At 40.8% G+C, this 144,179-nt stretch overlaps 3 protein-coding genes across 6 annotated transcripts; 1 reads left to right on the forward strand and 2 right to left on the reverse strand.

The window, feature by feature from the left end:
* The first annotated feature begins 2,258 nt into the window (after positions 1-2,258).
* HEATR1 (HEAT repeat containing 1) lies at positions 2,259-56,593 on the forward strand. 2 transcript variants are annotated; one of them, XM_034765053.1, is made up of 45 exons: positions 2,259-2,354; positions 3,080-3,232; positions 5,100-5,316; positions 6,315-6,456; positions 6,971-7,072; positions 8,363-8,503; positions 9,546-9,757; positions 11,834-11,967; positions 12,619-12,727; positions 13,139-13,249; positions 16,120-16,237; positions 17,556-17,663; positions 18,067-18,162; positions 19,204-19,292; positions 19,616-19,827; positions 20,496-20,617; positions 21,297-21,494; positions 23,183-23,366; positions 24,374-24,522; positions 26,236-26,428; positions 27,018-27,190; positions 28,406-28,573; positions 29,878-30,120; positions 30,762-30,893; positions 31,426-31,532; positions 34,622-34,765; positions 35,764-35,882; positions 36,041-36,162; positions 39,300-39,428; positions 40,923-41,153; positions 42,937-43,063; positions 43,985-44,166; positions 45,274-45,320; positions 46,202-46,325; positions 47,471-47,611; positions 47,839-48,131; positions 48,809-48,959; positions 49,664-49,822; positions 50,485-50,619; positions 50,928-51,032; positions 51,132-51,300; positions 52,169-52,323; positions 53,183-53,341; positions 55,618-55,726; positions 56,299-56,593. In XM_034765053.1, the coding sequence occupies exons 2-45, from the start codon at positions 3,091-3,093 to the stop codon at positions 56,385-56,387; spliced, it is 6,492 nt and encodes a 2,163-aa protein (XP_034620944.1). In that variant the 5' UTR covers positions 2,259-2,354; positions 3,080-3,090; the 3' UTR covers positions 56,388-56,593. The 2 variants fall into 2 exon arrangements, with proteins under 2 accessions (XP_034620944.1, XP_034620945.1); XM_034765054.1 differs by having other exon boundaries at positions 44,003-44,166.
* Positions 56,594-58,776: 2,183 nt separating this feature from the next.
* Positions 58,777-87,974, reverse strand: LGALS8 (galectin 8). Of its 2 annotated transcripts, XM_034765055.1 has the most exons (10): positions 87,827-87,974; positions 85,456-85,596; positions 81,373-81,461; positions 79,825-80,035; positions 78,471-78,590; positions 75,119-75,175; positions 75,013-75,039; positions 73,050-73,138; positions 60,814-60,979; positions 58,777-60,298 (listed from the first exon to the last, which is right to left on the reverse strand). In XM_034765055.1, exons 2-10 carry the CDS (start codon positions 85,492-85,494, stop codon positions 60,149-60,151), a joined length of 948 nt encoding a protein of 315 aa, XP_034620946.1. In that variant the 5' UTR covers positions 85,495-85,596; positions 87,827-87,974; the 3' UTR covers positions 58,777-60,148. The 2 variants fall into 2 exon arrangements, with proteins under 2 accessions (XP_034620946.1, XP_034620947.1); XM_034765056.1 differs by lacking the exon at positions 75,119-75,175.
* Positions 87,975-117,039: 29,065 nt separating this feature from the next.
* EDARADD (EDAR associated death domain) lies at positions 117,040-139,914 on the reverse strand. 2 transcript variants are annotated; one of them, XM_034765058.1, is made up of 6 exons: positions 139,507-139,914; positions 132,578-132,636; positions 130,584-130,623; positions 126,903-126,991; positions 120,992-121,037; positions 117,040-118,049 (listed from the first exon to the last, which is right to left on the reverse strand). In XM_034765058.1, exons 1-6 carry the CDS (start codon positions 139,535-139,537, stop codon positions 117,673-117,675), a joined length of 642 nt encoding a protein of 213 aa, XP_034620949.1. In that variant the 5' UTR covers positions 139,538-139,914; the 3' UTR covers positions 117,040-117,672. The 2 variants fall into 2 exon arrangements, with proteins under 2 accessions (XP_034620949.1, XP_034620950.1); XM_034765059.1 differs by lacking the exons at positions 132,578-132,636; positions 139,507-139,914 and adding an exon at positions 131,887-132,003.
* Positions 139,915-144,179: the final 4,265 nt, after the last annotated feature.

Here is a 144,179-nt window from a genome sequence, read left to right on the forward strand (position 1 = left end):
CTGGGGTGGGGCAGTCAGGGGACGGGGAACAGGGGCGGTTGGATAGGTGTGGAAGTCCCAGGGGGGTCTGTCAGGAGGCAAAGCTGTGGATAGGGGTAGGAGCAGTCAGGGGACAAGGAGCAGGGGGGCTTGGATAGGGGGTAAGGTCCCTGGAGGGGGTTGTCAGGGGACAAGAAGCAGGGGGTTTGGATGGGTTGGGAGTTCTGAGGGGGGCAATCGGGGTGGGAAGTGGGAGGGGCAGATAGGGGGTGGGGGCCAGGCTGTTTGGGGAGGCACAGCCTTCCCTACCCGGCCCTCCATACAATTTGGGAAACCCCGATGTGGCCCTCAGACCAAACATTTTGCCCACCCCTGCTTTAGCATCTCCTAAAAAGACTCATTATTACCTTGTTATCCTGTCAAATTTCAGAAGCTATTCAGGGTCACATTCAATAAGCAATGGCCTTGGAAATCTCATGGACGTATAGGGAATACAGCGGTGATGATGATTAAAGTAGGTAGCACTTTTCCTTCTGTGACAGCACTGTTTTAGTGCTCCAAAATGATCTGGAGATAATGTGCTGGAGCAGGAGAAACACAAAAATAAGATATTAGCTACTTAAACTCATTAAAAAGATTCTGACCAATTTCATCAGAGTAGGGTACATAACTCGGACATCCTGGTCAAATTCTAACTTGAAGAGTTACTTTCTGCCTACTTAAATTCCCTCTGTAGTTTTAGCAGAATACGTATTCACAGATTCCTCTCCTCCATTGTTATGCATTGTCATTGCATACTCTTAAACAGCTGTTGCATAATACCCCAGAAGTGATTGCATTTCAGATGCACAGATGAACAGACTCCCTCTCTGTAGTTTGAAAGTCAGTACAGTTTGTGAAATGCTTGGGGAGGAAAGGGATGGTGTAAGGAAAGACATTAATAGACATTCTCAAGAAAAACAAGGAGTCCGGTGGCACCTTAAAGACTAACCGATTTATTTGGGCATAAGTTTTCATGGGTTAAAAACCCACTTCTTCAGATGCATGGAGAGAAAATTCACCCATGTATCAGGAATGAGATCAGCCTTCAGTTGCTCTTTGTGGCCCGAGTCCTATAAAGTTTTACACACATGGTTGACTTTACACATGTGCATAGTCCCACTGAAGTCAGTATTAAAATTAAGCATGTGCATAAATCTTTCCTGGATATGGGGCTATACCTGTATTGGTTGTTTGCATTTACATTGCATGGCAAGTTATTGTTGCCTAAGGTAGCATTAGTGGGCAATAAATTTGTCACTGTCTTAATTGTAGAGGAAAATAATTTCACAAAAATGTTCTCAGACTTTCAAAATTAAAAAAGGAAACCATTTCCATTGTTTGAATTTTGATTTCCCCCATATTTCTCCCATTTTATTACAAAACACTTTGGCTTTGAGTACATTATTCCTGAGTGTAACAAATAAGGGTTTTTAAATGGCCAGTGGCATTATATTAAACAGCACAGGACCTTCTGAAGCCTTCTGGTATTAAGAGGGGTCATTCTTCAGCATTGCCAACCCCAAGCACTCAAAAATCAGGAGCCACTATTAAAAGTAATGAGATTTCACATTAATAATTATTTTCAGTAGGGCTTAGAAGCCCCTGCTGTGCTAGGTGCTGTACAATCACAGGACAAAAGAATGGTCCCTCTCCCATGCAGCTTACAAGCTGACGAAGTGGAAAGCTTACGTTCCAATACATCTGTTAGTCTATAAGGTGCCACAGGACGCTTTGTTGCTTACAGATCCAAACTAACACGTCTACCCCTATGAAGCTGAGGAAAGTGAACATTATGGGTTGTTCTTATTTGCTCTCTGGTCTTGGGGACCTGGGGCTTCACAGCTGCAATGGTCCCCTCACCAGCACACGAGCTGGAAGCTTGCTTCAAAACATCCCGCAAGTTCCTTCTAAATGACAGAACTGGCCGCGAAGCCTCCCGTCGCTAGGGGCGCGGCGCCCCACAGCCAAGGCGGAGCAGGGACCGACGCCGGCTTAGACACAGCGGACCCCCGGCAGCGCGACTCAACCCAGCCCCATCCCGCGCAGTGACTGCACGCAGGAGGCTCGAACGCTGCGGTCTAGACTGCTGGGCAGGTCGCGCGCACTCCGAGCCCACGCGCTAGCGCCAAACCCCGCCCAGAGCTCGTCACTTGACTTGCGGCGCTCATGCGCAGTCTCCCAACAGGCGGTGCTTTTTTTTTTTTTTTTTTTTTTTGGCCCCCTTCAGCTCTACTGGTTCCGGGTCAGAGGTGAAGACGCTTTACGCACGTGGCTGCGGGGATAGGTCGTCTCGCTTCTCTGTATTCCAAGGCGCGTGCGGCGGGAGCGGCTCGGTAGGGACCAGTCCTTCCCCCCCAGTCGCTGTAGAGCCGCGGCTTCCCCTCCCCCCCGTGAGACGGGCAGAGCCAGCACCCCCAGCTCCCGGGTGCTTGGGTACGGGGACCCCCCATGAAGCTCGGCCAGAGCCAGCGTCCCCCAGCTCCTCTCCCCCCCCCCCCCGCCGCGCGGCAGAGCTGGGGTGTCTGGCCCCTGGTGCATGGAAACGCCCCGGGCGCTTGGGCAGAGCTTGTGCTCTGGGAAATCTTACAGCGCGCTGGGTCCGGGGGGCGTGTGATAAATTGTTCCGTGTAGAGGCAGGGGGGTGGGGGTCACCGGGAACGCAGCAGTGTGAACATACAAGGACTTGGTCCCCGTTACCCCCCATGGTAGGCCCGTGTGTGCCCGCACGTGCCCATTGAACGTGTTGGTACCCCCGGCTGAGCTGCTGTGTAACGAGAGCTGTAGTCCACGAAAGCTTATGCTCTAATAAATTTGTTAGTCTCTAAGGTGCCACAAGTTCTCCTGTTCTTTTTGCGGATACAGACTAACACGGCTGTTACTCTGAAACCTAGCCTTTAGTTAGTTGCTCAGCTGTTTTATTGTCGGTAAACTCATCAGGCTTTGCTGAAAATCAGAAAAAAGAGTCTCCTGTGAGATCAAATGCAGTTTGTTCCAGGGTTGCTTTATTTGTGTGTGGTGAGTTTTTTTATTTATTGTAATATTATGGCTTCTTCCACAGAAATATAAAACATGACATCCCTCGCCCACCAGCTGAAACGGCTTGCTCTCCCTCAGAATGACCCCAGCCTTTTGTCTCGAAGTGAAGCAGCATCCTTGCTGTTTGATTGCAAGGAAGCTGCCAATATTGACAGAGACACCTTCTTTGCAATAGGTAAGTGTGACTATAGGGACACCATCAGCTTAAACCCCACATTTCTATCAGAAAATGTTAGGTTCTTCTGCTGTTGTGGGTAACACTATGACTGAAAGTGGTTAGAGGAAAAACGATTGTTTTGTTTTGTGCCTTTGAAAGCACTTTGATTTAGTTAGTTTCCTCTTTCTCTTTTATAGTCTCCCTGGTTGTGTAGGTCTTTCCCACTGGAATGTAGGAGAGTAAAACTTCTTAAAATAGAAAAATGTGTTTGTAAAACCTCAGACATTACTAGAGAGATTGGGGAGCAAGTGTAGTACCTGAAACTACTTTTTACCTAGTTTATTAAACTGACCTCATTTTAACATGAAGATGACCTTTTAGCTTATCACAATCTATATCAGGGGTCGGCAGCTTTTCAGAAGTAGTGTGCCGAGTCTTCATTTATTCACTCTAATTTAAGGTTTCACGTTCCAGTAATGCATTTTAATGTTTTTAGAAGGTCTCTTTCTATAAGTCTATAATATATAACTAAACTATTGTTGTATGTAAAGCAAATAAGGTTTTTAAAATGTTTAAGAAGCTTCATTTAAAATTAAATTAAAATGCAGAGCCCCCCCAGACCGGTGGCCAGGCCCCAGGCAGTGTGCGTGCCACTGAAAATCAGCTTGCATGCCACCTTTGGCATGCGTGCCATAGGTTGCCTACCCCGACCTATATCTAATGTAGCATAGGTATTTCTAAGGTATCTGTTAGCTTTGTATTTAAGCACCAAAGGAATCCATGTATTTCAGTGGTTCTCAAACTTTTGTGTTGGTGACCCCTTTCACATAGCAAGCCTCTGAGTGCAACCTCCCTCTTATAAATTAAAAACACTTTTTTATATATATTTAAAACCATTATAAATGCTTGATGCAAAGTGGGGCTTGGGATAGAGGCTGACAGCTCGCTACCCTGCTCCCCCCATAATAACCTCATGACCCCCTGAGGGGTCCCGACCCCCAGTTTGAGAACCCCTGATGTATTTGAACATTTGGTTCTCTCATGTCTCCCTCTGTTGGTTTCCTTGCTTTACTTGCACCCAGAGTCACTTTGCACTGAGTTTGTAGTATTTACAAGCCTGTCTACAATAATGAAATAGGTTTTTTTATTTTATTATGCTGTAAAAGGAAGAACTCATTTGATATATACACTGTTCTTTGCATCTCTGTATCTTATAGATCAGAAAATAATGTATTTTAGTTTAGTTCTAAAAAGTACTTCTCATTTCTTATGCTTGTTTGTTGGTGAAAAGTTGTGTTGTACTTTTTCCTCACCAATTTAAAAACTGTCTAAATGCAGCAAAAGCTCTTCTCCTAGACATGTAGAAAATTCCATATTGGTTATTCTGCTGTATGTTCTGTACATAGTAGACACTTAATACTTTTTACTATTGTTATAGCATTTTGCTCCTTGTAACACTGCTATAATGCAAGAGTGATAAGTACTGATTTTACAGATGAAGAAACTGAGGCAGAGGGAGGGTTTGATTTGTCCAAATTCACAGATGAAGCTTTACTGTCAGAGCGGGGATTAGAATTACAGAGTTATTGGTTTCTAGTCCTGTGCCCAGATCTCTAGTGAGCTATGCTTGCCTACTTGGATTGTCATATCTATCTCTAGTATACAAAATCTACTTCGTGTAACAGTATGACCTTACAGTTATGGGAGGGGGGAAAACATTTTACTATAACAGTTTAGTTTGCATAACTCATTTAATGAAGGTGATGTACAGGAGTGCAGTATGAAATATTGCAGACTAAAGTTGATGATTCTTGGATGGGAAGGAGAAGAATGTTTTGAGGTAGAGAACTGTTGTGTTTAAACCATTTTCACATACTTCTCATAGGGTGCACTGGCCTCGAAGAGCTGATGGGGATTGATCCTTCCTTTGAGATGTTTCATTCTACTTTGTTCAGTCTCACATCAAAGGGCTTGGAGCGCAGTGTTCAGACTAAAGCAGTAAATGAGCAGCTGGATGAGAATATTTCATCATTCCTGATTCATCTGTCTCCTTACTTCATGCTTAAACCAGCACAAAAGTGCCTGGAATGGCTAATTCACAGGTAATCAAATAAATCACATGCAAGTCAATAGATAAGTTTATGAGAGATACATGGGTTTTTTTAGAATAATTTGGGTGTGATTTGGCCCTAGTTTCCTTGAACTACAGGTCAAATCCTGGCACAATCAACTCAAACTTTCATTATTACTAGGGAAGATAAGTTTAGTTCCTTGCAAATCAGTATATGGGTCTGTTACAGGAGAACTTAACAAGGGTCTGTATTCTCTCTGGGACCACTAAAGATTCCATGGCATTCTATGTACGGGTTTGTCCGACTGTCTTTCACCAAAGTTTCCCAGTTCTGTAGTTGGCTCTTCTGGGATGGAGCAGCAGCTGCTGCTGCATTTTGCAGGAGATTATGATGCATTTATTTGATAACATTCAGAATGAAAGCGGCTATGTAAAATTGATGTATTTTCAATATAATATGTGAACTCTGTGCAATATAGTCTAGTCTAATAGTATAATATTTTGGTATGTGCTAAATATTTTTGAACTCCAAGGAACTGAAAAGAGTGGGAGAGAAAATGGACCAGATATTTTGTAATATGCTACTGTCCTTATTTACATAAGATGATTGTGGATATAGAAAGTAGAAAATACTTCATAACACTAAAGCATGAATGGCTGTTGCACACGCATCCCTTGGGTTGCAGAATTGCTCTGGCCTGTCTTATGCTGAAACTCAAACTAGATGATCATAATGATCCTCACTGGCTTTAAAATCTTTGAAAATGAAACAGCATTTGTTTCCCTTTAACTAATTAGGGTAGAAAGATAATTTCCCTGTGAGCAGGTTATTCCATAACTGCTGGGTGCAGGGTCTCCTGCTTCTTCATCTGAGCATCTGATCCTGGATGCTACAGGACCAGATGGACTTCAGGCCTGATTCAGCATAGCATTTTAAGTTTAATGTTTTTATTTTAAATCTGTGTATGGACCTCGTATGTATGGACCTCGTGCTACGAAATTTCTGATTGTGTTTGCTTTTTTCCTTAGGTTTCATATCCATCTTTACAACCAGGACAGTTTGGTTGGTTGTGTTTTGCCGTACCATGAGACTAAATTGTTTGTGAGAGTTATCCAGCTGTTAAAAATTGGAGACCCAACTCATAAATGGAATTGGTTGCATCCAATTCAGGTAAAGTAGCTAAAAGATACAGTTCAGAGGATGTATGAGAAATAGTACTTAGTGAGGTCCTGGTCCTGATATTGTATCTATTAACGTGGCCCCTCCCACCGCATTTGCAGCCCCATGGTTGTGGGTCTTGGCTACAAGATTCTGTTGCAGGAATGGGGCCCCAATGTCCACATGTTGTTCCTGATCTCTCTCTTTAAGGGAAAATTAATTATAGCCCTTGTTTTGATAAAGAAAAAAAATATTTTTATTATTAGTATGTTTGCAGTCAACTTGGAAATATATATTTATTATTAGTATATATAGTTTTATAAAATGATAAGGAGAAGAAATGAAGTCCAGTGAGAGGAAACCATTACTTATTTCAATTTAAATCAGGGTATCAGTGATCATTTAATATGGTTTGGAGAGATGAATGAAGTCTGTGTGTGTGTGTGTATGTTTGATTTCACTTTAGAATATTCTTAAGTTTATTTATATTTTTATATCCCTTTTCTTTGATTTTTGTCATGGACAGAAACCAGGAGTCCCCCTTGCTAGGGGTGCTTTGATTACACACTGCTACAAAGATCTGGGTTTCATGGATTTCATTTGCAGTCTGGTGACAAAATCTGTAAAGGTTGGTAAATTCTTCTAGTTCTGTTGGCCTGTGTGTGTTTCTTCCCCCTCCCCTCTTATGTATATGCATCATGGTGTGCTGTTTTTGCACGTTTTGATTCGTGTAGCGGTAAACACACTCAATACACAGAAGTGTCTGAAAATCTTTTTTCTTTGAGCCCACTCTTATTTACTGAGATATTAAAACCTAATAGAAATTAGTGTAATGTTGTCATTGGGAACAATACTGAAAATTCTATGGATCAGACCATTGGTCCTTCTGCTCTGATGTTTTGCTTCTGGTGGTGGCCAATATCTGAGGCAAAATTGGAAAATCCCAAGTGGGAGAGACAAAGTGAAGTTAGCAAACTGTGCAGTGCTGTATATACAGTGGGAGGTGATGGGGAGAAGGAGCTTTAGCTGGAGGAGGCTGTGGCAAAGGAAATTGTTTTTTGGTTAATGCAGGAAATTGAATGATGTGCTAGAGTGACTTCACAAGACTTTTACTGTAATTCTTATGGAGAAAGCTGAGATGCTTTTATTTTATATATTTAAAAAAAAAAGCCACCTGATTCCTGCCACTCTATTCGCAAATAATTTTTGCGCTTGGGCACCTCTTTCATAGGTGTCATGGCTATTTTAAGTGTGTGCTTTGAAATGTTAACAATAGTTTAAATTGTGGGTGTTAGATCCATTGATCTCAGGATGGTAGAAAGAATCATAGTTTTCAATCACTGGCAAAAAACAAAACAAAAAAACCAATAGTAATAAAATCTTAGAAGAACGATAGATGTAGCAGTCACAATTCCTTAAACTTTTGGAATATGCCAAAATAAGCAAAATGCAAATACAGTGGATTTCACTTATTAGCAACTTCTCAGTTCCTGACAAAGAATTGCTGTTATAAGTGGCAAAGCAGGTTTACCGGGCTGCAGCCAGGAAAGGGAGCTCTGGGACTTGCCAAGCACCAGCATAGGCATGTTTGCAGAGTTGAAGCTAGAAAAGGCACGTCCCAGTGCTTCCTTCCCTGGCTGCAGCCCTTCAAACCTGCCTGCAGTCAGGGCCTTTCTTCCAAAATAGTTCAGTCAGTGGCATGCCATTGCCAGTATCCAAATCCCATGAACAATAAAGTCAATGGGACAGGATTGGTTCCTGGCAAAATGTTGCTATTAATCAGAAGTTGTTAATATCAGAAGTGCTATTAAGCAGAATCCTGTAGTAACAGGAACTCTTAACATGAGACCTTAAATATTTTATTTATGTTTTTGATGATCTTCCTAATGCCTAAGTAACTATTTCCCCTTCGTTCTAGATCTTTTCTGTGCATCATGGTGGCGTCTCTCAGTTGAGGGTCCTGTTTACTTTTTATGCCTCCACCATCGTGTCTGCTCTTGGGGCTGTAGAGAAGATAACGGACACTATAATCTCCAAACTGCTCCCTTACATACAAAAGGTACCCAGTATTTCATTCTCTTGCATGATACAGTGTGGCTTATTTTGCCAACTAGAATCCTGTAATTAACTTCCAAGAGGGATTTTCACCCTGGAATAAATTAGAAAAGAGACTAGGTAAACAAAACACAGCTCACTTTTCTGTGTTCCTGTTGCTGCTTCTGCTGACTATTAAAGATGTACAATATGTGTTGACCTCACAATCCTGCGTGATGGAGCAAACCTTGACCAGTTCAGGGTTGCTATTGTTGGACTGCATAGGGAGCTGTGTCTGCCTGGCTATGATCTGATACACTTCTCATAATACAGCACTTTTTGAGGCTGAGGGAGTCTAGATAACTATAGCTAAGGCCCTCCCAACTTCACGGCTGTGAAAAACGCGTCGTGGACCGTGAAATCTGGTCTTTTGTGTGTTTTTACCCTATACTGGATAGATTTCATGGGGTAGATCAGCCTTCCTCAAACTGGGGGTCCCGACCCAAAAGGGAGATGTGTGTGGGGAGGAGGTCGCAAAGTTATTGTAGGGGGAGTGCGGTATTGCCACCCTTACTTCTGCGCTGCCTTCAGAGTTGAGTGGCCGGAGAGCAGTGGCAGATGGCCAGGCACCCAGCTCTGAAGGGAGCACCCTGCCAGCAGCAGTGGAGACGTTAGGGTGGCAATACCATACCTCTCCACCCTTACTTCTGCACTGCTGCCTTCTGAGCTGGGTGGCTGGAGAGTGGTGGCTGCTGACTGCGGGCCCAGCTCTGAAGGCAGTAGCGCAGAAGTAAGTGGCAATACCATACAATGCCATCCTTACTTCTGCGCTGCTGCTGGCGGCAGCTCTCTACCTGCTTTGCTACAGTGTTAATAAGCATATGTCGTCTTCTTCTCTGTCTAGATTTGAGGTTTAATTAGCTCACTAAAGCTTTAACATGATGAAAAGGGGATAATGCACTTGCATTAATGTTGCCCAAAGAGTATTCCTGTACTGTTATTTAGACAAACTGTTTTTAAACTTAAACTTGGCAGAAATGCACTTTGAATTCTTTCTCTCTTGGTAGGGTTTGAAATCCTCTCTAGTGGATTACAGAGCTGCAACCTACATGATCATCTGCCAGTTGGCAATGAAAGTAACAATGGAGACCTCCTTGGTGCAGTCCTTGACGTTACAGATCAGCAAGAATTTGACAAAAACACCTTCTCTAGCCAGGGAAGGGCTGGCCTGCCTACTCGTTCTTCTTCAGAACCAAAAGGGAGAGGGTCTTGGGAAAAAGTAAGTATACATGAGTTGACAGATTCCCTCTTAATAGTTGAGTCCTAAAGATGGAAACTAATGATATTTAAAAGGATTCTATCATTACCATAGGGTGGTCACACCACTATAGTTATGGTTGAGACTACCATACTGTTTAACAGTCAATATTTCAAAGTGCTCTAAAATCCACTTGCGAAATCAAGATTGTTTTGAAGATTTCTGTGCCTCGTCAGGGGTAGAGTTAGTGGTACAAGTTTGAGGTCTTTTTGTCCAGGCGTTGCTCAGATATAGTCTCTTCTCCCCCCCCTCTCCCTCCCCCGGAATAAGGTGCTTGTAATGTTCAGGTGTCAACCCCAAAAGCATGAGGCGATTAGCTTGAAAACTGGTATGCCGCAAGAGGGGCTAGGGTAGAGTCCATAGTGCAAATTTGGGGTAATTTGGTCAGTGGTTTCCTGAGTTACAGCCCCCCTTAAATGAGCTGTTTATAATATCATGTTCTTATTTTTTGATGCAGAGTTAAGAAGAATTTTTCTTGAAATGTATAGCATGGGCTGCTCCTGGAAACAGCTGTTGACCAGTACAAAGGACCAGTTCAAAAATATTTCTAAAGTTTCTGCACCCTAGAAGCTTTATTGCTAATGCTTACAGATCTGTGAGAGTTATTGTTTACTCTGTGTTTCACTCCCTAAGGAGTTTCTGGGGAATGTGTTCACATGGTGGCTTAGAGGAACAAGCACTTGAGTGCCAGGGCCATTAGTTAGAATCCTCTTCTCTGGAGTTCTGCATTCGGAGTACATTAGTGCTGTCAACCCACCTTTCCCTTGGTGGGTGGGGCCATGATAATGCTCCTTGTGGAAGTGTTAGTAGTGTACGCAATTCTGAGGAATTTCAGCATCTACTCATCTGCCCAAGTCCTGCGCTGGGACAGTTTGGTGGGCAAGACTGTGTCCAGGATGTGAAGCCTGGCTTGGGGGCAGAATGATACGGAGGAACTAGTTGCCACATTGCAGATGATACCGGAGAGGCCACTGCAAGAGTTCCAACCAGAAATGAATCCAATCTCTGGTGGGATAGGCTTGCTGAACTCCTGCTGGGCACTGGGAACAGACATCCTTGGTGCTGGGCACAGGCACACAGTGCTCATGCAGTATGGAAAGCTGGTAAGAGGCATGGTCAATGTGTGGCACAGCACCCAGGCACTGAGGCGGGAGTGAGAATATCCACTCAGATGAATGGAGCAGTTGGCAACGCTCAGAGCTGTTGTTTCAGGCCTCATTCATCACCAAAAGGTGTCTTCCTTTAATCTGAGCACATCCCATTGAGATGAGTATGCCACTTTACACCTCTGCAATCCTCTTGCTCCCTTTCCTTTCATATCAGCCCCAGAGGCCACTAAGGACAGGCTGCCACCCTGATCAAAACTTCAGTGTGTCACCTCCCTCCTCATAGGCCTAGAGTGGCAGCTTTTGTCATGACAGAGGGACAGCCAGCCAAATCTGCTGCCTTAGGCAGCTGCCTGGTTCACATGTAGCTAGAGCGGCCTCTGCCAGCCCCCATTTCCTCCCTCTTCCCCTGAAGTGGAGTAGGGATTCTAGGGCTCCCCTCCCTGTGTCTGTCTCTCTCTAGTTGGTAGATGTGCTCTTCGCAGCCCACAAGTTACCACATTCCCTCCTGCCCTTGGATCCCCTAGCCCAACTGGGCACTGGAGGAGTGTGGAGCAAGTAGTTGAATGGTGGTGAGGTATTCCAAGAAAGACCCACTCATCTCTCCCCAATACACGCAAGTACCCCTCAGTCTTTCCCTTTTCCCTACCACCACTTTCTTAAGAAACAAGGGAAATAGACTGCCCAAAAACAAGGCAGAGTTATGGTTTATTGGCAGTGCCTTGTACCTTTGCAGAATGTGATATGCACCAATCCTTAAACCTGTGAAAACTGGTAAATGCATCCCTGTAACCCTTTTTATTTTTTTCATTGAGGCTGAGCCACTTGACAATATAATGTGGATAGTTGAAAGTTCTATATAATAGAAAGTGATGGATAAGCTATAACCCAGAGCAATATTCAGTCTTCCTTTTGGTGTTCTCCTGTGCAGGCCATTTCGCTACCTGTGTAATATTCCAGACCTGGTTATTATCCTACATGGCATTTCAGCTGCCTATGACGTCACTCCCCTTCTGCATTACCTGCTGCCGCACCTAGTTTGCTCCATTATTAACTCCGCTACTGGTATGTTAGCATGTGCCCAATGTTTTTTCTGGGTAAACCCTTGTAGCAACTTTGCTAGATAAATCAGTTTTAATTGTTCCTGATGATAGACTGCTCCAAACTGTGAGGGACTGCTCGTGTTTTTCTTTCTGTGAGGCTTGTGGAATAGCTTTGTTTCTTTAAATGCCACAGCAGATTAGTGATGTGCTAGGCACCTAGATATTCATTTGCAGTGCTCCGTTGAGAACAGATGTTCTAGTGAGAGCTACTGTAATTTTATGAAGGTCCTTGACTTGTCAAGTGCTGCACGTAGAACGTCACTTGATAGAACATTTGCCACAATTTTTACTCCAGGCATAGAGTGATAATACTGAGCAGCGTGTAATATTTAATCATTGCAACATCTATAGGAAATAGCTAAATTTTATGGTCCCCATTTTACAGGTTGGGAAAGTAAGGTACAGCACATGGTTACTTGGCTTGACCAAAGGGGCACAGCAGGTTAGTGTTAGAGACGGGGTACGTTCCTGTCTCCCCGTTATGTGCTTAATCCACTAGAGACTGCTGCCTATTTTTTTTCGTGGTTGTTGGTGTAATAAATGTAAAGCGTTTGTAAGATGAACAGTTGTGTTAAAATAATTAGACATTTTTAAAATAATGTTTCTTCTTAAGAGGGGCACGAGGAATCTGAAGTGACAGATAACCATATCTATACGAGACATCTAGAAGCCATACTTACAAGTATACCACTGGAAAAGGATTTAGATCGCTTATTGGCCTGGTGAGCTAATTTCGATTATTTTCCACAATGTATGTTAATTTCAGCTACAATAGCACCTAATTTGTGACAATGTAATTAGCATTGTTTCAGAATATCTGTTATCTTCCCAGCTTTCATGGGTTCCTGACCCGCCCTGATCCTGCAAACATATTGGTGTTTGAACACTGAGTGTTTGACTTCACTGGGACTACTTGCTTGAGCAGAATTAAATACATGGATAAGTCTTTGCGAGATTGGGGCCTTACAAAGAAAAAATTACTTTGGGGATGAAATTTAAACTCAGAAGAAAACCTGTATTTATAACATACGATATGAATCACACAAACTATTCTATTTGTCTCAATTAATAATGCTGATGATTAGTGTTGTCTTGTCAATATGTCTGTTTTGTTTGTGTTTTTGTCATTTTAGTAAATTTCTTGAAGAATTTATTTCCTATGGTGTGGAGAATGAATCTGATTCTACCAAAATGGCTGTGCTCAATAAACAACTTCTTCCTTTCATCCGACTTCTTGAAAGAAAGTAAGTTAGTTTTTATTTCCTATGCATTTTGTGCAATATGAAAGTATGGTAAGTCACCTGTGAATCAATATATTCTTCTCTTAGTAATTTGTGTTCATATGGCATTTATCTAGAGTACCTTTAGCCTAATTATGACTTCATACATGTTACTTAGGTATGCTGAGTGATTTATGCAAGCATAATTTTGGTCTTTTACAGTACATGTAATAAAAGCCAAATCTATCCTGGTACATTCCCCATCACCTTAATATCAGAGCACCTCAGCTGCTAGCCTCTCCTAGCACTCTTAAGTTATACTGAGCCTTTTCTATTAATCATTTACACTAGTGGTCTGCATATTATTGACCAGCTTTATGAAAACACAATCCGATTAATACCCTCTGAAGAATTATTTACTGTAATTTATTGTAAGTGGATGAGGCTTTCTTTAAACAACTAACAAAATCATCCAAAGCACAGGACTTGGTGGTGATGGGGGACTTCAACTATCCAGACGTCTGTTGGAAAAATAACACTGCAGGACATAGATTATCCAAAGTTGTTGGAATGTCTTGGAGACAATTTTTTATTTTAGAAGGTGGAGAAAGCTACTAGGGGAGAGGCTGTTCCAGATTTGATTTTTGACAAATAGGAAGGAACTGGTTGAGAATTTGGAAGTGGAAGGCAGCTTGGGTGAAAGTGATCATGAAATGGTAGAGTTCATGATTCTAAGGAATGGTAGGAGGGAAAACAGCACAATAAAGATAATAGATTTCAAGAAGGCAGACTTCAGTAAACTCAGGGAGTTGGTAGGTAAGATTCCATGGAAAGCAAGTCAAGGAGAAAACAGTTGAAGAGTGACTTGGCAGTTTTTCAAAAAGACTTTATTAAGGGCACAAGAGCAGTCTATCTGATTGCATAGGAAAAATAGGAAGTATGGCAAGGGACCACTCTGGCTTAACCAGGACATCTTCAATGATCTGAAACTCAAAAAAGAGTCATACAAAATGTGGAAACTAGGTCAAATTAAAAATGATGAATATAAACAAATAACATAAATATGTAGGGACAAAATTAGAAAGGCCAGGGCACAAAATGAGATTAAACTAGCTATAGACATAAAGGATAAGAAGAAAATTACTCTGAAACTATAGAAAATAATGGTGATCTTGAAGGTGGATAGTCTTCAGAATCCTGTATGTTGAGGATGGATTCTCCTAAACAAAATAAGTCAATGCAGTTATTTAATTATTATTACCATACTACTCATTTAGTACTACTGATTGCATTCAGTGTCACTCAGTACTACTTAAAGGTGAAATTGTAAAAGGAAGATCTGCCTGTTTCAGCTATTTATTTTTTATCACAACTGCATCTAAAATGCTAGTACCATAGAGTAACAACTATATTTTTTGCTCAAACATGAGAATTCAAGAATAGTCCAGAAGGAAGACAGGCAGTCCTTAAGAAAGAAGTATGAAATAAAAAAGTTTACCAACCTGAAGATCCTGCATGTTCAGACCTATTCCTTTCATCATCTTCAGTGCAGCTTCCTCCTGAGAAGGAACACTTCCCATGATGTTGTTTCATTCGGGCAACTAGGCCCTGCATTTCTTTGTTGCACTGATTGCATTTTGCATGCATGCCTGTCTTACCCACAGGTAGAGGAACTTCATTAAAATATTCCCAAACTAGGTCTCTTTTACGGCCTGCTGCCATTATAGGTTTTCCCTTCTAGTGGGAGAATGGTATGATAGATCTCAGATCAATGAAGGGGCTACACTCAGAAAGACCTCAAGACTTCTGGAATATGCTGCTCAAACAGTTTCACTTTTGTTTCTACTGCCTGTCCCTCCCTTCTCACACTTATCTCCAGACTTCTTCTCCCTGTCCAGATTTATTCCGCCCCCAACAATCTTCCATTCATTGAACTTTTTGAAACTTTGCACTTTTAGAGAGAGGTAAGGGATTGACTCTGTACACAAATTTGCAGAGGGACAATAAGGTTAAGGTCTGTTATTTCTCACCTCTGTTTATTTATTTATTTTATTTTAAAACATTTTTGGTGTTAACAAGCATGTTATCTCTGGAGACACAAATCCACCGTTTGAGAACTGCAAAACTAAGCATCGCCGATGGTATCTTCTAGACTTAGCACTGAGTCCCATTGAGTAGACAGAAAGATTAACCTAAATAGTCTATACAGAAGCCCCTGGAACCTCATAAAATTGGGTTCCTAATCCATGAACTATTGGAACTCATTTACAAAACTTTTCTTAAACATTATTGTCTCCTACTATGGAATTAGAATTTATAATACCTACTCAGTGATAGTTTTTTTTTTTTTTCTCAAGCATTTTATCAAAAAAATCTGATTTAAATTAAAAAAAAAAACTATTTTTTTTTTTTAAATCGTTGATTTTTATCCACCCTGACTGGAGAGGACTGAGAAGGAACATGATAACAGTTTTCAAGTACATAAAAGATTGTTACAAGGAGGAGGGAGAAAAATTGTTCATAACCTCTGAGGGTAGGACAAGAAGCAATTGGCTTATAAATTGCAGCAAGGGCAGTTTAGGTTGGGCATTAGGAAAAACTTTCTAACTGTCAGGGTAGTTAAGCATTGGAGTGAAGTGCAATGGGAGGTTGTGGAATTTCCGTCATTGGAGATTTTTAAAAGCAGGTTAAACAAATGGATGGTCTCAATAATACTTAGCCCTGCCTTGAGTATAAGGGACTGGACAGGAAGACCTCTCGAGGTCCCTTCCAGTCTTATGATTCAAACAAGTGCTCCCACATTCGCTATCCTCTGCATATATTTCTGTTGTAATTGGTGCCTAACTTCTATAGTAATTCTCTGTGCAGAACCTGTTTCTCTTGGTTGTTGGCAGATATCCTAAAGCCTTAGACTTGGTACTGGAAGAGCATCTGAAAGATGTTACAGATCAGAATGAGCAAGATCTTTTCCACCAATTTATCTCTCTCTCATTGAGTGGCAGTAAATATCAGGTAGGTAAAGGCCCAATTTCTGGACCTAAATCAACTCTGGTATGCTGCCTTGAAGTCAGCAGTATTATACCGGGGTGTATCTGTCCTTCCTTGTCTCAAATCAATCACAATACAAGAAAAAAAAATTAAAGTATTGTTGTGCTTGAACAAAACTGATAATGTCTACAGTTATCAACTGTAAAAAGCAACTTGAATAAATGTCTATTAGCTTATATTGTGCTGCTTTGGTCATGAAGTTCTGCTATGTTGTGACAAGGTCATGTGCCCCAGTGTTACTTTGGGACACTGTCAATGTCTTGCAAGCTGGATAGAACTGTCAAAATTAGAAAAGGTGGAAGCGCAGCAACCACCATTCTAATCAAGGAAGATTGTGAAGACATTTTTTGTAGTGTTATCGTGTTGCTTTTTACTCTTTTCAAAGGCTGATACTCAGTGACCAGAGGAATTTAGTGACTCCAAGTTTCTTAGCATGCTGTCTCCAAAGGGTAACAGAGCCTGGGCATATCACATATCCGTGCACAGCAAAATCATTTGTACTCCACACTTTTTTTTGTCAAGAAAACTTTAATGTGTGGGTTTTGTGTGTGTGTGTGTGTGTTTTTAACATTCTTATAGCTACATTTCTTCATATTCAAAGCTGGTTACCTCCAAATCAAACATGCAAACTGGCAAAGATTATGGGCCATTAAAAGAAGTGTTTGAGACACTTTAGGCGAATTCAAGAAAAACAGGACTGCATAAATAGCACAGATTCTATAAATGGGTGGCCAATTGATAAAATCCTGGTATGTAAAATTAGGACATAGGACTCTGTTCAAGCAACTTCAGGGTTGCTGAGATAAGCTGCAGGCATCTGGTCTATTCAAGTTACCTTCTTAGCTGTCTCTATATGGGTTCTGGTAGTCTGGTGTTCGGTCACTGGAGTTTTCTCAAAACCCTTAGATAAGTGCAGTGTGTTTCTAGGACAAAAAAGTGTGGGTGCTTCCTTACCTTGGCAGAGTGAGAATTTTAGGGCTTGTTTACACATGGAGTTATTCAACCATAGGTATTTCAATTTAAATTCACACCATACCTTAATCTGAATTAACTTTCTCATGTAGAAATGCCCTCAGGGTATAATTTTAAAAATACAGTAAGTCCATACACAGGGCAATTGTACTGTGTTATTCTGAAATTGACATTTTACAATCAGAAATATACGATTTCTGTTCTGGATCAGTAGTTACTGGGGATTTTTTTCTTAGCTTATGTATTAATAACAAAGTTTAATTCATTAATTTTCAACATACATTGAGTAAGTGTGCAATGTACATTTCAGTTTCTGGCAAACTCGGATACCTCTCTGGTGCTTAGCCTGAATCATCCACAGCCAGCAGTCAGGGTCTTGGCTGTTCAGTATTTGAAGGAGATCATTGAAGCATCAAAGGTTGGTACCTCTGAGTCTCTCATTTAAGTAACTTAATTGATGTCTTATCTTCAGAAGTTATAGAAACTTTTACTGAAGACAAGACAAACATCACACTAAAATATGACACCTACATTATCCTTAATGTTGTTTTCAATCAGTTCAGTTGTTGTTTCTTTAAACTTGGATCCTGTCATCCAGAGTCTTTAATTAAACAGGGTTTAATTCCTGTTTATGAAGCTGCTTGTAGTCCCCCAATGGAGTCTGATACTTCTGTTTGTTTCTTCCATTGGTATTAGCAGTTAGTTTCTCCCTAACTGAGGTTTCTATTCTCCTGTACTTGAGTTGATATGTCATGAAAGTTATACTGCCAGGAAGGCTTTGGAAACTAATGGTCCTTAACCGCTTTTCCCTCTTTGTTCAGGAGGGCTTTGACAAGTCCTTCATAGAAGAAGCCATTTTTGCACGACTTATGGATGACAACGTGGAGGTTGTTATGACTGCTCTCAGTGCCTTGGAGGTAAGTCAGTATTTCTTGATAGGTCAGGTGAGATTTTAGCTATTTCTCTATATTCAGAAGCGGTCTGGAATTAATGCTTTATATTAATTGTGCCTTCACCTCCCTGACCTCTCTGGCATTGATGAGAATTTGTGTGTAGCTCTGTCCTGTTAATAAGACAGAGAAGCAAAAATCTAGCAGACTATTCCTTACTTCACAATTTTTTCTCTTTTCGGAGATTATACTAAATCCAGTGTACTATGTTGATCTGGTCACTAGAACATATTTTAATCCAGAGTTCTGCTCATCCTATAAAATACTCTGTCCATTTTATACAAATAAATAAGAGGAGCCTTCAGCCCCCTGCCCAGAAAAGCTCTAGGTGCTAGGAAAAGACATCTGTGTCAAAGTTTTTCGGTCTTGGTGTAGGGATAAGCATGCATTATTCGTTTTGTTTTGTTTTTTAACACGGTTGATTGCAGCCATACTTACTAAAGTCTTGCCTAGTATTTCTACATCAGGCAATACTATGTGTTGTGGGGGAAGAGATCATTACATAAACTACTTTTAATTATTACATATATTAGTATTTCTGGTAGGATTTTTCCTTGTGACACTTGTAGAGTTGTTGATTTTAAGAAATGGTATACCAATGACCACAAAGAGATATGAGCAGAGCACATGAATGATCAGAAATAAAATGTTTTGTTAGCATGTGTTGGGTTTTCTTTTTATTTGCATGTAACAAATACTACATAGAGGAAAAATAATCCTTACTTCATTATGAAACATTCTGGTTGTTTTAAAATCAGTGCATTTTCCATCCAGCTGTGCATTCAGACCATATTCTTGATGGATCTAGCAAACCAGAGCATACTACACGTTACTGTAATTTTCTTTTTCCTTATAATAAACGTACTATCTGACCAACATAAGTTCACTTATCACCTTTTAATTTTTCTACTTAATATGATCAGTGATGCATTTGCTATCATAGTTTTGTAGATTATCTTATCTTGTATATTGGTAATTTCATTTTTGCATCTGTTGATTTGTTTGTAGATTTTCAAGGGACAAATCAGTCCAGAAATAACTGTTTCAAGTCTGTTGACTCTATTTCAAAGAGTTGATCTTTCAAAAGACGGGAAGTGGTATGTGCCTGTGTTTCTTCTGTCTTCCCCTTTCTCCTCCCCAACCTTTTAATATTAATGGGTGGAGCCTGGGTTGTGGGGTGGTTGTTGTGGGTGGTGTGTGTCATATCTTAACTTTGAATTCCTTTAGTTGTGGTAATTTTATATTGAGTCTTGAGAGAGATTTGAAATTACTTGATGACATTTTTTGTGAATTTCATTTACTCTGGCTTGCTATTCAAACTCTAATTTGAATCAATAGGAAGTTGACAACAATTTGGAGAAATGTTATTGGTGATGTAATCAAGTGGTGCTCCTTCAACTTTGTTTTTTTTCCGTTCTAGGTATAAGGTTCTTGAGGGAGCAATACACATTTTATTCAAAGAAGAGATTCTGAATGAGAAGGAAGAGCTATTAAATCGAGTAGTAATGCAGTTGCTACCATTTATGGTAATCACTAATAATAATTCAAAATCCGCAGAATGGAAAATGGCAGTTTGTCTATCAGAATCTGGCCTCTGCTCCCTACATCCTTTGTTGAAGGGCTGGCCAGAAGGTAAGCTATTAAAAACAAATGGTTTGGGGAAAAAAAGAAAAATTATTGGACATTAGAACTTGATGCTTATAGAGAGCTGGCCACCACTAAGAAGTTATCACCCCTAATGTGTGATTAAAAGTCTTGGAAAGTGGGTTATCTATTCAGACATCAAACGCTTGTGACTTATTTATTTATTTACTCAAATTAAGAGAAATACTTTGATATGAAGTGAGATTTTTGTTTGTTTGTTTAACATTTATAATTGTAACTGATATGAGGAGTCTTTTTGGGAGGACTTTGATTTGCTGTTTTGAGGCCAAGTCATCTGGACTTTAATGTGGCAAAATTCCAGTTGAACTCAAGTTTAAAAGGGCCTTTCAACAATAGAGGAAACAGTGGAATGGGGTGGCTGACATGTTGAGTAGTGGGATCTTTTTTAATTTTGAAAGAATAACCTCTTAGAATAAACTCTTCTGATGTACAAAGAGGAGAGGGAATAAGCAAGGGAGGTCAAGAAGCGATGCACATGGAAAGCATCAGTATTTTGAGAGCTTAGTAAAGAAAAGCAAGAATGTTGGTGATAAGAATTAACTGCTTAAAGTGTTCAAATATTTCTAAATATTGTCAAGCTGTCAGTATTTTCACTTGTGATTCATGTATCCACCTTTTCTGTTTTATGGAAATAGCTTTTGAAAAAGTGATAAAATCCATCAAGTCTGCAGATTTGGTTGGTGTGGCAAACCAGAAAATGATTCTGCTGTTTTCTGATAACATAACTTCAGGGGATCCTTCCTTAATGTTACAGATGGTATGTGCACAATTAAAATACATGGTAGTCCAAATTTCTATACTTACTTACAGATGATTGCTATAGCAGACAGAATGAGATTCATGGGAGCTTGAAATATGCTGTTTGTTACATTTTACAGCATTATCCAGCTGCTGATACAATATATTTATGGCATAGTCACAAATGTAATGATCAGAATAAATTTAATGCCCATTAACTCTCTCATAATAAGGAAAACCTTGAACACAACACACAGAGTACTATATTTAGGTGCCTTATTAGTGTAACCATAGCAAAACTGTTTTGTGGGCATTATATTCCCCCAAACAATTTGCCAATCAGAGAACAAATATGTAATGAGTTTGGAGGTCTCTGCCCAGTTTGGACAGACAGATGTCCATGGACAAATGTTCACATTGCCTATTGCGATGACGTTTTCTGTATTGATTGGTACCCTTGTTGGAGGAGAGGCCAATGACTGAATTGGCCATAGAGACTGAACTCTATCCTCTTACCAATGGAGGTGTTAATATCAGGTCATAATTAAGGTATGTTGATAAGGAAGTATGGGAAAGCTCAGAACTTCTTCTGCCTGTGCTGTGACATTGCTGGAGCAAGGACATAAAAAGAACATATTGTGACGTCTCTTATGCTGTTGTGGGTTTTTGATGTGTTTTTTTTTTTTTTTTTTTAATAGGTGGAAGATCTGATACATGTAGCTGAAAATGAATCTGACAGCGTGAGGCAGAAAGTAATTGCTCACGTAATCAGCTTTGTGCTTGTCCAGTCCTGCTGTAAATCACAAATGGAAGAAAGTTATTGGTCATTGGCTCTCAGAATCTTCAGACTTCTGGAGGGAAAAATAAGAAAACTCGAAGGCAGTCATTCTACAGAGGTAAGAATTAAGTAATTTTGTAGCTGATACTCTTTTTTGTGAGGGTAAGGTCTTTTTCATAAGTGGAGTAGCAAGATCAGCAACCTTGGGATGGACAGAAAAATCTTGTCTCTGTTCCTTTAAAGAAATACCCTTGTCAGCATTTTCTTAAGGCTAGTATTAAGACTTTTAAGTTTCTTTTTGTAGTCATTGAAGTGAATGCACCAATAGAATTAAGGAATTGTTGTGTTTTACAATGATTGTTACTATGCTATAAACTCTTTCTAAAAAATAGAAAATTAAAGTTTGAATTACCAATATTAGTTGTCTGCCAGCTTGTGGAAGGAAGAGAAGTGTAAATAATTGAGCACAGACATACCTGTAAGGTCTGATTTAACTGTATTCCAAAATAAGCATCCAAAACAATATATAAAAAGTTTTTCCTGAAAATAAAGGCAATTAATGAGGAAAGGAAGCATAAAACAAACATAAAATCTGTTTGTTTAGAAAATAAAGCTGGTCATTTTTAACAAATGGGAGCCCTGTTCCTTGGGAAGAGAGCAAGGCAATTAATAGCATTCAAGGGACACTGTCAACTTGAAATATACAGTTGCAAAAAGACAAAGAAATAAAAGTAATTTTAATCCCTCACCTGCTTCTGAGTTTCCTGTGTCAGTGTTTTGGTTTTCTAAATAACATTTTCCTATTCTTTTAAAAAGCGTTTTTTTCCTCTCTCCCACATAAGACCCACACAAGAAGGGACAATTGGCCCTGATCTTGCAAACGCTCATGCGTAAGTCCCATTGAACTCAATGTGTCTACTCAAGTACATAAAGTTTGTTGTGTATATGAGTATTCGGAGGAAATTGCCTGAGTGTATAGTGAAACTGTACACAAAATGCTATTAATTGCACATAACAAACTTCTAAAAAACTGGAGAAATTTGTTCTTTTTATTAGTATTATTTTGTGTACTGCTTGTAACAGTAGTAATAATACAATAGAAGGTACAGATTTTCAGCCAGATACTTTTCTGTGGCGATACTCCTTTTAACAGACGTGAAGTCTGCCATTGGAAAACAAAGTACTAGTAAACTTCACATAGAGAAAATAATCTTGTGACTTTTTGTTTTTGTAATTTGCTGGCGTTTTAACTCTGCAGTCAGCAGCAGTCCCTTGTTTAGATAACCAGGTGATCGGGTCAGTTCAGGCTTTCAGCATTCCTCATTAGCAGCTGTTAGCTGATTACCTGCTGGAGTTAGGAAGGAATTTTTTTCCCTTTTTTGTAAAGTGTTGTACCTTTTGGTACTTTATTTTATTTCCCTGAAGACATTTAGTTACAGGCAACTGCTTAAGACAGGATCCCAAATTTTATTTGTGTGTTCTTGGAAATGGTATTAGAACTGCAGAAGAGACTCTGTTATCAATAGAATTCATTTTTATGGCACTTGCTGCTATTTTAATGTAACTTCTGGCTGATTTTTTAGTATGGAACAGAGAATTGTGGCTCCAAATGCAAAAGCCTGCTTGCTCTTTCCCTACTCTAATTAGTTAATTTCTGTAGTGGTCTGATAATATCAAGTGCTATGCATAAGTGCTACAGTAAGTATGATCATGAAAATAAGGACAGGTACACACAGGTAGGAAGGCATTTTGTAATAACCTATAGAGTTGTGTGGGTGTGCATATAAGTTATGTTTTCATTCTCAGGCGCTTCCTGCAAAATGGCCTATCGAGTCAATGCCTGGGGGCTTGGTGTCAGTCGAGTTGTTGAATAAATACATAGAAAAGCTCAACGTTGGTCAGGCTGTTGATGTAGAAGATTCAGCCATGCTCATGCTTCTGTTGAAAAGCTTTGTTAGTGGCCTGAAGCCTCCCGTATCCTTTCTGAAAGGTAAGCTTCAGAACTCAAACCGCGAACCTTCACGGACCACAGGAAGAAAAAATTATGTCCTACGTTTTCCCCCCCCCCCCCTTTAAATTTCCTTTCTCTAGACTTGAAAACAGCCACGTTTCTTAGATTCTTGAGCTGCAAAGTTGTTGGGGGGAATCGTTTCAGGGGTATGGCTACACTGCTGGCTTGGGTTTGGGCTGCAGAGCTATAAAATTGCAGTGTAGACCAGTGGTTAATATGTGGAGATATACCCAGCTCATAGAACTGGAAGTGACCCTGAAAGGTCATCGAGTCCAGCCCCCTGCCTTCACTAGCAGGACCAAGTACTGATTTTGCCCCAGATCCCTAAGTGGCCCCGCTCAAGGATTGAACTCACAAACCTGGGTTTAGCAGGCCAATGCTCAAACCACTGAGCTATGGTTCTCAAACTAGGGCCGCCGCTTGTTCAGGGAAAGTCCCTGGCAGGCCGGGCCAGTTTGTTTACCTGCCGCGTCTGCAGGTTCGGCCAATTGCGGCTCCCACTGGCCGCAGTTCGCTGCTCCAAGCCAATGGGGGCCACTGGAAGCAGCGCGGGCTGAGGGATGTGCTGGCCGCCACTTCCCGCAGCCCCCATTGGCCTGGAGCGGCGAATCGTGGCCAGTGGGAGCCGCAATCGGCCGAACCTGCGGACACAGCAGGTAAACAGACTGGCCTGGCCTGCCAGGGGCTTTCCCTGAACAAGCGGCGGCCCTAGTTTGAGAACCACTGGTATAGACTATCGGGCTTTCAGCTGGAGCCCAGGCTTTGAGACCCTGCAAAGGGGGAGGCTCTGGGAGCCCAGGCTCGAGCCTAAGTCCAAATGTTAACACTGCAATTTTACTGCCCCTCAAGCCTGAGTCAGCTGACATGGCATGGTCATGGCCATGGCCATGGCTTGGATCCTTTTTCACATGGTGGACATACCCTGAAGGTACTTTATACAAATAATGATGGGGTTTTTGTCTTTCTCCACCCTGCTGTGCCAATAGATGAAACCTGGTGGAATCCTGAAAGTTTGAATGAAAACAGCAGAGAGTATTTACGCCTGTTGTTGGGGCTGTTTGACATCCTTGTCAGTGGAGCCAGTGAAGGAGCTGATGCTCTTCAGTTCAGAGCACTGCTGAGTCTTTTGTTCAAGGTATTTTTTTTGTGTGTGTGTTTTTGTTCTTAATGAATATTCTGAATTGTTTCTTTATTAACTTGTTTTGAACCACTACATAATTTTTAAAGAAAGCTGAGAACAGTTCCAAGGGATCCTGCTTAAATATTTATTTGCTTCATGGTAACATCTGAGTGAGAATGGAAGACTGTTTAAGCACTAAGCAATGCATTTCTGAAAAAGGTTTGGTTGTGGGTTGCCAGAAGTCCATTACTATTTCTAAATATGATCTAAGAGTAAATATTGTATAGCGCAATTCCCGTAATTTAACATAGCTTTTTGTGCACTAGTCTTCATTGATATACAGCAGAAAGCATTTAATAAACATCTATAATGGTTTAAAATTTGGTATCAAGGTCTTTTTACAGAAGATTTCATTATATGGACAGTGTTTTTATAACGATTATGATTGCCTGAATGGAGAAATGTTTTAACACTGCAAGGCAGACCTGGTTCAAACAGAGAAAAGTAGATGTGCTTAACTATATCCAGTTGTATAGCTAGCTAAGTAGATTTCATGGGTTATGTTAGTTGTTTGGTTTACCATATAACATAAGAATTATGTATTGTGTTCAGGGGGGAAATGACCTGGGGGCTTATCTGCAGGGTGTGAGTGGGGTGCCGGGGCCTGGCTGCAGGGAGCAAATCTCTTGGGCCAGGCAGCCCCTATTTTCTTCCCTGGCTGCAGGGTGTCCTGTGAGCCAGCAGGTGCCAGGACCAGACAGGGTGTGCTTAGTGGCCAGTCCGCATGGAAGGAGCCCAGGACTGGGTGGAATCAGGTATGGGGCTGCCCAAACAGTGGAGCCCCCCATGAGGATCAGGAGCCAGGCACAGGTAGTGGAGAGGTGGGGATGAGACAGGCTCTGTGGGGGGGTCACTGCCTGATCCCCTGGCCTCCCGCATTTCCTCAGTTGCCCCTATCTTCTGCCCAGCTCCCTTCTGCTCCCTACCAGGGCTTCCCCCTGCCCAGCTCCTCTTTTCCACTGGGACTCAGCTTCCCCAGAGCCCCCTACCTCCACATACATCTTTTGCAGTGACCTCTGCTACTTAGCAGGTAACCTAGTCTCCCTCCTTAGTAGAATTCTGGTTGCGCCCCTGAGGATGGTGCCAAAGTGTCTTTCAGTACTTTACTCTCAAAACAGCTGTTTGGGGTAGGGGCTGTGTTTGTTCAACACTTAGGTTTGAGGCCCCACTGCACTAATTGGGGCCTTGGGCACCACAATGCTAGTATTAAATAATAATTATAAGTTAAAACAGATCATTAAATGACAACCACAAATCAAACTGAAAAGCTAAGGTTCCAGTTTGTATTAAAAATACAAGAGCTTCAGAAATCCTTGTGTCAAATGACATTGAATTCCATAGTCCCTGAAAGAAAAAAGGGTGGTGGGGGGAAGACTTGACCCTTGGAGTCTTCAGTTGAAGTAAAATTATAGAAAGCTCTCTGGATGTCATAAAGAATTCTGCATGCAGCAAGGGGTTAACGGCTGCCCCAAAAGAGGACAGAGTCCTCAAACAAGATGTTGGCTTTATATTATGCCCAACACTTTTAGTCTCAATCTAAATGAAATGGGTGTTTCTGTAAATACCTTTTCAAGCTATAATAGCAAGAGAAAAAGGACTTTGCATAAAAGAACGTAAAGATGCACAGGACAAAGGAGTAACAAATATATTTAACTTTTTATTTTAAAGGTACATTTAGAAGATTCAGAGGATCTGTTCAAATTCCTTTCAGTTTTATGGACCTATAACTATAACCTCTCAAATCAGCTAAACTACACAGTGAATGCGATGCTACAGACTCAAGCTTTGTATATAGGGTGTGCAATGCTTACATCGCAGGCTGCCCAAAAGAAGAAACAGCTGGTATCAGCCTCCTCCCCAGGTACTGGGAAACTGTATACTTCTGGCTTGCTAAGGCTTAGTCACATGTTAATAAAAAGTAATATCTGTGCTCTAGAACAAGTGTTAAACATTCATTTTCTTGTCATATGTTATTTCTGTCTGCATTATGAATGCTACATTTCTTGTTGAAACCATACATCTGAATTTCCTAACGTTTTGTCTTTGTCAAATCGTAACCATAACAGAGTTGTTTTGGTAGGTAACACTTGTGCATGCAATTGTCAAATAACCATGCTTTTGAAATTTATGTCTGAGAAATCACACTGTGTTTTATGTAGAGCATAACAAATTTTAAACAAGAAAAGGATGCTATATAGGCTTTAGTAGTAAAACTTAAGTCCTTCATTTTTAAACAAATACAAAAATATAAGCATCTTGGTGCTGAAATTTATGGCCAGATTTCCACATGGCTCATATTAAAAATAGTTACTGTATATCCCTCAAGATTTTTAAGGAAAAGAGCAGGCCCTTTAAATACAAAGGAATCTGTTGGTGCTGCTGTAGATGATAATGTAAGAATTCTAAGAATGCTCACTGTAAACAATTTTTTTTCCATTTTCATTTTTTAGTGGTAATATCTTTGCTGATTAACTTGGGGAGTCCCGTGAGTGAAGTGCGAAGGGCTGCTCTTAATTGTCTTCATTCCCTGAGTGGGATAAAGGAGTCTCCATTTCATCCCATTCTTCATAATCTGGTACAAAAAGCAGAGGAGATCATAACTGATCCCATCTATGTGACCCAGGTAAGATTTTTGTTGAGGTGCATGTGAGTGAAATAAATTTTCAGGGACCTATTTGGAATTCCAACTTCTCTATTGGTTAGTGGAGATCATGTTACAGACAAGGTGCTTGTCTATTCTCTCCTACCCCTATTGGTTTAGGAGACCACTCACTCTGCTTTCTTGAGTGGGAAGGAAAGGGCCATAATGGCATTTGAGAAAGTGGAACGTCTGGGGTTGGGGAAGGAGTATCAGAATATTTGCCAGGAAAACCAGAATGCAAAAGAAATTACAGTGGAGCTCACTTAAATACTTGAGGACTGAATAAATTTGTTTAAGCCACTATTCATATAGTGAAAAATTAAATGCGACTTGAAAGTCAGCATGTGTGTCTATAACAGAATTATGTAATTTGCAGATAATTTGTATTTCAAAACATCCTAACTTTTAAGATTTTTTTTAAGAGATCCTCTATTGAATAAATAGCCACATTTTCATGGATAATAATTACTAATAAAACTAGATGTGGAAGGCAGGGCACCGAGGCTATTGTTGAGAGAGTTAGCATTATTGAAAAAGTTGGGTGTTCTAGTCCTGTGTCATTTTCCCTTGGAATCCCAGGCAATTTCTGCTGGGACGTTGGGGAGGAAAGACAGGCCACAAGCCACCCACCCTCTTCTCCAAAGACTGTTCCCTTTCTCCAGAGTTTGCTCTTGCTTGGAGGAATAAGGCCCAGGAACTTGTCTGTTTTTCCCTGGAGAGAAGCTTGTAAAGGGAAAAATAGACATTGAAGCCTCTTCCCACAGTTAGCCCCACGGATGAGAAGGATTGCAGAGAAAGGCAATCCCAACAATTTAAAAAACGCATATTGATTCTACATTATTCTTTCAAGCAGTGAATGGGCTGTTTTGCTAATGTCCTCTGAACCAGCCAGATTTTGTATAGAGCAATAGATTCATAAAAGCTTCTATTTGTACAGTACACAAATTATTTGTATGTGGAATGTTCATACATCTGTCATGTAAAATGGTGTTTATTTCTGACTGAAAGAAAAAAATCAAACTAACTTAAGAAGGACTTAAAAATGAATAATATATTACATTTACTCACGTCTGCCTCACATTGCATTCACTTTCAAATATTACAGCTTTCTGGGGGCCTTTAACTTCTGTGGCAAGGACTTGTTTTTCACACTTTTTTTTTTTTTTTTTTTTTTTTATTTTTTTGTAAATCAACTAGAGTTTGGGAAGCTTGTTTGAGGAGCTGCAGACACAAAGTAAACAGAAATCCCAGCAGAAGAAGCTGTTAGAAGCTTTGGAACACATACTCAATTGTGTACAAGCCCCTGGTTGTCCATCATATGTTGCAAGAAGCTTGATGAAGATTCTTCAGCAGGTCAACGGTGAGGTGCGTGTGGGCTTTCTGGTTTCTGAATTTATTTTATGGATAGGATGTAAGGTTTGTTGGGGTTTTTTGTTTTAATGATGGAAGTGTCTCGAAATGTACAGAACTCAAAAGATGCAGCTTTATTTAGCAAGAGTAACTTTGAGTTACTGCCAATTAATTTTGTAGTACTTTTGGTAGACGTTCGGATGATACTTTAGGTAACTTGCTATGCAAAGGTTACACATCTGCAAAATATAACTCAAAGATTATCACAAACATTTCCATGCCCCAGCCATGAACTTTTTTCTATTGTAGGACACTGCACTAGAGTCCTTAGGCAAATTTAAAGTCCTGCTGACTCTGGAACAAGGTCTCAAGAACATTTTTCTAGAAGGATTTCACCGAGAGCTATAATGTAATAACAAATGCGCTGTGCATGTTCAATATTTTAAAAATAGATTTATTTTGTGTGTATTTAACTCCCTTTTAAGCAGTATGTTCAGAATTCCCTTCTCTGTACTGCTGCAGAATGCATTAGTTCATTGCGTTAAAACCATGGATGGCGATAGATATGATGTGAGCTTTAATACAGTATAACAGGTTATCCTATTTAAAAGGATTGTGAATGGCATACTGAATGATTGCCATTGTTGCCAGAAATTTAGGGTTTGTCAGAGCTGTAGTAATCATAACTACTCTGAAAATCCAAGCATAGATTTATGCCATGGTGTTATCCATGTCACTCCCAGGATATTAGAGACACGAGGTGGGTGAAGTAAGTCTTTTATTTCAAGTTTACACAGAGCTCTTCTTCAGGTCCGTAAGAAGAAGAGCTCTGTGTAAGCTCAAAAGCTTCTCTCTTGCACCAACAGACGCTATTGTCTCACCCACCTAATATCCTGGGACCAACACAGCTACAACAGTACTGCATAAATCCAGTCTTTCTGTTCAGTCCAAGATTTTTAGTGTCTAGCATAACTCATTCATAACTTTGCTAGACACTGGATATATGGCTTATTACAACAATCTATAACCCTCTAACAGCCCTGTCTCCCAGCTGTCTTTACCTCCCTTCCTTTTCCCCCTGTTACTGGAGGGGTATTAATGGGCAAAGTCCCCTGCAATGCCAAGTTCACCATGGAAGGCGCATCCTAGAGGTAAGGACATGCCCTGACACTTTTTATTATACTTACATAACGCACAGTGTGATGTCAGTGATCGATATTGCATTAAAAATGAAACTGCTCTTCTGAAAGTTTGTTAAAGCAACAGTTGATTTAAAAAAAAACAAAAAACAACCTCTTATAAATGTTCTTCACTTGTAGATGATACTGTCTCACCTGTTGCCTGCAATAGACAGATTGCTGGAGAAAATGCTAAAGGAACCTGAGACAGTATTGAAAGATGAAGTTGTTCTTCTGCATCTCATCCTGGGGAAATACAGTGAACATTCAGCTGCCCTCTTATGCAAGGATCAGCAGAGTCTGGATTTGTTCATCAGAAGTCTGCACGTTGCAAAGGAGCTTTACAAAGGAATTCCAACTTTCCAGATCACAGCACTTGGGCAGGTATGTGTTTCTGAACAAAGTTCTTTTTCATATTTTTTTTTTTTAAATTCAGATAGCAGATGTGAGTGTTGATGAGTGAATTTAAAAGGACTCTTTCAACGTTAGAAGGCCCTAAATTCTGAATGAAACTCTTTTACATACTAGTTTCCCAGATCCATGTAGCTCTTTTGAAGTGTTTTCCAAACGGATACCTCAAAGCTCTTTGTCTTTAAAATGTTGAAAAGTAAAAGTGTTTTTTCCCTTTTTATTTTTTTGTTTTTAATAAGGTAAGTAGCCAGGGTTGCTGCTGCTGCTCCATTTTATTTACTTTTCACCAGCTACTGTAGCAGTTTTACCTCAAATTTTTTTGTTTTTCAAGAAACAAAAAGAAAATATGTAATATCAAGAAATAGTAATAAGACAAGTGAGAAATATCTTTGCTTGGAATAGAAATCAATTGTTTCTTTCAAATATTGTATTACAGTCACAAAAGTGGGACAATGTGTACATAAATGTGACTGACGCATTTGTGTATGTATGTAAATCATTATATATACAGATGTAAAAATAATTTAGATTTTCCCATGTTTCACATTTTGTCATTTAAAAAGTGTACATGTTTTTGGCTTCGTTAAATATTTATTTATTTTTTAACATTGCAGATCACTAAACCATTCTTTGCTGCAGTGCCAGATGGAAAGGTGCAACAGAAGCTATTGAGAATTCTGTTTGATTTACTGTTAAATTGCAAAAACCCACTTTGTGCCCAGGCAATTAGCAGTGTTTTTAAAGGGGTAAGTTGCAGCCTATTAGGACTTGGGAATCTATTCAGAATTGTTAAGATATTTCAGGTTAAATTGCAATCAATAATTATATTGATTACTTATGGAATTCTTAACATGATAGTCATCAGAAGCTATATAAACCACATTAAAATGCAATTTAATATGCATTAAAGATGCATTAAAATAGTATTCCTAAAAGATAAGTATCACATCTCTATGTATTCATTATGTTGTAATAATGAACTTCAGAGGAAGGAGGAACATTCCACTCGGCTTCGTTTTTATTTTCTGTACGAAAAAAGTAGTTTTGTCTAAAATCAAAAAGTGTTTTTCCAAATACTTTGAGCGTAACTGTTGCTTTAATAGTAATTTGTTTGTTGTAATGCATAGATGAAAATTGTTCTTGCATTCTGATTGACATAAGAAATGCAGTTAGGACAGGCATTCAGAGCTATTACAATGATCAAGGCCAGATAAATACTTGGGTGGATAGATGTTTGTTGCTCATATGTACTTAATATTTTATTTTATTTTGCTCTAGATTTCAGTTGATGCTGAGCAGATTAGTGTAGAGCTAGACCCTCCTGAGAAAGCCAAAGCTCTGGCTACCGTTCAGCAAACTAGGAGACAGAAAATACAGCAGCAGAGGTAATGGGAATAGAGATGTAGAAGTTACAGCCTTTGTCTATATACATTTAGAAAACACCACTTGTTGAGAGAATGTCATAAAATATATAGAAGGCATAGGAACTTCTTTGACTATATCTGTAAAGAAGATGAAAAATCCCAAGGACTTCAGAGTTTAAAGCCTCCCCATATTATTTAAAAGAGCTGACAGAGTGCTTGATACAGAAGACCGCTATCCCTACCCAACAACCTTAAAATCATATATTGAACTTGATGTGCACAGTCAGGTCAGAGCTTATTTTTGTGTGTGTTTACTATTAACATAGATGTAAAGAAAGTGCATGGGTGAGGTTTTTAATGGATATTGACAAAATCTTCTTGCCGTTCAACTAAAAAGCAAAAGTAAAAGCTTTTTTAAATAAAAGCTTCAGTCATGTTATTTTTATACCCTCACTAAGTAAGTTCAGGAGAGAGAACTTTTGTTCAGTTAGTCCTACTCTTTCTATCGCTGTTCATCTGTATGCAACCCCTTCACCCACTTAATTTACCGAGGGTCTTGCTCATTAAATTACTTCTTAGAGTGTGTATGCGTGTGTGTGTGTGTGTGTTTGTTTGTCAGAGGAAAACTTATAGAAATGTAGGCTGGAAGGGACCTCAAGAAGTCAATTCCAGACTCCTGTGCTGTGCATGACCAAGTAAACCTAGACCATCAATGACCAGTGTCTGTCTAAAGTGTTCTGAAAAACCTTCAATGACGGGGATTCCACAACCTCCCTTAAAAACCTATTCCAGAGCTTAATTACCCTTATAGTTGGAAAGTTTTTCCTAATAGCTAACCTAAATCTCCCTTACTGCAGATTGTCCATTACTAAATGTCCTACCATAAGTGGACATGGAGAACAGTTGATCACCATCCTCTTTATAACAACTCTTAACATGTTTGAAGACTGCTATCAAGTCCCCCCTCAGTCTTTTAATAGATTGTTTAATAATTTGTTCCAGTATCTTTCCAGGTATGTAAGTTAGGCCCACAGGTCTATAATTCCCCTGGGTCCTCTTTGTTCCCCTTTTTAAAGATAGGTACTGTGTTTGCATTTCTCCAGTCTTCTGGGACCTCATCTGTCCCCCAAGATTTTTCAAAGGCAATGGCTAACAGTTCCGAAATTGCATCATGTAGTTCCTAAAGTACCCTAGATGAATTTCATATGACCCTGTCAAGTTGAATACATCTGATTTATCTAAATATTTTTTCACCTCTTCTTTCCCTATTTTGGCTTACGTTCCTTCCCCCTTGTTAATATTAATTGTGTTGCATATCTGGTTACCCATAAACTTTTTAGTGAAGACTGAAAGAAAATAGGCATTGAACACCTCAGCTTTCTTGATGTCACTGTTATTAGCTCTCCTTCCCTTCCAAGTAGAGGACCTACACTTTCCTTCATCTCTCTCTTGTTTGTAATGTTTTAAAGATCCTATTATTGCCTTCTATGTCCTTTGCTAGGTGTAACTCATTTTGTGCCTTAATCTTTCTGATTTTGTACCTACTTGCTTGTGCTATTCTTTGTCCTCTTCCTTTGCAATTTTTCCATGTTTCCACTTTTTGTAGGATTCCTCTTTGGTTTTCAGGTCATTAAAGAACGCTTGATGGAGCCATATTGTCCTCTTACTATTCTTCCTATCTCTTCTTTGCATTGGGTAGTTTGCAGTTGTTGTCTTTATTATTGTCTCCTTGAGAAACTGCCAGCTCTCCTGAACTCTTTTTTCCCTTAGATTTTTCTTCCCAGGGAACCTTATCTGCCAGTTCTGAATTTGTTTAAGTCTTCTGTTTTGAAGTCCATCGTCTTTTTATTGCTCTCTCTCTTTTTCCTTGGAATCATGAAATCATCATTTCATGATCACTTTCACCCAAATTGCCTGCTATCTTCAGATTTGCTACCAATTTCTCCCTGTTCATCAGAATCAAGTCTAAAATGGATGTCCCTCTGGTTACTGCTTCCGCGTTCTGAAACAAAAAGTTGCCCCCCTTACGTTCCAAGAACTTATTGGAAATTTTGTGTTTTGCCATATTACTTTTCCAAGAGATGTCTGAGTAAAGTGCCCCATTACTACCAGATCTTGTGTTTTGGATATTCTAGAAGTGACTCATCCCCACATCCTCCAGATTTGTGGTCTATAGTAGACCCCTACCATGGTGTCATTCCTATTTTTTTAACCCCTTTTATCTTTACCCAGAGACTTTCAGCTGGTCTGCCTCCCACCTACTTCTGGACCTTAGAACAAGTGTATATATTCTTGATGTATTATGCAATACCTCCTCCATTTTTACCCTGCCTGTCCTTCCTGAACAGGCTACACCTCTCTGTACCAATATTCCAGTCATGAGCGTTATCTCAACGTGTCTCAGTGATGCCAGTTAAGTCATAATTTAGCTTGTGCATGAATGCTTCCAGGTCTTCCTGTTTTTTCTCCATACACCTTGCATTTGTGAATAGACATCTAAAATGCTGAGCAGATTCTCCCACTGATTTTCCTCTTGTCACTTCTGTGACCCTGCTGTAATTGTCCATGTCCTTCCCCTGCACCCAAATATCTAATTCTCTGCTAAAGTTACCTTCTTTTATATTTATCTGTGGGCTTTTGTCACCTACCCCCTTTGAACTTGGTTTAAAGCCTTCCTTACTAAGCTGGGGAGTCAGTGCATGAAGATACCCTTCCCCTTCTTGGTCATGTGGACCAAATTCAGTCAGTGCCTAGCCAGCCAGTAGTTAAAATGAGACTATTGTCCATTAGCTGGATGCCCAGCGGGTCAGCATTGAGACAACTGACTAATAACAGAAAAATTATTTCAGCCGCAGGAACCCATCTTGGATTATAGGGTTGTGTTTGAGTATGTGTCTGTACAGTAGGCACACAGTATTTTAACTTTTTTTTTAACACAATTGGATCCATTTTTCTTTTGATAATCCTGAGATTCTATTTTTGTTTGAAAGGCCACGCAAAACCTTTTCAATCCGAACCCAAGTTGTGGAGGTTTTGTTTTCTAACAGCGAACTGTGCTCAGTTCATTTTCTTTGAATATATCTTGATTTTCTTGAGTATAATCTTTTTAGAAAACCCCAAGTTCCAGAATCAGTACCTGAAATAAGCAGTGTGAACTGGCAGAGAGTTACACTCATCCTGGAATTACTGCAGCACAAGAAGAAGGTCAAGCGTCCTCAGGTGCTAGTACCTGCACTTTTTAATCTGCTGGCCAGGTAATATGTCATTAAAAATTAATAAGAAATGTCAGTCATTACCTGTTCTCTCCTCATTAATAGGGGAGGTAAAACATTAGAGTGTGGGCTAATACCTAAACATTGTGGCAGCGACATATCAGTGCGCCCTTTTTTTTTTTTTTTTAACTCGTTTAGTCAGGAGAGTAGGATGCAGGGCTGCTGTCAATATTGTACACTGAATGTTACGGTGGGCCTTTGAGGGTGGTACAACATACACAGCTTGTCAGACATGTGCTTTATTTCTATATTAAGGGGCTTGAGAGTGCAACGGTTTCCCTAAACCCTGATTTTCTGTATGGTCATGCAGACCTGCGCTGATAATGGTGGTGGGGACAACACTGACCTTGTGGTTCCTAATTCAGGGCTGCTAAAGGATGATTTACAGAAAGTAGTAATATTGCCCTTTTTAAAGCAGGCTAATGAAATTACTGCTATTCCTCTCTTGCCCCATTTCCAAATGTTTACTGGTTTTTACATATACCTCTCCCAATCCCCCTAAGAAGCACTCAAAGCCAGATGTTACTCAAACATGTGATATCTTGGCAGGAAGAGCCTTGCTGAATTGCCTGTCTGCCTCCTTGGGACCTAGTCTGTGAAAATTAAAGCCCTAAATTTCCCTTTATTTTGTAACACAGACTTTTAACAGATTTGGTGACTAGTTTTCAAACCTTCAAATTTACCTTTTACAGCCAAGGGAAAGATAGATGTTTCAAAGGGAAGTGGGTGATTCAGTGACATTAAGTGTGCAAATGACATTTCAGTGCACAACAGTGATTATTTTCTGAGGTAAAATAATCTGAGATAAAATAGGAAAATTATCCGCATACTGTGTAAGATTAGTGATGTTTTTATGGAAATCTTTGTTTTAACATTATCTCTGGTTTGAATTTTTAAGATGTGACTAGTCCACTAATTTATCTGAAATTTTATTTTTCATCCTTCCACTTCCTACCCCTGACTACCTCCTGAATCTTTAGGTGCCTGGAAACTTCAACATCAGAACAGGAAAATATGGAATATACAAAGCAGCTAATCCTAAGCTGTCTCCTAAACATCTGTCAGAAACTGTCCCCAGATGGCAGTAGGATCCAGTCAGGTAAAAATCACAGCTTCCAGTTCTGAGCACGAAAACTTTCCCTAGCTTTTGTACATTATCTGCTTTTTAGGATTGAAATAGTGTATCTGTTTGTTCTTAACATTGGTGATCTTCTTTTTAAGAAAGTACTAAGCAAGATTTTTTCCCCCTCTCTGCAGATATCCTTGATAAAGAGAAATTCAATGTGGAGCTGGTAGTTCAGTGTGTCAGGGTATCAGAAATGCCTCAGACACATCACCACGCGCTGCTACTGCTTGGTACTGCTGCTGGCATGTTCCCTGTAAGTTGTGTGTGAGGTTTATTAACAACTCTTCTCTTTCGTTTCTGATTTTAAGAGAGGGGAAGACAGAAAGCTTAAAGGTATAGAGGACTTCAGGAGAGAAAACTGCTACTGAAAGAAACGGGACAAAATTTCGATGTCCCTTAAATTCTTTTGAAGAGATTCCCACTCCCATTTTTTATTTAAAAACAGAAAGATACTTTGTCATGGTGTTGTTAATCACTAATTGGGATCGTCTTATCCCTCCCACAGAAAACCCCATGGGGAATGGAAAACTTATTACAAAAGGTCAATATGGTTCAGCATGACATTATCCCCCTCAGGTTAAATGACTCCCCCACCCTTCCGTTGTGTTCATGGCCTTTTGCACCTCCTTTTCTTATAGACTCATAGATTTTAAGGTCAGAAGGGACCATTATGATCATCTAGTCTGACCTCCTGCACAACGCAGGCCACAGAATCTCACGCACCGTCTTCTGTAACAAACCCCTAACCTATGTCTGAGCTATTGAAGTCCTCAAATTGTGGTTTAAAGACCTCACAGTGCAGAGAATCCTCCAGCAGGTGACCCATGCCCCACGCTGCAGAGGAAGGCGAAACACCTCCAGGGCTTCTGCCAATCTGCCCTGGAGGAAAATTCCTTCCTGACCCCAAATATGGCGATCAGTTAAACCCTGAGCATGTTGGCAAGACTCACCAGCCAGCACCCAGGAAAGAATTCTCTGTAGTAACTCGGATCCCACCCCATCTAACATCCCATCACAGACCATTGGGCATATTTACCTGCTAATAATGAAAGATCAATTAATTGCCAAAATTAGGCTATCCCATCATACCATCCCCTCCATAAACTTATCAAGCTTAGTCTTGAAACCAGATATGTCTTTTGCCCCCACTGCTTCCCTTGGAAGGCTGTTCCAGAACTTCACTCCTCTAATGGTTAGAAACCTTTGTCTAATTTCAAGTCTAAACTTCCTAACGTCCAGTTTATATCCATTTGTTCTTGTGTCCACATTGGTACTGAGCTTGAATAATTCCTCTCCCTCCCTGATATTTCTGCCTCTGATATATTTATAAGAGCAATCGTATCTCCCCTCAGCCTTCTTTTGGTTAGGCTAAACAAGCCAAGCTCTTTCAGTCTCCTTTCATAAGACCGGTTTTCCATTCCTTGGCTCATCCTAGTAGCCCTTCTCTGTACCTGTTCCAGTTTGAATTCATCCTTCTTAAACATGGGAGACCAGAACTGCACACAATATTCCAGATGAGGTCTCACCAGTGCCTTGTATAACGGTACTAACACCTCCTTATCTTTACTGGAAATACCTCGCCTGATGCATCCCAAGACCGCATTAGCTTTTTTAACGGCCATATCACATTGGCGGCTCAGTCATCCTGTGATCAACCAATACTCCAAGGTCCTTCTTCTCCTCTATTACTTCCAACTGATGTGTCCCCAATTTATAACCAAAATTCTTGTTATTAATCCCTAAATGCATGACCTTGCACTTTTCACTTTTAAATTTCACCCTATTACTATTACTCCAGTTTACAAGGTCATCCAGATCTTCCTGTATGATATCCCGGTCCTTCTCTGTATTGGCAATACCTCCCAGCTTTGTGTCATCCGCAAACTTTATTAGCACATTCCCACTTTTTGTGCCAAGGTCAGTAATAAAAAGATCCTCCCCTCCACCCTATGCAGCATAGGGGAGCGTCTGGTCCAGATATGACAGTGAAAGATATTCTTAATGGTTTTTATCTCATGTGACAGTGTAATGATTTTATTTAATAATGTTTTAAGTCTTTGAAACTGCTTCTGAAATAGGAGTTCTCTTCTGTGAGCTGATATGCAGCCATTGTTAAAATAGGTTACACAAGTGATGTTAAAGTGTATCAGTATATAAAGGCATATATTTGTTACTTTTTCCCCTGTTGTTCAGTCTACCAGTTGAGAAGTTGAAAAATAAAGTGCTCCTCCCCATGATTAAACTGAAATGTATTTGACAGGTAGTTTTTAATTGCTTTATGGGAACCCAGTACATGACATGAAAACAATTTTCCATCCTTCTTTAATACTGGGTCAGTGACTGGTTTTCATTTTTTAAATAAAGTAAATATTTGCCTGGAATATTAAATATCTTTCTAAACATGGCCTATTTATTCTGCTTGCTAAGCCTGGATGGGAAACCTGTTCACAGCTCCTTTCATTGTGCTCTTATAAAACCAATGACACAGAGGCTTTAGCAAGATGGTGCCACCAGCAGTACTCGAAGAATTGTCAGAAGTTATCTTTAAAGCTTTCACAGCACTAGGCTACGTTAAACTGAAAAATTTCAAATTGAATTTGTTTGTTCGTTCACATTGTGGTTGTGAGGTAGCCTAAAGTAGTCAGAAAACTAAAATTTAAAGCAGCTGCTCAATCGTTACTTCACATTGTGTCATCTTTCGTATTGCAGGTATTTGAAAGATAGAGGGGCAGTTAGGTGTCCAACTTCCATTGAGAGTCATTGGCATTCATGTCTTTGAAAATCTACTCATAGGTGATTTTGCATACAGCAGTACTGCATTATCTGGATATAAGAGCATGACAGACTTAGTCAGCCTTAACTCTTAATTCCTTTTCTTTACCAATTTAGATTTTTGTTTTGATGTTTAAATATTACACCTCTACCCTGATATAACACGAATTCGGATATAATGCGGTAAAGCAGTGCTCCAGGGGGGCTACGCACTCCGGTGGATCAAAGCAAGTTTGATATAACGCAGTAAGATTTTTTGGCTCCTGAGGACAGCATTATATCGAGGTAGAGGTGTATATGCCCTTCAGCATAGTTGCTCTCTGTAACTTCAAGGGACACCGTCATCTTGAAATCTAGTCAGTTTAAAAAAAAAATTCTGTGAATAAAGGATTGTTTTCTCTAATTTCTTTGTTATAGTAAACTTCAGTACTATTTATTTAAAAATATATATTATTCCAGATAAAGGGTCAAAAAGCCTTAAAGTATATTGAGAGGCGGGGAGGGAGAATGGAGAAGAACAAAACCACAAAGACCTACAGACCCTTACAGAAATTAGTAGCTTTAGTATCTAAAACTGAGAACACTAACCTGGAGTTTTCTGGGGGCTTTGTTTTTCAGGACAAAGTTCTCCATAACATCATGCCCATTTTTACGTTCATGGGGGCAAACGTCATGCGTCTAGATGATACTTATAGTTTCCAAATAATTAATAAGACGGTGAAGATGGTTATTCCTGCTCTTATACGGGTGAGATTTGTTTTCTTTCATTCGAAGAAGGCTCTGAACAGTATTTTGGGTGTGTGTTTTTTGTTTTGTTTTTAGGGCACTAGTAAATAATTTATAGCATGTTCCTTGAGATTTCTACTGGTTATGACAGACATGACCAGCCCTAAGGTCCAATGAAAAGTACTACTGAAAAAGTATCCTCCTTATCCAGGGGAGTGGAAATGTATTTTACAGGCGGTGGAATGAAAGTGATGACTTGCATAGCTAGTCTGGAGCATGTTTTTGGTGTACAGGTCTCAGTGACGTTCTTAAAAGCCTAGTAATGATTTGATTAAAACACCATATGTTATCAGATTGTATGACTGAATGTGGCTTGAAATGTTTAAAAATATATTTTCTAACTTATCAAAGAAATATTAGGAGTATAAAATCTGGCCTTTGCTGGTTTTGTTGGACTCACTGGAGATCGCAGATGTACTATAATACTTATTTATGGGAATGGGAATGTCATTTCTTTTCTTCTAACTCTTTATTTCTGGCCATTTGAGCTAAATGAATATAAACCCAAAACAAACACAGAGTTAGAAAAAGACTTAATAAAAACACTTTCCCTGAATCTACTTTCACTTAGCATTGTCCCTAACACACTCCAGTTGTCCATGGGTTTTCATGAAAAACGTGGTGGGTGAGATCTGAATTTCGAATGTAAACACAAGTAGGAAGAAAATCTCCGGTTGGAAAACCTTTCAGGCCCCCTTCATACATCATAAAGAAACAAAAAAGAGAAAAACCCCATTTTACTTTCTCTGCATGTCACTTTTAGAGAAATGAAGCTGTTCTCCAGTATGTTTTGAAAAGTAACTTTTAATTATTCAATAATGGAGCCATTACCAAATGTGAAAACAAATCTGTGTAAGCATATGCGTGTGTATATATAATTATTACATATAGATAGTGGTCTGTTAGTGAGCTGATATTCTCTAGGTCCTACCAAAATTGTTTTTATTAAAGTGTAAAATTTGAGGAAAGAATTGAAATGCATGCTGAGGGTGAGATTTTCAAAAGTGCTCAGCATTGGTCTCCCTTGAAAATCTCCTTTTGACTTCATGGGAATAAATTTAGATGTTGCTGAGTAATTTTCAATATCCCAGTCAACTTGAGAGCATTTTAATAAAATGCTTTCCTAAAACTCAAAGAAAATTCAGTGACTGAAAATTGTTTTGTATAACATCCAGTCTTTTGTTCACCCCACTTTGCACTGGTGCAGCACATCTACATTAAGGGGGCTCGTACACAGATATGCCAGTGCAGACTTTTGTAATATCAACAAGCCTTACGTTTTTGCAGGATGAAGCCTTTAGATGTTTATCTTGTGATTGTAATGTTTGGCAGTGGTCTTGCTTTGATTTATGTGCCTCACAAGAACAATTCCCACCTCTTTTTCTGTGCATATAAAATCCTCATTAGATTGTGCCTGTTTAGGATAATTTGTTGAACTCCCTAACCTGTTTATAGGCTGAAGAATGTGGCTCTCCAGAGGCTGCACAGAGTGTGGAGGAGGTAGTTATTAAAATCATACACGTGTTTGTGGATGCCTTGCCTCATGTGCCTGAGCACAGACGCCTGCCCATCCTGGCTCAGCTGATTGATACGTTGGGAGGGGAACGATTCCTCTGGGTTCTTCTAGTGCTCCTGTTTGAACAGCATGTGACCAAAACAGTGACTGCAGCAACCAATGGAGAAAAGGTCAGAACCCTGGGGGGTGAACTCTTTAACTGTAAAAATGTCCAAACTGAAAAGAACAGTATGTTCTCGATGTAAGTGGTGGTGTAGCCTCATCAGTCCAGGATATTATAGAGACAAGGTGGGTGAGATATCTTTTATTGGACCATCTTCTGTTGGTGAGAGAGAGAACCTTTTGAGTTTAGAGTCAGCTCGAAAGTTTGTCTATTTCACCAACAGAAGTTAGTCCAATAAAAGACATTACATCACCCACCTTGTGTCTCTAGCATGTATTCCATTCAGTTGTGAGATAAGGCCCTTGACTACCCTACAAAAATTACCATCTGTGTAAGCACTGTTGTTGCCAAAACATGAGGATAATGTTTATTATGTGTATTGTAGTAAAACCAAGGAGCCCCAATCATAGACTGCAACCCATTGTGCTAGGTGCTGTACAGACATAACAAAAAGGCAGTTCCTGCCCCAAATTGCTTACAGTCTAAGTAATTATGGGTTAAAACTTTTTTCTTTGCCTCTGTGTCTTGCTAAAATGAGATTCTCTGGTGTGGATTTTATTCTTCCACATAGGCAGGAATAAATCATATTATATCACAGAAATGTATGTGTTTTTGTAGTGTAGCCAGGATCTTCATGGAAATTGTTAAAGGGAGAATAGTTTAGGCTCAAAATTCAGGGTTTGTTTATTTTTAATTTTTTAAAGGAGGTGATTACATTTTTTTTTATAAATGAAGGTTTTTCAATTCCCTAACCACGTTGTGAACCCAAACACAACAGCACTTTGCTATTGCAGGGTATCCAGAAAGTGAAATAGATCCGTCTAGTTTCTGTGTCCAGGCTGAGTGAAATACTGAAATTATTCAAACAGCATTAATGGGGAAAAGTTAGATTACAACTTTCAGTTTTAATTATTTCATACCATGTTAATAGCACAGCTATTGTAATATTTCATAACCTATTGGCCAAATTCAGCCCTGCCTAGGTTGAAATGCATGTGGTACTCAGTCTTGGCTCAGTTGGGCCCATATTTTCTGCTTTGTTTGTTTTAAAGACCAAGTTAGGCTTTTGAGGAGTTTTTTTTTTTCTTTTGCACAAAAATCGGCAAATGCAATACATTTCCTACTGACTACTTTTCTAGTGCATTTAGAAGTTAATTCTGATATTCAGTACATGGTACCTGTCCAAAATCGGAAAAGCTTTAGTCTGTGCTGTAAAAAATCATTGTCGTCATCTTATTTTTGCTCTTGTTTAGCTGATATTTCTTGAGGTTCTATTCTCATGTGCCAGTTCTGGCAATCTCTTTGTGGGATGGAAAAATCAAATCTAATAATGTCTTCTTTTAATGTTTTTGGCTCTAGAAATCTAGTAGTTTTCTGTTTGGGCTTAAAAAAGACAGACGACAACAAAAAACATCCTACCAAATTGACTGATGGAGTAGCAAAAGAGATTTGTTTTTTCTACCTCAAATAATTTTTTCAGGTGCACACTAATTTTAATGGAATATTGTGGAACGTTTCACTGTTGATCAGCTGGATCTGAAATAGTGAAGTTAGTGGTAAGCCATAGTCATTACCACAGTACGGCTTTTCAATAGTCTTTAGTGTGTGGAATGAGCTGTTGGTCTCTGTCCATTCACAGGGGACATAAGTCCACCAACACATCTTGCTGCTGTTATCATATCCAGCAACATTCCCTAGCACCGTACATTCATACACATTCAACAACAAACATTTTTTCTCTTATTTTTAGTTCTTGAAATAAATATTTTCTCTCTTTAATCCCTAAACAGGATGCTGTTTTGGAAACAGACATTGAATTTTGGATTTCTGTTTGTTGTGAGTTTAGTGTTCAACATCAATTCCAGAGCTTGATGAAAATAATCCAGTACTTAACAAAACTGCCAGAGAACAAAGAAGGTAACCACAAAACAGACTTGCTCTGCAGAACCAACAGATGCTTGTGAACCTTAATGTTACTTCTGTTGTTCAAGATTTTGGGCTGCAGGATTACCTTAATTGCATCTCTCTCCCTCTCATTCAGTTAGAACTACAGTTGAGAAGTATATACCTTTTTTGTGCCAAAAAATTAATTTCAGAATACTTTGAATTAGCATTCAGGGCCAAATAGTACTTTTCCTTCATAGAATATAGTAAGATGCCCCAAAGTAGTTTAGTTTAAAATAAAAAGGGACCACCCATAATAATTAGTGTATAGAACATAACATGTATAATATAGCATGTGCCTGTTTTATAAGGCTGTTCTTTAAAGCAATTTACAACACAGGAAGAATCAGACAAAATCTTAATATTTGTATTAAAAGTTAATGAAATGGAGACATGTTTCCCTCTCCTGTATTTTAGTGTCTTGCTTCTGCCTTAATATAGGGATGATTCTGGGACTTTTGCAAAACGAATAGGGCTAGCACAAAGCTGACTGGAGTTCAGAACAGTGCTCCTGCCCTTCTGCTTGAGCTCTGGGCTTGCCTATTGTATAGAATCACTGTGATGATGAAAAAATTAACACGCTGGGGAGAGAAAATGGATGACTTTCAGATGGCATTTTGTAGGAGAATATATTGAAAAATATAGAAGACTCTTTTGAACCTGATCCTTCCATTCTTGCACAAGCAAAATTCCTGTTTGAAGTCAATCAGGATTTTGCCATTGTGAGGACTGTAGGATTGGACCCTAAATCTCAGTTACCCAAGTTTACCTCAACTACTGAACACTGCAGCACTTATTTGCCCTTTAACTGTTGCAACATTTTATTTCAGTTTTAGTAATTGTCAATCAAAAGCTTTTTTTCTTAGTCATGGCTGAAAAAATAATTTTTTGGAGGGGGGGATGTTTCATCAGATGATCCTGGACCAAAAAAATTAACACGCAAGACGAAAACACAAGATGAAGAAGTGCAGCTTTTTAATGTGGAGTCTCACTCAGGCAAACAATTGCGACATTTTAAATTTTTATCTGTCTCCTTCATGGCACAGCTTTTGGCTTCTCAAAGTTTTGTGAAAAAGGTAATGCAGATTTTTTTTGTCATTTTCTTTTCATTCTGAGCACATCTGTTCTTTTAGCTTTCTGAAGTATATTTGGCCGACTGGCTTTTACACAGTTCTGAAGCCTTTTTGCAATTTGTTGTTAGTAAAAGTTTGGGGGGACTTTTGGGGGGTTTCTCTTTTTCCTTTCCAGTTCTCTTACAAAGAGACTTAGCCTGCGTGATTGAACATTAGGTAAATCCTGGCCACAGTGAAGTCAATGGCAAATAGCCTCAATAACTGATTGCTATCACACTATCTGGATTCACCAGACTCCAGCATTATAACTCCAAGGTACCTTTTGTTTTTTGTTTTCCAATTATATATTATAAGGTAGCTTTTGAGTTATAGTGTTGGAATTTTGTGAATTCATATAGCGTTGGAATCTGGTAAAACACTAAATCAGGGGTGAAAAATTATACTATTAAATCTTAAAGAATCAAAGTTTTTTGTTTTTTTTTTTAAAACATCAGTTTAGGGGAACTGGGTGGCTCAGCAGAGAACTGATGAGATGTGACATTTTTCACCTATAGGTCACTGATTCAAATCCAGCCCTAGTTTGTAGCATTTTTCAGTCGATCTGACTACAGTTTGGTGGCTTACGTGAAATGTGTCAGTGGTCTGTCTCTTTCTAGTGGATAAGTGTCCGGTCACAAATCCGCCTTCGCAATTGGTATTAGTAGGCTGGGCACTTTGACTGGTAGTCTCAGCAGAGAGGCCAAGGCCTGAAAGGCCATGGAAACTCAACTCCTCTTTTTAGAGGTGATCCCTCCATCTCCGGTTTGAAACGTATTGATAGAATAGTATGAGGCAAGCTTGCACTGCACATGCCAATCCTGTGCATTCCATGAGGACTTCAGTTACCTGGGGCGGTAATCCAATGTCATTAATCAGCAATAGATGTACTATAAAAATGTTACAACAATCTTTAGTTGAGTTTCTTGGGTTTCATCCTGTCAATTTTTTTTATGGCTAAATTACAGCTGCGGAAAAATTGTACTTGAAGTGTTAACATAGCCTTCATGGAAGCAGCTCCAGTGTGTTACTGTAATACAGTCCTAACAACTGTTTGGTTTTTTTGTTAATCAGATAGTCGAATGTGATGGAGCTGAAGAGCTACAGGAGCTGGAGCAGAGGTACACAAAAAAAAGGGAAAAACCCCTATAAACGTCTTATGTTCGTTACAAGTTAAGGATGTTGCTAAGTGGGATATCTTCATAGTGTTTGAAAAAAGATTTGGGGAGAATAAATACAAAAAGGATTTTCTTTAATGTCTCTCTAGTGAAACACCAAGCAGGTTGTTTTTCAGTTGGTTTAACTGTTGTCTGATTTTTGGTTTTGTTTATCCTTGACAAGTGAAGTGCTTTTTTAAAAATTAATTCTGTCTGCTTTGCGTGACTTCATGTATTTACTTTATTGTATTGACTTCACGTGTTTACATGAGCATGTAGCTGCCATGATAAGAGGGTCTCTAAAAATTTGAAATTATATCTGAAATTTTTCTAACCAAAACACTTGTTGCTCCTTCACTCCCAGAAAAAATCCCTTATCGATGAAAGCCCTTTTGTCAGAATGAGAGTATTACAGTCATCACAAATGTAATTTAAAAGAGTTGAATGTAGTAGATGTTTCAGTGCAGCAAAATTTAGATTTTTTGAGGGAGGTGTAACTTGCCTGGGAAGACAGTAAGTAAAGAAGGGATGTATGGCACAAGTGAAGTGCTGCACTTCTTACCTGGTTCTAGGCTTTCATACATTTCCCGAGGTTTTGGGCAGAATTATTATTCTTTGGAAATGATGATAAATGGTTGGAGGACTAGATGGACTCCTTTTAATATGTGCGCTCAACTTGAACTATTTCCTAATGTTTTTTTGTATTTTAATATCTAGATTTAATGTAAATAGTTTTCTGTACTGGGTATTTTATTAACCCTCATTATTGTCTGTGAAATTTCCTGCCCTCCAGGAATAAAATCACTTTGTAAATGTTACTCATTAAAAGATGTTTCTCCATCTAGATTATTAGAAGAAGTTCTTCGCTACATAAATGTTGTGGCACACTCAGTGGAAGAAAATGCAGACAAACCAACAGCAAAGTTTTGGAGGGCTCTGCTCAATAAGTCTTACGATATGCTAGATAAAGTGAGTTTTCATTACTCCACTTGCTGGTTTTGCTTTTCCTTCCTTCCTTTTTTTTTTTTTTTTAAATCATGATTATAACATTTCTGTTACATTTTATTTTTTGTGGGAGAAGGTGGGTGAGGTAATATCTTTGTTGGACCAACTTCTGTTGGTGAGAGAGACAAGCTTTCAAGCTTACACAGAGCTCTTCTTCAGTTCTGTCTAAGCTTGAAAGCTTGTCTCTCTCGCCAACAGAAGTTGGCCCAATAAAAGATAATACCTCATCCACTTTGTCTTGCAAATATCCTGGGACCATCGGCTACAACAGAACTGCATATAACATTTTATTTTTGGAACATTTTAGAAGGTTTAATATTACATAATTCATTAGTAATCTTTACCAACCAATTTGGGACCTGATGCGTTGTTACTTTAATTTTCTAGTGCCAGCAGTATTATTAGGCAGAGCAAACGAAATGAAGTAAACTCAGTGATGGTCATTTTTCTGTTAAGTATCCTGGTGGTTGGAAACAGCCATCTAGATATTTTCAGCATGAAAATAGCCTTCTGGTGTTTTTTTCTAGTTACAACTTTTAATGTTGACTTTTAGTTAGTTAATATTTCTCCAGAAGAATTTAAATGGAGTGACAAGCCTTACTGTGTTTTTCAAGTCTTATTTTTTTTTTTTAAATCAGAAGTACAGATGCTATGTTGGCTTGGTGCCCTAGCAGCAATAGTGGAGCTGTGGATCAGAGGTCTCCTCAGTTCTCAGGGTGACTGGTGCTGAATTTTCTTCCCTTAGAAACTTAGTTGTCCCACAACTCCTAGCCAATGTGCATGGAGCAATGTCAGAAGGATTATTTTGGTGGTGAGCGATATCTAGCCAACTGCAGCCTGGAGTGGAAGAAAACGGTGTAGGAATCCTCGGGTTAAATGAAGCAGAGCAAGTAGTAGGTAGTTTATTTCCTAATTGGTGGCTAGCAGTTAGGGTGTGAGAGTTAAATATTGTAGCAGGAACTTACTTTCTCCTTTTCCTTTCCCAAACAAAGCACTATCAGGACATGCTTTTCCCTTCTTTGCTCTCAGGAAGTCCACACTTCTTTACTTTTTGGGGGGTTTGGATGGTGCAGTACAGGAAAGAACATTTCTGTTGCTGTTTTTTACAGGTCAATGCCTTATTGCCGACACAGACATTTATCCCTGTCATTAGCGGACTGATGACCAACCAGCTGCCTTCTGTGAGACGTAAAGCAATGGATCTCTTGAACAATAAATTGCAGCAGCGCACACGTTGGCAGAAGGCCCAAGTAAGGGAAAGGGTTACGCCCGTTCTTTTTGTTTAAACTGTTTGCACCTTTCTGCTAATGAGGTGTCGTGTGTAAGGGCAGGTGTAGAATTTTCAGATGGAAATGTGAATTTCGCATTAGCAGTGTACCTTTTGTGTACCAAAATGTGGTCCACCCATAGTAACTTGCAGGATCTGGACCTAGCTATGTTTTTAATTTCATATTTGTGTGTTCTTTCATTCTCTTAGGTTCGGCAGCTCTTAGAACTAATTCCAGAGCTAATCGCTATTGTACAGCGTAAAATAAATGAAGAGGAAGAGGAGCAAGCCATCAACAGGCAGACTGCTTTGTTCAGCCTCAAATTACTGTGCAAATGTTTTGGCACAGACCATCCAGAGCCTTTTGTGCCTGTTCTGAAAGCCACCATTGACCTGATTTCTTCAGAGAGGAAGGAAGAAAGGAATGTGATGGGAAGTGCTTTGCTGTGTATAGCCGAGGTCACCTATACACTGAAAGCACTAGCAGTACCTCAGCTTCCAAGGTATCATCATTTTCATAAAAGGATTCACTGCCGCAGGAACTACATCAGATGAAGACTGGCTTAAACTCTTGTTGAACTAATTGGCAGTCTGTACGTGCACAGTGTGCTTTGTAGAAATGGATAAAGGCTTCCCAATGCCTGAGAGTCCTCCTGAGTACTTATAGTGAGAGAACTCTGAAGCAAATGATGCACTAATTGTGTAAGAATTGTAAATCATTTAATAATCACAGAAGTTCTTGCAGAATCTGTCAAATGGCCTATATTACCACTGTAAGCCTGGCTGTATTTAAAACATAGAAACCTTGTTCAGCACAGTTGGAAAATAGCTAGGATACAACTCTGTTTAGTCCTGCCTGTTCATATGGAACTCAGGCATTTAATAAACAGCTTTTTCAGAATGCCTTAGCCTTGATAAGAATGATCAGTTTCATAGTGTAGTGGGGCCTTAAAATAAAGCTAATATTCTTCACAGCTTTTTGAGAAATAGAATAGAGAAGTGAATCCCAGAAGGCCGGGTTTTCAAAAATAGACTCTGAAATTGTGCATGTAGAAATTTTAGACATGAAAGTTGTGCCTGTAGTTTTATAGGCTGGATTGAGGCCTATTTGGAAATTTGCTCCAAATTTGCAACTGACAATGATTTACCTTTCTGTATGTTTTTACTTGATTATCTGCAGGCTGATGCCAGCGTTGCTGAAGACACTAAAACACAAAAAGGAGCTGGTCTCCAATGAGATTTACTTGCTCAGCGCAGTAACTGCGCTGCTGAAAGTTGTGGCAACACTAGCACACTTCCTTAGTCCCTATCTGTTGGATGTTTTGCTGCAGGTGAGCCATCACTGTTTTAATATGGGTGAGGGGGCAAGAATGAGGAAGCTCAAATTATGGAGGTCATGCAGGATTTTGCAGTGAATTAAAATGAGAATTTTGCCATCTGGGTGGTTGGGGGAAAATTTCCTGATTGCTTCTACTCAGCCTCCCTGAGTAAATCATCATGGAATGATGCCGCTGGTGGTCTCCTCCTGCAACCTTTCAGAGACTTAGCTTGCTCCTTTAGGAGGTGGGATGTGGATTTTGAGGGTTTTTCTCCTGCACCAGTAAGTTGATCAAATGTATATATTTAAAAAAACTCCAGTTTTTATACATAGAATGGATGTGATGACCCTCTGCTTATTCCACTGATGAATCCCCTTTTTCAGTTTTCATGTATTGAAGTAGAAGAAGTCTTGTATACAAACTTCATAAATTGTAGTGTTTAAAGTAGTAACACAGCTGAACTGGTCAAGAATCCAATATGAGTCAACTACAATGGCTCTTTGTTTTTAATAATTGTTCTTAACACTAATGTAGTGCTTTTCATTTCCAAAATGCTTTGCAAATGCTAATTAAACTGAGTATAAACCTTTTAAAATTAAGTAGGTGATTTATTTGTTGGTTCCTAGAGTACAATACTTTTCTAGAGGAGATTATTGTGAAATCAGCTCTTGAAAGATTCGTTTCACTGGTTTTTTTGTTCTTGGATTTTCTGATAGGTCGTTCGCTTGGAAAGGATTGCAGTGGAAATGGGTCCTTCATCCCAGCTTAATCTCCGTTTAACATCACTGAAAACTATGTTAGCTACCCAGCTTGGTCCCAGAGTTCTCTTGCCGGCGATTACCAAGTGTTACAATGAACTTGCAACTGCTTGGAAGGTTGATTTTTTTCATTCATTAGTAAAGTGAATGGAAATATAATTATAGTTTAAATATGCGTTTTTATATTAAACCAAAAAAGTTAGAATAGGGAGGGATCCACCAGGCTAGAGTATTCACGTGCTAGATGGCAAGTATGGGAGACAATTGTGTTCATAAAGGCTTTCATTTATTTGTTAGGGATGTACGTTAGGAATTACAGCTTTCCTCTGGGCCTCGCGACTATCTCATGCTTGGGCATTTAAGATTTGTTGCCAGGATGGGGAGGGAAAGAAAACTCTTTAAAGGGACACTGCCTATTTAAGTCAAACTGTAAACCAACATGTCTTCACTTTTATTGATAGTGCCTTAGATTACCAGAAGTGAAAGAATTTTATAAAATCCAGGTTATTTACACCCTGTCAACTTTATTTCTCTCGGCTTGGGCAATGAAAATCAGTTAAATCAAATTTATTTTGTTTAGTCAGATACACCTTTTGGGTTCTTAATCGTGCAAATTTGGGGTTTCCAACATTGTGAATGGGAATATTTGTTTAAAGACAATGATTGTCACCTGTTTAATTAAAAAAAAATGTGGAAGGAGTTCAGTTGATTTGATGATCTGTGGATGTGACTTTTTTGATTATGGGGTAACACAACTGTCTTCGTTTGATCTTTTACAGAACCGCCTAGGTCCCCTTATGGACATTCTTAAAGAACACATTGCAGTTATGGAGAGAGACCAGCTCATTTCCCATCAGTCTGAGTTGACAGCATTTTTCATGAAAGCCCTGGACTTCAGAACAGAGCACTCACAGGTGGAGTACTGGCAATTCTTAAAGAGCAAGAATGGATGTGGTTTTCTACTAATGTTAATTTTAGAAGTTCTTTATAAGAATGTGTCAGGTCGTTTCCTGCTAAATGCATTTTCTGTGTCTTTGAGAATTGTGTATTCAGCTATGAGAGACGTGCAGTGAGAGATTGCTCCTTGTGAATAGAAAATTTTAGCTACACAAATGTATCTTGGACCTAAACATAGAGATAAAGTCAGACTTTGTTAAAAGATGCTCATCAGGCTGTGAGTCTTACTGTATCGATTTTGAATTATACCTTCCACTTGTTCTAGGATGATCTGGAGGAAGTTGGTAGAACAGAGTCTCATATTATTAGCTGTTTAATTAGCATGGTCATGAAGCTTTCGGAGGTTTCTTTCAGACCCCTCTTCTTCAAGGTAGGAATTTGAATATAATCCTTTGGTGTTAGCACATCTGTATGTACAACTGCATTAATGTAGCAAAAACTTACCTCTTCTCCTCTCTCTCTCTTTCAGTTATATGATTGGTCCAAATCAGAGGGTACCTCAAAGGACAGACTGTTGACATTCTACCGGTTAGCCGATTGCATTGCAGACAAGCTCAAGGGTCTTTTCACCCTGTTTGCTGGTAGTTTAGTGAAGCCTTTTGCTGACACCCTGAATCAGATTAACAGCTCCAAAACTGGTAGGTCTCCAATTACTATAGTTATCAAAGAAGGAACAGTTGAAATATTATATCACTGTAAGCTTGCTGTCTCTGCATGCCTCCCACCCGTGTGTCCCCCCCCCCACACACACACACACACTTTTTCTTCCTGCTTTCTCTTGCATCTTACAGCAAGGTGGCTTACTCATTGGGGGGATGCAAAAGGATGTCTTTAGTTGGGGTGTGTGGGCCAGAAGTCCAAAGAGAGGAATATTCTTCAACTAGGGATAGTCATTCCACTCATGAAATTTCTCTTGGAGTCAGCCAAAGTTGCAGTTGTGGGATGTGTGAAGCCTATTTCAAGACCCTGCTCTCTTACGTTTCACTTATTGCCTCCCCTGACATGGTCACATACAACATACCAGCCAGGCTTGGGCTCCTCAACTTACTTGATGAAATATCTGCTGCTGTTTTGTTTTATTTTCCCTTCCCCACTTCAAAACTCAGGCAACCAGCAAACACATTGGTAACTGGACTTTTCCATACTTAGGCAGTGTGTACAATCAGTAGCACTGATTGTCAGGTTCTTCAATTAAACCTTAGCACCTTTCCCACAAGCTGTGTGCTCCCCTTCTTCCCCAGCTGTATGCCACATCCAGCAGCATTAGTCTAAACAACAATATTCTGAACTGCAAAGAGCTAAAAGGCCATATTGCACCTTGCATTTCATAGGGATATGTGGACTAGATTTAATCACATGATATCCAGGCCATAGGCCATTTACTACTTATTTCTTAGAGAGGGATGGTAACATTGGCTGCTAAGTAATCTCTCCTTTCATTATAGCCAGTTGTGAAGCAAGTGGCTTCTTCATGGGTTTTCCTCACCTTCTTTTCCCCATATGCAGATGAAGCTTTCTTTGACTCTGAGAACAGCACTGAAAAGAGCTGCTTATTGCTGCAGTTCATCCTTGACTGTATGCACAAAATCTTCCTCTTTGATACCCAGCGTTTTGTAAGCAAAGAGAGAGCAGAAACGTTGATGGCGCCCCTAGTTGACCAGGTACCGACACGTACATTGAAAAGAGATTATCCAAGTATTGTATTCCCATTTCATTTAAAAGGTTTATTGCTGACTGTTAAATGTTCAGATTGTATTCCTTGTAATTGGTCATGGATTTGACCTTCTTTGGATTAATTTCTCCCTGTTCCCGTTTTATTTTCATTATTATTTTTTTTATTTTAGTATTTGTCTTCAAAGCACTTCAACACGTTACCTAAATAACCCCTGCACTTCAGTTTTCTCATCTACAAAATAGAGAAATTAATACTTGACTACCTCACTGGAGTATTGGAAACATGAAGTGACTTGCCTAAAGCTGAGGAGTTTCCAGCTCCTTCTCCTTTGCTCAGACCTTTTAATCTGCCCCTGTCACACAATTAGATATTCTGTGGTGTCATCCAACACCACATCCAAGTTGGATGGGTCACTGCTGCATGAAAAAGCGTTTTCTGTCTTCTCCTCCAACTCCCGCAGGCCAAGTGTACTCCCTTTGCAGGCTCTCAGACAGCATTTATCAGCCAAAGATATGACGCCCCAAAGAATTAAACCTGAATTTTTCATGTGCCAGTAAACAATGGTACCATTAAATCCTAAACCCAGAAGAGGGAGTTCATAGCTGAAAGATTTTAGGGGAATCAACATTTTTAAATGTAACTCTTTAGATTTTTCATCTTACTGGTGTTTATCTTCCTTAATACTTTGGCCTTTGGAATCTCAGTCCATTAGGCTGTGAACTCGTGTGTTGAGAAAATGTTAACCTGATGTTGGGGGTTGAGGGGGCAGCAGGGTGTTTTTAAGCCTCAGTTAAACAGTTGGGCCTTTCTGTTTGACTTGCTTTGTGATCATTTTACTCCTGCAGCTAGAAAACATGCTTGGAGGAGAAGAGAACTTCCAGGAAAGAGTGACCATGCACCTGATTCCATGTATAGCTCAGTTTTCAATTGCAATGGCAGATGATTCTCTATGGAAACCACTAAACTACCAGATTCTGCTGAAGACAAGGCACACATCACCTAAGGTATGAAGCTGGATGATCTCTTAATTGAATATGTGTTTGTTAAATTGCTCTGCATATAAAGCAGATTGCGGGTTGGCTGGGTCAGTGCTTGACATGAAATTTGCTCTTTATGGTAACGCACTGGTATTATTAATACAGAAGGTCCTTTATTACAGTGTGAATGGAATAGCTTCAGAATGGATGCCAGAAAATAATTATGGGTAATTGTTCATCAGCCTCCAAGAACTGACCTATGTTTTAGCAGGGTTTCACTGTGTCTTTTGTTCATGTTCTACATCTATAGTATATCTAAGTGTGACAGAATTCAATGTTTATATTTGATCATTTTAAGATAACCATGTTCATTTTTAAGCTTTTTTTCAATTTTGATCTATTTAAATTTTCACAGTTGGGTGGGGAGAGTCAAGCAATTTATGTAATGACAGTAGATGTTGAGATTCAAAATTAAATCCTTATAACCATTAAAACACAAATGGTCAGCGTCACATGTCAAAATATACAAACCAAACTCTTAAGTTCTCAAGCAGCATTTTTCTTTCTTAGCCTATCTGTACATTTTGATTATCAAAGGACATATTTTTTCATGGGTTTGTGTGTGTATGGTGACATCTACTTTTATGGATAAAAATCTAATCCTCCCATGCTGAGGTATATTAGGTCCTTAGTATGGTTGATGAGGAATGATGGGTTGTGATGCCTTCTGTAAATTAATAACACCCAGCTCTATTTCTGCTAGACTTGCTGATGCAGCAGAACAGTTTTGTGAGTGGGATTGTGATGAGGGCAAACTGGCTAAGGCCTGGTCTACACTAACCCCCCAATTCGAACTAAGGTACGCAACTTCAGCTACGTGAATAATGTAGCTGAAGTTGACATACCTTAGTTCGAACTTACCGCGGTCCAGACGCGGCAGGCAGGCTCCCCCGTCATCTCCGCGTACTCCTCGCGCCGAGCAGGATTACCGGAGTCGACGGGGAGCACTTCTGGATTCGATTCATCGCGTCCAGACAAGACGCGATAAATCGAACCCAGAAGTTCGATTGCCTGCTGCCGAACCAGCGCGTAAGTATAGACAAGCCCTAAGACTCAGCTAATTTTGATAGGTTGTGGGGAGCAACTGGAAGAATTAGTAAGCGTTAATCACAACTTCAAAAGCAACCATAGCCTATCTTTTTGAGCCTGGTGTGTAATCTATGGGTCTTATTGGACCCCAGACTAGTTAGGAGCCCAGCTTTCAGCTCTTGGTACAAAGAGACCTTTTATTTTGTGTATGAACCTTGATATACTTATTTGTCCTTTTGTTATGAAGAGACTAGACTTCAATAATGCATTCCATTTGGGACTATACCTTGAGACCAGCTGGAGCCTAGAACTGACATGGAATCCAGCAGTCATTTTATTAAGAGGGCTAGTATTTCAAGAGCACAAACACCAGGGCTCCATAAGCTTTGCTGGATGGTTATAAGCTCCCTGGTGGGATTCAAGCTGTTCGTCTTGACGTTTAGGGTATGTCTACACAGACCACGGAAGTGAGCCTCCCACCCTGCGAGGACACTCAGGCCAGTGGGGCTCATATTAGTGCTCTAAAAACAGCTCTATAGACAGTACTTAAGGTGCAGCTTGGGACTACACTTGGAAGTCCTAAATGGTTTGGGATCTTCCTCTTAAGACTTGTCTCACTCTTCTGATGATACTGTCACAGTTGCAGTCAGCAAAAGTGCTGGAGCTCCACTGATGTAATGTAGAGGGAGGTGGTGGCAATGTTCTACATGGGGGTCCTTTCACGCTGCAGTTTGGTTGGCCAGAATTATTAACCATCTGAGTGTGCTTCAGGGCCCATTGGAGGTGGACATTTGTTGAAGACTTTAAAAAGGGAGTACAGTCTATCAGCTAACTTTGAAAATGTCCACCTTCTAACAAACCCAACCCTCCTTACTTTGTCTAATCCCTTCAGCCAGGCTTAATTCTTGACTAATTTTCTGTCCTTTTCCCCTGCAAGATATGATGGCTCTAAATTTTTTATGTATATGGGAGACTGAACTACATTAGCCTCTCCTATAGAGATGCAGGCTCTCCAGCTCTAAGTAGTTTAGCAAACTTCAGTTCCCAGAATTCACTTTATTACCCCTCTCCCCACTAAAGGCCCTGGGAGGAGAATGGAAAGAGAACTAAATTGATCTAAGACATGGACTATTAAAAGCTATGTTTCAGAGAATATGCTGTATTGCTTGTTTCCCTATAATAGTGTCTTTTTTTTTTTTTTTTTTTAATTGTAGGTCCGATTTGCTGCTTTGCTTACTTTGCTGGAACTTGCAGGGAAACTAAAGGAGAACTACATGGTGCTGTTGCCAGAATCCATCCCTTTCTTAGCTGAGCTAATGGAAGGTAATGTCCTACAATGCTTCAGTTGATAACCAGGATTGTCTGGGTTGTCCATTTTTGAAATACTAGTATAATACAAAACAAACTTAAGACAGTGATCGATCACTGACAAATACTAAAAATCCACTGTCCTGAGTGTTAACTTTGATTTTTTTTTTTTTTTTTTAAGAATAGTGACTATTACATTACTTTTAATTTCAGTTAACAAGCAGATGCATTGTTTAGGAGCCATAGACTAACTGATGGGAATTTGGGCCTGTGCACCACTTAAGTCCCAAACAATCCAGACTGTGGCACTGCTTTTAGGACAGGTTTCTGTGATGCATTACATTTACCACACTCTTATGAGTGGAAAAACCACTTTATTTCAAAAATATTTTTATTGCATTACCTTTTCAGCTGCAGTAATGTTCAAATAGTAAGTGCTTCCCAAACACCCTGCTTAAAGGAGCATACAGTGTGAAAAGACACACTCGTGAAAGGGGGTGTGGGGAGATCTTACAACATAAGAGAAGTGGTGAGGGTGGAGATAGGCATAGAGGGTAGTTACATCTTTGTTAATGTTTGCTTTTTAGATGAATGTGAAGAAGTAGAACACCAGTGCCAGAAGACGATTCAGCAACTGGAAGTTATTTTAGGAGAACCACTCCACAGCTACTTCTAAGAAGCACCATTATCTCTTCCTTGTAAAGTCTAAATCATGAAATGTGAATGTCGATCTCACATAAGAGCTAATAATATTGTCATAAAGTTACTATGTCACTCCAATTAAGAGTAACACCTTTTTTTGTAGTAGAATGCTAAGATCTTGCCCATACAGTGTTCAGGATCATGACAATTTCCACAGCTATTAATAAATTGAAAATATTACAGGATGGCTTTTTGACTTCTGTATACCCTGAATTGTAGAAACAGTTCTATGAATTAAGGTCAGGAAAGATAATGGGGAATTTTCATAAACTAAAGTGTGCTGCAAGGTTGTAGAAGGGGCCGGCTTCTTTTTTTTGTTCTGAACGTAGTTTCTATCCTGTTAAGTTTGCTGCAGCTTTTTAGTCATTCACGGTGACAGTAAGCATTTTCTAGTAGCAGAGTCCCTGACTACAGAAGCTACAGTTTTGTGAGATGTTTTCTTCATGGTAGCTAGTTCAGTAGTTTAAAATCACTCATTTATGCTCTGTGGGATTCGAGTCTCACTTATACCAGCCTATAACTTAACAACTACTGTTTGAACAGCTACAGAAAACACTAATTTTGCTTTAAAAAGTGATTACTATAATCACCATTATGCCATAAGTCTGATACATCACAGGGATGTGCACATGTTGCTAGTTATGTGAATTTATTAGGTTCTTACAACTCTGTGTACCCCTGTGTGAAAATCAGGCATTCCATCTACATGTGCTAGTTTAACTACCTTCAGAATCTTCTATGAAGGATGAAGGGGCAGATGTTACCTGTTCTGTTGCTGTCTTCTTTTTAACTGTGGAAGAAAATAAGTGAAGAAGCCAGCAATACTCATTTAAGGCTGTTAACCGTACTTGAGATGGATGACTATACAAGATTCCAACTTTAAAGGAGTTTAGAAATTAAGAACTTTGTTCCCATTGCAGGATTTACACTACAGAGTGGAAGTCAAACTTACACAGGGACTTTAGGAGAAAAGTGAAGTTAACTGAAAATAACCTTTACATAGTGATCTTTAGATAGCCAGGCAATACCAGTGCTGTAAAAAACAACTTTTCTTAGGCTGAGCTTAAATGTTTAGTGAGGAGGCTGTTTACAGAAGTATGTTTTAGCTGGAATGTACTTTTCATTTAAAAGACTAACAGTGAAAAGTAAATCTAAATTACATACCAGTGTAACACTGTCTAGTATGGGCACTTTTCAATGGGCCTGGTTGTAGCAGTGATCATAGTTAAAGTACACTAAGCAGCAGAAAACAAAGGGTAGGTTATCTATTCTTAGATCATTCCCTTTAGTGCTTAGAAACCACTCCAGTAATAAAATCTGAAATATCTCATTTCTCTCCCCTACAGTGTATTTCATAAAATTACCTGGAATTTTGGCTGTTGTGATTGATATTTTTTAGTAAGTACTATTACTAAAAGCTAACTTTACTACTTCCTGGTGCTTCTAACCCTAAGCCTGTAGAAAAACTTAATCACGAAATATCAGCGCACACCTTTTAAATAACAAAACTGTTTTTGCACACCTTTTCTTCGTCATCATCCCCACTTCCAAATGACATACTGGGACAGTAAATAGATAAATTAATAATGGTCTATAAGCATAGTCAAAGACATACCCTAAATTAATACATTTAACTAATAAGAGTTTCATATGCTGCTTGAAGCATATGCATAATATGGCAAGTGATTGGGTTAGTTATCAAAAGATAACCTAGAACTCATATACACTTTAAAGACAAACATTAAATACTTAGTCATAGCTCACAAAAATTGAGATTTAATTTTTGGAAAGTCGTCTTTGCTTTATACAATTTCACAGCAGCCAGCTCATTAATTCCTAAGCCATCTATCATACATTTAAACTGCAATAACTGACTTTCTTTAAGACTTGTATTTCACATTTTATTCCCTGCACCAAGTTGCCCCATCTGAAAACCATTAGCAAATAACTAGATAGGACATGAAGTTATAGAAATACTGGATCAGAACACTTCCATTTTTAACCTCATGGCCTACATATATTCTAGGGAAATGGTATCACAGACAATACTGACTTTTCCTTGTAAACTGTTATAAATGCATCATATAAAACGGGTTGGCAACGTTTGGCACGTAGCTCGCCAGGGTAAGCACCCTAGCAGGCCAGGCCAGTTTATTTACCTGCTGACGCGGCAGGTTCGGCCGATCGCGGCCCCCACTGGCCCCAGTTCGCCGTCCTGGGCCAATGGGGGCAGCATGAAGCCGCAGCCAGCACATCCCTCGCCCACGCCACTTCCCGCTGCCCCCATTCGCCCAGGACGGCGAACCGCGATGAGTGGGGGCCATGATCGGCCGAACCTGCTGCGTCAGTAGGTAAATAAACTGGCCTGGCCCACTAGGGTGCTTACCCTGACGAGCCGTGTGCCAAACGTTGCCGACCCCTGATATAAAGACTTCCTCAGGGACATGTTAATGATGTTGGCATCAGGCGGTCCATGGATATGCTAATCAGTATTTTTTACAAAATGTTTGTTTCAGATAGCATATTATAGTGCAACTTAGTCAATGGGGTAGTAGGTGAACACTCTTGACTATCAACATGTTGAATATGTTCTCTGAGCTCAGATTTAATGCATAGCATCCATGGGTCTACACCCTTTAAATAACACAGATATAACTACTTCTATTCCTGAGCAACCTGAATCAAAAAGGAAGATAAGAGCTCTTTTTTAGAATCTCTTCTATAATACTGCAGCTCTAAAAATTGACAAGATAAGAGATAGCAAAATCAACCAAATAGAGGACAGCGTTATTTCACTTTGATCTCAGCTAAAATTACAGAATTCCACCACAATGGCCAGGGGTTTTTCTATGGGCTTGACTTATGCCACTTAGGAGCAGGAGCTGATGTGACTATGAAAGTCAAGGAAGTGGCTTATAGCATCTGTGCTGCAGTGCAATAGATAAAAAGATAAAATTACTAGGCCCCCAGGGACGGTGTTTTGGTTTTAGTTTTGTTTTCAAAAAATTACAGCTGACATGCAGAGAGGTAACTTGAGTTGGATGTTTTAGGTTTGGGGCTGAAATACCTTTTCAAGATATAGAGCTAACACTAACATTCACTAATTTAATATAGCAGGGTTCTGATTCATCATAGCATTATTCCAGGTTTACCCTGGTTAATATAACTAATTTCAAGTTATATTAACAAAAAGCAGAGTAAAGCAATGAGACTGCAGATGTGCTCTCCCTAAAATTAGAGTACATTCTTTCCTTATGTAATTCGCATTTAACTTTGCTTATAAACAATAAGGGTTAAAATATACTTAGAACTTGATTAGATCCCTTAAGAGGTTGACAGTCCATTTTCAGATACACAGATCATATTTCAATCCCGCTCTTAACAGACAATATTGAATTTAGTTATTAGCATTCCATAGTACAGCATTCTGTTCTAATTTACAAAATATTTTGCAGTTATTCTAATACTATAAAGCAAATATTTATATTGCTAGGTACAGTAACTTAATTCTTCATATAACAGGAGATCTATGCCTACTGAAGCAGATAATGTGACTTTAGTTTGCCAAGATACTGAAAACTGGGGAAGATCTAATCTAATAGGATTTTGACTGCTGGAGCTCAACTTTGTGATAAGCACCAATACAGAAACTTGGATAAATGGGACAAGGATCTGGGTTATTCAGTACCAGTTTGTACTTGAGTAGAAGGCAACAGAGGGTGGAAGAATATGATGCTACGAGCTCCTCACATCCAGTAACTGAATGTCTCCAGTAACCTCCAATATGTTGATCTTTTCAAGCTGTTTAAATCGATGCTTGTACTCCAGGATGTGCACACCATTTACAGCAACCTTGTACTGATGAACATCACAGAAAATTAACAACTGAAAGCAAAAACAGGAACACAACAGGTTTTCAGTTTAAGTTTTAATTTGATTAACATGAAGACTCTGGTGGTCTAATTCAGATCAGACAAACCTAGCTTCTGCTTTTAAGTGTAGGATCTTACTAAAAAAAAAAAAAATTTTTTTTTTTTTTACTTTATTAACACTGCAAGGGAAAGAACCCAGCTTGGACATACAGAGTTTACTGAAAATATCACTTGCAACAGTTAAAGGCTAATTCAGGCACTTTCACTTGTTCAAAGTAGAAAAGAGAAGGGGATTGAATAGAAGTGGGTTTTTTTCACAGCAATAACATACTTTGAATCAAGTTTAACTTTAATAGCTGCTTTTTTAGATTCAGTCCCAAACAGTTACTCTCACATTTAAGAAAGTTATTGTCCCTGACTCTAACTCAAGCTAACTACATGAGATAAAAAGGCTATCATTTAACTATTTCCATTCATTAATACACAGGCATTGTTTGGTTTTTTTCATCCTAATTCATGCAACCTTACCTCAAAGTACATTCCTGGGCTGAAAGGGAAATTAGTGACATCTTTTTCTTCTTCTCCCCAGCTATCAGAAAGATAGGAATTTCTCACGAAAACTTTCGTTTTCATTCGGGGATTCAGATGCAGTGCAATATCCTTTGAGTCACTTGATTTTAGATTAACAGCAAAGCTGAAAAACATTTTAAGATTACCCATAGCAAGAGACAGTACATACATCCCAGACAGAGTGCAGACTTGGAAACCCCCTGTGCCATTTTACCATTATCTATATATCTAGGTGAAAGGTCCCAGACATGTGCGCATGTGTGTTGACTTTGCTATCTGGATGAAAGGTCCCAGGTGTGTGTGTACTTTGCTATCTAGGTGAAAGGTCCCAGACAGATATGCTAACTTTGCCTTAGCTCAACATACAGGATATGGCCTGTAGGTCCCTTGCATTACAACCGATCTTACTTCAATATAAATTAATTTATAAACCAAATACTTAAACTGTAAGAAAAGATACATATATGCAAGCAAGCAGGTTAATCCTATAGGCTACACGCCCCCCTTTGACGGGGTGGTTTGCAATGAACCCCGTTACATAGGTATGGATGTAGGTGGTTAAGTATTTGTGGGGACAGTTTTAACACCATTGTTATAAAGATGGTATTTTGGACTTTGGCACGTTTTTGGAGTGGGCACCATGTACACTTATTTCTTATTTTTAACATTTGGTGGCCGTTGAGGTTACACAGAACAGTGTTTGTTTTAAACACCTTACACCAGGGGTTGGCAACCTTTCAGAAGGGTGTGCGAGTCTTCATTTATTCACTCCAATTTAAGGTTCCGTGTGCCAGTCATACATTTTAACGTTTTTAGAAAATCTCTTTCTATAAGTCTATAATATATAACTAAACTATTGTTGTATGTAAAGTAAATAAGGTTTTTAAAATGTTTAAGAAGCTTCATTTAAAATTAAAATAAATTAAAATGCAGAGCTCCCCGGACCGGTGGCCAGGACCCGAGAAGTGTGAGTGCCACTGAAAATCAACTCGCGTGCCACTTTTGGCACCTGTGCTATAGGTTGCCTACCCCTGCCTTACACCTACAAATATACTGAGACCCTTTTTTAGAGCAACAGGCTATTTGTGGTACTTTTTAGGTTTCAGTTGGAGTGTGATAGACCACCAAGGAAGGTGCATTTACACGTTCCCTATAGATGTCGCCTTTGAGGTGACCTATAGAATGGATAGCTACCAATTGCCAGTACACATTTTTGTTTGGGTTAAGTACTGGTAATGAGACATACTAGGAGTGTGCCATTATACAATTTTTAGAAAGAGAACAACCATTTTGGTTGGGGTGAGGTGTTATAGATTTTATTTTATTTTTAATAGCACACACTGATAAATGCTGGCATGAATTTAAACATGGATATTTTTTTTTAAGCCTTTGAAAACATTTGTGACAGTACCAACTTAACAGCTGCTTATTTTTAAATAAGTAAGGAACCTTTGTTAATTTTAAGGATTGTAATATATTAATGATTGCATTTACAGTGTATTTTTTATATCCGCATATAATTTTCTTGTTTAAAGGGATTAGCTGATTAATTTTACATTGGGTTTTATTAAATAGTTGGGTTATGTTATGCATATTATAAACAGTACATTGCTTTTTTTGAGACAGTTTTTTTATTTTTTGTAATATTGGATTGACCACTTGGTTGGCTTTTTTTTTTTGTAACACAATTTATATGTTTGCAAATTTTTTTTTTAATATTCACTTGGTTTTAAATTGACACTTTTAAACCAAATAGTTCTGTTAGGGATTCTAAACTTTTAAGAAGATTTAAGCTATGCTTTTTTCTAGAAGTGTGTGGTTTAAGGATTTTATTATTCATCCCCAAAAAAACAATATTTTGCACTTGTTGTTGATAGGCTGAAATTTTATTTACAAGTTATACTGAGAAAAAGGAAGCCACTTTGCTATGCTGACAATAGCTAAAAAATTTTAGATACCACCTAGACAAATTTAACACTACAGGAATATGCATAAACTGAACCTGATTAATAACTTTTTTTATTATGGGCATTGTGGTGAGACCACTAGCAGGTTTTGGGTTTATTATTGGACAAGTTACATTATTTGGTATTGGATTGTTATAATTATAGTTAATAATTGGATTTTGAACCTTAAGTTTAAATGTTACATTTAGTACATTACTTTTGCCTTTTGATTAGGTTTGAAAATTAGCTATAATGAGCACTTTATATTGCTTTTAATTTTTATATTTAAGTTTATATAAGGTTAAACTCCCCCCACCCCATTATCAGATTATTACAAATAGCTTTGTTTTTTTAAGTTTTATAAGCTATTTTGTGTTTTAGGGAAGTTGAATTTGTTGGTGAAGTGGTATAGAATTTACATCCTCCCCCCTTTGAGTTATTATTTAAGGGCCAATTTTTTTTTTAGCCACTGGATGGCAACAAGATTACTTTAAACAAATGATATTTAAAGGTGACTCTTTTTATTAACCTGGTGTATAGTACTGTGGATAAGTTTTGGGTTGAATATAATAGTTTGGGTTTTTTTGTATTGGTATGTTTTGTTTTACATGCTTAAGCAATTGAGCACGACCCTGTCATTTGGTTTTATGGGGCTGTAACAGTTTACTTTTAAATTTGTGATTTTGGCTTAGTTTTACCCTTAGAGCAACAATAACGGTGTAGTAAATTAAAAGATTTTTTTTTTCTACCCTAAACTCAGGTAGCAAAGTAATCCATCATGCTCAATTCACTGAGTTGTAAGATTTTAATTCAATCTTCCCTTGGTAAGCCAAACACTTTTGCTGTTTTTTTGTACACATTGTGCATGCTTTGCAACAGAAGAATTTTTTTTTTTTTATTCCTACTTGCTTAGCTACCAGATTTAGGGTTTTAATATTTGTAACAACTGCTACAGGGCAATCAGAATTAGAATCTGAGGGGTTTTTATCCGGATTGGGATTTGAGCTTTTATTTGAGCTTGAATCTATAATTTTTATGTTTTGACTTTTTCTACCCAAATGTACTTTTTTTTTTTTTTAAATCAGAGCTATTAGAACTTTTCTTTGGGAATAATCCTTGATAAGCAGGGTAACTTTCCATAAAACCTCTGTTCTACACTTAAGACATCTCTATACTGACGCAGGACATTTTTTAGTCCATTAAGATCTGGTGTAGTAGGGTGTTTTACTGGTACACCAGGTGATACTAGCATATATCAAGCGGGTGTAGAGGGTGCACAGAATTTTAGGGACCTAGGCAATGCTGATGATCGCCCAAATGCCAGTAAGTGTTCACCCAAAGGGGCTGGGTCTTCTGATTTTTATGGTCCCAATGTAACATTGTGTGGAGGAGCAGGAATTGCATTCCTTGGTTGTTGTATCTCTCTTTGTTGTAACCTAGAGATTACTACATCACAGACACTAGCTACTTGTGTCACTGCATCTTTTAGTCCCTGAACAATTACAGTCTCTAAAGGCACTCTCTCTTCACTATCAGGGGTGGACATTAACTAGGGTTACCATATTTGTACATTGAAAAAGGAGGACACTCCACGGGGCCCCTTGCCCCGCCGCAACTCCGCCCTTTCCCCGCCCCCATTCCAACCCCTTCCCCACCCAAACTCCCTGTCCACACTCCGCCCCCTCTCTGCCCTATTGGCCCCCTTCCCCAAATCCCAGCCCCGCCTCCTCCCCTGAGCTTGCCACATTCCTCCTCTCTCCCAGCCCACTGAAACAGCTGCTTTCTCCCCTAGCTCCCACTGCTCTCCAGTCCCTGCGCCCCCGGCCGGGCGCTTCCCCCGCGCAGCAACAGCTGGGGGGCGGGAAGTTGCTTCGGGCCCCGGGCCTGCCCCCGAACTGGGCATCCCAGCCCCAGCGCACTCCCACCTGTGAGGCTGCACCCCAGCCGCAGGCTCCCTCTCTGGCCGGGCTGGAGCAGAGAAGTGCTGCATGCGTGGCCCGGGCCTTGCCCCCAGGCTCAGGGGAGCCTCCACCCCGCTCCCAGCCAGACCCGGCGAGGCTACGGCGGCTCAGGCCAGGAGGCTGCGGGAGTTGCTGCAACGCGGGCCCTTCCCGGGTGGGGGAGCTCGGGCTCCCGGGAGCCGCCACCACGCCATGAGAAACTTTCCCCTGCGCCAGGACCCGGCAGCGGCTTCATGGGGGGGGAGGCTGGCGGGGGGGCTCCTTGCACGGCCGGGACGGAGGGGGGAGACTGCCAGAGCCGCGGGGAATGCTCAGAGGAGGGAGAAGCGGCCATGGGTCCCCTGCAGCTGCCTGCAGAGACGCCACCGCGGGCGCGGGGTTGCAGCAGCACGGGGGAAGGGGGTTTGCAATCCACAGGCTGCAGCGAGCTGACACCCCAAGAGGAGAGGGGGCAGTGGGTAGGGTTATCATACCTCTGATTTTCTGGACGTTTATATATATTTAAAAAATCCTCCCGGACAGTGATTAACAACTAAAAAGCAGGACATGTCCGGGAAAATACGGACGTATGGTAACCCTAACATTAACAGAGAGGAGAGGATATTTTCTCCCCCTTTTCTCTGCTCATCTCATCCTTTACATTACTAGTTGCTTTTTTTATGATGACAATCAACTTTACCTTTTGTGATGCCATCCTGGGACTTCCTTTTTCTATCTGCAAACTGCTAGTAGCTTCTGCACTGCTAACTTCCCCTTTTGACTCTCCCTGTGGCTCCTGAGACTCACTTTCCAACTCTGCTCCTCAAGGTACTGTATTAGCCTGAACTAACTCTCTTGCCCTACTTTTAGTAATTGGCGCTGCAGGTTTTTTATTTTCGTTGGTTCCACCATGCCAGTAGGGATGGGAACTGAGTTTTTGTTCTTCTCTAACACGTCTCCTATCTTTTCCAATTCTTCGATTCTTTTCAACAGCCAACACTGTCTGACTTATAGCCGTCCAGTGATTTTAAGCTGGCATCCACTTGCTCCTGCCAACAACGTGCTTGCTTTCCTGCTTCCTGTACCTGGTATCTACACAGTTTTAAACTTTTCTCTAACTCCTGCTTCTTTTGGAAAAGTACTGACCATTTCTTTGACACTACATGTAGCTGATTTGTTAAATTTTGAATAACCTTTTTTACCTTACTCAAAGTTTACCCTTATTCAAAGTTTGCTGGGCTTTTCTGAGTAACTTTCATTTTTATTTAATTTCTTCCCAGCAAACTATAAGCCACAAGCAGACATTTAACATTTCCCTTAACCAGTTTAGCTTTTTTTTTGTGCTCTGTTTCAACATTAAACAACTTACTTAAAAAACCCCATGGGTTACAATGCTCAGAGATCATTTCGCTATTTCTTAGTTGTACTAAACCTCCTTCGTGTTCCTGAATGTATTTTTTGGCAATTTTTTTTTAAAGCCATACTGCGGGTAACTCCAACAGACTCTACTTTTGCCCTGGCTCCACTCATCTTAACACGTAACATAGAACTCATTTCAATTCTAAAACAAAGAATTTCACTTCACTATTGATTAGCCTATGTAATAAACTATATAATGAACACTTTGCTGTTCTTTACTCGGAAACTGAAGGCGTCCCTTCACAGAAACAACAGGAAACACCCCACGCCAGTTTTTACACTTAGTTCAATAAGTCCCAAGTAAACAATAGAGGGGTTGGAGCACATTCCCCTCTCTTCCCTCAATGGCTTGTAGCTGATCGAGAGGTCTTTTTCCTCTGTTGGGACCTGCTAAACAGCTGGGAGAAACTGAGGCAGACGGATCAGAGGTGCAGCCTGGGAAAGCTGAGGGGACTGAAATAAGGTAGCTTGAACCGTACAAGTTCTGAGTTACTGTGGCCTTTTGGCGGCAATTAATGCATAGATTTATCAACTTTCCCGCCACCACTAGTGTGGGTCAGCGAGCCCAATGCTACTGCTAATATCTTATTGGTACCATTTCTTATAACTTTAAACTTCAACAAAGCCCCTTAAACACATACAACACTTTAAATAATAATATTATTACTCTTTATCTTGCAAGATTAAATTCAAACCCCCTAAGCTAAAAGTCTAAGTCAAACCACAGTACATAACAGGAAATACTAGGATTGCTGCCAAGAAGCAGTCACAGGAAATCAAGTTCCTGTGTTCTTAAAAGTGAGTGAGTAAGACATACAATCTTGCTCTCTAACTTTACCTCTTTACTTATGCCTCGGGTGAGATTCTCAGGGGTCTAAAGATGCCTGGAATCCCTGAAAATCCCTGTCTCACATACCTTGAGTCTCCTGGCTGGCTCACCAGTCTCTTGCCTGATTTAGGAGATTAATAATATTAATTTGGATAGTATGGGTTTGGGATCACCAATTTGTTTGATTAGAAGATATTAAGGTTTTTGTTCCGAATTAGGCTTTACAGAATTTACAAAGGACCCTTGGGGGTAAGACAGGAAGCTCCCACTGAGACAGATATAGCCTTAAAGGCTTGTTGTTAAGATAAATGAAGTTTTAATCAAATGGTAAAATAATTAGAGTTACAAAATTACAATTGTATTACTGCTCTTCAAAAGATGCATATGGTATTATGGTATTATTATGCTACAAAGCTTTGATTAATAGCCTTACACTCTTTCTTGATAACCTGGTGGTGAGACACACAGGACCAGCCTCACCTTTGGCGGTTCAGGTTCCATAATTCTTGAGTGAGAGGTGCAAGCTAGAGCTAAGAGCTATCAAAGCTAATTTAGAGTTTATTTAATTAACTTAAACTTAAAATTAAAACCTAATAAACAAAACTAAGAACAAAAACTTAGGGAAACCAAGCTTAGCCTAGTCCCCTTGGAACTTAGAAAGTTTAAGAAAAACAAGTACAGGCCTTTTAGCAAGCCCCTTTTGTATAGGGCACAGGTGTCTGAACCCTCCTTTATGCCCAAACTTTATTTTTTACCCACAAAAAATGTAAGGTGCACTTACTCCATAGGCTAGTATGTTTGTACATATTGATGACATGTACATACATATTAATGACATTAAGATTATACACACGTTATTTTTGTTCTCCCAATTATTTTGGTTCTTTCCTTGTGGTGTACCTGTTAAGTTTGAGCGTACAGACTTGGAAACCCCCTATGCCATTTTACCATTATCTGTCTGTTTAGGTGAAAGGTCCCACACATGTGGAAGTGTGTTGACTTTGCTATCTGGGTGAAAGGTTCCAGACAGAGATATGCTAACTTTGCCTTAGCTCAACATACAGGATATGGCCTGTAGGTCCCTTGTACAGTCGAACTTACTTTAGTATAAATTTATAAACCTATTACAATAAACCAAATTCTTAAACTATAAGAAAAGATATATATATATATATATACACACACACACACACACACACACACAGTTGTTAGCTCACTAGGAACTTAGCAAGCATCAAAGTTGTTAAATCAAAAAGGCCCATGCATGCGCCCTCCATGCAGCCTCATGCCCCATACTAAGGATATACAGGGCTGCATGGGGGAACCCCCTTAGTTCCTTCTCTACCACAAAGTCCAGCAGAGGAAACTCCAAAGCAATGGGGAAGGAGGGTTCATGTGCACCTGAAGTGGAGCACCCATAGGGGGACACATCTCAAACACCAGTTACTATACAACGTGAGTAACCTCTCCTCCTTTGAGTAGTGTCTGTATGGGTGCTCCTCTGAAGGTGATCCAGAGCAGTATTCCTGAAGGGAGAAGTGATCTTTGGAATAAAGTTTAATACTGAAGACAAAACTGCATTGCCAACTGCAACATCAACTCTAGAGGCATGAACCAAAGCACAGTAGTTTGAGAAAGTATGTACTGAGGTCCTGGTTGCAGCTCTGCTAATTTCAGTAACTGGAACATTCTTGAGTAATGCCATGGAAGTAGATTGCAACCTTATAGAATGGGCTAAAATTCTACAAGGCGACTGAATGCTAAGTCATAACATGAAATGATACACCCAAAGATCCATCTTGGAAGTCTGGATGGAGATTGTTTCAATTGCAGAAAGATCTAAAGGATCCACAAAGAGTATGTGACACTTTGAATGGTTTAGTTCTGTTCAAATAGAAGGCTAATACCCTTCTAACATCCATGGTGTGGAAGGCAGCTTCTTTCCTTGTCTGATGCAGTTTCCGTGGGGGTAGGGAGAACAAAACAGGAGATGAATGGTCTGGTTGATGATATGAAATTCAGCCAACACTTGAGGTAAAAACATAGGATGTGGGCACAAGAAGACCTTTTCCTTGAACACTATAAATGGGGGGAGAGGGGATCTGCCATTAAAGCCCCCAGTTCTCCAACCCTCCTGGCAGAAGTGATGATCACCAAGAAAGCAATTTTCATTGATAGGTCAAGCAACGAACATATACTTAATGGTTCAAAGCAGTGTTTCATAAGGCATAAGCACAAGGTTCAAGTCCCATATAGGAGTATGATTTCTAATTTGTGGAAAAAGATTCATCAGACCTAAGCAAGCAATCTTGACAGAGTGAGCAAAAACCGAAAAGCCTTCTCGCAGTAAATGAAAGGCTGTCATGGTCACCAAGTGTACCTTGAAAGAACTTTCTTCCAGCAGGCAGCTGACCCACCCGGAAATATATCTGTACCTACTGCGATCGGATCTGTGGTTCCAGAATCTGACTCCAGAGTCATCTCAGGGCCCATATGTAAATCTGTGGTAGAGATCATCCTTTAATTGAGGGATCACCAATGAATGAATGACAGAACTCCTAGTAAGAACTGATTTTTTAAAAATTCCAACAGGTAGTCAAGGACAGTGGAAATAAGAGCAGGTACACCAGAGGTATATCTCCTTCCCTTCTGAAGTTAAGTATGTCACATGGACTCCTTTCTACTGTTTAACAGCACATGTTGAAAAGGACATGTCTAACTCCAAGAACCATCAAGGAGCCCCATGCCTGGAGCCACAGAACTTCCAGCATAGGATGAAGGGTCTGACCAGCATCATGTAATAACAGATGGGAACTGATTGGAAGTTGCCACAGTGGGCGAGAAGTAAATCAAATGAGACAAATATAACAAACTGGTCTTGGCCAAGTTGGTGCAGTCAAAATGACCTTGTGCTTGTCCTGCTTGATCTTGTTGAGAACTTTCAAGAACAATGACACTGGTGGATAAGCATAAAGAAAGCCTTTTGTCCATGAAATAAGGAAGGCATCTAGAGATTGAGGATCAAGACCCACTCTTGAGCAAAACTTCTTTCAATTTGCTTTGGTTGCATTGGCAAGAAGTTCAACTTCTGGAAATCCCCAGGTTAGAAATATGCTGTTGAGAACTCAAAAATCCAATTCCCACTCATAATTCTGAGAGAGGTGCCTGTTGAGATAGTCAGCCATGGTGTTCTATATACCCAGAAGGTAAGAAGCTGAGAAACATATCTGGGTGGCCACACACCAACTGCAGAGTTTTATTACTTCAGCACAGAGTGAGGAGGAGTGTGCTCCACCCTGATGATTGATGTAGAACATGCAAGCCACATTGCCATGATCTTGATGGATTTGGCTTGGATCAATAGCAGAAGTGGAAGCAAGGTGACTTCCCTCAACTCCAGAATGTTGATATGCAGAAGACTCTCTGTGAAGACCATTTGCCTGGGATGATGTGAGTGCCAACACAAGGGATGAGTCTGAAATGATGATGGCAGTTGGAGGAGCTTGAAAGAAGAGAATTCTGCACAGACTTTGAAGGTGTTCTTCCACCAACTGAGCAAGTCCAGAACCCAATGGGGAATGGAGACCTGTCTATTGAGACTGCTTATTGGTCTGTAGACGGTCCTGAGCCATCCCTGGAAACACTGGAGAGGTAATTTGGCATGCTGGGTCAGGAAGACACATGCTGCCATATCACCCGACAGCTGAAGACAGTTCCTTGATGAAATTTTAGCAATAAGATTCTGTAGAGTCACAAATCTGTCCACAGCTATAGCAACCTTTAGAGAGGCTCCTATGAAATCTGTTGAACCTGGATCAAAAGGATCTTTCTGAGACTGATCTGGAGGCCGTAAATGTGAAGCAAGGACTTTGTCATTTGTATGGCCAATAGAACCTTCTGATTGTCTAGTCGGGCTGATTCCTATCGAGATAAGAGAAGACAGTTATGCCTAAAGGACATAGAGGAGCAGCCACAACTGTCAGGGCCTTTAAGAATACCCTGGGTGCACAGGAGAGGCTAGACGGGAGCATGCTGTATTGGAAGCAGTTGTGGTTGACTGTAAATCAAAGGAACCTATTGTGAGAGGGGTGAATTGCAATGTGGAAATGTGTGTCCTGAAAGTTGAGATATGCAAACCCATCCCTGTAATCTAGAGAGGGAGTTATACCTGCAATGATCACCATCTTGAATTTCTGTTGTTTCTGCTAATATTGGCCTTCATCCCCCATTCTTTTTGGGGACAAGAAAGTACTTGGAATAAAACCCTTTCCCTCCTGTGCTGAAGTGGAACTGGTTCTATGGCCCCTATGCCTAGGAAAGAAGCAACTTCCTGACTCAGGAACTGATCATGAGATGGGTCCCTGAAGAGGGATGGGGAAGGAGGGCGGGAGGGAGGGAGGGATGGACATGACATTGATGGAATAACTCCAATGTTAAGACCTCCAGAACCCATATTCAGATGTTCTGTTCTCCCATGCAGATTGAAATTGGGGGAGATGGTATCCAAAAGGGGCAAGGAGAATGGAATAATGCTGCAGTAAATCTCTATGGAGTGAGTGGTTTAGACTCTTGACCAAGGCATCAAAACTGATGCTTGCATGACAGGGTAGCTGGGATGAAGTAGCTATGGCAGCAGCAGTCTTCTTTTTTGAGTATCCAGGGCTCTTGGCTGAGAGTTTAGGTGAACTACGGAAGCTAGAAAAATGAGCTGGGTGAGATATTTGATGTCTGAGACTAGCTAAACTTTTTGTTTGCAGGCGTATAGATCCCAGTGGATCTAAGAGTAGCTTTCAAGGTGTGAAGGAAGTAGTTGGTAGACTCCAAAAAACAATATGTGACCATCCAAAGGAAGGTCCTCAAGAGTATTATCTACAGTACCTCCATAGGGAAGCCTGACAACTGGAGCTATGTTGCTCGTTGCATCATGATCACAGTGGAAATGGACCATGCAGCAATATCTGCATCATGGTCCACCAGTTGCATCTACGGAGGCTTGCAATGATGTTCTCACTAAGAGCTGACCTTCTTGGCTGATGGTCTTGAATTGCTCACAATGTGCCTCTCATAGATATTCAGTAAAGGTGTTAAATTTATTGTTGTTCGAATAGTCATAGCTTGACATGAGTGCCTGATTGTTTGCTGAAGAGTAATCCTTACAACCGAAGAGGTCGAGCTTCTTCTGGTCCTTATTGTAAGGAGATTTAACATAGTGTTGGCTATCGCACTTATTAACCGCTTCCACTATCCAAGTTTGGTGAAGGATGAGAGAATTAAAAACTCAATCTCTGGCTGGGATGTAGCTTTTTTTTTTTTCCCCCCTATAAGCATGCTTTACAAGTGGGTGGTGCTGTCACTGGAGTCTGCCAAATGGTCTTAGAAGGATCCAATATAGCTTCATTGATCGGAAGGGCTACACATGTGGAATAAGTATGGAAAATGTCCAGGAATTTATTATGGGAATCCTGGACCTCTTCTAAGGTGATTGGATGCACTGAATCAGCGATGCATTTCATCAGCTCCTGGATCTGTCTGAAGTAATCTGCCATGCAAGGTGAGGTGTTACAGCTGAAGCATCATGAACATGTGTAGAATAGGGCTGCACGAAGACTGTACTTTCCATCATTCATATTTGGTTGGTTGATAAGTTTTGTCAACATGTTACACAACTGTGATGGTTTTGTAGAGCTGAACATATGCTTTAAACTGAACAGCTATGGCCCTGAATAGATACAGGGTGCACATCTGCTAAGTAAAAAAAAAACTAAATAAAATAAAAAAAAAAATTTTTTTAAACAGTCACGTGTCAGTGTAGAACTTTAAGCTGACTCAGGAGCAGTGCTGCTAGGCTCCTGAGAGAACTGCATCCAGATTTCTTCAGATGGTCAGCCTGAGGTAGGATTGAGGATGTCCCCCCCTCTGGGCAGGTGCAGCAAGTAGGGAAGAATCAGACTTTATGACAGAGTAACTCAGATATTAAAAACAGTAGTAATGAACAATGACAGTATTACATGTTACAATTTGATCTCCTACTAGGATGTAAGAGCACTGCAATTTACTGACCTGTTTGGGTTTTTATTCACTTCTCCTTTGATGGCAACTGTCCGTCCAGGACGAAGTGCAGAATTAAGCCGTGCAATGTAAGGAACCACCTGAAAAGGCAACAGTGCTCGGAGTTACAGCCTGTGGCTTTAAACATACATTCTGATGACGCCCATCAGTCACCTCCCTGCTGACAGTCTCTCCTTTTGTATTTTTTAAGTAATCTGACCATGTCTACTTGTCTTTTTCAAATTTTCCATGTCTTTTAATAAATTATATTCACCCACCACTGGGATGATCTAGTTATGGGTGGGAAGGTAAATAGGCATGTTCATTCCAGGATCTTTTATTTAGTATTTATACTTAATTTTTAAAATCTTTTGGATAACAAATGGGACTTTAAAATACTCCAGACAAATAGTACATGTAGCTTCATCCAGAAGATTTTCCCTGGGGTTTTCTGCAGCCATGGCTACCACTGGACAGTGCAACAGAGTAAGTTTCACTTTCCTGAGCTCAGAAATATGTCCTGCCTGCAGCAGCAACTGGGTGTTTCCCTTCCTGGAACTGACTTGTGCTGTTTACTGAGCTGGAACAAGCCTATTGTTAACATTACAGCCCTGGAGTTGTGAAAAATGTACCAAAAGGCCTCTGATTCTGCAATCAGCCCCCTGTCCTGGTGTGGACAATCCCTGAGGCTTCACATGGGCATCATCATCTGCCTGAGATGATGAGCCTGCAGGTACAGGGTGTGCATGTCAAAGGAGTGATATTAAATTCACAGGCTAAAAACTTATCTAAGCTGGAATCAGTGTTTCAAAGGCTTCTCTGGCTCAATTTAAAGGGACTTTAGTGCCAGCAGTGTTGCCAACTCTCATGATTTTATCACGAGTCTCATGATATTTGACATGACTATTAAAACCCCAGCTTCTGAAGCATGTGATTAGGTGAGAATCTTGCAACTCCTCTCCATGCAGAGTCCTTACACCTACAGCCCTCATGATGTACAGGAACTCCTTAATATACTATTATTCCTCCAGCAGTCTGGGCCCTGGACATGTTCCAGGCACAGGCCCTTGTTGCTGATATCAGAATTAAGGATTTGTGCAAGTAAGATGAATGTATGGAGTGTAGTGTGTACAATTCTTTCAGTAGAAGGTACTTCTCTGGGGTGGGCACCAGCCCATTGACAATGATTGATTTCAGGAGTGTGTAGCAGGGTATTCCCTTTAAATCCATATTTCCTTGCTTTTAAGGGTTGGAGCTGTGGTGGGAATCTGCACTTGAGCAAGCTTATCTGCCTTTTAGATAAGTTTTTGTGCACAGGATTAAAATTTCCCCCATTAATTCAGGCTATGTCTACACTAGCGAGCTTACAGTGGCACAGCTGTGCCACAGTAAGATCACTTGTGTAGCCGCTCTATGCTGACAGGAGAGAGCTCTCCCATCGACGTTAAAATCACCTCAACGAGTGGCAGTAGCTATGTCAGTGGGGGAAGCTTTCCTGCCACCATAGCGCTGTGCACACTGCCACTTATGCCACCGAAACTGAATTTTTTGGTTCAGTGGCAGTTCAATAAAAAAACAAAATCAGTTTTGGGTCAAACCAAATTTTTCAGAATTTTCAGTGATTTGAATAAGTCCATTCTGGATCTGTTCCACAGCAGGGGTTTAAACCTGGGTCTACCCCATCCCAGGTGAGTGCCCTTACTCACTGGGCTAAATGTTAAAGCTTCGGGAGGGGAGACATGTATTCCTCTGGCCGTTTTAAGAATGGCCAAAACTGTGTGTGTCAAATTTGCAAATAGTTTCAAATCATGACTTGATTACAGCCTATAAGCACCTACATGGGGAACATTATTGAATAATGGGCTCTTCGATTTAGCAGAGAAAGATAGAACATGATTCAAATGGCTGGAAGTTGAAGCTAAACCAAGTCAGATGTTTTAATATTTGCAATTTACATATATAAAACAATACTTACAAGTTGTGAACCATCAGGCACTTCTCCCTACCAAAAAAAAAAAAAAAAGTTAACTAGAACATCAAAGAATGGGAAGATCACATAACCACAGTATATGCATACGTACATTTTCTGAGTTTATCTTTGTTATTCCTAAAGATGATGGCTGAGAGCCTTGTAAAGACTGCAGAGAAAAGATATTAAGATCACTGATCACATATACTAGAATTCTGATTCTAAACTAAGTTTGTTAGAAAGTTTGTTGTACACAAAAATGTGTGGCTTTAGACTACTATGGAAATCCTGTGACTATGGTTAAAAGTTATTCAAAAGACTCTAGTGCAGATGTGGGCAAACTACGGCCCGCAGGACCTTCGTGCCCGGCCCCTCCCCCGCAGCCTCAGCTTGCTCCGCCACCAGCGCAATGCTCTGGGCAGCAGCGCTGTGAATTCCTGGGAGACCTGTCTGACCCTGGTGCTCTGGGCGGTGCGGCTGTAGTGCCGCCAGCCACCGGTGCTCCAGGCTGTGCGGAAAGGGGATAGGGAGCAGGGGATAGAGGGCAGGGGAGTTCGGGGTGGTGGTCAGTGGGTAGGGGTGTGGACAGGGCTCGGGGCAGTCAGAGGGTGGGCAACAGGGGGGTTGAATGGGGGCAGGAGTCCCCGGGGGGCAGTCAGGAATCGGGGAGGGGGTTGGATGGGGTGGCTGGGGGCAGTCAGGGGCAGGGGTTCCAGTGGTAGTTAGGGAGAAGGGGTCCCGGGGGGGAGGGGAGGGCAGTCAGGAATGAGAGGAGGGGTTGGATGGGGTGGCAGGGGGCAGTCAGGGACGGGGGTTCCGGGGGTTGTCAGAGGACAGGGAATGGGGGGGGTGGATGGAGCGGGGGTCGCGGGGGGGGGGGGAAAGAGGGGGGGGGGGTGGGAGGGGGGGCAGGGGCTGGGCCACACCTGGCTGTTTGGGGAGGCACAGCCTCCGCTAACCAGCCCTCCATACAATTTTGGAAACCCAATGCAGCCCTCAGGCCAAAAAGTTTGCCCACTCCTTGTCTAGTGAAACCACATTGTGCTGTCTAAAAGGATCTGGCTCAGGCTGGACCCTCACTTGACAGGCCTGGGACCTGTCATCTTGTATTGCTTTTGAGTAACCCTTCAGGCAGATCCTCAATATAATACTGATGGGATTTTTTGGAGGACACCATATTCAGCATTCCTAAATGGAATGAGGAAGACAATTCCGCAGGGCCTTTAAGGAATAGGATCCTAGAGGACCTTGGGATTTCAAAGTGATCTGTTTTTTTTACATGACATAATTTACATGGCATATAACTTGAATCTTGAATTTAAATGTGGCTAAATGTGAACAAGCTTTGATCTAGCCACTTTCATATCTCATAACCTCAACTTGTTTGGTTCAGGGCAACCCTTTCCATTCTTCATTGCATAAGATAGCAGAACTGTCCCCACTAGCAGGAAAGGAAAACAGAAAAGTAGAGAGAATGATACAACTTTGTGGTCAGCCTCAGAACAGCAACAGAGAAACTATAAAGATACAAAAACAGAAAACCTGTGATTACACCATCATTTTCTTCTATGATTAAGAAAACGTATGTGTTTTTCTCTTTGTATTGCACTTGGAGGCAGAGGTCAAACTGTTCAACACTTGCTGGCCCCAAAACTACATCCACAATCAGTCTTCTAAAACTGAAACATTCAGCTTCATGTTAACATTTAATCCAGGCATTTAGCTGTTGAGGGCCATATAAGTACCCAGATATAGAGCTACATCCATGCTGCATACATAAAAGAGCTTGGTGGACACCTCTTCAGAGCCCAGTCACTGTTTTTCTCAGGCCCAAATTTACCTCCCTTCAATACAGTTATTACCCTGGTGACCTGAATTCGGCTAGAGGTCTGGCAGAAAACAAGGACAATTTAAGCTGTGATTAGCAGGTAGAAATCCAGGGAGCTTTCAAACAGGAAAAAAAATATTTCCATCTGAGTTTCTATGGAATTTTACTTCATAGGCAGATAAAAGCAACGAGTCGGATTTGGGTATGGAAGGGGAGAGAACAATTGTCCTACCTAACTGCATTTCTGGGCTGTTCCCCAACTCCTTGTGCTGTGCTGCCTTGTTGCACTCACTAGCCACTGTCTGCACTGGAGTGAGGAATGGCACTTTCCTTGCTGTTTTGCTGGCAGTCCCCATGCTGCTGTCTACTGAAGCAAGCCTCAGGCTAGGACAAAGAACAGGGAAGCTGTTGCAGTGGACCTGGCTGCTTCACAAGGGCCTCGTTTGACTGACAGCCCAGAAGGCTGAGCTTCACCTCCAGAATAGCAAGGGAGGGATGGGGAGACCCTCACCTGCCCCTTCATATCTGGAGAGTCTGTGGGGCTTTGCATGTCTCCCCTGTGTAATAAACAGATCTTGTCTTCTATACTGAGTTGTGCAGGAGAGAGACAGACTGAGCCGTTCCCTCCCATTGGTTCACCTTCAACAGATTTGGCAGTTTGACTGAATCAATTAGGAGACAGCACTGTGCTGCTCCATATTATCTCAAAGCATTGCAGCCCAGCCAAAGGGTGACTCAAAAAGGTACATTCACCATCTAATCAGTCAAGTTAGTGTTGTTTTGGTCGATAAAGTAAGGTCACATATACAAGTAAACACTCTGTAAAGAGTTCTAGCTCTGTCTTAGTGCAAGTGTTTGGAAGTAGATTATTCTGGGAAAGATGCTCCAGGGATCATTTTGAAGCACAAGCAGCTGAAAGTTCCGGTCTTCATCTCCAAGGGGGGTAAATTACACATGCCTATTTCTGCATACAATCTAGAGTATGCATCTGAAGAAGTGGGCTGTAGCCCACGAAAGCTTATGCTCTAATAAATTTGTTAGTCTCTAAAGTGCGACAAGTACTCCTGTTCTTTTTGTGGATACAGACTAACACGGCTGCTACTCTGAAACCAGACAGCAAATGTGAAAAATTGGGACAGGGGGTGCAGGGCAATAGGCAACTATACAAGATAAAGTCCCAAGTATCAAGACTATCCCTATAAAATCGGGACATCTGATCACCCTAATACAATCTGTTTTTCATATTAACTGTGATGTAAGTGTGTAGGCTGGGCTTCTCTCCCCAACACAGAAAGTTCAAATCCAAAATAGAAAAAAAGACATTCTGACACTGGGCAGAGGAATGACTAGCTGTAGCTCTAGTTAAGACTCAGAGTTGTACAGTATAACCCTGGTTATCTGACATTTAAGGAACAAGACATTCAGATAATATTTTGGGGGGATGAATAGGGGAAGAAATCATTATACTGGATATGTCAGGGGACATTACTGCACTTCTATATTGAAGTTCATATAGATTTTACTTCTGTGTTACTTCATTTTCACTGTTGATATCTTACTTCAGTACAGCATAATACGAAGTAGAAAGACATAAGGAAAAGCAACCGAAAATTAACTATCCAATTCAGCAACTTACATTATTAGAAACAAACTGTATAGTCCGAATCTGTACTTTCCCATATATCCCGAGTGTATCTATTCTTTCCAGGTTAACTCTGTGGTTGTACAGCAGCAAATGTTTTTCATTTACAGACACCTAGAGAGGCAGAAAAAGGCAGAAATGTACTGATATCTTAAATAGTATTTATATACTCAACATAAGATCACTACTAAACCTTTACGTTTCTCTCCATTTTACTCAGTCGTGTTTTGTTTTAGCTTCTTACTTTGGAACATGCCTTTGACAACAAAGAATTTAGGTTTAAATTCATTTTCTTTTCCTTCACATTTTGAAATTGAAATAGTGAACATTATGGGTAATATGATAATCATGGTTAAGTTGCATGAAGTCTATTGACTGTTTTGGGGGTTGATTTTGTTGGCTTACCTTGTAATCACTGACTTCATTTCTTTTTCTTAATATGTTATGTTTAAATATTCCCTTCTCCCCACCCACACACAAACACTTCCCCTTCTCTATTAGCTCCACACCAAAATGACCCTACCACACAACCTCACTAGTGTTACTTGAAATGAATATGGTCATCTGTTTCTTTAACTCAAGAAATACAACACAGTCCTTGAGAAAACTGTACTCTAGCCACTCTGAAAAGCCCTGGAGATATAATCCATCAAGAGAAGACTAGATGGACTAACCAGGAATTAAACAGCTAGAGACAGAGATATCCTCTTCCTCTTCCAGAACAAGGTTAAAGTACACCATGGTTCAGGGAGTTTGGTAGAGAAAAAGAAATACTTGCCTAGTTATGTTTCTTTACAATACTGTGGAATATTTAATGGCATTCAATAACAAAGATAAATTTACTGCACATTTGTACTTTGGTTTTGATATTGCATCTCTCATCATATTTTGATTCTCTCAGCACATCACCATTTGATGACATATGGACTATAGACTTATTTAGAGCTACACCCGTCTTATCTCAATTGGACAGAGCTGGACAAATATTTGTTTCTCTTTAGTGCTTCCTCTGACTGATCCAGAGAGCATTGTTCAGCACTCTTCTGTGTGCAGGAAGGCTGCTGTGTTCAAGAGAAGCCCTTTTACACATGGGAAAGGGAGGGGTTGTGTAACAGCTAGTATAATCAGGAAGATATTTGCTCCCTCAACACACAACTTTCCAGGTACCTGTATATAAAAGTAAAGGCCTACATTACTCAACAGTGCCCCTCTTTCAGCGAAAGCCTATAGTTTCTCTTTGTAATCGAAGTGTACATAGCTGTAAACAATAGTGACACTGACGCTTCCAAATTAGTTTGCGTTTATGGCATGACAAGTGGCTAAATATTCACCTTCCTTAGGGACTCACCTGGAATTTATCCTTCAAAACCATAAAGACAATCTTAAATGGCTTCCCTTTTTGAAAAGGCATCTGATAAGTGATCTCCTCCCAACCCCATCTTTCTTTTTCCAGAGTGTTACAGATTATGGAGCCCGATCTTTTGAAGCGGGGATTGAAGTGAAAGGCCACATCAGCACGAGGTTTTGTGCTACTGCCACATTGGAAGTCTACCTGGAACCTGACCACAAATTAAAACACACATTCAGTTCAGCTCATCCAGAAGTATTCTCTCAACAGTTTCAAATATCTAATTACATTTTGGTTCTTAATACAAAAACTTTGCATTAAACCTAGTAATGGTGATTACAAAACAATTAGAAGTAAAAAACTGAAGTGATACATACATAATACTAATTTATGACTAACCAAAAATGGGAAGATTTTTAAAGGCACAATTGGCAGTTATGCTCCCAGCTCCCACTGAAAATCAATGGGATTTCAAAAATCTTTCCCTTAATCTGTTACTGAGAACTAGAATAACTTATAAGCATTTTTCAGGTGCTAATCACCATAACATCTGAGCACTTTAATAAATTAATCCTCATTACCCCCCTAAATAATCCTCATTCCGATTTTAAAGATGGGAAAATAAGTTAAATGACCAAATTCACATTGGAAACTTGTGGAAGAACAGGTAATAGAACCTAGATCTCAATTCCCTATCCTGGACCATAGCCATCAGATCATGCATCCTCCCCCCTATTTGAAGCTTGATTCTTCCAAGTGACAACACTTTTATTATTTCAGATGCTGCCCTTAGAGAGAAAAGGTTTCTGGATCATAAGAAGCTGAATATGATCAAATGGAGGAGGAAACAAAGGAAGCCAAGCAGCAAAATAAAAAAAGTGGGCAGAGTGCAGGGAGGAAGGTGAGGAGTTATTTATTCTCTTTAAATTTCACCTTGAAGCCTTTATTTACTCCTTAGCTTCCTATTAACACACACATAAATTCAGCATTGTGTGACACTACTGTACATATTCAGAGCATTTTATAAATCAACATATTTTATAAGTGTCTATGGTAGGGTGACCAGATGTCCTGATTGTATAGCGACATATAATGATTGTATAGTCCCGATTTTGGGGTCTTTTTCTTATATAGGCTCCCAATTTCTCACACTTGCTGTCTGGTCACCCTAGTCTATGGGTTCTCAGTTTTTAAATATAAATTAAAGATTTAAGGATTGTGTCACTTTGAAATACGTTAATTACTTTTTCAAAACTGAAAAATGTTTGTTATTGAGGCTGTGGGTTTGTTTTCAAAGATTTCAGTCATTTTCAGTCACACAACTTGGGATCTCATCCAATGTCCATTACAGTAATGAGCCTCTCCACTGACAGAAGCAGGATCAGGTTTATAATGTCCCAATTTTATGATAGAAAAATTAAAACATTTCCAATGAATGTGTATCCTGCAAGCTATGAAAAGCCATTTAGTTGGGTTTTGATCAGCTTGCCTCCTCAAAGGCTCATTCACAATATAACCTCTTGAAAGTCAGATGGCTTTAGACATTACCTGTCGGAATCATCAGGAACACTTCCCTGTATTACAACTAGTTCTCCAGGAAGAAGACCACTAAGGATTGCCCCAGTGTATGGAATAACCTATGAGAAGGAGGGGAAAATAGAATATATTCAAAATAACATTTGGGGATGTTTAGGTCAAAAAGAACAATGAAAACAAAACCAATATAGCAAAATTCCCAGTTTTATCTAATGATTTGGAGAGCAAGATTTTCTAAATAATCAACATAACAAGAAAGATGGCCAAACTGGCTAAAAAAACAATGTGGTTTAAAGGGGGAGTGAAGGCAATTATAAAAAATAAAATAAAAAACGTAATAAATGTAAGAAAGGGAAAGTTGATAGTAATGAATATAAAACAGAATCTAGAAAGTATAGAAAGCAAAGACACACAAGGAAAAATATATGGCCTGCAGAGTTAAGGACAATTTAAAAAAAGGTTTTTTAAGTACATTAAGAACAAAAAGAATCATGATGATAGTATTAGTCCATTACTAAATGGAAATGGTAGAATTATCAATAATAATGCAAAAATGGCAGAAGGGTTAAATAAACATTTTTGTTCTGTATTTGGGGGGAAAAACAAATGATGCAACAGAAATTATTAGGGGTATGGAATGGCTTCCATATGAGGAGAGATTAATAAGACTGGGACTTTTGAGCTTGGAAAAGAGACCACTAAGGGGAGATATGATTGAGGTTTATAAAATCATGACTGGTATAGAGAAAGTAGATAAGGAAGTGTTGTCTACTACTACTCATAACACAAGAACTAGCGGACACCAAATGAAATTAATAGGCAGCAGGTTTAAACAAATAAAAGGAAGTATTTTTTCACACAATGCACAGTCAACCTGTGGAACTCCTTGCCAGAGGATGTTGTGAAGGCCAAGACCATAACAGGGTTCAAAAAAGAACTAGATACATTCATGGAGGATAGGTCCATCAATGGCTATTAGCCAGGATGGGCAGGAATGGCGTCCCTAGCCTCTGTTTGCCAGAAGTTGGAAATGAGCGACAGGGGATGGATCACTTGATGATTACCTGTTCCATTCATTCCCTCTGGGGCACCTGGCACTGGCCACTGTCGGAAGACAGGATACTGGGCTACATAGACCTTTGGTCTGACCCAGTAGGCCATTCTTATGTTCTTATGATGTAGTCATTTCATATGCTAACACTTTCCATTCTATTAGTATCTCAGGAGGATGTTAAATAGCAACTACTAAAAGTTAGACATTTTGAAAACAGCAGGTCCAGATAATTTGACACAAGAATTTTAAAAGAGCCAGATGAGGAGCTCACTGGACTGCTAGTCTTAGCACACTATGAAAGTTCCGGAAGATTGGATAAAAAGATAATGTTGTGCCAATTTTTTAAAAGGGTAAGCAGGATAACCCAGATAATTATAGGCTTCTCAGCCCGACATCCATCCTAGGCATGATAAAGGGGCAGTTAATATGGAATTAAAGGAAGGTTATATAATTAATGACAATCAACATGGGTTTATGGAAAGTAGATCCTGTCAACTAATTTATTTATTTTTTATTATTGGATTACAAGTTTGGTTGATAAATGGTAATAGTGTTGATGTAATATAATTAGACTTCTGTAAGGCATTTGACTTGATATTGCATGGCATGATTAAAAAAATAGAACAATATACAATTAATATGGTATACACTAAAAATTAAATATTGTCTAAGTGATAGGTCTCAAAATGTAACTGTAAATGGGGAATTATCAAGTGGGTGTGTTTCTAGTGGGTTTCCGAAGGAATTGGTTCTTGGCCCTATGCTATTTAACATTTTTATCAATGATCTGGAAGAAAACATAGAATCACTGATAAGGTTGGTAGATGACACTAATTGGAGAAGTGTGGCAAAGAGGACAAGTCACAGATATACAGCTATCTGGATCGCTTGGTTGGCCGGGCACAAGTGCATCTCAGAGTCACACACACCTGGCTCCCTGTCCCAGTCTTGTCTAAACTATCCCAATTCTCCCACCACACTGTCTCTTCATCAGATCTGTCCCTCCCCCACATCTTTCCCTGCTTCCCATTGATTCCCACTTCCAGTCTCTACCCCCAGCTTCTTATCTGATCTGAGTCTCCCCCTCCCATACCTACTGGCTCCCAGTCCCCCCCCAAGTCCCAGTATCCCATCTCAAACAGTCCCAGGTTGTTCCCCCCTCCTCCCTCCATTCCCAGTTTCCTGCTCCTCTCCATCAACCTCCAGTCCCAATTTCTGCCCCTGACCCCTTCTGGTTTCTTGTCCCAATCTACTCTCCCTGCCCCTCCACAGGTCCAGATCTTGTCCTTGTCTTGAATTATGCAGCTTCCTCCTCTATTCTGCCTGGGCCCAGCAGGGTGGTTATTGAGAGCACAGGAGAGACAGGCTCCTTGCTCTCAGTTCATGTCCATCCTTTCATAGCCCATAGCCGCAACTGCAAGTAAAGTCCAGCTCAGCCCTGGACTGGAGTATGTTCCGTATGGACAGAAATTTCTGGAAATGTAGCTATTAATATTTAAGAAGTCTATTGAGCATGTTCAATTTGAGATTTTTCAAAGACTCATAACTTGGCCAAAATTGAGCAGATTTTCATGGGGAAGGCAAAAGGCACATTCATTACACAAAAGCTACTCCTCCACCCCACGCCAAATTTCAAGTTCCCGCTCCAAAGCATGGACTTCCAAAGAAAACAGAATGGCCACTGACACATCCTCGAATACCAAATATTCCAGTACTTCCGCAACAGCGTGGGCCTGCTTCCGCCTGTATGCCCTTGCATGCATGATGATACTGGACAAAACTACGTCCAGTACAGGACAGGGACAAACCTTTCCAAAATCAGGACTGTCCGGCTTAAAAGCGGATGAATGGTCTGCCTGAAAGAAAAGGTCACCAGAATTTTTTAACATGGGCAAAATAACACTTTTTCACTAGCCTCATTCATGGAAACAACTGAACCATTTTGGCTGAAATTTTCTAGAAAACTTCAACCTGAGTTAGACACCTAGCAAGGAAAATTTTACCCCAGTCAACATATGACAAAGCTATAAGCAACTGAAGACAGGTTTCAGAGTGGTAGCCGTGTTAGTCTGTATCAGCAAAAACAACGAGGAGTCTTGTGGCACCTTAGAGACCAACAAATTTATTTGGGCATAAGCTTTCGTGGGCTAGAACCCATTTCATCATGTATTTATACTGTTCATGTATTTATACCTGCTCCTGTATTTTCCACTCCATGCATCTGATGAAGTGGGTTCTAGCCCACGAAAGCTTATGCCCAAATAAATTTGTTCGTCTCTAAGGTGCCACAAGGACTCCTCGTTGTTTCAACTGAAGACAGTGTCTTCTACTGAGAAGTGTCGGGCAACTTTCATAATAGGCAGTGCTACCAGCTTCGCCTGTAATGTAGGCTCGTATGTATTTTTATTGGAGGGTGCTAGTCCCTTCATAGTTAAGTTTAAAACTAGCTTCCCATTCAACTTCCTCCTTTACATAACCAAAATCAAACCAATACACTAATACAGCTTCTGCAAGAACAAGGTCATGAAACCCACACAAACGTAGAACTACAAAATAATAAAGAATTACACAATGCTGGGTTCAGCCCCAAAAAAGAACATGGAAATTATGAAGAATGGGGAAGATACACGTAGTTGTTCTAGATGCCAAAAAGCCCAACTCTGTCTCCTATCTAAAAGGTATGGCTAAGTGCTCCACCTGATTAAGTCTCACATTTCCATTGAGACGGGGCAATGCTGACACAACATGATGATAAGACTTGTGATACTCCACATTTATGAGTGCTCTCTCCTTTTTGGAAATACTATACTTTAACTTTGAAGATACACACAACTCCAAGTCCCTTACCCCTATTAACAGGAACTGTACTGAAAGCAGCAGGTGTTATTCTCGTGTATATGAGAAATATTGGAGATTTCTCAATATTCCTATCATCACACAAACAGCACACAGTTCTGACTAGCTGACGTAAGAGCAAAGTCCCGTGGGGTAAAGCTGCCCAGTGTTTTCAGGGAGAAGCTGTTTACACGATGGGGAATTACCGGGTTATGGATTGTCTTCTGCAGTTGGTCCAAGGGCATCGTCGTCCCTCCTTCAGCCAAGTCTGTTGGCTGTGTGTGACCAGCGATGGATTTTGAATATAGTTAAATTTCTCAGTTTTGTTGGCATTGAAGAAAGGATCCCTTTGGAAAACCAAAATTAAGTTTTAATTAAAAAAACTGAACGAAGTAATCCTTGTTCAGCCTTCAAAATATTAAATTTTCTTCATGCTTTTTGACATACTAATGAAAATGTTTTAACAGGAATTTGCTGGCTTAATTTTACAGTTTCTACAAGATATGAAAATTAAGTGCTTAGTTGCCCCAGTAAGACATACCCCTTACAATAGGGCAGTGTGTACATAGCTACAAAGTTTGCTTGAGAACTCTGGGAATAATTGATTCTCAATAGACCAGTCAAAAGACCATGGGTTCTCTTACCTTTGATAATGCGATGAAAAGACTAGCAAAAATCACAATTAAGACAAAAAGTTTCTGTTTTCTATATCCTTCAGCATATACAATCCCAGATATCAATGAATAGCTCAAGGACAATACTGACAGAGTCACTGAACAGATCGCTATGAACAGCAATGAAACTACAGCTTCTTAGTGTGTCCTGTACTCAGCAACCCCTCCCTTCTTCAGAAGGGCATCCCAGTGACCAGAATGTAATACCCAAATGTAAACCTACAGACAATAATATTATTTATAGTATTCTATTATGCAAACAAAGGCTATTTCATTTAAGCAGACTTAGTGGGGCCTATGTTTGCTGTATTACTGCCTGATATTTGTTACAATATATTTGACTAATCAGAACAAAGTCAACTATTGTACTCGTGCATCATGATTTATTTACTTCAGTCTCTCAGTGGAGGTGTGGCCTATTGTAACTTTTTTATTATATTTTATTTTTTTCTATATTTTATTATTATGTGGCAACAAAATACTTAGTTCTTCCATAGGGTTTTTCCCCCATCAAAGCAATTTACAAAGGCAAATATCATTAGCCTCATCTTAGAGATGGAAAAACAGAGGCACAGAAGAGATATGATATTCCCAGTACAGAGAAGACTAGTAGAAGAGTCAAAAATGGAACCCAGATCTTATGACTCTTAATTTGGTAGCCTATTCACTAGACCTTGCTGCTCCTTCCCATGACCTGTGACAGCAATCTAGACTTCATTAAAAAAGAGGACTCTGGGACTACGGAAAATGAACAAGCTTGAGAATTCTGTGGCACATATACAAACTGGCATAGCTAAAGGATATTAAGTGTGTAAGCCTGTGGTGCATTTGAAATCTTGGCAGTGTTGCAGGATGCCTCGGACAGTGTGGCAATTTCATACCAAGAAAGTGGGGCATAACATGGAGAGAAAGTTGGAATTTAGGTATTTCTGTATTTTGGAATGAGGGAATGGTATATAATTGCTGGGTTCTGCCTGTGGGTGGGGATTCACTGATAGAAATGCACAGCAGATGCCCAAGTTCCTCTCCCTGTCAACAGAGAGAAAATTACTTGCAATATTCCTTAAGTTAAAGTCTCCAGACAGTACTGAAAGTGGTGAGCTGCATTATTTCTATTTCTAAATGTGGAGCAGGATTGAAATTAGGGTTTTCTAAAACTGGTAAACATATGCAGTTTTTCTGCTCCAAAATGAAAAAAAAATTGTAATAACCTTAAATGTCACTTTGGTGTAATAATATCTCACTAACTCCAAAATATTCCTGGTAATAAACACTAACAGGCAGATAATCCTGCCATTCGCTATAGGCAGTCAAATTATCATTCTCCATGAGCTTTAAGAATTACTTTAAGAGCTGTGGCCAGGTCAATTTAAACCCAAACCACAGATATTGTAAAAAAAAAAAAAAAAAAAGTTTTACATAAAAACAATAGTAAGAGAAGTATCCCCTTTAAAAAAAAAAAGCAGTGCAGTAAAATTAATGTGTTACTTTGGAAATAAAGGTTCCCCTGTAATGTCTGTTCCCCAGACTTTCCAAGATTGTGCTAGTACATCAGAATTAGAAAGTGAAGACAGACTGTATAAAGTGAAATTGACTCATTTGAGAAAAACCTAAAAAGGAAACAAAATAAGACTAGTGTAAAATAAATTCGTTTTTAAAGGTTTAAATTTTAATAATCAGAGGAGTTTTTAATAATACAAGTAAAGGCATATTTTTAAAATAGGATTTTAACCTTGCAGGGTCCTTTTAATTTTCTAGTTCTTCTTTCTTTTCGATGCTCCCCGCAATGGAGTCAGCCCTGTTTTCTGTATCCAAACACATCTGCGTTTTTTAAATTTCAACAGTTTTTTTTCCCTGAAGGGATATTGTCAATCTGTTTAAATCATATTTAATTTATGCTTACCTTTGTAACGAATAACCTCTTCAAAGCTACAAACTGAAATCTGACTGTAAATCAAATGTATCTGTTTCCATTTCGATCAGTTGTGGATTGTTTTAGCTGGTTACTCTGCTTGCACAGTAAAAATGGTTCCTCCACTCCTATTTCCTGGTTCCCATGCACCAACACAATGACATCACCACATGTACACTGCTCTGAAAGCCTCCTCCCCAGGCATTCCTTAAAGAACCAGTGTGTGTCACAGGTCACTTGCTGATAACATAGCTTTATTTTTGGCTGTTCTGTTTCCACCACGTGTGGATTACTGTTTAAAACTGTCTTTTTGAAACAAATTGCTTTATTCTTTTTATACTTTTTTTTTTTTTCATGCACTTTAAAATAGTTGTTTGAATTTCATCATGGTGAAAGATGCTGCCCTGGAGAATGAAATTCTTCCTTAAGCTGGATACTAGCTCTTAGTGCTAGCATCATGGTCCCTGACCATGGCAGCTGGTTGGTATAGGGTGGGGAACTTAAAATTAGACACATAACTGTCTTCTGCGCCATTGCTTCCAAAAAATTATCCGAAGGCCTGTCAGGAGGACACAGATTTTGCATGACACTAGTGTCTGTAGCCTTGTCTTTCCAGCTCACCACTGAACTGTTTACAGGTAACAGACAATTGTCTGCAGATGCTCTCCCATACCACCTGGGACCACCATGGAGTCTGCTGCGCAGGCAGCCAGGTGACCTCTCTTCAGCTGGAGAATGAGGAGGCCTCAGCTTCAGCAGGACAAGGTAAAGAGGTCCCAGTATTGGCCCTAGAGCCTAGACTCTCCACCCTCTACGTTCCTCGCTATCACAAACAGCATCCCGGTAACCCAGGCACCCAATCCCCTCCGAAGTCCCAGCACAGCCTCAAAAAGCAAACTCAGCAATGTATGACAGCTTCTTTCCTGTCCCTTAAGTTGTCCTAGCTTTTTCATTATTGTTCTTGTTCTCCTTACTTTCCTGCCCCACCACATACACTCCAAGTGCCTGCTTATCTTTGTGATTGGTTTATATATGTAGAATTGGGGTTTGTTGGGTGCCACCATGCAGCTGGTACCCTTTGGGAGACTTCTTTCACACTTGTCTCTCCAGCTAACCATGCCTATGATGATTACCTACGCACCTGCATACCGTTGGCACCATTTCAGAGGCATAATAACACTTACACACTACTGTACGATTATGAGGTGATGTTTGGTGCTTAGTTTCCTCCCTAGTACTCCTTTTAATATACATGGAGACAAGCGAAAACGCTGAGTCTAAGAGAGAAAACCTCACCCTACAGGAAGCCTGGTCAGGGCCCGCAGCTCCTGGCACAAGGTGGAATTTCCCCCATTTCCAACTTGAAGATTAGCTGCAGGAAGCCAGACAGACTCAAGTTTCAGACATCCGCTACACTGTGCGAGTAATGCAGCAGGATCACACCATCCTGTTCCAGATTGTCTCTACCTGCTCTCAGAATCTGCTGTTAACCTGCAACCCTACTCCCTTCTGCAGCCTGGGTCTGGAATTGATGGTCTGTTTCACTGCATTGCCATGGCCACCGTGGGTCCGTCTGCACTGCAGCTGGCAGGTGTAATTGCCAGTTTGGGTAGATATACATCATGTGCTAGCTCCGTACAAGATAGTGCTCTAAATTAGCATTGTGGCCATGGCAGCATGGGCAGCGGCTCAGGCTTGTAACTAGAATCTCAGACAGGGTTGCTGTTTTTATGATCAGAGCAAGTGAATGTGTGTCTACCTGAGCTGAGCATTACATCTTGAAACTAGGGTTGCCAGATGTCTGTTTTTTGACCGGAAAACCCAGTCGAAAAGGGACCCTGGCGGCTCCAATCAGCACCGCTGACCAGGCTGTTAAAAGTCTGGTTGCTGTCGCAGCGGGGCAGGCAGACTCTGTGCCCAGCTCCGCGCAACTCCTGGGAAGCGGCGAACTATGGAGGAACATGTCGTTGTTTCCCGGGAGTTACCTAAGGTCAGCACTGCCCGTAGCCCGTACCCTGAACCCCCTCCCAGTGCCCCAATCCCCTCCTCTGGCTTAGAACCCCCTCCTGCACCCAAACTTCCTCCTGGAGCTTGCACCCCACACCCCAACTCCCTGCCTGATCCTAGAGCCCCTCGGTCCCAGCTCAGAGCGCCCTCCTACACCCCAAACCTTTCATCCCCAGCCTCACCCCAGAGCCCACATCCCAAGCCTAGAGCCCTCACCCCCCCACACACACACACACCTCAACACCGTGCCCCTGCCCGGAGCCCCCTCCTGTACCCCAAACCCCTCATCCCCAGCCCCACTCCAGAGCCTGCATCCCCCAGCCAGAGGCCTCACCTCTTCCCACACTGAATCCCCTGCCTCACCCAGAGCCCCTTCCTGCACCTGGAGCCCCACCCCCAGCCCAGAGTCCATGCCTCAACCCACACTCAAACTGACTGCCTCAGCCCGGAGCTCTCTCCCACACTCCAAAACCCTCGGCCTCACCTCCCAGCCCAGAGCCCCCTCCTGCACTCCAAACTCCTCATCCCTGGCCCCATCCCAGAGCCCACACCCCCTCTCACATCCTAAAACTCTGCCCCAGCCCAGTGAAAATAAGCAAGTGAGCGAGGGTGTGGTTCAGCGAGCAACGGAGGGAGGGGAATGGAGTGAGCAGGATGCGGGACCTCGGAGAAGGGGCAGGGCAGGGATGGGGTCTCAGGGAAGGGGCAGGGCAGGGGCCAGGACAAGGATGTTCAGTTAGAAAGTTAGCAACCCTACTTGAAAAGGCGCTGGAACACTTTTTAGAGTGGGGGTGCTCCCCCCTGCTCCTCCTAGAACTGGGGCAAGGAGCAGGGCCTTGGCTCTGGGACAGGGGGACATGGACAGGGATAAGGGAGCTGAGCCCACAGCTGGGAGTAGGTGCGGATCCCCAGGCTCTGGGCTGATAGCTGGGACTCCGCGTGTGGGACTGAGACTGGAGCCCCAGACGCGGGGCCAGGCATGGGGCCGGCAGCCCCAGACTAGGAGTGGAGCCCTGTGTAAAACCTGGGTGTGCTACAGCATCCCCCGCACCCGTAGTTCTTGCACCTATGTTTGAAGCTGCAGTACAGACCTAGCCAATGAGTAGCTATCTTCTCTATCAGAAGCCACAAATGGGCAGCAGAAATCAGGAATCTCCCAGGTTTGTGGGACTGATCTGAACCCATGGATGGGATTTCAGAAGCCTACAGTTATGTAAAAATAAACTCTTCCTGGGGTTGCTGAGTGTGTTCGTGCTTTCTCTTGGCTATGATGGGCAGCAACAGTTTCATATACAGTTTGTAGGAGGGAGGGTCAGATCCTGGTGTGGGCTCAGGAAGGGATTAGTGAGAATGGCAGGCAGGGTATTTGCCCAGAGATAGTACCAGGGAGCCCAGTCCTGAACGGAGTCTGTCAGTTCCTTGGTTCCCAACCTCCACTGCTAGTCTCAAGAGCAGCATTTGACTTCCCTTGGGTTTCCTCCAGTCCATAGTTTTCCTTCTGGGCCTACTGCTATTGCTGTCCCAGCTCAGTAGGTAGATCCTCTTTCCATACCCCTGTAAGCAGAGTCAGAATGAGCGCTACCGTGAGATCTGGTAGTGAGCTGTGGAAAAGGACTTCAGGGGCTGATCTCGTTTGCATGGGCACACTCACCCTGCCTAGTATGAAGGACTGCCTGCCCAAATGGTCACTTTGGCTGCTGTGGGATCCCCAGTCTCTTTGTTATTGGGGCAGGAGTAATAAAGGCTTGTTATCCTGGATATGTGAATCAAGGACAGTAGAACTGTACTTGGCATTTTATGATGGAGGGATTCGCCCTCAACTAAGCAGCACTCACTAGGCAAGGGACATGGGTTCCAAAGCCGGGTGGGGGGGGACAGGTATGTGTATCTGGTAGTGTGGGTCCCTTCTGAGGGCCCGAAATACCAATTTTACTCCTCTTCTCTCCAGTATGTAATAACAGAGCTAATTTTGACTCCATTAGGAGTCTTGTTACATGCTACAGAGCAGAAACCTAGGTCTAAGCATTAGACCTACTTTGGGCTAGTGGTGCACCAGCACTGAGGCTCCCCTACTACCAGCTAAACTCGCTGAGAGCTGAAGTCACTAAAGAGCTGACGTTACTAAGAACTGTGTTGCTTGAACCAAAGATAAATTCAAGATTTCTCACTATTTTGGTATTTACATTGTACAATAAACCTCCAAGCACAATATTTAAACTGTTATAACTTGTCCAGATTTTCACCAGGATCCTGAAAGGTACCCCTGTTTAACACCTCTCCTGCCAAAGGCAGACTTTCTACTTCCACCTACTGAAGTGCTACTGCTGTTCAAAACAGGCTATCAGAATTGTTTTATACTTGATGAGGGGCCTGTTTCCTGAAATGATCACAACTAGCCCTAATATTTACAGGGTTTTGCCTCCTTATTCCTGACTAACATTTGCCAACCATGCCAAAATCCTCAACTGGGACAGGCAGGCCTCCTAGCTCCCACATGTGTGGCTTCAGCTGGTAGAGCAGATGCCAGGTGGGATTAGCTACACCACAAATAAAGGAGTATGGAGATTCTTCAGCAAAAACAACTCATTGGTGGGAAGTATTATCATGTGGTCGTGGTTTGCTTTAAGCCATTTTCAAATCAGAGAGTTGCTAAAGATAGGAAATGTTATAGGAAAATATAATATTGTTTATATCTGGGGTATCTGAGAAGCCATACAATGGTATTCCTGCAAAATAGTGATGACCCTGTTCAAATATTAATAGACAGCTACATACCATCTCCTATCCCACATAGCTAATTACACATCACTACCATCCTGGTAGTGTACAACCAACTGTCATCCCTGTGGAAGTAAAAGGCCCGGGTAGAGACCGTCGAATCATGGAAGTCAATGAATGGCTATGCAGGTGCTGTCGGAGAGAAGGCTTTGGATTCTTTGACCATGGGATGGTGTTCCAAGAAGGAGGAGTGCTAGGCAGAGACGGGCTCCATCTAACAAAGAGAGGGAAGAGCATCTTAACAAGCAGGCTGGTTAACCTATTGAGGAGGGCTTTAAACTAGGTTCACCAGAGGAATGAGACCAAAGCCCCATGGGAAGTGAGATACCGGGAGGAAGCACAAGCAGGAGAGTGCAAGAGGGGAGGACTCTTGCCTCCTACTGAGAAAGCAGGACGATCAGCGAGTTATCTTAAGTGCCTATACACAAATGCAAGAAGCCTGGGAAACAAGCAGGGAGAACTGGAAGTCCTGGCACAGTCAAGGAATTATGATGTGATTGGAATAACAGAGACTTGGTGGGATAACTCACATGACTGGAGTACTGTCATGGATGGATATAAACTGTTCAGGCAGGGCAAAAAGGGTGGGGGAGTTGCATTGTATGTAAGAAAGCAAAGCAGTATGGCTGCTCAGAGCTCCGGTATGAAACTACAGAAAAACCTGAGAGTCTCTGAACTAAGTTTAGAAGTGTAAGCAACAAGGGTGATGTCATGGTGGGAGTCTGCTATAGACCACCAGACCAGGGGGATGAGGTGGATGAGGCTTTCTTCTGGCAGGTAACAGAAGTTACTAGATTGCAGGCCCTGGTTCTCATGGGAGACTTCAATCACCCTGATATCTGCTGGGAGAGCAATACAGCGGTGCACAGACAATCCAGGAAGTTTTTGGAAAGTGTAGGGGACAATTTCCTGGTGCAAGTGCTGGAGGAACCAACTAGGGGCAGAGCTCTTCTTGACTTGCTGCTCACAAACCGGAAAGAATTAGTAGGGGAAGAAAAAGTGGATGGGAACCTGTGAGGCAGTGACCATGAGATGGTCAAGTTCAGGATCCTGACACAAGGAAGAAAGGAGAGCAGCAGAATATGGACTCTGGACTTCAGAAAAGCAGACTTTGACTCCCTCAGGGAACTGATGGACAGGATCCCCTGGGAGAATAACGTGAGGGGGAAAGGAGTCCAGGAGAGCTGGCTGTATTTTAAAGAATCCTTATTGAGGTTGCAGGAACAAACCATCCTGCTGTGTAGAAAGAATAGTAAATATGGCAGGCGACCAGCTATGCTTAACAGTGAAATCCTTGCTGATCTTAAACACAAAAAAGAAGCTTACAAGAAGTGGAAGATTGGACAAATGACCAGGGAGGAGTATAAAAATATTGCTCAGGCATGCAGGAGTGAAATCAGGAAGGCCAAATCACACTTGGAGTTGCAGCTAGCAAGAGATGTTAAGAGTAACAAGAAGGGTTTCTTCAGGTATGTTAGCAACCAGAAGATGGTCAAGGAAAGTTTGGGCCCCTTACTGAATAAGGGAGGCAACCTAGTGACAGAGGATGTGGAAAAAATTAATGTACTCAATGCTTATTTTGCCTCTGTCTTCATGAACTAGGTTAGCTCCCAGACTGCTGCACTGGCAGCACAGCATGGGGATAGGGTGACCAGATGAGACAAAGAAAATATCAGGACACATGGGGAGGGGGCAGAGAAAAAAAAAAACGGAGTGCCACCAGCGGAGCAAAAAAAAAATTAAAAAAGGAAAGCCGGCGGCAGAGAGGAAAAAAAAAACGCGGAATGCCGTGAAATGTCGGGACAAACATCGGTCGGGACGCGGGACAAACGCCTAAATATCTTCTGGTCACCCTACATGGGGAGGAGGTGATGAGCCCTCTGTGGAGAAAGAAGTGGTTCACGACTATTTAGAAAAGCTGGATGAGCACAAGTCCATGGGGCCGGATGCGCTGCATCCGAGGGTGCTAAAGGAGTTGGCGGATGTGATTGCAGAGCCATTGGCCATTATCTTTGAAAACTCATGGCGATTGGGGGAGGTCCCAGATGGCTGGAAAAAGGCTAATGTCTTTAAAAAAGGGAAGGAGGAGGATCCGGGGAACTACAGGCCAGTCAGCCTCACCTCAGTCCCTGGAAAAATCATGGAGCAGGTCCTCAAGGAATCAATTCTGAAGCACTTAGAGGAGAGGAAAGTGATCAGGAACAGTGAGCATGGATTCACCAAAGGCAAGTCATGCCTGACTAACCTAATTGCCTTCTATGACAAGATAACTGGCTCTGTGGATGAGGGGAAAGCAGTGGATGTGTTGACTTTAGCAAAACTTTTGGTATGGTCTCCCACAGTATTCTTGCCGGCAAATTAAAAAAGTATGGGCTGGATGAATGGACTATAAGGTGGATAGAAAGCTGGCTAGATCGTTGGGCTCAATGGGTAGTGATCAATGGCTCCATGTCTAGTTGGCAGTCGGTATCAAGCAGAGTGCCCCAAGGGTCGGTTTTGTTCAATATCTTCATTAATGATCTGGAGGATGGCGTGGACTGCACCCTCAGCAAGTTTGCAGATAACACTAAACTGTGAGGAGTGGTAGATATGCTGGAGGATAGGGATAGGATACAGAAGGACCTAACATATTAGAGGATTGGGCCAAAAGAAATCTGATGAGGTTCAACAAGGACAAGTGCAGAGTCCTGCAATTAGGATGGAAGAATCCCATGCACTGCTACAGAATAGGGACTGAATGGCTAGGCAGCAGTTCGGCAGAAAAGGCCCTAGGGGTTACAGTGGACGAGAAGCTGGATATGAGGCAACAGTGTGCCTTTGTTGCCAAGAAGGCTAACACCATTTTGGGCTGTATAAGTAGGGGCATTGCCAGCAGATCGAGGGACGTGATCATTCCCCTCTGTTCGACATTGGTGAGGCCTCATCTGTAGTTCTGTGTCCAGTTTTGGGCCCCACGCTACAAGGAGGATGTGGAAAAATTGAAAAGAGTCCAGTGAAGGACAACAAAAATTATTAGGGGGCTGGAGTACATGACTTATGAGGAGAGGCTGAGGGAATTGGGATTGTTTAGCCTGCAGAAGAGAAGAATGAGGTGGGACATTCTGCGGCGTGCCTGCAGGAGGTCCACCGGTCCCGTGGCTTCAGCGTACCCACCGCTGAATTGCTGCCAAAGCTGTGGGACCAGCGGCATGCCACAGGCATGCCGCTGAAGGCTCCCTGACTGCCGCCACCACAGCGACCGGCAGGCCGCCCCCCGCGGCTTGCCGCCCCAGACACGCGCTTGGAACGCTGTTGCCTGGAGCCGCCTCTGATTTCTAGGGCTTCATTCAGCTGTGGCAGAATGGATACCTGGAAAGTTTGCAACCAGGATGGATTTGATTTGATTTAAATCAAATTGATTTAAATCATGATTTAAATCACTAGTCAGGAAGTCTCAATTTAATCATGGATTTGTACATAAAAGTGCGTTCTTGTTGATTGTTATAACCTTAATACATATTCTTCACAACTCAGAGATAGATGTAGGTTTCATTTTTAGAAGGTACACACTATACATTTTTAACATTGGCCGCCCCTTCTAGGGTTCAGAGTAGCAGCCGTGTTAGTCTGTATCCACAAAAAGAACAGGAGTACTTGTGGCACCTTAGAGACTAACAAATTTATTAGAGTATAAGCTTTCGTGGACTGGTGCCGCCCCAAGCACGTGCTCAGTTGGCTGGTGCCTGGAGCCGGCCCTGCATGTGAAGAAAACTATTGTCTTTTGAGGTGGGCCTGTCCTTGAGTCATTCAAAGAGAATAGCTCTCGTGCTAGTTGGAACCAAGCCTGTCAGAATAAAGCAGAGCTCTTACAGACACCTTAAGCAGCGAATGCTCACTGAAAACCACATCTCTCTGTGCTAGTCCTTTCTGAGGTGTCTGACACCTTTCCTGGGCAGGGCTGTGTCTGGAATAAACTAAACTTGTGAAATCCAGGCTATTTTTTTCCAATACAGACCACAAAATGGCATTTAGAACACAAAATAGAAGACAGGGTACAAAATGGAAGTCACAGAACAAAATGGAGTTCACAATTCATTACCGACATATCACAGACTCTGTCACAAGAATAATAGCACTTCCCTACCTTACAAATGTGTTCTGAGGTTTACACATTAAAGTTTGTGAGGCACTCAGATACTACAATAATGGGAGGTACCCATTTAAGTACCTTATAGTACCTGAGGGACAGGGTCCAAAAACTAAAATAGCATGTTTGCTTTAATGAAATGACAGTGTAGTTCAGAATCTTACTACAATGTTGACTAAAGAAAAAATTGTCAGCAGCAGTATGGGAATATGCCATCACCTTAAGTGTAAGAATGAAAAATTACAAAAGTTAAGAATACATACCTACTAGAAGAGCTGAAAGTATGGCCTATAGTAATCAGTTGCAAAATGGGTACTTTAGGGGTGAAGCAGGCTGATTCTGCCAACTATAAAGGGCCAGCTCCCAGAAAGGCATGCTGGGAAAAAGTTCCTATAAGAGGGTAACCCAACAGCAGAAAGGGTTAGTAGAGCTCAAATAATCACAAAAGAAGCTGCTGGGAAGGGGAAGAAAGAGATCTGTATGGTTAAAAGGTCAGCATTATAGCATATGGTGTTTTTACAGAGTACTAAAAACCACTATTGTTAAATTATATAATAGAAGGTCTAATCCCAGATTGTAGTAAAAAATTCAATCAGTCTGATGATTCCCTGTGAAACAAAGAAAGATTCTAGGGTCTCTGAACTTTAAATAGGTTGTTTTTAGAAGCTCTAGTTGCAAAATACTTGTTTAAAAAGTAGCTGTGAGGTTGTAATGCTAAACCCTTTTGATAAACCCAGACTGGGTAGTAGTCATAAAGAGAAGAGGCTTATCCTTTTTTGAGTGGTTTAACATTTACAGTATCTCAGTTCTATAAATAAATAAATTAAATAAGAGCCAGGTTTTTGTGCATTTGAAGGTTTGGATCAGGTGATGGGGTTGGAGGAAAAGATGAAATATGGGTGAAGGAGAGCAAAATGAAAGAGAATATTTATAGGAAAAATAGGATAATAGATAAAGCTACCTTCAATATTAAGAGAAGACAGGTAAAATAAAAATCTGAATTACTTCTGACCCAAAGGAGATTTTTAAACTTTATTATTTTGAAATATGAACCACTTCCACATTAAAAACTGTGAAATTTCTGCTGAATTAAATTAGAGAAATGTGCTTGGTTACCTATCTGTAGGTGGCAACATAGAAAGATTTTCCTGTTTCACAAATCCTATTTTGGCTCTTGATGTTGTTGTTGGTTGTTGTTATTTCACATTAATGTTGAGATAGCATTTAAATGTTTCAACCAGGCTGGGGCCTAATTAGGCTAGCACTATACAAACATAGTAAATGATGGTCGCTACCCCAAACAGCTTGTGATATATGTATGTAAATAGATAGATATTACAGTGTCAGTATTGTCAACTTCAGGAGATCAAAAATCATAATTGGACCCCCAAAATCATGAGATTTTTACAAAATATTATAATTTCTTTTTTAGGTCAATCTCTTGATTTTTGAACCTCACCTGCCCATCCCCCGGGGTGTCTGCATGTGACAATCAGTGTTGCTAGCTCTCCCACATGCACTGGATAAGGTGATTTTGATCCCTGTTGCAGGGGCTCTCATCCCACATCTGCCCATCTCTTATCCAGCAATTAATCCTGTCACCCATCAGTTCTGTACCCACTCAACCTCCCTCAATTCAGCCCCCACTTAGTTCAGTCCCCCAGCCACATTATCACCACCCCATCAGTTCAACCCCCTACTCCATCAACCCCCACTGCCCTCAGTTCACCTTCCAAGCACTTACCGCATTTGCTCAGAACCACCATCAGTATAGCCCTCCCATCCCATCAGCCATCACCCTCCTCACCCCAGCCTCACCTCTTTTCCCACTTCTTAGGCTGGCAGGGGAGCAGCCGCCTTGGGGCTGTTATGTAAAATTAAGCCTCACTTTTAGAACTTGCAGATGTCAGGATTTTTTTTTTTTTTCAGTTGATTCAGTTGCTTAGTTGAGGGTTGCCGCTCCCCTCTTCTTTATATCTCATGAAGTTTCTCTTCCCTGCTGGGGTGTAACCAGCTGTCTCTTCCCCCCCCCCCCCACTTGTTAGCTTGATAGCTTTGTTTATCTGATATGTAAATGAATTCTCAGTATCTTTCAAAGTATTTTTGAATGAACTGCCTGATGGAGAAACCACATTCCTTGGTTTAGGGTGGGATAACTCCTGTTTGACTGGAAACACATTTGTGCCACTGTCAGGGGGGGAAAAATCCTGACATTTGAGAGTTCTATCCTACGATCATGAGTGAGGCTTAATTTTAATCAGAAATCATGATTCTTGCAATCCAATTCGTGAGAGTTGGCTTGTTTGCAGTGTGTATAGACTTTCCTGTTGAACTCCTCTCCTTGTGACAAAGCTATTGTTAAAAAAGTGACTGGTGGTGGTTGTGCTGGCAAAAAAGAATTGGGCCATAGTAAGAGACAGAAAATGCAAATCTTAATTCAGTCTTTTAGTTACAAAATCAGGACCCAGTTGCTAAAACTCATGCACCCAATAGAACACTCAGAGGGTAGGATAATTTCCCCACTAATGTAATTTAACTCCTTCCACTAGAGCAATGTGTTGCTTGCTCATAAAACAGAACAGTCGTATATATTTTGTATAAAAGTACAAGTAAACCATTTCAATGGAACTGAGTTTCATGATTGTTCCCTTTGCCTGAGCGACAATAACAATACTGATGGCACCATGGAATTTAAACTTTGATCATCCCTTTCTGAGCAAAAAATGTGTTGGGAACAGTACTGTCAATTTTTCAATCAACTAATTTGATTCATTAAAAAATTGCAGCTGTTGAATTCATAGCAATTTTCCAAGTGGGAATTGCTGAAGGAAGGAAGGAAATGTTATGGAAAAGTGAAACAGGTTGTTGTTAAGTATCAGGGGGTGTGTCTTTCTGAAAGTTCATACAAGAGTTATATTGCAAAATACTGGTGACAACACTGTGTATGTGTGGGTGCTACAAATGCGTATCATTGACCACCCAACCCCGCTGCCCCAGGCACAACACTCTAGCCTCCTGCTAATGACACCCAGCTGCTGTGGAATCTTCTGGCTCCTACATTCCATCTTTCTCTCAGTAAACAAGAGTCAAAAGAGCTGCTCCCACCTGAGAAATGAATTGAAACAACAAAACAAAAAATCTGCATATTCAGCTCTCTTCCACTTGCAGCCCACATCTGATTTCCACACTCAGCATTTTAACTCTTACTTATCTCTATGGAGGATTATGGATTTGTTCAGCTCCTCATTAAGCTGTGTTTACTCCCACCCTACAAGAAAGTCTCTGATGGCTAAATAAGGGGGGCTTCTTTTCAGAGGTGATGTGCAGTTGCAGCGCCCACAGTTGTCAGGGCAATTCTGTGGGAGGTGCAGGTGTTCTACAGCAGGAGTGGTGCCAGGGTTTTTGCCGCCCTAGGCGGCAGCACTCCTCCTCAGAGCATTCGGCAGCCGGGGTCCTTCTGCTCCGTGTCTTCGGGGCGCTTCAGCAGCGGGTCCTGGAGCGAGTGAAGGACCCGCCGCCGAAGCGCCCCAAAGACACGGAGCGGAAGGACCCCCCCACTGCCAAAATGCCGCCCCCCAAATCCTGCCGCCCTAGGCGACTGCCTAGGGTCGCCTAGTGGAAGCGCCGGCCCTGTTCTACAGACTGCCTTAACTTTAAGCTGAAAATGTTGGCCTACAGACTTTGTCCATTTGCACTCCTGTGCAAATCTGTTCAACAATAGGCCATGTGTTCCTGATGCCCCCTTTTTCAATACCCAGAGTCAATTACTTTCTATCTCATTTGCATGCAATCCTAAAAGGCTTTGACATTTTTCAGTAATAAATACAGAGTAATATTTTACATGTTTACAATAGATTTTGGCATAAACATATCACCACAGTTTAGATTCCTGCTAGTTGGAGGCAATCCAACTATTAGTTGTAAATTTTAGCATTTTTCATCAAATATAGTCTTCCATTATTCAGCCAGTTTTGCCCCAGTTTCCATGGTTATGGAAGGAAAAAATAGGTGATAATGGACTGATTGATGTGCTTTGAAGAAGTTTTGGTTTTGTTAGTTGTTTTAATTATGCTCTGGGTTAGAGTGCAAATTCAATGCTGGTTTTATACCCGGGGAAGGGTTTCTTGAAAGTAAATGAGATTGTTGGGATCACTGTTTTTTTAGTAAAAACAATGCGGAGTCCTTGTGGTACCTTAGAGACTAATAAATTTATTTGGGCATAAGCTTTTGTGGGCTAGAACCCACTTTATCAGATGCATGGAGTTGAAAATACAGGAGCAGGTATAAATACATAAAAGGATGGGAGTTGTCTTACCAAGTGTGAGGTCAGTCTAAGGCAACTCCAATCTTTTCATAGTGGTAGCCGTGTTAGTCTGTATCAGCAAAAAGAATGAGGCGTACTTGTGGCACCTTAGAGACTAACATTTATTAGTCTCTAAGGTGCCACAAGTACTCCTTGTTCTTTTTTTCCAATCTGTTCATGTATTTATACCTGCTCCTGTATTTTCCACTCCATGCATCTGATGAAGTGGGTTCTAGCCCATGAAAGCTTATGCCCAAATAAATTCCTTAGTCTCTAAGGTGCCACAATGACTCCTCATAGTTTTTGCTGATACAGTCTAACACGGCTACCACTCTGAAACCTGCTTTTTTTTTTTTTTTAAGTGATTTCGTATCAAACTCTCTCAATTCACACATAATAGCTTTCTAAGTACCAGGCTTGTGAACTCAACCTGCGATGTCCAAAGGAAGCTGCTTTCTTTCTGCCTTGTATGTTGCCAGTAAAAAAGATCTAGTAATCAAAGTGTAGTTGATATTTTGGCTGATGTGTGAACAGGAAGAGAATCCATATTCTCTAGTAGTTGCATTACTCCTGTTAGCAGAAGTTTCTTGTGAGTAAGCGTAATGAATTCAACACAAAGGGGAAAGATAAGAAAACGAAGATTCTATTTTTACCTAGTAACTCTTATGATTATTATAAATGGATAAAGTCTGCTCATCTTAAACCCAAGCTCCATTCTGCTCTCAAAGTGGAACAAACACGTTTATTTTACAGCATCAGAAGCTTTGGCAAAGTCAGTGATTAAACATTTATTTCCTTTTACTATTTATGTGTGGAGGTAATATTGATCGGTTTTCTTAAACTAATAGTTCTGGATCTTCCTTATATGTGGATTGGTATTTGAATGACTGCCACTGTTTGGTTTTTCCCCTCAGTTCTAATGTTATACAATGTGCCAGAAAGAACAGATCATTATAGATGAGCACAAGCAGCCTGTAGTCCTTAGTTTATAAAGGTGCAAAATGATGGTAAGATTACAGGCCTGATTCTGATATCACAACAGTTTTACACACTAACTTCACTGACTCAGTGGAGTCATTCCTGATATGAACCAGTATGAGATCAGATTTACCTTAATGGTATGTCTACACAGCAATGTAAGCCTAAGGTTAGTGGGACTCAAGTCAGCTGGCCTATGTCAGGGAATCCTGGGCTTGAGCGTCTACACTGCATTTTAACCCTAGGTTAAGATTTTCTGACCCATGCTTGAACGTGGGGTTTGGCGTCCACACGGCAGTGCTCAGACCTGAGTCACAGTAACCCTATTCCAGAGTGCCTAGCACTGCTCCCCGCCACATTCCATAGTGTCAGCACTGTAGCCCTATGAATGTGTTGCACTGTGAGAAAACTCTACTGCCCACCCTGTTTCCTAACTGTGACCATGCTATTGATGAGACTCAGGTGCCCATAAGGAGCACATGAGTACATGCATAATTAGCTCCTTTGGTAGCTGTCTCAGTACAATGACTGCAGTGTGAAAAGGCTTTATATTGAACTACCATCTAATCTGAGAATTGGGCTCCCCACCTCTAGGCTGAGTCACATTGGCAAGACAATGCCCATATGTACCTGTTCTGAGGATAATTAGGACATCAATCTCCAGGGTGGCAAACTATTAAAAAGAAATGTTGCAATTGTTAATTTTTAAAATGAGATATTCAATGAAGGTGTTTTTGTTTGGTTTTTTATTTATTTTTGTCTGTTTTTTTTGAAGTTTGACAAATTTAAGTTTCAGAGGGAACACACAGAGAGAGAGAGAGAGTCTGGCGTCTGCGGAGCAATGAAGTGCATCTACAGGGCATGAGATGCAGTGTGCTCCAGGAATCCCGTATCCCTGCTCCCCTCCCCTGCACCCCATGAGGCAGGGATAAGGGATCCCTGGGAGGATGTGGGGAAATTTTGGGGCTGGCTCCCATTCACTGCCTCACAGTGCATGTTGCCCAGGCACCCCTCCACATGCAGCCCCGGGGAGATCGGGGTGGGTGAGCTGGGAGCAAGGGACAAACAGCGGAGCAGGACCAAGCATCTGCACACGCATCACCAGGGAAGCAAATTGGAGCCAGCCCCAAAACCTTCCCCCAGCCACCTGCAGTGGTGTCTCGGGCTCCTCCTTGCTGCTTCACAGAGCTTGCCTGGAGCAGGGAGCAAAGCTGACAGGCAGCTCCTGGCTGCTAGGATGTTGGGGGTCATCCCTCCCCTGGCTGTGCTGAGGAAAGCAGATGCTTGGTCCTGCTCTTAATGTTATGTCTTGTGCACAAAACATTTGCAAGCCACGTTAGTCATTAAAAGAAATGGTTTATCTTTGTGCAAATTGGGAAATACTTCTCAGCCAGAAGATTTTCAGGTATCATCTGGCTATAATAATTACCAGACAGCCCATACCACCCTGTGGTACAATGTGGTATTACAGTCTTTAGTAGTGAAAAATGTAATGACTTCTTGAAATGAACAATGGCTAAATATTTTTCAGCAACGTCTCAACAATAAGCGGTGCGGCATTTTAAAACCCGAAAGATAGGATGGTCTTGTGGTTAAGGTACGGCACTGGGACTCAAAAGAGTCTTTTTCAAATCTTTGCTGAGCCACAAACTTCCTCTATGACCTTGAGCGAGTCACTCAATCTTTCTGTACTTCAGTTCCCTAGGTGCAAAATGGAGCTATTAATATTTCCTCTCTCTCATGTCTATTTAGATTGTAAGCTCTTTGGGGCAGGGGCTGTCTCTTGCTAAGTATTTGGATAGAATCTAACAAAAGGGAGCCCTGATTTTGTTTGGGACCTCTAGGTGTTACCGTAACACAGATAAATAAGATACAATCTCTACCATTAATTCTTTGTACTAAAACAGAATACCATAATAAAAATTAGAAGGCTATCTTACACATCATGTCATTGACTTTTAATCAACACTCCTCTGGGATTTCAATAAGTAGGTCTGATTTTAAAAGTAAATTATACTATGGCCTATTGTTTTTAGGGTGACCAGATGTCCCAATTTTATAGGGACAGTCCTGATTTTTGGGTCTTTTTCTTATATAGGTTCCTATTACCCCCCACCCCCTGTCCCGATTTTTCACACTTGCTGTCTGGTCACCCTAATTGTTTTTTAAAAAATAAGGAAGAGAAATAGCTTTCAATATCCTTTTCAGTTGAAGTAACATTGGCATTGTATACACCAAGTATATTGGATACTAATGCAGATTAACTAGTACTCCTTGAAGCAACACAGCGATGGTATGATTAAAGGAATAGCAGTTAGAAGGCTGTTAACAGCCTTCTGAGGTGGGAGGAGGCCACATGTGTCATGGTGCCTATTAAGCTCCCTGATGGAACTATATGAAGTAACAGGGCCATTTGTTTTTTTTGTTTTTTAAAGCACCTGTAATAGTTTGGTGCAGCATCTGATTCACAGGACTGACCTTTTTAAAACATCACTAATCTATAAATCAGACCCAGAACATTAGTCAGTGCTAAAACATTCACGTACCAAAGAAGAGATGCAAGAGGCCACTAAAAATTTACGACCAAGAAAAGTGTGTGAACCAGATAGCCTATCAACTTATCTAATCAGTTCCTAATATAACAAAATTAATGATCCATTATTTAATACTGCCTATCCAATTAAAGCCTTCAAGAGTCTTAGAGTACATCTACATACACAGCAGGGTAAGCCCAAGTTTGAGCCTGGGCTCAAGCCTAACGCCCGTTGCATCTACACACACGTCGTATTAATCTAGGCATAAATGCTGGAACTAGGGGTGCTGAGAGTGCTGTTGCAATCCCTGGCTTGAAGTGGTTTCCATTATCGATAGGGTTTACAGTTTGGTTCAATGGCTCTCAACACCCCCACTATACAAATTGTTCCAGCACCTCTAAACCTAGGGCTCGAACCTAGACTCCCCAGATCAGGGGTGGCCAACCCGTGCCTCCGGAGCCGCACGCGGCTCTTCAGAGGTTAATATGCAGCTTCTGTCATAGGCACTGACTCTGAGGCTGGAGCTACAGATAATAACTTTTCAATGTGCTGAGGGGTGCTCACTGCTCAACCCCCTGCTCTGCCCCAGGTCCTGCCACCACTCCACCCCTTCCCCCAAGACCCCTTCCCTTTCCCCCCCAAACCTGCCATACCCTCGCTCCTCCCCTCTCCCCAGCGGAGCCTCCTGCGCACTGCAAAACAGCTGATTGCGGTGGGCGGGAGGCATGGGGAGGTAGGGAGAGGTGCTGATTGATGGGACTGCTGGTGAGCGGAAGGCGCTGGGGGCAGAAGGGGGTAATGGATGGGGAGCTGCTGACATTACTGTGGCTCTTTGGCAATGTTCACTGGTAAATTCTGGCTCCTTCTCAGGCTCAGGTTGGCCACCCTGCCCCAGATCATGCAGAGCTGGAGGATCCGTTCCAGTGCTAAGTTGGGACCTAGGGTCTAAGCCCTATTGCTTTCCTGCATGTATGCAGCCCTGGCTTGACTTGGGTTCCAGAAGTTCTCCAGATGTATCCCAGAGTTCCTTGGGACACATTTCTTAGTCCTCGCTATGGCAACAATCTGTGCTGCAGTCTATTGCACTCTATTGCCAATGGCAGCAGCACAAATCAGTGTTAACCCTGGTCTGCTGAACACCCATCTGCAAGCAAACTATCAGAGAGTCTGCAGGATTTTCAATGGAGACTAATCAGAAGAAGCCTTTTGCAAAGAGAGACGTGCTTCATGATCACAAGAGCACAGCCAAATTTTGGTGCATGCTGCTAGGGTGCCCCTGCATATGCAGCCCCAGAGAGGGAAGGGAGGGACTGGGAGCGAGGGCCAGAGAGCAGAACTCCTGGCTTAGCTTGGCCTAGGGATAGGATGTCATATTAGCTTGGCTTTGGGAGGATGATCCCGAACACCCAATTTGCATAAAAAGCCATTTAGAATTAAGAAAAATGTCAATTTGGCTAAATCTTTCCTGTTGATGAATAAACCAAACATAATGTGTCTTGCAAATGTTTTGTGCACAAGACACAACATTAAGAGCTTCACATATCATTAAGAGCTTGTTTATGCCAGTATGCCTGGCAGGAGTTGGATGTGTACTTCACATCCTCACCCATCCAGTTCCCCTGCCATCCAGCCACACTGGCCACATAAACCTGCTCTGTGTGATACATGAAGCTCTTTTGTATAATTGACATCTAGAGGAAAAAAAGCATCGCCAAATTAAGCAGTTTGTTGTATGTATTAGTCCATGCATGGTTTATACAAACTGATTTATCTTCCCAAGCTTTTTCAAACATGCAAGCATGTTTTTATGCTTTAAACTGTAACCGTTCCTTTTTTTGTAAAAAGAACAGGAGAACTTGTGGCACCTTAGAGACTAACGAATTTATTAGAGCATAAGCTTTCGTGGACTACAGCCCACTTCTTCGGATGCATATAGAGTGGAATAAATATAGAGGAGATATATATATACACACATACAGAGAGCATAAACAGGTGGGAGTTGTCTTACCAACTCTGAGAGGCCACTTAAGAAAAAAAGACTTTTGAAGTGATAATCAAGATAGCCAGTACAGACAGTTTGATATCTTGATTATCACTTCAAAAGTCTTTTTTTTCTTAATTGGCCTCTCAGAGTTGGTAAGACAACTCCCACCTGTTTATGCTCTCTGTATATATGTGTGTGTGTGTGTGTATGTATGTATATGTGTATATATATATATATATATATATATAATCCTCAATATTTATTCCACTCTATATGCATCCGAAGAAGTGGGCTGTAGTCCACGAAAGCTTATGCTCTAATAAATTCGTTAGTCTCTAAGGTACCACAAGTTCTCCTGTTCTTTTTGCGGATACAGACTAACACGGCTGCTACTCTGAAACCTTTTTTTTGTAGATACACATACAATTGTATAGCTCTCACATTAATTATCATATCTTGTGGATCTCAAACACTTACTGGTTTGTTTATTCCTACAAATATACATATGGCTTTATTTCTGGGCTCTTACTAGAGTGTTGACCAAAGAAACTGCTTTCCCGCTTACTTCTCAACAAAGGGCTAGTCTACACTGGCAACGTTTAAGCTTGTTTAGTCGCGTCATAGCTCTGGGAGAGGTCCCAGCACTCTAAAAAACCTACCTCTACGAGGTTACATGTTACAACACTGAAAATAAAATAAAATCTTTTTTTATTTTTTTTTGTTTAACACTATTATAAATTATGGAGGTGAAGCAGGCAGGGACGGATTCACTTTTTGTGGGTCACACATATTTGTGGGCTCCTTTGGGGAATGAAGGGGTCAGGGGCAAGAGCACAGCAGGCAGGATGGATTTGATTTAAATCATGATTTAAATCACTAGTCAGGAAGACTCGATTTAATCATGGATTTCTACATAAAAGTGCATTCTTGTTGGTTGTTATAACCTTAATACATATTCTTCACAACTCAGAGATAGATGTAGGTTTCATTTTTAGAAGATACACACTATATTTATTTTGAAAACTTTTCAGATGAGTTTTACAGCTATCTCAGAAAATTGTTTGGTTATTTCATTTACCAAAGGTAATTGAAGCAGATATATATGAAGTCACTGGGAGGTGAACTATCTCTAATTCAACAGGTTAATCGTTAATATTTGGAGGATTTTCTTGCCAGGCTGTATTAGGAGGAGAACATCACCAGACAGACATTTAAATTGTTTTATTTAACTAAAAGTATTTATTAGTTAAGTATTCTGGATTTTTTTCTTCAACAGCAAACATAATATTTTAACAAAAAAAGCATATGTCCCGCCCTTCTCACATTTATCTCCAGACTTCTCCTTGTCCAGATCTAGTCTGCCCCCAATAATCTTCTATTCATTGAACTTTTTGAAACTTTTCACTTTTAGAGAGAGGTAAGGGATTGACTCTGTGTACACACATTTGCAGAGGGACAATAGAGTTGAGGTCTGTTGTTAAAAACATTTTTGTTGTTAACAAACATGTTGCCTCTGGAGACACACATCCTCAGTTTGAGAACTGCAAAACTAAGCATCTCTGATGATATCTTCTAGACTGAGCACTGAGTCCCATTGGGTAGATAGAAAGATTAACCTAAATAATCTATACAGAAGCTTGTGGAACCCCGTAAGATTGGGTCCCTAATCCATGAACTATTAGAATTCATTTACAAAACTTTTCTTAAACATTACATGAATACATTGTCTCATACTATAGAATTAGAATTTATAATCCCTATTCCATGATGAGCTATAATGTATCTTAATTAAAACTATCTTTAGATAGGTTTTTTTCCTCAAAAAAGTGTTTTATCCAAAAATTCCATTTTAAATTAAAAAAAAGATTATTTTTTTTTTAAAATCATTGATTTTTATCCACCCTAACAGCGGGGCATGGTGGGGGGCGAAGGATTGGTCCCCAGCTGGAGCGAGGCAGGGGCCAGGGGCAAGATGAGCACAGTGGGGCATGGGGGTAGGATTAGTCCCTGCTGACTGGAGCAAGGCAGGGGTTGGGGGCAAAAGCACAGCTGGGCGGGAGCTAGGGTTAGTCCCTGGAGCAAGGGATGAGCCGGGGGTAAACTGCAAGCACAGCAGGGCTGGGGAGGGGGTAAGCAGGATCTCCATCCCCGCCCCTGCCCACATAGAGCAGGTACCTACCTTCTCCCTGGCTCTAGCCCATTCTTTTCATTTCTCTCTGCACTGAGCTGCCCCTCCTCCAGTGTGACAAAGTGGGACTGTTCTTAATGTTTTCTCTGAATACTGTGTGTGTGCCTCAGTTTCCCCTATGCATTTATTAAGTATCTAGGTGGTGGGATAAGGGTGTGTGATTGTTGCAGAACCCTAGGCAGGTGTAACGCTGTCTGCACAGAGAATGGCTGACAGGGGTGCAAGGTCTGGCCAGGAGTTAGGGTGAGGGAGGGGGCTCAGGGTTGGGACAGGAGGTTGGGGATGTGGAGCGCTTACCTGGGGCAGCTCCTGTTTGGTGTGAGGGATGCAGGAGCTCCTGTTTGGTGCTCAGACAGGAGATGGGGTCGGGGGCATGGGGCTGGCGTGTGTGTGTGTGTGGGGGGGTGTGTGGGGGGGTGCAGGGCTGGGGGCGGGGGGCGGGGGGTGTGGGGGGGTGCAGGGGGGGGGGTGTGGGGGGGGTTGCGGGGGTTAGGGGGCATGTGAGGGGGGTGCATGGGTCAGGGCAGGGGGCTGGGAGTGTGTGTGTGGGGGGGCTGCAGGGATCAGGGCAGAGGGCTGGGGGTGTGGGCTGGGGTCATGGGGTGCTCCCAGCCCCCTGCCCTGAGCAGCTCACGGCGGGGAGCTGGAGGGGGTATGCCCAGTACTGAGCTGCAAAAATCTTAGGAACCAGTTCCCTACTGGTTCTTCGGTAGCGGGTCCTTCAGTGCCGTCGAAGACCCGGAGCGAGTATGGATGCCGTGCGGTCCCTGGAGCTCGCAGCCCCACCCCATTACCATGCTGCTCAAAGCGGCAGGAGCTGCGGCACTGCCCAGGAGCAATCCAGAGCGCTGGCGCCGGGGCACGCTGAGGCTCTGCGAGAGGGGGGAAGGCGGGGGAGGGGCCGGGGGAGCCTCCCCAGCCGGGAGCTCAGGCGGGCCACACAGGACAGTCCCGCAGGACAAATGTGGCCCACGGGGCGGTGTAACAACAGAAAAACCTCCCTCTCCCAATTGCCCACCCCTTTAACAACTGCTTCTAAACCGGCTTCTAAATTTAACAACCGGTTCACGCGAACCAGTGCAAACCGGCTCCAGCTCACCACTGGGTATGCCCCACTTCCACCCCATTCCCCAAGGCCCCACCCCCACCTCTTCTCCACCTCCTCTTCTGAGTGGCAAGCATGCTGCAGCTCTGCTCCTCCCCCTCCCTTGCGCTGGCAAACAGCTGTTCGGTAGCAGGGAGTGGGAGAGGAGGGGAGGAGTGGGGCAGGAACACGACATAAAACCTAATCTGTGTGTTATCTAACATACTTATATGGCCCTCAATACTGTAGTATCTGATTTCTCACCAGCTAGACTAGTTATCTTCACAACACCCCTGTGAATGGGGAATCCCATCTGTAAAAGAGCTGAGGCATAAATAGTGTCTATCTGCATTTTATGGCATTTAAACATCTAGTGGGACTTACAAAAGCACCTAAACAGATTAGTCATTTTTTAAAAATCCCAATAGAGTACCTTTGGAGACTTGCTCACAGTCACACAGGAAGTCTGTGGCAGTGCAGGCAACTGAACTCTGGTCTCCCAAATCCTAGGCTAACACCCACATTTCTAAATCATCCTTTCTTTCTTCATCAGTTTCTTACTTCATAACTGTATCTCGAATGTTTTTCTCAGCAGTTTTGCCCCAGTACTTAGATAACGCTCATCAGCCTACAGTTCCCTTGGATCGCCCTTAGATTTTTTTTTTCTAAGACAGGGTACAACACTGGCCACTTCTCACACTATTTATAATGACTTAACACATTTTTAGTAGCGCAGCTGCTTGAATCTTCTGTGTCCTCAATCTCTTGTCTAAACAGCACCTGGGTTCTTGTGACTCGCTGTAAAATGCTTTTTTGAGGTGGGGGATGGTGATAGTAAAACACTGTTGGAAAAAGCATCACTGAATAGCTCTGATCTATATTCATTGACTTCCATTGCAACAGAGATTTACAAAATCTTTCTCTTCATTAAAGAATACATAGAGTGATGGGTGACAGCAATTATTATGCTGGAAAGTGTTGGAACATAGGACAATAGCAACACAATAGGTACAACTAAATCTCAATATTCTCTCTCAAACAGTTGAACGGATTTAATCTACTAAACAGAAAACAAAACAAATTCCTCTTTAGGATGAGCTCGAACATGTTATGTTTCATCCCAGCTAAACAGTTTTTAGGAACATCTGAGCAACTGGAAAAGAGGGGATCTCAGACTTAATTATAGTGTTGGCTACCATGAATGCTATATTCCACAAACACAGCATGAGAGAGAATCATATTAGAAACCTAAGACCCAAAAGTAGATATAAATTATAATCTATCATTTAGAAAAACATCTTCCATGAAAACCCTGGTAACTTTTACCAAGCTAAAATAATTTAGCCAGGATCAACAGGTACCATGATTGATAACAAAGTGATTCAGCACAGACAGCTAGGAGATTAACCCATTTTTAATTTGCTGAAAGACGTTCCATAGCCATCTGCATGCAAGAAACTGCAGACTAGACTTGCAGGCCCCAATGTGGATCTCCTTGATCTATGGGCAGAGAGAAGATGTGAGAGATCATCCTGCACTTATTAATAAGGTAGATACTGTAAGCAATGCATTATGGGCACTCAGCTATAGCAAGAGACACAGTGTGTGTCATTAAAAAGTCAATATTTCAGATAGACAAGCTGGATGTTGTAATGTCTTTTATTAGACAAACTTCTATTTGTGAGAAAGATAAGCGTTCCTGCTGACACAGAAGTCTTATTCAGCTCTGTGTCAGATCTAAAGTTCAACCACCTTGTCGCTCTAATATCCTGGGGCCAACATGCCTACAACATCACTGCATACAATATTTCAGTTATCTTAATTACCCCATTGTCTTCAAATACTTAGACAAAGAAACCACTGCCTCTCAGATGCTTCTGTGCAGTGTTGATTTTTAAATAGTGATAAGTATTAGAGAGGTAGCCGTGTTAGTCTGAATCGGTAAAAAGCAACAGAGAGTCCTGTGGCATCTTTAAGACTAACAGAAGTATTGGGAGCATAAGCTTTCGTGGGTAAGAACCTCACTTCTTCAGATGCAAGAAGTTCTTACCCACGAAAACTTGTGCTCCCAATACTTCTGTTAGTCTTAAAGGTGCCACAGGACCCTCTGTTGCTTTTTAAATAGTGATGACTCCTGTAATTTAGGCCAGAAGGTATACAGAACAAGGTACCAAGGGAGATTTGTACCTCTAGGAACCATCTCCAAACTTTGTTATAAAGAACATAGCCATGCAGAAGTAGGGTAGGGTGAAACTGAGTTCCTTGATGCATTATGACTGCTTTTGATTTCTCAGACTCACTTTTTGCAAAATTTCAAGGGCCCATTTCCCCCCTCCCCAGCCCCGATCAACTTAAAATGTCATAGTATTGCATACTTGAAATTTCACATTGAAATACTAGGGGAAACATCTGTGGCATCATTTATTTATGTAAAAAGAAGCCAAGAAGGATAAAAAATCTCTCTCTCTCTCTCTCACACACTCACACTCACACTCTCTCTCTCTCAAGCAATGGAAGAATGCTAGACTGCATGGACCCAATCCCTAAAACTTAACAGTATTTAACTGAATGATTATTAGCTGGTTACTCTTCTTTAAAGAATGGTGGTTTGAGGGAAGAAAAGCCAGGATGAGCTACAGGCATCAGCAGTCTGTAACATGATCTCTTGCTTGTTAAAGGACAAGCACTTTCTTTACATAGATCTTTAGGCAAGAGCAATTACTGAAATGGGCAAATACATTTGGTCACAGGCTAGCAAGTTTAACCAAGTCAAAACTCCTGTGAATCAAATATTCTGCAGATACTTTAATCCTCACTTGTTTTATATGTTGGTTTAGAATTAGGATGGAAGGGGAATCAGGCTAACTGGGGCTATGCAAATCTTGCTGGTTTTTGTGTGTGAGCTGAAATGGACTGAGTGTATTTTATACTGGTTTGCAGCCCTTTATTTTTGCTTGGAGTTCCAAGTTCATCTGCAGGATATAGGTTTTTTTTAAGTTTCACTATAATTGCCCTCCAGACAAGCCCTTGGAACCTTGCTGATCACCCTCTCTCTAGTTTAGGTGTCTTCTGGGATAGAACTACAGTCTGCAACACCTTTCATTCCTCTACGTATGTATGAGGGGAAGGGACATGTATAGTCTGATTTCCTTGGGGTGTCCCATAGATGCAATCTAGAGGGATTTCAGAGACCAGACTGAGGTTATGTTTTATGTAGGAGCCTTTTCTTCCTCATTGCTGCTGCTGTCGGGCTACCTGTCATCTGCAAGATGCCACAGATGTTAAAGAGGAATAGGCTAATTTGCCATGCACTTCCTTGAAGACGAGTTGGAAAAGGGCTCTCCTAAAGGCACTAGGATGGTAGGGAGGGTTGGCAGTAACTCCCTGGCAAAAGAGTTAAAGTTAAGTGTGAGGACTGTGACCTGGTGTGGGAGGATAAGAAGAAGGTAATGAGATTTCAGGTCTAGGTAAATTTTGCAAACCTTTGAAGACTAACTGCTAGCCCAGGTTCACAAACCAATTTCTAATATAAACCCAATTTATGGAGGTTTCACACCTCTCTAGTCCCAATCTAGAAAAGCTGCAGCAGCGTTAAACATTCCCTCTGTTCTCACTGGCTATTTATATCCTTATCTTTCATGAGAAAGGAGGAAAGGGATGTGCTTCATAATATTGCAGTGATGATGCATGCTGATGAGAATAAGACAATATTTGTTGCAAGCATAGGTAGTCTAGATTCCCACCTCTGATCTAAACATTTTTTCAGTACAAAGCTACTTGCTGGTATTTTAGTGGTACACAATGATTGTTGGATTTGAGTACTTCAGCACCAACCATCTATAAATCTGTATTCTTTTAAAAGTTTTTTTGCTTACCCTAAGAAATGAAAACAAATACAATAAAATTCAACATCTAAGGTTTGTTATTTTTTCTACTAACATAGTATACATTATAACAGAGATACGAAACATATTCCAAGGCTGATCAGACTAATGTCTTGTAGACATGGATATTCAAGTATGAAAATATTTGAAGTGTCTAACCCAGTTCATGCCATATCAAGGATAAAAACATTTAAATAAATCCTATTATGTCAACTATAGTAATAATGAGCAACTACAGGTGTAATAAAGTTTAAGGCTAACCTTTTCAAACCAAGCTGCTGAAAGTTAAACTAAATTCATGCTTGGGCTCGTAAATAAAAGTGGTCTTCTCTTCAGAGGTGCTGAACACCTGCAGCTTGTACTGACTTCAGTGAGAACTGCAAAGGCTCAGAACTTGAGCTAGCTGGGAAAATGGGGAGTGTTTTCCCCCAATGGAAAATTTTGATTAAATGAGATTTGTTTTTCTTACAACATTTCCATAGAAAAACTAGTATTTCTGATGAAAACTGAAATATTTTGGTTTGGAAATACCAATGCTGTGCCTCATGCTCCCATTCTCAATAAGTCAAGCTCCCTGGTTGGACTACATTTCCCATGATGCACCACATTGTTCTAGGTGAGAAGAGGCAGTCCATCATGGGGGTAGAACAGCAGTTCTCAAACTTTAGCAACGCGAGGACCACCATTTTGATTTAAAAATTTCCAGGGACCCCCAAGCCCCCACCCCCACTCAGCGCTTGCCCCACCCATTCTGCAAGGCCCCACCCCCAGCTCACTCCATCTCCCCCCCCTCCCTGTTGCTCACTTTCCCCCCACCCTCACTCACTCTCACCAGGCTGGGGCAGGAGGTTGGGGTACAGGAGGGGGTGCAGGCTCTGGGAGGGAGTTTGGGTGTGGGAAGGGGTGCGGGCTCTGGCTGGGTGGGGCTTACCTTGGGTGGTTCTCGAAAGTGACTGGCGCATCCCTCTGGCAGCAGCTCCTAGGCGGGGGGGCCAGGCAGCTCTATGCACTGCCCCTGTCTGCAGGCCTTGCCCCCCAGCTCACATTGGCCGCAGTTCCCAGCCAATGGGAACTGAGAAGTTGGCTCTCAGGGCAGAGGCAGTGCACAAAGACCCCCAGACCCTCCACCCTAGGGGCCGCAGGGACATGCCAGCCATTTTCAGGAGCGGCGCGGAGCCAGGGCATGTAGGGAGCCTGCCTTAGTTCCGCTGCGCCGCCCCATCTCCTGAGCATGCTCCATCCCTGCTCCTTCCCCTCCCTCCCAGTGCCTCCTGCAGACCTGGGAACAGCTGGGGAGGAGGAGGAGTTGATCAGCGGGGCCCGCAGACTCCCAGGAGTGCCCTTGGGCACCCCGAGGGATCCATGGACCCCAGTTTGAGAAACACTGGTGTAGAACATCATTAGGGTTACCATACGTCTGGATTTTCCCGGACATGTCTGGCTTTTTGGGCATCAAATCCCCGTCCGGGGGGAAATCCCAAAAAGCCGAACATGTCTGGGAAAATAGGGAGGGGCCGGCGCCGCTGGGTGCTGGGCTGGGGCCGGGGGTGCTGGGCCCGGGGCCGGGCCTGGCGGTGCGGGGCCGGGGCTGCTGGGCTGGGGCTGGGGCCGGGCCGGCGGTGCTGGGCCGGGGGCTGGCCCAGGGCCGGCACCCCAGGAGCCGAGCCAGGCTGGAGACGCTGGGGCCGGCCGCCGGAGGGAGCCGCTCGGTTGGGGGAGCCAGACTGGGCCGCGCCTCCTCCCCCAGCTTACCTGCTGCCTGCTTCAGGCTTCCCGCGAATCAAATGTTCGTGGGAAGCAGGGGAGGGGGCGGAGACTTTGGGGAAGGGGTGGAGTTGGGGCGGGGGGGCATGGGCGGGGCAGGGCCGGGGCCCCGTGGAGTGTCCTCGTTTTGGACACTCAAAATATGGTAACCCTAAACGTCATGGGAGATTAAGCCTGGCTGGGGAGTTCGGCCCATAGAGGCAAATAGGAGCAGGAGGTGCTTGAACTACAACTCCCATGATGTACCACAGCAGCATTTCACATTCAAAATATTTTGGTTTTCTGCTAAAAACTTCTCACTTTTCGAACATTCAGGTTTTTCAATGAAAAAAAAAAACCACTGTTTTCTTGCGGAAAGCAGATACTTTTCATGAAAATTAATGTAGTCAATAATCCAATTTGCCATCCAAAAAAACAGTTTTTATGGAAAATTTGACCCTTCCTACGCAGACTCTGAAATCAGGTCACTTTATTCTCATCTTTATTGAAGTCAGTACAACAACACTGATTTATGCTGCCTGCAAATCTGGCCCCTAGGTTTGAAAATTATGGCCTTTACCTCTAGCTGTTCAGTAACCACCCCCACTGATATAAAATATACTCAGAATAATATAGCATTAGGCCTTGTGTTGTCCTGAAGTAGGGATCTCAATGCACAATCCCTCTTTTTGCTTCACTCCTCTTTGATGCAGTTTAGTGATCATTCCAAATTTATGAAACTAAACAGTACATGAGCCATAAACCCATCCTAGATTTTGCCTGTGTTTTGGTACATTGGTACATATATAGCAAAATAATGGTGGACAATGTACTAACTCAAGATGCTTTAGTTAACATAAAAGAATGTCTAAAACTACTTCAATAGTATTACTAAATGGTTAACAGCATTCTCATAATTCTTGTTGTGACACTATAGCAATAAGTGCTCTGTTGTAACACTGATTTTTTTCAAACTGACTTTAAAATATTAGAACATATATTGTAAGAATTGTAGAGAAAAGAGCAATATCAATTACTGCTAATCCTTTCTAAAATACATTTTAAGTTTAACCATTTAAATTCAAAGTAGCAACAAGACCAAATTCCTGGTGTGACTGATAAGTCTTAAACCCTCTTAAACTCTCCAGTAGCTATCCACACTCACTCCCTTAAGCCATTATGATAGGTTAAGTGGTACATAGGTGATGTGTTGTTTTGCAGGCAGGAAATGGTCTCTAAGTAAAGTGTAAAATGGGTCAGCCCACAGGACTGTTCTGTGATCTCTTCTAGAAAACCACAATCTTTGAACAGGAAAATCCTAGTGAGTACTATACTGAGGACGCTGTGGGTGAGGCTACAACTGTCTCCACACCTCAAAACAAGAAGCATTGAGAAAAACAGATAAGAATCCTGCAACTGAATGTTTTCTTCAAAACTCTTGGAACTCATTTTTAATATAAAGCATTTTCTTAAATGCTTTTTTGTCCCCAACTCTTGTGGGCCTTGGAAATTCTCTCTGAATTCAATGTGATTTCTTCCATAATCAATAGATAATTCTAATATAGTAGAATTATACAACAGTTTCATTTAATGTCTTTTTTTTTTTTATAAAAGAGTATCCAAATGAAATTTTTGCAAAATGGGGTATTCAAACATGAAAATAATCCAATAATGCAAATGCAAAGTGATGTTGGAAACACATGAGGTGTTCCTATACCAAAAATATTTAAACACTTTTAACAGATCCTTTTATTCCTCCTGTTAGGGCTTGAGATATTACCAGACACCTACTAAGTAGAAGCTGATATGAAAGATAGGGGCAGGGTTACCAGTGAGGTAGGGGCAATGGTTCAAGCATCTTGGCTGCTGATCAAAACTTTACAAATCAACAGCAGTGGGAAACCGACATTCTTGTCAGTTTCACTCCTTCCAAGGTTCTAAATTTCAAGGGTCATACTGCTGGATGCTGTGTCATTTTCACTCTCCTGCTTGGGAAATCTATGAGCAGTGGAGAAGCCTTAAAATGTTTGTAGACTCAGGAAGACAACTCTGTATTAGTAATATTCTGTTCACATTTGGAAGGTCATCTTTGCTTGGAATACATATATAATAAAAGCTTGCATTCTGCATAAACTGATGGTATGTGCCCTTTCACTGACAAGGAAAGCTTCCCTCTCACTGGTTGTAATTAGACAAGTAAATTTTTCAAGCTAACAATTTTCTTTGACCTAGAAGTGATTCTGATAGGTTCCATTCCCTCTCTTTGGCCATTCTTCCTCCACCCACTTCAGCAGCACTTTCACAACATCAATTCTTTGATATAATTTACATAGATCAATCAATTGTTCCACAGTTCTATCACTGTTCCGCAACAAAAATTCCAACGTAGGGCTTTGTTGTTTCTGTTCCAGGAAACACAATTCATCATAGGTCATTCCCCATTTGCTTGCAAAATTTCTCCAGTTTTTTACTGTAGGGTGGCATGGATCCAGCTTTATCCTCATTGTGTACAACAAGTCCTCGTCATTGAGCAAGTCGCTGATGGTTGGAGCACGACACAAACATAAGGAGCAGGTGCCATTTTCTTTGCAGGAACTCCTCATATCTAAAATTATAAACAGTACATTGAAAGGTTAGAATCTGTTCTATTTTCCATGGCTTCTTTTTATGGCACAAACCCTCAGGCACTGCTGAAGAATATCATGTTGTTAGAACTATTTCTGAAATAATAATGGGGATTTAAAGTGTCTTTCCGTATTGAATTAAACTACTTTTAATTTTTATGTTTTTCTTTACTGTAAACTGAAGATAAAACCAAAGAACAATAATTTTTAAAATATACACATTCATTTATAACAAGGGTGTCAAACTGATTCCACTTTTCACTATGATGTGTGGGCTGGGCTACATGGCCTGAAGAAATCCCTTCGCTTTATGGAAATTGCCATAACTTTCAATTGCACAGCCAGCAATGCTATGCAGAAAGGATCTCTGTTAACATCTCATATAGATAAAGGTTACAATTATGTTGGTAGATGTCACAGCCTGGCTTAGTGCATCCAAAATGCCATCTTTATAATAGTGCCGACTTAAGAAAATATTTGACAGTCTTCTTTTAGTAAAGATTCTCTCTGCTAATGGACACACACAAAGCAAATGCCTAATATTTCCAATGATACAAAAGTGTACCTTTCTGTTGTGAAGGGAGATTATTTCAAATACATGTAACAGGCAAATGCTTAAAGAAGTATTCACTTTGAATGGTATTCCTATTTTCCTCATACAAATATAGAGCTGGCTGAAGCTCAATGAATTACTTTCTGGATATGAAAATATGGTGGTGAAATATTCTTTATCATATGACAGCGGAGTTTGCCATTTAAAAGTCTTCCAAAAAGGATCCAAAGGGTCCTAGAGAGACACTAAAAATGTAACTTCTATTAGTTAGCATAGAAGAAGGCAAAAGCCAGCATTAGTAATATCGACCTGCAAATACTTTTTATTAGGCCTTACTCCATCAATCAGGCCTATTGTGTGAAAGTATTCTAGACACTTCTTCACCAGTTAGGCTTTTGGGGGGAAATGGGTAAACCTTTATCTTTGCCATGTAATGGATGAAGAAAGAGAAAAGTCCACAATGGTCAAACTGACACTACAGCAGAAAAGTGCATAATGTGCACAGCTTATAACCACTTGACCTTTTAAAACTTCTGTTTACCATACAAGTTTGAAAGAGGAATATAAAACCAACCATATTCAAATTAAGTCTGGAAAAAAAGGATGCTGTAAGAGGAAGTATTAATCAAAAGACTGATGGAAATAGTGAGTACACAAAATCAAGGATTGGTTTAGTTACAATTAGAATAGGAGACGTGAATGGTTTCTAACTATAAAAGGGCAAATCATGTATTCAAAACGCCTACTCTCATAGATAAACATAGAAAAGAATTAACAAGTGTGTTAAGGAAGTCCCCAGAGCTGATCTGTGTCTGTGTCATTCTGCAGTTGGGTATGGCCCTGCCTGTGTGTACTGGAGGAGGCTTAATAGCCTGGCTCAGCCAGACAGGTCAAAAGGTGCCCAGGCTGGCAGAACAGGCAGGCTTAGTGATATCTCAGCACATTGGGTGGCACCTTAAGGGGTCCAATATGTTACAGTGTGCAGCAACACAGTTTTATGAGAATACATAGTCTCCCATGGAGGGGATGCACAAACTCTTATGACATACAATCACAGAAATGTAGGGCTGGAAGGGAACTGGAGTGGGGGAGAGATAGCTCAGTGGTTTGAGCACTGGTCTGCTAAATCCCAGGTTGTGAGTTCAATCCTTGAGGGGGCCATTTGGGGATCTGAGGCAAAAATCTGTCTGGGGATTGGTCCTGCTTTGAGCAGGGGGTTGGACTAGATGACCTCCTGAGGTCCCTTCCAACCCTGACATTCTATGATCAAGTGCAGCCCCCTGTGCTGAGGCAGGACTAAGTGAACCTAGACTATCTCTGACAGGTGTCCTTTAGTCTGGGATGGGCAACAGGGAATAGATCACTTGATGATTTTCTGTTCATTCCCTCCGGGGCACCTGGCACTGGCCACTGTCAGCAGACAGGATACTGGGATAGATGGACCATTGGTCTGACGCAGTATGGCCATTCTTATGTCTGTCAAATCTTTTTTTAAGAACCTCCAATGATGGAGATGCCACAACCTCTCTTGGAAGCTTATCCCAGAACTTAACTACCGTTACACTACAACTTTTTTCTTAAGAGCTAACCTAAATCTCCCTTGCTGAATATTAAGCCCATTACTTCTTGTCCTACCTTGAGTTGACATGGAGAACAATTGATCACTATCCTTTTGATAACAGCCCATACCACATTTGAAGATTGCAATCAGGCCTCCTCAGTCTTCTTTGCTCAAGACTAAACATGGCCAGTTTTTTTTAACGTTTCCTCGTAGGTCAGGTTTTCTAAATCTTTTATCAATTTTGTTGCTGTCTTCTGGACTCTCTCTAATTTACTTAAATCTTTCCTAAAGTGCAGTGCTCCAGCTGAAGCCTCACTAGTGCTGAGTAGAGGGAGACATCTCTGGTTTCAGGCACTCCATAAGGCCTTGCAGGGTTTTTTTAAAGCTAAATATAAAGATATATAAGTAATACTGCTGTCCTTGTGATGAAGTCAATGGGCCAAATCCTGCTCACTTTTTACTCAGGTATGAGCAAAGCTAACTCCATTTGACCTAATTGAAGTTCTGGCTGTGCAGAGAATGCATTATTGGCCCCTAACATAATTTCATCTCATTCTGCTGTGTGTGCTCAGTGAGGTGAATTGCTCTTGTCAATTTCATTTTGATAAAGTTTGTAGCTATCTATAAATCAAATAAACTTCTGGCACTATACCTTGCATGGAATATTAAAAGCAAAAGAGAGAAGTTTCATATATTCTGGGTCCCCAAGCCTTTCTAGGTAATTCTAAACATCATCCTCACCAAGACTTTTCTGAAGAAAATCTATCAAAAAATAACTGCATACATATATGGTAAAACCAATAAATTACCTGAAAGTGATTCTCCAGTATTGTTTTGACTATCACTCTCTTCTGGCTACAAACAAAAAGTAACCTTGAATTAAAATCACGTATTCAAATAACACGCAATAACTTTATTGATCTAGTTTACCAAGTGGAGAGTCAGTTTAGAAAGATACTGATGTAACTGATTAACTGAACAGAAAATACTTTTTGTGTGTGTCTGTGTTTCCTGACAATTTGCAAATTTTTTATGCACCATATTTACATTTTGACTCATCCTATGATCATAGAATCATAGAAGATCAGGGTTGGAAGAGACCTCAAGAGGTCATCTAGTCCAACCCCCTGCTCAAAGCAGGACCAACCCCAACTAAATCATCCCAGCCAGGGCTTTGTCAAGTTGGGCCTTAAAAGCGTCTAAGGATGGAGATTCCACCACCTCCCTAGGTAACCCATTCCAGTGCTTCACCACCCTCCTAGTGAAATAGTGTTTCTTAATATCCAACCTACACCTCCCCCACTGCAACTTGAGACCACTGCTTCTTGTTCTGTCATCTGCCGCCACAGAGAACAGTCTGGATCCATCCTCTTTGGGAACCCACCTTCAGGTAGTTGAAGGCTGATATCAAATCCCCCCTCACTTTTCTCTTCTGCAGACTAAATAATCCCAGTTCCTTCAGGCTCTCAACGTAAGTCATGTGCCCCTGCCCTCTAATCATTTCCGNTCCCAGTTCCTTCAGGCTCTCAACGTAAGTCATGTGCCCCTGCCCTCTAATCATTTCCGTTGCCCTCTGCTGGACTCTCTCCAATTTGTCCACATCCCTTCTGTAGTGGGGGGACCAAAACTGGACACAATACTCCAGGTGTGTCCTCACTAGTGCCAAATAGAGGGGAATAATCACTTCCCTCAATCTGCTGGCAATGCTCCCACTAATATAGCCCAATATGCCGTTGGCCTTCTTGGCAACAAGGGCTCACTGCTGACTCATATCCAGCTTCTCATCCACTGTAATCTCCAGGTCCTTTTCTGCAGAACTGCTGCTTAGTCAGTCGGTCCCCAGCCTGTAGCAGTGCATGGGATTCTTCTGTCCTAAGTGCAGGACTCTGCACTTGACTTTGTTGAACCTCATCAGATTTCTTTTGGCCCAATCCTCCAATTTGTCTAGGTCATTCTGGACCCTATCCCTACCCTCCAGCATGTCTACCTCTCCCCACAGCTTAGTGTCATGTGCGAACTTGCTGAGGGTGCAATTCATCCCATCATCCAGACCATTAATAAAGATGTTGAACAAAACCAGCCCCAGGACCAACCCCTGGGGCACTCCGCTTGATACCGGCTGCCAACTAGACATCAAGTCATTGATCACTACTTGTTGAGCCTCACAATCTAGCCAGCTTTCTCTCCACCTTATAGTCCATTCATCCAATCCATACGTCTTTAACTTGCTGGCAAGAATACTGTGGGAGACTGTATCAAAAGCTTTGCTAAAGTCAAGATATATCACATCCACTGCTTTCCCCATATCCACAGAGCCAACTATCTCATCATAGAAGGCAATCAGGTTGGTCAGGCATGACTTGCCCTTGTTGAATCCATGTTGACTGTTCCTGATCATCTTCCTCGCCTACAAGTGCTTCAAAATGGATTCCTTGAGGACCTGCTCCATGATTTTGCCGGGGACTGTAGTTCCCCGGGTTCTCTTTCTTCCCTTTTAAAATATGGGCACTATTTTTGCCTTTTTCCAGTCGTCCAGGACTTCCCCCAATCGCTATGAATTTTCAAAGATAATGGCCAATGGCTCTGCAATCACATCAGCCAACTCCCTCAGCACCCTTGGATGCATTAGATGATATAGGGTTAGTGATTTAAACAGTTCTTGCACTGACCTATCATTTTCACTCTTGGTAGTGACAGGTTTATACTAAACTATTTGTGAACAAGAACAGAAAAGAACTGTAACTATAAATCCCTGCTGATCGGCCTTGGGGTTGCTCCCACAGAAATTCATGACAGCAGTTGATAACCTGTTAAGTGAAGACATCTACAATCTTCAGGCTAATTTCACTTCTCAATTACACCAGTACAAATTGGGAGTAACACCTTACTGTTACACTGGTATAAGTGACCCCAGAATCGGACCTTTTGGTTATAGCCATGTTGAATATCAGAAAACTGTTGAATGACTCACTATCCTTATGATTATGCAGTACCACACTCCATCTTGTGTATTTGGAATAGTTCACACTCTCTCTCCCATGCTATCCTGGCTTCTTTAATTTTCCTTAATGACATTTTATTGATGTTAGTTCATTAAAGTACTCAGTGTTTGAAAATGGTAGTTTGGGCAATGTACAACTGTTTCAAAGTGACTTCCTGGCATGCAGGCATGAAATATTACTGCAGAATTGCAATTAAGAGTCACTATCGTGCCATAATCATGGGGGCGGAGGGAAGTCTTTAGGACTTTTGTATAGAGTACCTACAGCTTTTCAGTGATTTAGATTGTTGGACTTAAAAGATTTCCATGCCCCATTTTTTTTTTTTATTAGAGGCTGGGCCAGACCCTCAGCTGACCCACTGTCTGTTACATGCAACAATAAGGGATTGTTCCACTGACTCTATGGAATTTGGAGGAGCTTCTTTAAAGGATTTTTATATATAGGAAATAGTTCTAAACAAGGGCTGGAATTTACTATTTCTGCTGGCTCAGTTCAAAACCTTTTTTCTTTTGAAGCCAATGTGCACTCAACTGCTTTTTGTCAGCTAATTAAATGTAGAGAAAATAATGTAATAGTTTGAGGTGACAACATGTGTTATTGAAACATCTATATTCCTTGAAAGCAACATCTAACACCCAAAGGAAGGCCCTATGACCCTGTGGCTAAGGCAAACTGAAATGAGTGAGAGAGTAAGAAGATATGGGTAGCTGCCCTCACTCATTGGGCGGGTGTGAGCCCAGATGAAATGTCTTTCCTTTATTGAAGATGAACGCAGAAAGGGTTTTCCCCCTTAGACAACTGCAATAAAATACAGCTGACTTTTTTGTATAGTGTCATTCATTCAAAAGTATCAAAGAGCACTTCACTGCATCTTGCAGGCTGTGTGTGCAAATACAAGTAAACTGTATAGGTTACAATACATCATAACAAGATGCCCTATTCCTACTGACACTTACTGTATTATTAAATCCACTACAAATAGTTGTGCTTGGAAGGATTGGCTTATTATTTGTAAATGTCAATTTCACCATAGATACAAAAACTGACAAATATTTCCATTGATAAAAATCAAAATTTACAGATAAGCAAAGAAAAAAAAATGCTGCTTGAGAACTTATTCCAGTTTCATTTAAGGATATTTATTTTTTATATGTTCACATGCGCTGTTGCCAATCTGGATTTTAATGGTTATAAAACTATAATTTTTTAAATCTCGCATCTATTGTCATTACATAATTATTGTCTGACCCTCCCAATTGTCTGGCAAACACCCCATCACTTCCCACAACTGTTAAAATATAAATGCATAAAAACTTTAAAATGCTTAAAATAATCTTTGATATTGTCCATCAAAATTAAAAAAAAATTATTTTTGCAAAGCATACAACCAGTATAGGTAGTTTCAGCTGATGTGGTGAACACATTCACACACATGATCTAATCTAATTATGGGGAAAGGTAAATTTGTCTAAAATATTTATCAAAAATTCCCCACATTTCCCACAAAAGGGAACATTTGCATGCTGTTCTCACTATCTCCCCTGCCACACCCACTGCTTCAGTGGGCCAGATGGTCACAAATGCAGAATAGTTTACAGATTTGTTTCCATTCTCTAATATACAATTTTCCACATCACAAAACTATCAGTGTGTTTGGTACTTGCTCAAGAAAGGTTCAACAATGGATGCACCCCCCCATCAAAGTAAGAGGAAAGTACTTGCCATCTTCTCCAAGTACTTTCCTCCTCTTACCAGCATCATTTCAGATGTAGCTAGATAGAATGTGAGCCCAGGGCTTTTCATTGAGCAGCTTCTAACTCAGGACTTTGAACGATGACTATCTAAAAACATTGGTCAGAACTGGATGTCTTGCTCTTGAACATGGAGATCATTTATGGTCATATTATGATATGAATCTGGTTCAGAAATGTCTATGAGAAAGTCAATAGGTGTTTGATGTATAGGAATTGCAGTTTTGCCAACCCAAGCATTGAAAAATTGAGTCTGGCTAAAAATCTGGAGAGTATGTTAAAAATCATGAGATTTTTTTAAAAAGATATTTAATTTGGGTTCTTTTATTTGTCTTATGATTTCTGAGCCGTTAGAGTACACTCAAGTATGTTTTCATATTTTTTTTCCTGCAAACATGAGGCCTCAAATTTTTTTTTTTTAAATGAGAGCTGAGATACTCATGTAAGTGCTTTCAGAAACTGGGGTTTTAACATCAAAAATCTCAAGACTCATGATCAAATCATGACAGTTGGCAATGGTGGGACTGCGACTGTATGGGCAAAGAAAGAAGTAAAGTTTTATTTCCCGTGGACTCAGAGTCCTCATTTTTTGATTAACAAAAAAATATTTTCATGTAAACTATAGGATTTCAAAAGGCCACTTATTTGTAGCATACACATTTTTTATTTTAGCAGTTCAGCTACCTTCCACTTATCAACTCTGAAGCACAGAGGCTTATCCAACATCACTTTATTGCAAAGATATGTAACTTTCCATAAAATATTGCTATTTAACAGGACTATTTTATTGCCCACTAATTAAAAAAACAACTGCAAATCTAAACAAAGCTATACATTTGTCTTATGCGTGTGCAGAGGGACCAGAAGAACAAGCATACCCTCCAGGCAAGATAGGGTTTTAGAGGGCCCTACAAATCTAAGTACAGTGAAACAGCTGAATAGTTAAGTGTTTTGTCACTATAAAAAGCCTTCATTATACCCAGTTTCAGTATAATAGAAGAGGGACTCTCAGACAACAAATTCCCTCCACTTCATGATAAGAAATTATTGCTTTCTCCCCATGAGATAGTGCCAATCTGTCTTCTCCTCCTTTGCTCAACCCAAAAGAGAAAATCCCCAGGAATTCAGCCTGTAACATTATCTGGTAAGTGATAACTGTGACATGCCAATGGAATTTGCACAGTGTTGCTCATTTAGAGTGGAACATTAGAATGAAGCTTCACTATGGGAAAAATACTAGCCCAAAGTCCATGTATAAGGACTTGATGCAGGGGAGAAATAATTTCCTTGCTTCCCAACCCCAACTCCAAAGCTGTTCTGCAAGAACCACTGTCCTGGTTGCAAACCCCACCAAGGGGAGGTGAAGGCTGGAGGAAAAAATTATGGCTCTGTATAGCTGTGAATCCACTAGCCCTGTTTTTAATCTTATCCCCCATACCAGTGTGAAAGGAATTCTGGTAGAACTGGATTCTGCAGCATGCACCCTGCCCACTCAGCACAGTGGAACAACATCTGTTCTGCCGCAGGCTGAGTGGGGATGGCGTGTGGGGGCAGGATTTGCCCTTGTCAGAAGAGTTCATGCCTGGATACAAATTGAAGCAATTTTGGATTTCCACTGCACTACAAGTACAGTGTCACTAGAACTAGGTTCACTGTGAACAAAACTCAACCCTAAGCAGAGGAGTCAGCACAACACCTATGCACCACTCAAGTCCCACTTAAGTCCTTCAAATAGGGCTTACAATGTGCATAGGCTGTGTGTACAGAGTACACTTCACCCAGCATTCTTAAATGGATATTCTGTGTCCAATCTCATTTTACTGAATGACTCCATGCGGTCTAGAGAAAGTTGTCATTAATATTAATAGCTTTCTTTCATCAACAAAAATAACTTTAACAGCTTAGTTTAATATGCACCCATGGGTTTCTCAAACAGATAATTTAAATTTGAAAAGCATTTCCCTTACCTGTTGTATTAGGCCAGAATCTGATGTAAGACTCCTGATGTTAATAGATGCTATTTCCAATGTAACTTTATCTGTAAGGTACTCCTCATCTAAGGCAAAGAGATTCTGAAATGTTGGTCTTTCACCCAAATATAAGCTTAAGTAACAAGACTCTCAAACAAAAATATGGCAGACTTCATACAAGTCTAACACACAAGATTTAATCCCATACGATAATGGGTCATTGGGAAATGTAAAATGGATTTAACATCATCTTAAATTGTTAATGACTGGATTGTGCAAATAGAAAGCACTATCAGAGATCAGACATCAGGGTATATGTAAAATGTTTACTCTGCATCTCCAACATGCTATTACTGATAGCAGGGCTACACTCTTCCTTCAGCAGATTGACCAGGAGCAGCACCAACATAGTGTTTACCTAGCCAATAAATCAAAGATAGCTGAAAAAGTGGAAGGACTTAACAGTCAACCAAACTCTTCTTTCTGCTTTGTTTTAATGACTTTCTAAAAATTCTCGATAGTCTGCCTTCTCCTTTCCCCATGTTTTGATTATGCTCATCCTGCTCAGGACCCTTCTGGAAGCACACGTACCCCGCCCCACCCCAGGTTTTACTCGCTGCAACTTAAAAACTGTCTATACACCTTTGTGAGTATATAGACGTGGGTTGAAATTCACCCTTATGCAGAGGGACAGCACAAAGTCTATCTACCTTTCATCTCCCATTTAGGCCCTCAAAATAGGACTTAAGGGATGCATAAGCCTTTTGCCAATTCTGCGCATAGGGTTGAATTTCACTCTGAGATAAGGCCCCTGTTCAGCAAAGTAGACCTCTACCCCGATATAACACTGTCCTCGGGAGCCAAAAAATCTTACCGCGTTATAGGTGAAATCACATTATATCGAACTTGCTTTGATTTGCCGGAGTGTGCAGCCCCCACCCCCCGGAGCACTGCTTTACTGCATTATATCCGAATTCGTGTTATATCGGGTCGCGTTATATCAGGGTAGAGGTGTATTTCAACATGTGTTTAACTTTAAGCAAGTGTTTAAAACCATGTGTTAATTGCTCTGCTGACTCGGGATGAATTGCTGACTTGTGGCTGAAAGGAGGTTATCCTAGACATGTCAGAATCCTCCAAGACTCTTATAATGCTGAAAGGCTTTTTAGGGATAAAAATGCATATGAGTTTATTGTTCTCTCTAGCAATAAGACTCCTATTAAGAAACAGTAGAATGCCTTATATTTAAACAAAAAAAAGTAAGAATTTACTTTTCTTCTTTCACTTAGAATTTGCCATTATTTATTAGACCATTGATCCTTAAAATCCAATAGCCTGCCTCTGACAGCAGCTGATATCTGACAGACTCCTTATTTATTATCTTAAACAGGGTTCAAAAAATAACTAGATAAGTTCATGGAGGATAGGTCCATCAATGGCTATTAGCCAGGATGGGCAGGGATGGTGTCCCTAGCCTCTGATTGGAAGAAGCTGGGAATGGGCAACAGGGGATGGATCACTTGATGATTACCTGTTCTGTTCATTCCCTCTGGGGTCAGGGCCGGCTCCAGGCACCAGCTTACCAAGCAGGTGCTTGAGGCGGCCACTTCGGAGAGGGGCGGCACGTCCAGCTGTTCGGCGGCAATTCGGCGGACGGTCCCTCACTCCTGCTCAGAGCAAAGGACCTCCCGCTGAATTGCCACCGCAGATCACGATTGCGATCGCGGCTTTTTTTTTGTTTGGCTGCTTGGGGCGGCCAAAACCCTGGAGCCGGCTCTGTCTGGGGCACCTGGCATTGGCCACTGTCGGAAGACAGGATACTGGGCTAGATGGACCTTTCGTCTGACCCAGTATGACCATTCTTATGTTAGGATTCAGTGGCAAAGAATTCAGCTGATATTACAAAACACAACCAACCAAATTTCACTTGGTCTATTCTTTTGGCTGTTGCCTCCAATATTTGGGTGAGGGAGTAACTATGAACAAAAAGTGAACTTGGAGGGAAAAAAATATACGGGCCTAATCCTGAAAGGTGATGAGTGCCCTCAACTCCCATTAAAGGTGCTCAACGTCTTGCTGGATAAAGCTCTAAGATGTCATGTTAATTATTTTTAAACAAGGGGCCAGATCCCGTACTCTATTTAGATAAAATTTACATTAAAGCCAACTGGAATTTTCCCTAAATAACAACTAAAGAATCAGGCCATACACTGTATGAAGCAAACTCTTGTAACACATTTTATTCACTTATAGATTCAGCAACATTTATAAAACTGCTTTTTTTTATTTTTTCCTTCCCCATATCATGTTGAATAGTGATGAAAATTCAGGCTCTCGAGCAGACCAAGAGGCCAGTATCTAAGGAACGATCTAAGATTAACGTCATACAGTTTCCAAACCCACAACAGTGCTAGACTTTTGAGAAAATGAATTATAAGGAAAACTTGAGAATGCAGAAGTTAACAGAATATTAATAGGTGTTTCATATCACTTCCCATTCTCAGACAGGAAATGCTAAGCTCCATTAATGCTTTGATATCTTTACACTGATCATGCTGAAATTTCCTTTCAACAGAAAATGCCACAATTTCCATTTCCCTTCAATTTTACTTATAATTTATTGTATTGAACATGTAGCATCAGATTTTAAACAGCTTTGAAACAGTTACATGTTTATTTATAAATCTGATTTTCTTTGGAGGGGAAGATACAATGAACTAATGCCATAAGAGTAAGAAAAATACAATTTAGATAGGAAAGCTATAGAGAAATTACCAAAATTTAAGAAATTTTAAGAAAAACCACTTTGTAGAGGTGAGCCATCTGCCTGCAACTGAACAGGTTCAAAGTACCATACCCTTCTCCCCTCCAATCTATTCCCCTTCTCTTGGTATCCTCAGTGGCACCTCATTTCTATTGCTGGCTCCTTCCAGTCTCCTAAATAATCCTCAATCCTCCTTTGGAACTCCAGTTTTAGTTTACCCAGCTCATCAGACTTTACCCTAACTTTTTCAACCTCTCTTCCCAATTGGATCCTGGATCCCTCCTCAGGCTTTACATGCATCATAGGATTCAGAACAATATGCTTGGAAGAGTAAACTGAGGCTCAAGGCACTCTCAGGACATTCCTTGGAAGGAAGCCTGCAGCAGGGTCTGGGATGCAGAAATAAAGAAGAGAGAGAGGTCAGCGGAGCTAGTGTGGTAGAAGGATTAAAGGCTTAATGATGGAATTGGTTGCAGGGCTCAAGATTTCATCAGTGCAGGAGACCACTGGATATTTCTGGGCTCTCAAATGAATTTCTGATCACCTGCAGACACACAGGTAACCCTCTCAAAGCCATTTTTCAAATATTTTTATTTCCCTCTAATCTGAGTTCTGAATCCTTCCCTCCCCCCCCCCCAATCTTTGTGGTATTGGCTTATTATAGCTTCCTTCAAAGTTGAGAAACAAGATATTCTGTTGATATAATTGGCTTTTAGACCAAAGCTGAGCTCAGATGGCAAACACCAGAGGTAACATTAATAACACACTTTTAAAAAAAATTTGTTACACTGCATAAACTTTTACAATGTAAAAATACAGAACAAATTAATAGAATATTTCTTATACCTATGGTTTTATTACATGTACTACAATAATGTACCAGATTTATAATAGCTGGAGTTTGCTGTGCTTACCTTTAGGTAGCCGTGTATCTTGGACAGGATACTTTTCTCTCTGTCCAAAAAGACCAAGACATATGTTTGTTATTTCCGGTACTTGATAAAAAGTACATTTGAAAACTTTATAGTTACCACTATGCCTTTTTAAAATGGCATTTAAGTTCACATCAATATACCAATGAATCATTAGAGATGGGCCAAACAGATACTAATACAGGTAGTTTGGGGATTATTTACAATCCAAAATTATATAGTTAGTTGTTTTGCTGCAGTTTCTTGAAATGCAATGTGGTTTAGTAAACTAAGCACAGGACTGGGAGCCAAGAAATTCTGGGTTTTAATTTTAGCTCTCTGCCAGTGGCCTCAATTTCTCTGGGTCAGATTCTCAGCTTACTAATGTGTATCAAGAGTAACTACAATAATAAAGATGGTCCCGTTATTACAAGTATTCTTACTAAAGAACAATCAAAGGTCTCTTCGTTTGAAAATTAAAATTAAACCTGATTAAAATGCAAAACTAAAATACAGCTACCCAGTTTACGGACATATCTGCTGATTTACAACACAAACATATTCCGTCTTCTAGGCTATAGTTTACTAAGAGACCTAGTAAGAGACCTCCCATGTTACCTCTAGCAGCATCTAAAGACAAGAAGATGCTTCCATCAGCTTTTATAGAATCTCTCAAACAAATTAAAATCCTCCTCATTTAGAAACAAAATCATTTTTTTAAAAATAACTTGTATTTGTATCAGACAGACATCATAACTCTACCATAGTTGAAGATCACAGTCTTTATTTTAAGCAATCACAAACCACAAAATGGCAGTAACGACCCCATTCCTACATCAAGGTCTGCTAGCATGGACCTGTGCAAAGTCCCATTTATTTCAGTGGGACTTCACACATGCTCAGGGGTTGGCACTAATGGATCACAATACAGGATCAGGACCTAAATTACTAAATTGATTTTCCCCAAAAAGCCACAGGCTAAGATCAATATTTACACTATCCTCTCTGTTTTCTGCTGATATTTCGATACTAGGCTTCTGATTTGGAAGAAGTCACCCCTGGAAAGTAATAGTTTCCCCTCTCATTATTCATGTTGCTGCATGACAAATCCACAATTTACAAACAAGATAAGGTACTTTTAAAAACATCCATACTGCTATATTATACACTAATCTACTCTGGGCTGCATAATACAATATATATAATCAGTTTCTTTTTTTATTTACTGTTACCTAAAGTAAACAACCTGGAGCCAAATTCAAAAAGTCCTCTTTAAGATTACAGAATATTTAAATATTCTTTTTACCCAACATATTCCATGTGACAGCATAAGATTTGCTTCTCCGAATATCCCAGGACACACCAGCAAGGAAAAGCATGCAGTGAAGGTTGTAAATCTCCTAGTCAGTAAAACATCTCTTCACTCAGTTCACCCCCACATCTGGCAGAGCCTCGTTGTTTGTCACATGCATTTCTAATGCCTTATTTAGCTATCAGCCACAACATTTAAAGGAAGCGCTTAGACTATATATAAACAATAATTAAGTTTCTGGGGAAGATCTCATACCACTTTCCAGGGAAATGCACAGTACTATTATTACTGTTTGTATTATAGCATCACCTGGAAACCCCAACAGAGGTCATGAGTCCATTGTGCCAGGCACTGTATAAGCACATAGTGAGAGAAAGTCCTGTCCGAAAGAGATTACAATCTAAACATGGGTTTCACCATGATTATTTATTGATTTATTCAAGATACATTTGATGTAATGATTCATTTTTTTATTTACAACTGGGTTGAGGCTATTTACATAACATTTCAGTGCGTACAATGGTGTTAATTACCTAGTAGGCAATCGTATATGTGCCTGGTTTCAGTCAATCATACTCTTGGGTTTCTGAGAGCATTCCAGAATTAAATAACGTACAAAGCTATAAACTAAATATTAGATAACCAAGAATTAAAGTTACATTGGAACAAAACTAGACACACCTACCATTTCTAATGGAAACGTGCTTGGATCTGTATCTTCCACGGGCTCTTTTGCAGCATGATCTGCCAGAAACAAATAAATAAGCTTTTTCATTTTAGGTTCCTCAAACTGTCTGTTTGATCACTCATGCACTTTCCTTCACCAGCTCACCAAGATGAAACTGTACATCAATTACGTAGGAGTTCATTTGCAATGGGAACTCGTCATAAAGTATAAAGGGTTAGTCACAGGTGCTAGCTGACAGATGAGAAATTCTATTCAACAATGTCATCAGAAGTTATAGCTCAGGGGTTCTCAAACTGGGGGGTCGGGACCCCTCAGGGGGTCGCGAGGTTATTACATGGGGGGTCGCGAGCTGTCAGCCTCCACCCCAAACCCCGCTTTGCCTCCAGCATTTATAATAGTGTTAACTATATAAAAAAGTGTTTTTAATTTATTAGGGGGTGTTGCACTCAGAGGCTTGCTATGTGAAAGGGGTCACCAGTACCCAAAAGTTTGAGAACCAGTGTTATAGCTGATAACAGGTAGGTGTAAATACATATTTTAAAGTATTATTTTAAAAATATCATAAATAGTTCAACAATAAATAATTAAACCAGAAAACAGCTAAAATGGATAAAACATTCCTTTCTCTAAATAGTTGTCCTCAGTTGTGCATTAGCGGCCTTCACCAAACAGTGAAATACCCTGTATAGGAAATTAATAATTAAGAGGACTAATATAGCATTATAATAACAGAATATAGTTCAAAACTTAATGGGAAAGTAAACTTGGACTAAAGATGAACTATATTTAGTGCTTCTGTTTTTTGGAGTTTATTAATGTCATTGGAGGAGTATTTTTAGCAATTTTTGAATTATGTGGATGTTCAAAAATTAAGATTTTTGGGGGGCTTTCTCTCTATGAGTACTGTATACTGTAGTATATACTCTAGTGAGTAATCTCTCTAGAATGTTCCCTATTGCACTTTAATGCACTATTGTTTCAATCAGTACTATGTTAAAGCGCACTAGGGAATCATTAGTGTACATCAGCAGGATCTATTCTACGCAGACCCACTGTGGTTCCTGGCCAATGGGAGCTGCGGGAGCATCGTGTAGAGCTTCCCTGATTGTCCCTCTGCCTAGGGGCCACAGGGACATGCCGGCCGCTTCCAGAAGCTGGGCAGAGCTGGACAGGGAACCTACCTTAGCCCCGCTGCATCGCTGACCAGACTTTTAACAGCCCGGTCAGCAGTGCTGACCAGAGCTGCCAGGGTCCCTTTTTGACCGCGTTCCAGTCAAAAACCGGATGCGTGGCAGCCCTATCTATACCGCATTTGGGAGCAAGCCTTCCAGCCCTAGTTTCCAGACTTGTGCTGGTGGGGCTTGTGCTAGCGTGCTAAAAATAGCTGTGTAGACATTGCTTTGATGTTGCAGCTTGGGCTCTCAGGCCCCCGCAAGCTTGAGAGCCTGAGCTCCTGCCAAGTTGCAATGTCTACACAACTATTTTTAGCACGCTAGCACAGGCTCCACCAACATGATTCTTTGAACCCTGGCTGGGAGGGTTGCTCCCAGATGCAGTGTAGACATACCCTTCAAGGCCCAGTTAGCCTGGGAAGTGAATGACAAAGCTCATAATATAAACTCCGAGTTCTGTAGTGGCAATGAGTTGGATGGCCCCTAACATGTCTCCCAGAATACCGGACATTCTGGTATTTCCAGGAATGGTGTTGGTTCGCCCCCACCTACGTGACCCTGCCCCCACCTACGTGACTTCCCACATGTCATGTCATGTGGGGGCAGAGCGTCATGCTCTTCAAAATGGCTTCCTCCATTTAATTTGTCTCAGTACCAGACAGGGGACAAACCACAGAAAAACAGGACTGTCCGGCTTAAAACTGAACAAATGGCCTGTCTAGCAATGGGCTGCGTGGCTACTAGTCTGTCAGCTCAATCTAAACATGTTTTTAATAGGGCTGGCAATTAATCGCAGTTAACTCACGCGATTAACTGAAAAAAAATCAATCGTGATTAAAAAAATGAATCGCGATTAATGGCACATATAACAATAGAATATTAATTGAAATTTATTAAATATTTTTGGATGTTTTTCTACATTTTCAATATTGATTTCAATTATAACACAGAATACAAAGTGCACTGTGCTCACTTTGTATTACTATTTCTGATTACAAATATATACAGTGTAAAAATGATAAAAGAAATAGTATTTTTCAGTTCACCTCATACAAATACTGAAGTGCAATCTCTTTATCGTGAAAGTGTAACTTACAAATGCAGATTTTTTTTTGTTACATAACTGCACTCAAAAACAAAACAATGTAAAACTTTAGAGCCTACAGTCCACTCAGTCCTACTTCTCGTTCAGCCAATCACTAAGACAAACAAGTTTGTTTACATTGATGGGAGATATTGCTGCCTGCTTCTTATTTACAGTGTCACCTGAAAGTGATAACAGGCATTCGTATGGCACTTTTGTAGTCGGCGTTGCAAGGTATTTACATGCCAGACATTCGTATGCCCCTTCATGCTTCGGCCACCATTCCAGAGGACATGCTTCCATGCTGATGATGCTCATTAAAAAAATAAATGCGTCAATTAAATTTGTGACTGTACTCCTTGGGGGGAGAATTGTATGTCTCCTGCTCTGTTTTACCTGCATTCTGCCATATATTTCATGTTATAGCAGTCTTGGATGATGACCCAGCACATGTTCGTTTTAAGAACACTTTCACAGCAGATTTGACAAAACGCAAAGAAGATCCCGATGTGAGATTTCTAAAAATAGCTACAGCACTCGACCCAAGGTTTAAGAATCTGAAGTGCCATCCAAAATCTGAGGGACAAGGTGTGAAGCTTGCTTTTAGAAGTCTTAAAAGGGCAACACTCGGATGCGGAAACTACAGAACCCAAACCACCAAAAAAGAAAATCAACCTTCTGCTGGTGGCATCTGACTCAGATGATGAAAATGAACATGTGTCAGTCCGCACTGCTTTGGATTGTTATCGAGCAGAACCCATCATCAGGATGGACGCATGTCCCCTGGAATGGTGGTTGAAGCATGAAGGGACGTATGAATCTTTAGCACATCTGGCACGTAAATATCTTGCAACTCCAGCTACAACAGTGCCATGCGAATGCCTGTTCTCACTTTCAGATGACATTGTAAACAAGAAGCAGGAAGCATTATCTCCTGCAAATGTAAACAAACTTGTTTGTCTAAGTGATTGGCTGACCAAGAAGTAGGACGGAGTGGACATGTAGGCTCTAAAGTTTTACATTTTTATTTTTGAATGCAGTTTTTTTGTACATAATTCTACATTTGTAAGTTCAACTTTCATGATAAAGAGATTGCACTACAGTACTTGTATGAGGTGAATTGAAAAATACGACGTTTGTTTTTTACAGTGCAAATATTTGTAATAAAAATAAATATAAAGTGAGCACTGTACACTTTGTATTCTGTGTTGTAATTGAAATTAATATATTTGAAATGTTGTAAACATCCAAAAATATTTAAAATAAATGGTATTCTATTGTGGTTTAACAGCGCAATTAATCACACGATTAATTTTTTTTAATTGCATGATAGCCCTAGTTTTTAATTAAAAGTGACATTTCTGGGCCTACTTTTGGTGACATAAGCTTTAATAATGACTGCATTTGTGACACTGGCAATAAGGAATTCAAATCAATTCAATGTGACTTTGCTGGCCCGACAAGGTGTACAAGTGTTGCCAAAGTGCAAGAAAATATCAGAGATGAAGTAGGCCTAAAAAAATTGGGGCCATGGAAAAGGGCCACTGGATATTCCCAATCCATAGTTAGTTTTTTGGAAGGTCTGATTTTTTTAACAATATGTACTTGGAAAAGTAAGTGCACTTCTAAGTACCAAGCAGAATTGTTAAGTAGATGCTACCATAACTGGCCTAACCAAAAGGTGACAGGCTGTCTTGCATCTTTAAGAGCAGTAGAGAGCCAGGGCCAGCCAACCCCATTCCAAGGAATTTACTTATGCCTCAGAGGGCTCATACTGGCCTTATTTAAGAGACTTAAGAGACGCTTTTTTTTTTTTTTATTTGTAATGAAGTCCTTCTTGGGCCACAAATCCTCTCTCATTTATCCATATTCTTCCTCCTCCTATGTAAAAGCATGATATACTTGCAATGCTGCCAGGCCTGCCACTTGGAGAAATATCATTGCCTGCACATCAGAAGACAGATTCTCCGCTGGTGTAAATCAACATAGCTCCCTGTCCCTAAGTTAAGTGTACTCTCCTTGCCAATCAGAGAAATGACAAACTCCTTGCTTAAACAGCGAATTCAGTGGAGTTCAAGGAAGTAATGTTTCTGGGTTGATGTAATTTCTAATACCATGGAAGATTTAGCAAGCATTCAGGTTCGTTAAGCAAGAAGGCAATACTCTTCTGTTAAATGCACAAGCACTCATTTCGCATCGAGCCTGCTCAGGCTTCTGCAACTAGCTGGGCAAGGTCAGAGTCATAGCTCAGATATTAGTATTGTCATCGCCCTTATTAATTATTTACAATACAATAACATCTAAAGACCCCAATGGCGATGGAGATCTCATTATGTTAAATGCTGCACATACATAGTAAAAAGCAGTCCCTGTCCGGAACAGTTTACAACCTACAGAGACGCTACTATCAGTTATTTTCACAGCCAGATGTACACTAGTAATATGATGTATTATGATGTAAGAGCTTGCAAATTATGTAAGAAGTTTATTTCTCTATTTATTTAGAATTAGATTTATTTAGATTTTTCTTCTGATTAGCTCTTTCCAGTGACAGTTGTAAGGCACCTCAGTATTCTGAAGTGTGTTTACAGCTGCAAAGGATAATTGGTTACGCTGACATATTTTGACACATTTTTATCAGAGTTTAGAGTGTGTCATTTTATTTGAGTACCTTTTGCTGCCTTTAACATTATTTAGCTTTCAGAAAACCTCCTGTTTTAGCTATTGGGATTTCCAGAGTGCCAATTTTGTTTCAGATGTGTGGAATCCCATCCATTCATCCCTCTCCCCAGATCTGCTTTTGGCACTGGCGAGAAAAGCCTGGGATGAGATGACAAGAGCTGTGTGATAGTATCATTTTAAACAAATTTTTGAGAAGAATTCCCAAATGTAGCAGAGAGCGATACTTCTCTATTTCCACCAATGAACAAGTACTCTTGGTGAAAAGTGGCAGAGTTATATAATGGAAATAACATTTTTTCCACTTGCAAAAATTCTCTGTTGTGAAAAACACCAAATTATTTAAGAAGCCCCAGAAAAGTGTTTAATGCTTTATCCCATGGTTTAGGGTTAACTTGTTTGTATGACAGGTTTCAGAGTAGCAGCTGTGTTAGTCTGTATCCGCAAAAAGAACAGGAGTACTTGTGGCACCTTAGAGACTAACACATTTATTAGAGCATAAGCTTTCGTGGGCTACTGCCCACTTCTTCGGATGCATATGCAGTAGCCCACGAAAGCTTATGCTCTAATAAATGTGTTAGTCTCTAAGGTGCCAGAAGTACTTCTGTTCTTTTTGTTTGTATGACAAGTTTATACTGCAATGCATTACATTCTGCCTTTCGGTGAATCTGTTTACTTTTGGTGCTACATCTGTTTGTTACAAACAGTGTAAACTCTGCCACTGACTGGACAGATGTTATTTAAGCTGAAATATTAAAAATCAGGTTTCTAATGGTATGCACTCAAATTCATATTTAAGTGCCAGTGGTCATCCAGTTTGAAGATGTTGGCCTTAATCACTTCCTCAAGCCTTGGTTTGACTAGGATAAAAAAAAAAGTGTTTGTGGGGAAGGAGGTTAGATTGTATTAGCTAGCACAAACTAATATGAGTTCTAAACTCTAGTGTAGACAAGGCATGTTGTATTTCAGCATGTACTAAATTCCACCAGCACAGAACATGCTAAACTGTTAGCTAACACAAGTGGGTGTGGGGGGGATTCAAAGTTCTTCTTGTCTAGACAAGGCAAGGAGTCCTTAGTTAACTCCTATAAAACTGGTACAATGGGTTAAAAAATGCTAATACGACGAGATCCAGAATCCACAAAATCTCCCTGGGGCAGGCAACTTTTTGGATCTCTTTGTAATAGACACCTTGTGTTGTACCTTAGGGGCGCTCATAGGTTTAATGTATTCATGCCTGAGCTAATGAATCATAAAACACTTTGAGATCCTCAGCGGTGAGGGGCTATGCAAATGCAAAGAATCATTTTTTAATATTCGTCCCAAACTCTCCTTCATATACAATGTGGGGAGAGGAGGAGGGCTTGGCGGCCTCCTCAAAAGCAGAACGGCTTGCTGGGCTTGCTTGTGCTAGCTTGAAAGTTTTAATAGACAAAGTTTCCTGCGGGAGAAAATCTGGCAGCTCTGACCCCATCCCCAACGTGGCTGGGCTAAGAAGGGAGGGGAAAGCCCCTTGTACGGATCAGCTGTGCGAGGAGACCACAGCTCGGCACACGAAACACACAGGGCTAGACACAGCGGAAGCCGCTGCGGGCTCTCTCCCCGAAAGTGCAGGCACAGCAGGGAAGGAAAAGCCGCCCCGAGCAGAGTAAGGGAGGGTCAATGTCCATCCTGTCAAGTATCAGGGGGTGGCCCTGTTAGTCTGTAGCCACAAAAACAACAAGGAGTCCGGTGGCACCTTAAAGACTAACTGATTTATTTGGGCATAAGCTTTGGTGGGTTAAAAAACCCACTTCTTCCTTGTTGTTAATGTCCATCTTTGGCGCTCCCGTTGCAGCTCCCAGTGGACACTCCCTCCTCCAGCCCTGCCCCAGAGACCTGCCTCTAGAACTGTCCTGGCCGCGCGCCGCACACGCTCCCACCCTGTCCCCCAGCCAGACTCCAGCGGGGCGCGCGCGCACCCTCCGTCCTGGGGGGAGTGGGGACTTTACCTTCAGGCAGAGGGTCCTGGAGAGAAGCCATCGGGTGGGTACGGGGGGAGACTGGCAGCCGTGCCAAACGGAGGGTGAGGATTAGTGCCTGTGCGTAACTGGAAAATCCTCCAGCGCGGCCGGGTAACCCCCCACGCTAATGCGAGCGGGCGCTACTGCCTCCCTCTCTGCTTTGCTTTCTTCTCTTCTCAACTTCCTGGTTGGGTATTGAACGAAGGAGGTGAATCTTCTTTCTGGGGAGCGGAAGCTGCAGGTAGAGCTCAGGCTGAAAGTGGGCAGAGGTGTGTCTGTGCCTGTCACCTGTAGGGGCTTGTCCCCTGCCACCACTTCTCATGCAGCGTTCATTAAAACCATGTGTTTTTATTTGATTTTCAAATGTATATATTTGCTCTACCTCTATGGTATTCGTTCTCCCCTGTATAAAGGTGGTTTTTATTTAGCTATATTCATATGAAAATTATATTCAGGAAAAGAGTGTGTGTGTGTAAAAATAGGATTCTCTTGTGTAGGAGAGTATGTATATTATAGAAATGTACATGTGTGTATATAAAAATACATGTACATGTTTAATATTCCTACAAATAAATTCTTCTCAATTATGCTAAGATAATGAATAAAATCAATGCATTTTACTTTTTAAAAAAATACATAATGTATATGAATTAAAATTAAATATGATATATATTCCAGCACACAAAGCAATATAATGTTGCAGTTAGGAACTGTAATTAATTTATTACATCACACTCTACAATCCAAGCATATTCCCTGATCCTGCCAATACTTACGGATGTAAATAACTTTACCTGTATGCCTAAAGTTAAGGCCCTGATCATACCTTGTGATCCCTGAGGATTGACTGCTATGCCTTTGTGGATCACAAGGCAGGGTCAGGGCTTGATTTCATGTGTGTTTTCAGGATCTGGTCCATCAGACTAATTTTTAAACAATTTTTTAAAAAGGCTCTCTTATCACTGAGGATTTTAGTGTATCTTTTTTATTTTTGTTTTAGAAATCTCCGTAATTTACACTCAAACAGCCTGTGCTAAGCTCTCTTATTTGGTAGAGATTTTTTTTAAAAATTCATGTATTAGGTTTAATATATTTAAAGGTAATAGAGTTCTTCAAATAGGTCATTAAATGGGATAATGTTCTTAATAAAGAATCTCATATGTTGTTATATATACAGAAGTAGCTAAGCTATTTCAGTTATATGTTAACATAGTCTTACATCATTTGCTTTTGTACAATCAACATTTGTATTTATTTTATTAATCTATTTTAGGGCCAAATTCTACTCTGTTACACCAAAATAAATCCACTAATCAATGGATTTTCACAGGTGTAACTAAAGGTAGAATTTAGCTGTTAATATATAGCAATACAAGAAATTGTATAGTTTTGTTTAATTGATTTTTCCATATTCCATGCATGATAAAAATCTAAAGAAAATAATAAATACTAAATTGTCCTAATTTGCATGTTAGTTTCAAATACAACACTTGAATCTATTTTTCATATTTTCAGTAACACTTAAAATTTCTTAGCAATTTTTCAGTGTCTCAGTTTTATGGATCTGTGAATTCTAATAAAAGAAACAGTTGCAGAGAAGTTTCCTTCTGTGTTGTACTGTAAATCAATCCATCCTACCAGGTCCTTTATTTTAAAAGACCAAGATTCCAACCCTGCTTCTACTGAAATAAATGAAAGTTATGCAATTGAGTTAAATGGATACAGAAGTGTTCAAAAAAATCACTATCATTGGCATCACTTATGTATTTCTTGGTGCTTAACAAGCAACGGAAAAGTGTTTACTTGAGCCATGTAATTTGAGTCCCTTCAGATTCCTCAGACTACTGGTTGGCTTTGATGGTTCCCATGTAATTTAACTATTGACAAGTACTCCCAGAAAATGGTGGATTTCCCTAATTATTTAATAACCAGAACTTAGTCAGCAATAAAATTGCTGACTCTGCATCCTCATCCAGGAAGAATTTCTTTTGAAGCACAAACTTTTTTCTGACCTAGTAATCAAGCTAAGGATCTGGAAAGAAAAGAAAACTTGTTTCTTCAACACAGATCTGCCCCAGTGCTAGATCAACGGTGGGAATCTCCCCTACAATTGTCAGTGGTAGACAAGGATATACTGTAGCTAAGAATTTTCTGGATTCTAGGCTTGCCAAGCTTATGCCTCAGCAAAGGAATGCCATGTCGTGGATGAAGACATGGTTGCGTAGTGTTGTTGTGCACTGTTCAAAGGCTGCCAATTCTACCCCAGAGGTAGCTGCAGTTAAAAAAAAACAAAAAAACAAATGCCTACACTGGATATATATTAAATATTTGTATATATATAAAAATGTGTACCTTGGTTCCTTCAATATGTAAAAGATTGAATACTAATTGTAATATACCATTGTGATGGACTGCATTTTCTAAATGGACAATCAACCTAATTCTCAATTACTGAGGGACAATCTCCACTCATTGATATACTTTGCTTTCCACAACCGAATCTCTGTACAATTTGCTAAATCTATTCACCTAAATTTGGGTTATTGCTGATTATGTACTCTATGTATCATATGACTTTTATCCACAAATATAAAGTTTGTTTTTAATCTAAGCACTATACCCAGATGTACGGATACTCTTTTCCCAATCTATGTATTATATAATTTTTTTTAACATTAGGTTTAATAAATTTTTTATACCATTGTGACGATGCTGTAAAATACAGAAATTACCATTTTTACTGGGTGCTGCCCCAGGTTTGAGGCTTAGTGCTATTTACTATCTCACACTTCACCTCCTAAAAATCTTCCATAGTTTGGAAGTGAAATAAAACTGGCTAGCCCTCAAAAGTGATTAACACTATTAATAACATACTAATAAGGCTGTTTCTGCAAGTCACTTCAGTTTCTCAAAGTTGAATTTCAAGTGGAAGAATTCTTAAATTTGACAATGAACTCTTGATCACTTTATTTAAAAATTAATTTAACACTTTTTAAACTAAAGTACTGTAGTCACAGAAAAAGGTCAATATTCTGGTCAACAAGCCCATCTCAACATTTAGGTTAGCAGGAACAAAACAGGTACTTGTTCCCTGGACCTAAATAAAGGATTCAGCAATGTGATATAGTAATCTGGTACACACTATTAGCAGTGTAAATCAATTTAGTGGTTAACTTTCCATTCTTTTATCTTAATTTAATGATAGAAATATAAATCACCAGTTGTTATTTTATTAACTGACAAGTCAGAGCCATCAATGATTGTGGCAAGACTATAAATTTGATTGTATGGTAACAAGTAAACACCAGAAATTAGATTGCATTAAAACAATTAAACTTTCTTAAACAATGCAGTCATTTCTCTAATCAGGACAATATACTTGAGTACAATTTACATCTGCTGTAAGCCTGATCCTGAAAGATGCTGAACTCAATTAAACTGATCTGTACCTTGCAAGTATTCTGGACTTTATAGAATCAGGCCCCAAAGTAGCTACAACCATTTCAAAAAGTAAATGGTCAAAAATAATCCTTCAGCACAGAGGGTGAGTTTATAAACAGCTGTAAATAATCTGATAAATCACACAGAGTTCCGATCTAACAGTACCCCTTGTTTAAGAAGGAGTTGTCCGTCTTCTGAATAAAAGCTGCCAATGTCATCCTTTTTATCCCACACACAGTATGTTCTTGTTCAACAAAGTGCTATTCTAGCCCTCTCATGAATGACTATAAGCTTCACCTCATACTGGTCACCCAAGACCTCCTGCCAAGGAAATAAGCAACAGCTCTCCACTACCAGAGCATAAACCTCATCCCCATTGTAATTTATTCAGTGAAACATGTTATTTCCCTCCTTGGGACTGATTTATGCTACTAACCCCTGCTGGCAAGATTAAGCTAGTCTTTCAGAAATCAATTTTATAAATAATAGTTCATTGTTCTAGTTGCTACCCATATTCCAACTATCCTTATTTAGGAAGGTTATTCCTTGTTTTACAAAATATTTACTATTTCTCCACTCTCTTTCCCCTACACTCTCTAAGTTTAATATATTTCAACAGAGTTAGAAGTTATGTTCCTGTTTTTTCTCCCAAGTGTCCCTCTATAGCTTTCAAATGTTGGCAGCTTCTGTATGTTTTTAGACCTGTTCCCTGAAAATGTACAAAACGTTTCTGAGTTTTGGAAAGGTTTCAATTTTTTCCACTGAGTGTTCGCATGTCTACAGTATATTATTATAGGGTTGCTAGGAATGCTATGACATAAAAATTTATTTTTAGAAAATGGAGACAAATACTAGCAATTACATGTAGTTAGATCATTTTAGGTAGATCTCAGAATAGATCTCCCATTTTCTGCGTGGGCTACGAGTGTCACCTATATGGTACTGTCCCAGTCCCTTTTCCTATGTGGATGTCCCTCCATAGGCAGGGTGCCAGAGAGTTGAACAAGGGAAGTGCTGTTCTCTGCCCCTAGATTTCCACTCAGAAATCAGGTTGGGAGGTAATACATTGTGGTGCTATTGCCTTCTTCTAGGTCCCTCCATGGCTGCTATTGAGCAAATACAGGAGGACCCAGCCAAGCACCAGCCATCCGTACAGGACAGCTTCTGTCTTTTAGGGAAAGGGGTTTTTCATTACCTGAGGTTCTCTAAGCTCATCAGGG

The sequence above is a fragment of the Trachemys scripta genome, chromosome 3 (genome assembly GCF_013100865.1).
Source record: "Trachemys scripta elegans isolate TJP31775 chromosome 3, CAS_Tse_1.0, whole genome shotgun sequence".
NCBI lineage: Eukaryota > Metazoa > Chordata > Testudines > Emydidae > Trachemys > Trachemys scripta.

What these genes read in the sequence shown, in the direction of transcription:
- HEATR1 (XM_034765053.1), top strand. Translation starts at nt 3,091, where the DNA reads ATGACATCCCTCGCCCACCAGCTGAAACGGCTTGCTCTCCCTCAGAAT. An exon ending in TGGCAGTAGGATCCAGTCAG is followed by an intron (nt 35,883 to 36,040) that starts GTAAAAATCACA and finishes CCCTCTCTGCAG; the next exon opens with ATATCCTTGATAAAGAGAAA. An exon ending in TCAGACCCCTCTTCTTCAAG is followed by an intron (nt 51,033 to 51,131) that starts GTAGGAATTTGA and finishes TCTCTCTTTCAG; the next exon opens with TTATATGATTGGTCCAAATC.
- LGALS8 (XM_034765055.1), bottom strand. Translation starts at nt 85,494, where the DNA reads ATGCCCTTGGACCAACTGCAGAAGACAATCCATAACCCG. An exon ending in TTTTGAAGGATAAATTCCAG is followed by an intron (nt 78,591 to 79,824) that starts GTGAGTCCCTAA and finishes CTGCCTCTCTAG; the next exon opens with GTGTCTGTAAATGAAAAACA. An exon ending in GTGAATAAAAACCCAAACAG is followed by an intron (nt 60,980 to 73,049) that starts GTCAGTAAATTG and finishes AATGTTTTTCAG; the next exon opens with CTTTGCTGTTAATCTAAAAT.
- EDARADD (XM_034765058.1), bottom strand. Translation starts at nt 139,537, where the DNA reads ATGGCTTCTCTCCAGGACCCTCTGCCTGAAG. An exon ending in CCAGGACCCTCTGCCTGAAG is followed by an intron (nt 132,637 to 139,506) that starts GTAAAGTCCCCA and finishes TGTTTCTGGCAG; the next exon opens with ATCATGCTGCAAAAGAGCCC. An exon ending in ATTCTGGCCTAATACAACAG is followed by an intron (nt 121,038 to 126,902) that starts GTAAGGGAAATG and finishes TTTTGTTTGTAG; the next exon opens with CCAGAAGAGAGTGATAGTCA.